This window comes from Schistocerca cancellata, chromosome 3 (assembly GCF_023864275.1).
Source record: "Schistocerca cancellata isolate TAMUIC-IGC-003103 chromosome 3, iqSchCanc2.1, whole genome shotgun sequence".
NCBI lineage: Eukaryota > Metazoa > Arthropoda > Insecta > Orthoptera > Acrididae > Schistocerca > Schistocerca cancellata.
In genome coordinates, this window is record NC_064628.1 from 358,086,840 (window position 1) to 358,231,018 (window position 144,179).

Consider the following 144,179-nt stretch of genomic DNA (forward strand, 5'->3'; position numbering starts at 1 on the left):
ATGTCCGCCTTCCTTTGAATTAACCTGCATTCGAGTAATTTACAGTTCAACAATCGCAGCGGCCAATGCAGCCAACGACGCCATTACGTGACGATATTAACTTACAAAATTTGGCGGAAGCGAAAAACTCGCCCGCTATTAACATAATATACATTTTTCTCCACAGCCGCCCGACGTTGCAGAAAATACGTAGCTTTAAGGTTCTTATTTTCAGTACCACAACCGAGAGCCAGAGCCAGGACTCCAACTACAATGCAATGGTTAACGGAGGTAAGAAAAAATACTCTCGCGCGTGTATGGGCCGCAATTGTAATTAATAACTAAAGATTTTTTGCTTTAAAGTGAACTGACTAGCCGAGGAAATTAATATGAAAAGTTTATTCCATGGTTCAACTTATATGCTCAAATCTTAAGATTCAGCGAGTCTAACATTCATTAATGTAACAAATAATTTAAGATTAATATTGTTAAAAAGGAGAACTTCACAAAAGCATTTAATCGTAAATCAAAATTGAATGAAATATCATTTTTATTGAGGCCCACCACGTAAGTCGGCAACAATCGAAATAAAAAAAATAATAATAACATATTAAATTACGACGGCCGACGGGTGCGAGATACAGATGCTATGTGATCTCAAATATAGCAGATACTTTAGATAATCTGGGACAGTGCAGTTATTTTTCTACAATGGGACTATGGTGTGGCTTCATCAGCTAGAAGTAGGGTCAGAGTCTTGGCAAAAACAGCGTTTACAGCTACGTCGGGGCATTATCAGTATTGGTGACTGCTGTTTGGATTAAAGAACGAGCGACGTTTCAAAGTCCACTATCACCCATTCCCCATTCCAATTGCAGTAACGTTTTTCAGGGCAACAAAAATTTGATTTTCAGTATTTCGTACGATTGTTGACAGACTTCAAAAATTTAAAAATCTATCACAGCCTACTCATTACGAGGTATGACCTTACAGCCAGTTCCACAAGAAAGTGTACGCCATAATTTTAAACGTAACGTCCGCAACGACATCTCTGGTAGTGGTTTCGAATCTGTACTCAATGCGCTCTTGCACAGTGTATAGATCAACAGCGTGAGAGTTGAATGTTTTGTTTCGTCGGTTGCAATTTAAAATGAATGCAAAATATCTGAAGCGTCACGAAGCAGTCTTCCTTGTAAATCATCCAAAGGGACCAAAGCTTTCAAAGGTGGATGATTTACCGGAGAAGGGGCTAACATGCGCAACAGCAATCGATAATGACGGCGATTGGATTGACTATTAGGTAATTGTGCAATTAGAAATAACACGTATTTTCATGTAAACATATACACTACTGGGCGTTAAAATTGCTACACCAAGAAGAAAGGCAGATGAAAAAAGGGTATTCATTGGACAAATTTATTATACAAGAACTGACATGGGATTACATTTTCAGCAATTTGGGTGCATAGATGGTTCAAATGGCTCTGAGCACTATGGGACTTAACATCTTAGGTCATCAGTCCCCTAGAACTTAGAACTACTTAAACCTAACTAACCTAAGGACATCACACACATCCATGCCCGAGGCAGAATTCGAACCTGCGACCGTAGCAGTCCCGCGGTTCCGAACTGCAGCGCCTAGAACCGCACGGCCACCACGGCCGGCTGGGTGCATAGATCCTGAGAAATCAGTACCCAGAACAACCACCTCTGGCCGTAATAACGGACTTGATACGCCTGGGTATTGAGTCAAACAGAGCTTGGATGGCGTGTACAGGTACAGCTGCCCATGTAGCTTCAACACGATACCACAGTTCATTAAGAGTAGTGACTGGCGTATTGTGACGAACCAGTTGCTCGGCTACCATTGACCAGACGTTTTCAATTGGTGAGAGATCTGGAGAATGTGCTGTCCAGGGCAGCAGTCGAACATTTTCTGTATCCAGAAAGGCCAGTACAGGACCTGCAACATGAGGTCGTACATTATCCTGCTGAAATGTAGGGTTAGGCAGGGATCGAATGAAGGGTAGAGCCATGGGTCGTAATACATCTGAAATGTAACGTCCACTGTTAAAAATACCATCAATGCGAAAAAGAGGTGACCGAGACGTGTAACCAATGGCACCCCATACCATTACGCCGGGTGATACGTCAGTATTGCGATGACAAATACACGCTTCGATTGTGCGTTCATCGCGATGTCGCCAAACACGGATGCGACCAACCTGATGCTGTAAACAGAACCTGCATTCATCCGAAAAAATGACGTTTTGCCATTCGTTCACCCAGGTTCGTCGTTGAGTACACCATCGCAGGCTCTCCTGTCTGTGATGCAGCGTCAAGGGTAACCGCAGCCATGGTCTCCGACCTGATAGTCCATGCTGCTGCAAACGTTGTCGAACTGTTCGTGCAGATGGTTGTTGTCTTGCAAACGTCCCCGTCTGTTGACGCAGGGATCGAGACGTGGCTGAACGATCCGTTACAGCCATGCGGATAAGATTCCTATCATCTCGACTGATAGTGATACGAGGCAGTTGGGATCCAGAACGGCGTTCCGTATTACCCTCCTGAACCCACCGATTCCATATGCTAACAATCGTTGGATCTCGACTAACGCGAGCAGCAATGTCGCGATACGATAAACGGCAATCGCGATAGGCTACAATCCGACCTTTATCAAAGTCGGAAACGTGATGGTACGCATTTTTCCTCCTTACACGAGGCATCACAACAACGTTTCACCAGGCAACGCCGGTCAACTGCTGTTTGTGTATGAGAAATCGGTTTGAAACTTTCCTCATGTCAGCACGTTGTAGGTGTCGCCACCGGTGCCAACGTTGTGTGAATGCTCTGAAAGGCTAATCATTTGCATATCACAGCATCTTCTTCCTGTCGGTTAAATTTCGCGTCTGTAGCACGTCATCTTCGTGGTGTAGCAATTTTAATGGTCAGTAGTGTATTTATAATAGAGTCTTTTATTTCATCAGATAACGGCGTAGACTTTCTTGTGGAACTGACTATATTAAAGTTTACACACTAAGACAAGTATTACGGTTATAAACTGCGTAGATGCTTTGAGATAGCTTAGTTTACGATGGAAAAATTACCCACATAATGCAATGACTTTATCGAGCACATAAGGCACGTGGCGTGGGCACAGCATCTGTTCAGAACAGTCCCCAACACAGAGGAAGACAGGGTAATAAACTTAATCCTTTAATTCTGTTCTCAGATTCGAACTACCAATAAAATTCCGAGTAAATTGATACTAAACACTGACTGGTCGGTTAATTAATTAACAATTAGTCATTATTAATTAATCAATTAACACAATTACAGTAATTTTCGTAGGTCCGCAGGCAACGTCTGTGGTATTGTCTATAACATGGCTGGGTGCGTGAGCTGGCCATGGGGCTGCCCCCGGGCAGTGCGGGCGTTTGTATCATAGTGTGGACACAATATACAAGCAGCTTACACCTTCTTACTCGCAAGCAGGACCGTAGACAGCCGACAATACGATCAACAGCTCACGCTCGTATTTGTAGTCACGTTGAATTCTTAGAATTATTCTTTTCATTGTGGTAATTATTGCTGTAGGACAACGTAAATATAACATGTACATAGTATTTGGGGAAGTGTACCTTCCCTGGTATTACAGAAATGTGCAATTGAGTGAAAAAGTAACAACAGTTAGTTTATAACAATTCTGTCATGTAGAAAAGCAGATGAATTTGCGCTAATGTACATGCTTTTATGCCTCAGCTCGTCAGGTAAGGCTTTGCGTGACAGTTATGAGGTTGTAAGGTAGTCGTGTTGTTGCCCTGTGTTTGTCAGTGAGGGAAATTTTACATGCGGCAGTTGTCCCACACACGCCGTCCTCCGTTGACTTTAATTAACCCCAGATATCATAGACGCTGAAAGGTTTGCCTGAGCAGAACAGTAAATGGGGCTCCACACCAACAGAGAAGAGACTCTGCTAAACGTAAGACCGTTGCTTGTAAACAAAAAGTTTACATTTATAACTGGTCCTATAGCAAGTCGCTAGAAAACTTGCTTGCTATAGGAGGGGTACTGGGTTGGATTCCTTGGCTTGAGAAAGGTGCTTGTGTAGAAGAATCACTGTCTCTGACCAAAAAAATACGCACAGGGGCCAAAGCTTATTAATTATCTGTGCCAAGACATTTCAACATATGACAGCTAATTTATTAACGACGCATAATGCGCCAATTCTTACTTCAGAACTGGCATTATGCTATTATATCTTTGATAGCAATAAAGAACAACGAAAATATCGAATATCATTAATGATATTTCTTTAAACCTATGTTATACTCTGACAGGTCTTTGTACTTGCGTTATTCATAATACAAATGTTTAAATGCATGTCTGCCCTGTTGGAGGCATTGATGTTAGCGCCTCTCGGTATTAACATGGAGACCTCTTAATATTTCTGCAGATAGTGAAGAGCAAGCATGACGTATTCGTTGTTTTTACACATCTGGATTTTCCGGTTCCGTGTCGTAAACCCTGGATTTGTTATGACCCATAAGAAAAAATCCAAGGGCGTTAAATCAGACTATCTTGTTGCTCATTGAATGGAACCACCGCGACCTATCCATTATGTGGGGTGCACGTTGTTCAGATATTCTCTAATCCGTCTACAATAATTGGATCGTGCACCGTCGCGCTGAAAGCAGTGCTTCACAGCTAAATGAAGTGAGACGTCATGTAGGAGATGCCCAAGATTCAGCTCATTATGTAGGGATTGCAAATACAGCCGACCAATAATTCTGGGAGCCAAATAAACTGGTCCAATGATGTGGTCTCCTAGAATGCCGCACCATACATTAACATCCCACTGCGCTTGCATGTGATGTGGTCGTAACCAGTGAATATTTGGAGAAGCCCAGTAACTTAGACTGTGTGTATTGACAGTGGCGTCATTGGGGAAATAGTGTTCATTTCCCCATAAAATCTGCCTCATGAAATCCGGTTTTAAGGCTACTTTATTTAAGAGACGTCTGGAGAACGATACCCGATTTTGGAGATCGTTTCCATATAGCCCTTGGTGTAGGTGCAGCTTAAAGGAATGCCATTTTCGTTCCTCGAGAATCTCTTGTATCGAAGACCTCGATATCCCCAGGTCCGCTGCAGCTCTTCTTTGTCTTAAATACGATGAGAAATAAGTGTTACTGGGCGAGATCTAATGACGTTCATAATATTAATACTAATGACAATAATAACGCAACCTAAATACAATAGCACGATAACACTTTCGTTTATACTACGTATGCGTTATTTTCATTTAAGCTATGCTTACCATGTGTGGGATAATACTCAGTAACTTTCCTGGCAACAGCGGGTGCGTCACGGATTACTCTTTCCACGACACGTTGTACTTGGAATGCTCCCTCGGTTCCTAAACGACTCTCTGCATGTTTAAAAACATGTGCAGAAGATAGACGACGCGTTGGAAAACGTGAATACAGCATTCGACACCCAGCTGCACTGCGATGCGTCTCCTCACAGATCTGTATCATATCAGTGTAGTCTTCGCTGGAGTACATTGCTGCTGCTACCTGTTTCACTGTGAAACCTGACTCGAACTACAAACAGACGGCCACATGACCTTATCGGTGCGAAACCAGCGGCAAAACGCACGCAGATAGCAGCAGCGCTCGGTGGAGGTTCGCTTGTATGTGCACTTCCCCTTTGGGCAGCAGTGACGAGGCAATCCTTCTTGCACTAACGTAATGTGGGAAACATACAACTACATGCATGTGCGACCTGGTGTATATATACACTAAAGAGCCAAAGAGATTGGTACACCTGTCTAATATCGTGCATGGCTCCCACGGGTACGCGTAAGTGCCACAACACGACGTGGCGTGGACTCGACTAATGTCTGAAGTAGTGCTGGAGGGAACGGCCACCATGTATCTTGCAGGGCTGTAAGAGTACGAGGGGACGGAGATCTTTTCTGAATAGCGTGTTGCAAGACATACCAGACATGCTCAAAATGTTCATGTCTGGGGTGTCTGATGGCCAGCTGTCTAAACTCAGAAGAGAGTTCCTGCAGCCACTCTGTAGCAGTTATGGACATGTGTGGTGTCTCATTGTCCTCCTGGAATTACCAAGTCAGTCGAAATGCACTATGGACATGAAGGATGCAGGTCATTAGACAGGATGCTTACATACGTGTCACCTGTCAGAGTGGTATCTAGACGTATCAGGGGTCCCATATCACTCCAACTGCACACGCCTCACACCATTACAGCGCCTCCACCACCTTGAACAGTCCCCTGCTGACATACAGGGTCCATGGATTGATAAGGTTGTCTCCATACCCGTACACGTCCATTCGCTCAATAGAATTTGAAACGGTACTCGTCCGACCACGCAACATGTTTCCAGTCATCAACAGACTAATGACGGCGTTGATGAACCCAGGCGAGGCGTGAAGCTTTGTGTCGTGCGTTCATCAAGGGTTGATGAGTGGGCCTTCGGTTCCGAAAGCCCACATTGATGATGTTTCGTTGAATGGTTCGAACGCTGACACTTGTCGATGGCTCAGCAATGAAATCCGCAGCAGTTTGCGGAAGGGTTGCACTTCTGTCATGTTGAACAATTCTCTTCTGTCGTCGTTGGTCCCGTTCTTGCGGGATCTTTTTCCGGTCGCAGCGATGTCGCAGATTTGATGTTTTACCTGATTCCTGATACGGTACACGCATGAAATGATCACACGGAAAAATCCATAACTCAGATAACCTGCCACTGTAGCAGCAGTAACCACTCTAACAATTGCGCGAGACACTTGTTGTCTTATGTAGTCGCTGCCGACCGCAGCGCCGTATTTTGCCTGTTTACGTATCTCTGTATTTGAATACGCACGCATATACCAGTTTCTTTGGCGCTTCGGCTACCACACTCGCTTCGCTTGAAAAACTAAAGGCAGGTACACACGTTTAGATGACACCGTAGACGACAAGAAAGGTGTTGTTTGCCTGCAGTTCGATTGAGGTACAACACAGTGACGAAGAAACACGTGAAGAATAATCTTTTCACTTCATAATGCCATAACGAGCACAGCAGTGCCGCAAAGTGACACTGCTTAGACTGGCAGCAGGCACAAGCAGCACAATAAGTTGCAAATTTCCAAATTCTGACGTTCTGTATAGCAGCGAACCCCGTGAGGGGTGAGGGGGAGGGGCAGCCTCTCGTCGACTTAATTTAATCGTCACAAATACAACACCGACGTGAAGTAATAAGCAAGAACACCTGTTTTTTCATTATTAAACATGTGTTGACTAATACACGTAATCTTACTGAGAAATAAGTTTCAAGCAGGCACGCCTTGTCGCACGTGAGCCATTATCAAATGAACTATGTCAGCAGATGTGTGGTGAGGAGACTGTTGAATCTGTGCCCGCGCCCGTGTTGGCGCTTTTGCACGACCCCGGTCTACATAGAGGATCATCGGTTCGAGGGACAGGATAATTTTGGCATTGCCTCTTTACTTAACATAGAAAACGCCCAAGACGGCGAAACTTAGCTTGGCTTCCTGGCGTTTATTTCGACTCGTCACTGAAGCCAAGCGGTGGCGTAAGCACACAGTCTTCCGCGTTCTGGGAATCCGCGCCAGTTCGGGCAATCCAACTAGAAGGCGACAGCTCGGCCGCTGCAATGGGCCAGAAAAGCAGGAACGGTGTAATGTTCCGTTGTGTGCGAGACTGTGGAACGACTCAGAGTAATGGACCTATCCAGACTGCGTCACACTACTCTTAAGACTCCATGTTAACTGTAAATGACGCGATGGAATCGCAAGGTGGGAAATTGCCTTAATCCTACTATATAGCTATCCATTCAATCAGTTGAATAAATCAGTGACTTGAAGGGATTGTGTGCTCCTTCAAATAAAAATGCAATTGAAACATAAATTGGTTATTTTTATATGAACCAATTAGAATGTGTTTGCATCAGTATTCTATAAAAAACTGCTGACGACAAGATAAGCAAGCGGAAGGATAGCTACCGTATCCTACCTGCACATCATTAATCCAGTAAAACACAACGATTAAGTTAGAAACTCCAGTGGTCGATTGAATACGACATCAAACGATGCTAAGGCTTGAATCAGATTTAGCGGAGCTGTGGTAACGGTACGCTTCCTATCTAAACATTATCGTCCACCTGAGAGCCGCTGTATACTGCTGTATATTCTCGTCAGTCCGCTGTGGCAGTGAGTCGGAGGGCCGTGGTCGTAGTGGAGAATCGGAAATCTCTCTCGTCAGGATTCGTACACCTCCAAGCGCCATCACGTCTCCAACCAGAGACCTGTCTCCATCCATAATCAAACGCGAGTGTCCCTTTTTCTTCCTCCAGCCAATCTGTCCGCAAACGACAATCAGGAAAAACGTTACTATTTTCCGCCAGTAGCGTATCAGTGCAACGTTTCACAGATTCCCATCCCGGAACGTCATCAGTCATTGGCCAATCAGAGCACACCTTCCTCGCTAGTTTGTCCCAGAAATTCCAGTCTGACGTCAGCCGGCGATGGGAGAGTCAGAGCTTTGTTTAACACTTCTGAATTTCCAGAGGTCTCTGTTCGCATCGTGGTTTTCCCCAACATTCCAAGACTTGTACATTTTTTCCATAAATTGTGGTCTCCGAGCAAGCACTTGAAACTGTTGCCCTCGGCCATCTCAGGAGGCGATTCGTGCCACAGGCCGCTAAGCCTGACTTAGTGAAAAGGACCGATAGGTTCTGTAAAGCTTCCGTCGGTGGCCACTTGACACGTGCTAACGAGCACAAAGCTCTGAGTGCCCACGACACATCTTCCGCATTCAGAACAGTGTGCGAGCTGTGCATTTCTCATGTGTTCACAGACTGGAACTATCACACCCTTTACAGACGACCACTGAAATTTTTATAAAATGCATTTCCCTGTAATAAATCAACGTAATGAGACTTTAAGTAGATGCAATCGAATGTCCTGCCTATCGCCAGTCGTGACAAGGGGCAGATAAATTTAGTATAAATGGAAAGAGGCAAGCGAGACGGCTTGTAACCTTCCAACGGTTATACCTCCATCTCTGACACTTTCTCGTACACCCCAGAGGTGCACTGCAGTTCTTCGACCGAGTCTGAAGAGCAGCTCTCGAGCCCATTCCGCTGCAGTTACTAAAGGTGTCGACGTCGTGACGTTCAACGTCGTTTTGTGGCGAGTGTTATCTTCCATTACCTTGGGAACAGACATGTGATAGCCATCCGCGAGTTGCCCGTGATGTTTAGAATTACGAAGAACGCTGAAACTACGATGTTTGCTTCTGTACTGTCGTTACGTTTGGAACGCGAGGTATCGGCGCTGCAAACCGACATGTAGTGTTGTAGCTCTGTTGTCCTACCCTTGTCACTATGACGGCATTCTTCACCCATGAATAACAGTTTTGTTATATCGATTAATATTAATTCATTTCGCGCTCTCTCTAGGGTAGTGTTTCCCAACCTTTCTGAGGCAATTAGCCTTGAGTGCAATCAGATGTTAGCTAGTACCCTCCCCCTCCCCCCCCCCCCCCCTCCACCAGTAACGTCATCAACATCAGTGCATAACTAAATTTTAGAATGAAAAAAGTAGTGTTTGAACGCTTGTATTTTTAGAATGTAGGTGTTTTAGTATGTTAAAAATGAGATCGACAGGAAGTGCAAAATGGCTAAGCAGGGATGGCTAGAGGACAGATGTAAGGATGTACAGGCGCATATCACTATGGGTAACATAGATACTGCATACTGGAAAATTAAAGAGACCTTTGGAGAAAAGAGAACCACTTGCGTGAATATCAAGAGTTCAGATGGAAGCCCAGTTCTAAGCAAAGAAGGGAAAGCAGAAATGTGGATGGAGTATATAGAGGATCTATACAAGGGTGATGTTCTTGTGGACAATATTATAGAAATGGAAGAGAATGTAGACGGAGATGAAATAGGAGATATGATACTGCGTGAAGAGTTTCACAGAGCATTGAAAGACCTAAGTCGAAACAAGGCCCCAGGAGTAGACAACATTCCATTAGAACTACTGACAGCCTTGGGAGGGCCATGTCTAACAAAACTCTACCATCTAGTGAGCAAGATGTATGAGACAGGCGAAATACCCTCAGACTTCAAGAAGACAGACTTCAAGAAGAATATAATAATCCCAATCCCAAAGAAAGCGGGTGTTGACAGATGTGAAAATTATCGAACTATCAGTTTAATAAGCCACAGCTGCAAAATACTCACGAATTCTTTACAGACGAATGGAAAAACTGGTAGAAGCCGACCTCGGGGAAGATCAGTTTGGATTCCGTAGAAATATTGGAACACGTGAGGCCGTACTGACCCTACGACGTATCTTAGAAAATAGATTAAGGAAAGGCAAACCTACGTTTCTAGCATTTGTAGACTTAGAGAAAGTGTTTGACAATGTTGACTGGAATACTCTCTTTCAAATTCTGAAGGTGGCAGGGTAAAATACAGGGAACGAAAGGCTATTTACAATTTGTACAGAAACCAGATGGCAGTTATAAGAGTCGAGTGGCATGAAAGGGAAGCAGTGATTGGGAAGGGAGTGAGACAGGGTTGTAGCCTATCCCCGGTGTCATTCAATCTGTATATTGAGCAAGCAGTAAAGGAAACAAAAGAAAAATTCGGAGTAGGAGTTAAAATCCATGGAGAAGAAATAAAAACCTTGAGGTTCGCCGATGACATTGTAATTCTGTCAGAGACAGCAAAGGACTTGGAAGAGCAGTTGAACGGAATGGATAGTGTCTTGAAGGGAGGATATAAGATGAACATCAACAAAAGCAAAACGAGGATAATGGAATGTAATCTAATTAAATCGGGCGATGCTGAGGGAATTAGATTAGGAAATGAGACGCTTAAAGTAGTAAATGAGTTTTGCTATTTGGGGAGCAAAATAACTGATGATGGTCGAAGTAGAGAGGATATAAAATGTAGACTGGCAATGGCAAGGAAAGAAGAGAAATTTGTTATCATCGAGTATAGATTTAAGTGTCAGGAAGTCGTTTCTGAAAGTATTTATATGGAGTGTAGCCATGTATGGAAGTGAAACATGGACGATAAATAGTTTAGACAAGAAGAGAATAGGAGCTTTTGAAATGTGGTGCTACAGAAGAATGCTGAAGATTAGGTGGGTAGATCACATAACTAATGAGGAGGTATTGAATAGAATTGGAGAGAAATTTGTGGCACAACTTGACTAGAAGAAGGGGTAGGTTGGTAGGGCATGTTCTGAGGCATCAAGGGATCACCAATTTAGTTTTGAAGGGCAGCGTGGAGGGTAAAAATCGTAGAGGGAGACCAAGAGATGAGTACACTAAACAGATTCAGAAGGATGTAGGTTGCAGTAGGTACTGGGAGATAAAGAAGCTTGCACAGGATAGAGTAGCATGAAGAGCTGCATCAAACCTGTCTCTGGACTGAAGACCACAACAACAACACAATGAACTAATGATTATGCTTATTTCTAACAACCTTTTTTTATAGAATGATGGAACACTTAGCAGCGCACCGCGAGTGCTACCTATAACTCCTCTTTAGATAAGAAAGCTAACTGGCCACATTGAGGGTAGACACTTGTTCCTCTGTAACATTCCTCTCCCTAACGATTCTTGCCTCACCCACACTCTACACCCCCTAGCCTAATTAAAATACGTGCGCTACACTTACTGTTTGTAAATTACTTCACTGTGGGGCTCCTTACTTCTGAGCCGGTAGAAATTGGAAGACATAAGGCTGCCAAAGCTTTATGTCTGACAACTACTACGAAAGGGTAACACTTTGAAGACCCTGCAGGAATTTAGTAACCATTACGTAGTTACTGTTACGTCGTACTGTCAATTTGATTGATTATCTGTTGTCAAATGGATAATGAAGCAGTTTGTGGTCTATTGCCGGAACTAGCTATAACCTAGAGAAGATATTTTGATGAGGTATTAAAGCATATGTGATGTCTATGTCTGAGTTTTACTTTCATAGATGTGTGGCACAAATTGATAAGTTTGCTTGTAAAAAACTGACTGTGTGAGTAGAAGATGTTCATATATTCATTTCATAAGCTTTAACCTCAACCAAACTGTGTTACGGGTTAAAGCTCGTGTTTGTAAAAAAGGAATGGACTGATGACTTAGTAATCACTACTACAATCTTACGAAATAGTGATAATAATAATGACCTTTAAAAATGATTTAGTTTAGTAACCATAACACAATCGAATTCTTTTGTTTTTACCCCTTAGAAAATTCCATTTTACCCCTCAGGGGTTAATCACCCCCAGGTTGGAAATGACTGCTCTAGGGACTGGTCCTTATACTGAAGACATTACTGTTTGTGTGAACTTTTGTCCTTTTCGACTTGTCCTGCAGCAAGTCCATTGTTCGTCTAGGGGTTGCTTTATTGTGAGTGATACATTAGGAAACTTGCGACAGGGCTACCTCTCATTTATCTGTCCGTTCGTGAATAGATGCATTGTCATATTACACTGATTTTCATTTTTCTGTAGCATCCCTGCTGTCCCTTTAAAAATTCGTTACTAGTCGACGAAACAGCAGCTGCAAGAAACGAAGTCCGATGCTTGGGACAGAAGGTCAGCAGGTGAGTGGTCTGCTAGGGAGCAGTGACAGTTGGTACATCTCCAGGGCCATTTCTTCTACCTTCCGACATCTCCAAGGCCATTTCTTCTATCTCCCGACAGTTGTATTAATTCAGGGGAGATGACAGAGATCCCAGCCAATCATAGCAACAGCTGTTCACCCAACAATCACACACGCTACATCCAGACTATACTGATCCAGTTTATGGAATGAGAGCACTTAGAGACTTCCAACAAACTTTGCACATAATTTCAAATCTTTACGAAACTTTTCCTCGCTGTCAAATAGGACCGAAGGTGAACTTGTAAAAGGTGTAATAACAGTCGCAATGTTAAGGAAGCTGGAGTATTTAGGATGGAGGCAGTGTTGAGAAGTGAAGATATGTGGAAAAATGGAGGCAGCATCAGAGAATTAGAAGAGAGAAATGGAGGCAAAGTTCTGCATCAGTGTATGTAAATTTAAGTAATTTATTTTATCTGGAAGCTTATGAGGAGAGAAATCGTACCACATTGGCAGCGCCGAAAGTGAACAGTCAGAGAGTAGAAACAATATCGGCAAGAAACTGCGCAGGCAGAGTGAATTTTTGTACAGAGCGGGCTGCAACACTTTCGGCGGCGAAAGTTTTTGCGACAAGCGCACAAGGACTGAAACGTGACGCGGCAGAAGTTGAGGTAAGGCATCCAAGGTCTTGTGTGTGCTAAGGAAATATCCGCTGGACAGCAAGGTGCTGCACTGAATACAGCAACAGTCACAGTGAGTGGTAGACTGGGGTCTGTTCGAAGTTATTAAGAGTCTAAACAAGGCATCCGACCGCCCCTTCACCTGACGCTCGTAGCGCATAAAATCAAAACTGTGGCTTCCGAGACGTTAATATTTCTGATATAACGCACTGATATGTTTGGTACCCCTTTGCTGGCACGCCACGACAACAAATTACGCCTCAAAACCTCCTTTTTTGAGAGTACATTAAATTGTTCACCCTATCTTCAGACGTTTATTTTTATTTATCCGAAGTGAACATTGCTGCTTTCCCTACGTTTCACGGTAGCTGTCTTGAAAACTTCCTTCGTAAAATTATGCAGTGCCGATAGCAAAAGAAAAATCAACTATTAAGAAACGTAAATAAATGTAAACATCTAAAGATGGGACGCCGGCATCATGAAATGTCATCGTGGGAAAATAAATACCTATAGGAGCAACTGGTTACAGCTAATTAATCATGCATTACCTTTAATGTCAACTGTTGCAGTGTTCTATTGCGTTCACAACGAACAAGCATTACTTATTAATGTTAAAGTGAGAAAGGATAGCAAAACAAAACACGTCTCGACAAAACAGGCAATTCCACGCGACAAGCAGTTGAGTATTCGACTGTTTTCTGGAAATCGGCTTAAATGGTCAGTTATGTCATCTTATGCACATAACATGCCTTTTTCCCTGATGAATTTCAGCATTTTTGTTTAAAGAAAAACGGAAGTGAAATTCAAATAATTTGAAAGCGCGCTTAAATGCTCCATTTGAGATATGTGATGCCTGTGACGTCACTAGTTAGCGCGCTGCTCCTACTGTCTTTGAGATCATTGACAGTGATTTCTTGTTTTGAAATCAAAGTTTCGGTTCAAAAATGGTTCAAATGGCTGAGCACTATGGGACTTAACATCTGAGGTCATCAGTCCCCTAGACTTAGAACTACTTAAACCTAACTAACCTAAGGACATCACACACATCCATGCCCGAGGCAGGATTCGAACATGTGCCGTAGCGGTCGCGCGGTTCCAGACTGAAGCGCCTAGAACCGATAGGTCACACCAGCCAGCTTAAGTTTCGGAAAATGGGTTACAAATTGTGTACTTATATATCTATAAAACTCCTGAAATTTGTTTTTGAGTGCTCCAAAGAACGAGAAGATGCTTAAAATGTGATTGCAATTCGTTCGTAGAGATCCAAATGAGGCAGTCGCTACGTGTGTTTATTTCCGTGAGGATCTTTACAATGTAAGTAAACTCACCATGCAAACAGAAAGTCGCTTGTAACGCAGTAGCTAGTGTGCTGGATTTCTAATGTAGTGTTCGCGAGATCGATCTTCATTTGAAGCATTTCTTTTCTTTTCTTTTTTTTTTTTCTTTTTCCTTCTTGTTCTCTTCGCTTAATAGTATTGTCTTCTTAAGTTTATTCATACGTAATACAATTATTTAAGAGCTTTAAATTCTGTATCATATTACATTTTAATATCTGTTTTTCATTTATTAGCTTCATTTTACACGTGACCAATTTGATATGAATCACAAGGATGGTGTTAAGTAACTATATTTATTGCCTGATGTAGTGCTTATTCTGAAGAATGTGAGAAACCATTAACTATTTCCGGCCACTTTATGCTTCCCAAACAAGTCGTTGAAGACAATAATTAGCCATTAACAACTCTCTCCAATGAGACTTGTAACACTCTACGATTCTGACAAAGAGAGAAACTGAACATTGATTGGAACCCATAAGTAAGCGTAATGAGACCAGGATAATTCGATAAAATGAAAGTTGGTCCTGCTTAAGCACTTTTAAATCATAGTGTCTCAACAGCAATTAAGTATGCAGTAGAACAACAGATAATTTAAGGTTCCGCTGCGTCAGGTGTATATTTCATATATATTATTTACCGCTGTTTCAAATTAATGACCTGACGGAACGGAAAAACAGCAATGTGTAAGGCTATTGAACGCAAACACGGTGATGTCCTGAGGTTCCCCACGATTGTTATTAACCGGCCTGAGTAACGACAGCAATTAAAAATCGGAATTATTTTCTGACTGAAAAAGTCACCACTATGTTTTACTGTGCATGCTTTCACAAATTGCCCTGAAAAAAACTTTTCTGTATGGTTCCAGGTTCCCCCAGCTTTGAGACAATTCTGCAACTTATTACCAGGCCACTGTACTTCCGTCCCAGTCGCCATGCTATGCAGTTTTCACGTTTCTCATTTCCGAAACGTAAAAATCTGGGTTGATTTTGGAGAATGAAGAGACCATAAACGCGTCAACTTTGAGGTGGTTTCCTCTATCATCCTTCATAAACTTCCTTTCCATTGTTGCTTAAAATTAGTAAATGCCTTTTTCATCACTAAATAACAAAACTTCCTGCAGAAGAAGTGCGGAGAAACACGAGTAACTTCGCATAACACTCCTGTAACATACGTATAGCTTCATCTTCCTCCTAGGCTGTGAAGTCACCAGGACCTCAGCCAGTAACAGAGCGTTTTAGATCACGTGACCAAATGTAGAAATTTCAAGTTTTTTAAGATTCAGTCACATAAAAATAACATGTATTTTGTGAGAATACTGACTGAAAATGCTATCTGAATACCACAGTCATTCAGAATAACAATAATCTGAACAATATTTTTAACATAGGAAAATAACCCATAAGAGAAATTTTACGATTTTTGGTTACAGGCAGCTCAATCGAGTGTTTGAAATTTGGTGTGTTAATATTCACGAAAAAATTTAGCAAACATTTTCGAAATATTTGTCCAAAAATACTTATGATGCCTGATCACATAGGCATGAGCTGTTTCTGTAACACTAAATAACTACAAGGCACGTGCCTCGCTCTTTCCCCCCTAAATTTCTTTCATGGGCTGGACTGAAACCAGTCGCGGATTGGTCGGTTGGCCACCCACCATCTAAACATTGCCCATAGTCAGCAAAAGTAGTGGGAAGGCTATGTTAGCAACACAAAAAACACAAAAGCAACCCATAATTGAAGTACAAAAACAAACAGAAACAATGGTGTGTTGTGAGAAATGCATAGTGCCGCAGAACATCTAAAAAGTAGACGAAAATTGTCAGTGTCTAACAGAGAAAAACAACCATGTGCTAGCAGACGGCATTTCCCGATGTAAGCGAGAAATCAGCCGAAAAATCACCTTAAGTTCAAACCAACCTATTCTCAACGAACTGTTTTTCGATCTAAAAAGCAAATCAAAATGTAAATAAACTTAGTTACAGACCACTTGTAACACCATAGCTTAGACATTACATACCTTTTGTTGATACATTTAGCTTTCTATTTTGTTCAACATCCCATCGTTGAACTTCTGTAATTAGTGTACGATTAATTCGATACTGCAATGAAGTATAATCTCTGTAATGATCTTTTGCCTTCCTCAAATAATCTCTTTGGTTATCTTTAAAATGTGAACTCTGACCACAATCTATTGGTTATGAACTGTAGATTAAAACTGAAGAAACTGCAAAAAGGTGGGAATTTGAGGAGATGGGACCTGGATAAACTGAAAGAACCAGATGTTGTTGAGAGTTTTAGGAAGAGCATAAAGGAACAATTGACAAGAATGGGGGAAAGAAATACAGTAGAAGAAGAATGGGTAGCTTTGAGGGATGAAGTGGTGAAGGCAGCAGAGGATCTAATAGGTAAAAAGACGAGGGCTAGTAGAAATCCTTGGGTGACAGAAGAAATACTGAATTTAACTGATGAAAGGAGAAAATATAAAAATGCAGTAAATGAAGCAGGCAAAAAGGAATATAAACGTCTCAAAAATGAGATCGACAGGAAGTGCAAAATGGCTAAGCAGGGATGGCTAGCGGACAAATGTAAGGATGTAGAGGCTTATCTCACTAGGGGTAAGATAGATACTGCCTACAGGAAAATTAAAGAGACCTTTGGAGAAAAGAGAACCACTTGTATGAATATCAAGGGCTCAGATGGAAACCCAGTTCTAAGCAAAGAAGGGAAAGCAGAAAGGTGGAAGGAGTATATAGAGGGACTATACAAGGGCGATGTTCTTGAGGACAATATTATGGAAATGGAAGAGGATGTAGATGAAGATGAAATGGGAGATACGATACTGCGTGAAGAGTTTGATAGAGCACTGAAAGACCTGAGTCGAAACAAGGCCCCAGGAGTAGACGACATTCCATTAGAACTACTGACAGCCTTGGGAGAGCCAGTCCTGACAAAACTCTACCATCTGGTGAGCAAGATGTATGAGACAGGCGAAATACCCTCAGACTTCAAGAAGAATATAATAATTCCAATCCCAAAGAAAGCAGGCGTTGACAGATGTGAAAATTACCGAACTATCAGTTTAATAAGTCACGGCTGCAAAATACTAACGCGAATTCTGTACAGACGAATGGAAAAACTGGTAGAAGCCGACCTTGGGGAAGATCAGTTTGGATTCCGTAAAAATATGGGAACACGTGAGGCAATACTGACCCTACGACTTATCTTAGAAGCTAGATTAAGGAAAGGTAAGCCTACGTTTATAGCATTTGTAGACTTGGAGAAAGCTTTTGACAATGTTGACTGGAATACTCTCTTTCAAATTATGTAGGTGGCTGGGATAAAATACAAATTTACAATTTGTAGAGAAACCAGATGGCAGTTATAAGAGTCGAGGGAAACGAAAGGGACGCAGTGGTTGGGAAGGGAGTGAGACAGGGTTGTAGCCTCTCCCCGATGCTATTCAATCTGTATATTGAGCAAGCAATAAAGGAAACAAAAGAAATATTCGGAGTAGGTATTAAAATCCATGGAGAAGAAATAAAAACTTTAAGGTTCGCAGATGACATTGTAATTCTGTCAGAGACAGCAAAGGACTTGGAAGAGCAGTTGAACGGAATGGACAGTGTCTTGAAGGGAGGATATAAGATGAACATCAACAAAAGCAAAACGAGAATAATGGAATGTAGTCGAATTAAGTCGGGCGATGCTGAGGGAATTAGATTAGGAAATGAGACGCTTAAAGTAGTAAAGGAGTTTTGCTATTTGGGAAGCAAAGTAACTGATGATGGTCGAAGTAGAGAGGATATAAAATGTAGACTGGCAATGGCAAGAAAAGCATTTCTGAAGAAGAGAAGTTTATTAACATCGAGTATAGATTAAAGTGTCCGGAAGTTGTTTCTCAAAGTATTTGTATGGAGTGTAGCCATGTATGGAAGTGAAACATGGACGATAAATAGTTTAGACAAGAAGAGAATAGAAGCTTTTGAAATGTGGTGCTACAGAAGAATGCTGAAGATTAGATGGGTAGATCACTTGACTAATGAGGAAGTATTGAATACGATTGCTACCAAACTATCAACTGCTCATGTAAAAGTTGTGTATTGTGCTGGTTCCGAGAGAGGCTTTTTGCGTGACGCTTTCCAATGCCTCGGATGGATGTATAAAGAGCTGGAACTACTCTGGAATTGATGTCTATCATCACCACCAAGAAATGACAGATTCCAGCAATTCTACCTGCAAATCCACCTACCAATATGCAATCGCCACCACATTGCGCAATCACTGAAAAGGAACCAAGGAATAGTAGAAATGTATGGTGAAGGATCCGCTCACTGGATGTTTTAGTGTGCACAAGTATAAGGTAACGTATACTCGAACTCTTGTACCTACCGTGATTTATCCTCAGTCACATATCCACTTATGATCCCTCCCACCCTAAAGTGTTTACCGAGTGTCCTTTATTGAAGGCATATTAAAATTAATATAGCATTAGAGTGTGCTAAAATTAATATTGTTTGTTGAAAGGATCTTAAAAATATCTCAAATTTGTGTTTAACTGCAGTATAAGTTCAGAGCTACAACTGTTGAGAATTATATGTTCATGCTTGCTAAGTACTTGTTACTCTAGTGTATTGAAAGTGTGTTTAGTTTGCTCTGCTACAGTGGTTAAGATTAAGGGCTCCCCTCCTTTGAAAGCAGTTCAAATGCACAAAGTTACTTAATTATAGAAAGTTTTAATTACTCTTGCTATTCAATTCAAATTCTGTACAATATTGGGTTCCTCTTGTGTATTGAAAGTGCATATTAATAATGCAATAGGATCCATGGTTTATCCTTTATGCTCAGGATAAATAACAATTAATAGAAACACCACTATCTATGAAAACAGTAACTGCTTTTATTCAAAATTCAGTGAGAAATTTTTTGTTAGTGAAATACATTTAACTTTCATTCTAAATAGAAAAGTATTTAGCTGAGAGAGAGACTTAACCTATGACCAGTTCATAATTTTGCAGTGAACTACATTTACAATTTTATGTCTCCTAGGAAAAGTTTTGAAAAGTAATACTGAACCTATGTCCAATTTATGATTCTTCAGTGAATATTAATAGTAATGTTATAGAGACCATTCAGTTTGAATAAGCCCTGAAAGTAATAGTGTGTAGTGTTATTAGGTTATATTTATGCAAATAGTGTGTTCTGATCTGGTAGCTCCAACCTTAACGTGGACATACTGTTTTCAGGTGCCACAGTTCGTTTCACTCGCGTGTGGCAAAGTATATGTTGTGTTTGTCCGTTAAAGTTACTCATACTTATTTTCTTGAACAAGAATGTTTCTCATTCTTATGCCTAATTAGGCTGGCGACAGTTTTTTTTTATTCTTTGAACAGTGTGGATAAGTAAATTATTGTTTGTTACTGTTTGAATATTTACATAATTCTGACTTTCACTTCCGATAAGCCACCTCCGTTAGGTACAACACGGTCAACATAACAAAATTCCTCTCAGAGGGTAACACTGCTCTGTTGCGTTATACCATAATTGCTTTAACAAGATAGTTTTACTTCACGACCTGCCTCCAACTTTAAGGTTATGGTATAGTAGCAGCGGACAGAAGTGTTATACACTGATGATGCTTTACCTCGATAATGCGAAACGCGCCTGATGAAAAAAATCACGCATTTTTGGAGTTGCAACGACGGATCAAAAATACCGTCATGAATTATAAAGCAACTACGGACACTACGGCCGCACAAATGAAGAATTATAGTTGAATGTTTAACAGTGAAGCCATATTTGAAGCAAATACTGATGGAGCCATTTATGAGCACTTTTTTTTGTCGTACCAATTCTTTATATAAATATATTAGTAGAAACTGATTTTCTAGCCCAACATGCAGGTGACATCAGATAGCAGCACAGGTTTCTGGAGTTAAACACTGAGGTGACTCGCAGATATGTGAAGTTTGTGAAGAAATCTTGCACACAGATAGATGTCAAGAATTTTGGAGATTTTATTAGTGTATATGTGTTTTTATGTATTTATAATTAATCCAAAGAGATAATTTTGGTGTAAGGATATGACACTGGATTTTGTGTGTTCTTTAATTTCTATTAGTTTTCAGGTATTAGTTAGGTTTTTTTGTTGCGTTTTGTTGTATTGTGACAGCTGATGTGTCAATCATTTTGTTTCGTTTGCATTGCGAATTCCTTGAGTCAAGTGGGATTCCGTTCTCTGACATGTGCAATGTTGTGGTCAGTGTTCTTTCTAAGTGAAGACGGAGACACACAGTCAGAAGTAAGAAACTGGAATTGTATGTCCTTTTCTCAGCATAGTGGCAGCACATGCCTTTGTCTCCCTGTTCTAATGATTTTTCTATCGTGTGGGATTGGTCTGCCAAGGGAGGATTTCCATATCACTGGTTTGCTCCATACTAATTCATGTTATAGTGGAGTGGACTCAACGTGACTCCGTATGTTCATGGTATGTTCTGTATGTTAAGCACTGATGGCATTTAATGGGGCGTATGTACGGCAGTGCAGATTGGCGAATTCTTCCAATATGGATGCCGCCTTGTCAGACTAGAATACTCATCGTTGATGTGTGATTATTTCTTGACTATCTGTCGGGCTTTGCTCTTGCAATGAAGAGAAATTAGTGGGGTCTGATGTCTTCTTTGAGAGTACTGGGCACGTAACTGTTCTGTGGGTGTGTTTAAACCAATATTTTGAACTATTCCTAAAGTAGTTATGTTTCAGTGAACACTTCGTACTATTGTAAGAAAACAATCTTGTTCATGCGCATAAGGGGCGTGGCCAAGGGCCCGACTTCTTATAGGTGTGGATAACCGAAAATAATATATACCGACCTGTAAAGCTTTCGAAGCGAATTCTGATTAATTTCAGTGAGAGGGAACTTCTACGGATTTGTTGCTGATGTGGCTAACCTTTTTATGTATTGTACTCAAAATGCTGTGCTTTTCTATTCCCTCTGGAGGGCTTTAGTTTTAATTAAAGGTGATTTAAAGGCATTGATCACCATAAATAATATTTTGAATATATTGCTTGCCTATGGTTGACTTATCTTGTTACTATTTGTTTTAAAAAGTAATTTCTGGTAAACTACTGATTATAAAGATCTCATTTGTTACCTTAACAGAATAAATTTCTGCAGAGTTCCTTGTCTTATTTAAAAATTAATTCTTGTTAATTTGTGATAGTAAGAAGATGCCATGTTAATGTAGTATATAGTTGGAAGAGGTCAGGTTGCTATGGTAAATTCTGCAGGAGTTGTGTTTGAAAAGAATAGAGAAAAGTTTAACTGTTTTCTAAAAATAAATTATTTGAATCTTGGTTGTATGTGTATCCCTTTTCCTAATCAACCACTGCCAATAGGGGCTGGTCCCAGTAGCGGCACACGGAATAAGGTAAAAATAAACAGGTAGGTGGTACTTTACTGTTTAAGCAACATAAATTTTCAACTTCAGTATAAAATAAAAACCACTGAAAGGAAACTAAAATTTCACAAGACTCATCGCAATAATAAAACTAATGAAAACGTAGGGTTGAGTGTTGAAGAGCTTTAAAAGAGGAAAATGTATCATTGTAAACGTAGAGACGAAAACAGAAAACTATGTTTTTATGTAAGAAATACAATAATTTTGCAAAAGATTATAATGTTACCGGTATTAATTTTAGGGAGAAATATCAAATAATTTTTCATGTGAAATATTTTGTATAGTTTCTGTGCAATCAAATGAGTTGTAACTGATGTTATAAGAAATGGTTGTAATGTATTAATTACTGAAAATCTATAAAATACCTCGCGGCACTCGCCGCAACGTTCATTTTCTTTGATGTGGTAATCAGAGTTATAGTTGGCGGGATGCCACGGAATAAAGCACGTATAAGAAAAGTGTGTGATTTATCTGTTGAGCACCTGCGATTTAATATGTAAGTAGCGAATCGGTTGAGGCTTTCATGGCCACTTATTTACGTAGTTCCAGTTAGATTGCGTGGCGGGATCCTCAGCCTGCGTTTCTTTAATCAGCAAGCAGCCATGACGGGTGAACGTTTGACCGTCGAGTCACTCGTGCCGACGAAACGTCGAAAAAATCATTAAGCAAACGTAGACCAAAGATACCGAGGCGAAAGCCAACAAGAAAAAGGTTAATGTAATATAATGAGATGTACTCGCAACTATGCACGCGGTGCGAATCACATTTCGCAATTGCACCGGAGCAAAAAGCACCTACAACAATGGCGAATTAGTTACACGAAAAATAATGATTGGTAAGTCGGAGCTACATTTCAGGCTGCTGGGTTTACTTTTTAGAGGTCAGAGAACCGTTAGACACGATTATGTGTATGATGTAAGTGTTTCAATAAACAACTAACACTACTTGAATGAGTTGTAGGAAATCAATAATGCTTATGAGCAGGACATTGGATCAGGTTTAAGCTTATAAAAATCAGCTGTAATGAGTTTAGGAAAAAGCTGGAACGCTTTTAACTGTTAACAGTTTCGGCTCAAGAGGGAGAGTGTTCAACCGGAGTTCACCATAAATCTAGTCCCTCAGTCAATATTTCTCATAAACAGCAAAAAAAGAGCTTGGTTTTTATGGTGGTATGAAACACATGAAATGACAAACTTTGCTTATCAACCAGACGGGGATCCAAAAGGATCGTGCCCAACCTCTTCCCTTGCCCCTCTCCCACCAACAAAAAAAGATTTTCATTGTTACATACGTCAGTTTCTAAAGTTCTTAACTAACTTTCGGAGATGAGAGTAGCATGAGATGTAAGACTGTCGACAACGGCAACGAATTCTAGAAATTACAAATTATGTTCAACACAAGGCACTGTTCAGTTGCTTGTCTGACGACTTGCGATGTGGATCAGTTTGCGACCTGACTGCCTGCAGAGTACAATCCACGCAGGTTGATCATACCTGCTCTCAAGAAGAAATCCAACACAGTTCACGAATCCACAGATAGAACCGGCAAACCACAGGAAGTTGAGTAAGTTAAGACGGAGGTGGAAGGCCCTCCATAACGTAAAAATAACAGAAAACCTGACCTTTTGAACAACTTTTTGAACGTATGTAGAAACGACTGAAAGAAAATGTATATCTCTTATTTTCATGCACACATGGCTATATATTGCAGTTGTGGGTTTACTAGCTTAGTGGCAAGTGAAATACTCATAATGGTGAGAGCACACTTCGAATTTATATTGTGTAAATTACGACCTAGTCGAAGTTGTGAGAGTGTGTTGCCGTTGTGCATTTTAAACAATTACATGATACATGTACTTCTCAAATTAACAGAGGTATGCTTTAAAAATACTGTATCTTTCTGAGCTATATTTTCTTTGAAGTAATATGAAAGGCATGTACTAAGCACTGATGTAAACAAATTATTATCACGTTAAAACATTATATAAAAGGCAGAACCGACTGCGGTGTGCCATACTTCACGCGTGAAGTTTGCGTTTGACCACCTGAGGGCCAAAGCCCGGCCTGTTACTCGGTTTTCATCGGTCGGCCTCGGAAGTACTCGGAACAGCGTGACGTCTCATTTAGCATTATGGAGCTCTGGATCGCTCGTTACGATAATGCAGTGTGGCATTTTGCGGTCGGCACAACTCTCTGAGTTCGGCAGAATAGTAGTGTCAACGATGTTTACTCTTCACTATTTGTTCGTGGCATGAAGGACGTTCACAAATTCAGTGGCTGTTTGCAAAAACAGAGACAGTCTAGCGATCTATCGCAAAATCCTTTAAAATGAATGGTAATGGCAGAAGAGAGGGACGAGAATTCTCAGTTCGCATAAGCGACGAGTACTGCTCATTTGCTAAGAAACGGCGTTATTGTACGATGCAGAAGGATTTAAAGTTTTAGATGACAATAAAAGAGCAAAAAATTACAAAGATCAACAGATGGGATTCATTTTTCTGTACATCAAGGAGAACTTTGTGCTGAATCTGCAGCTACGGAGCATTTGCAGAACTTGATGGTACAAAAAGTAAAATTTCTGAAGTAGCACCCATTCTTCCATTTTCAGTTGCGCTAGTTGTCAATGGAAGTGCACTAAGAGTATGGAGACTTCATATATTATTGCGAAGTACGTTGGCGGAGTCAAGGGACATGCCTAGGACGATTTTTCGATTTAAATCTCATTATTTATGAAGGAAAAATGAGTGCAGGGACGAAAATTAGAGAATCCAGAATGGACTGCAGACTTCGCATTTTAAGAGGACTTGACTGCACACTGCCCATAGTAAGGCATTGCAACGTAACGTCTTTCTGATTTGATGGGGATCCATTTTAAAAGAAAATTGCGTTGTAGAAAGGACACATTCTGAGAAAGACAATTCACTTTCCTAAACTCAATGACATTAAAGAAAGCGCGATTTCTGAAGAACTGATTGTGATCTTGCAAGAATTACAATATAGTTTTATAAAGGTTTCGAGGACATCGTCAATCTTGCATCTGTTTTTCGAGCTGTGTTTCGGACCGTTTGTCATTTCAGTTGAAAGTGCTCCTGTGAATGTACAGATGTAACTGATTGACCTGAATGGTAATTCAAATTTTAATTAGAAACCTTTTTACATTAAAACTGTCTTGGAAGTCTACATTGCTTTTTTCAGGTAGGTTTTCATGTCTCCATAAGGAGGTTGCAAAAGTGCTACAAGCTTTCAATCAACGTATTTGTACAAAAGACCTTCTTTTCGATTACGAAGCTAAATAAGTCACGATTACTTGGCAACTAGAGTGCGAAACTGTGTGAAATTGTCTTCGTCTGTCTGTGTGCTGACAGTTTGTATCAGATAAAAATTATATTATGGGTTCAGCGCACCAAAAATTATTAATTAATACTGAAAGCTTGTTTTGTTTGTAATCTTCTTTGTTGTTAAATGTGAAACGTAAAACCAAGTCTCATGCAGTACGACTGTACTGCCGTCTTACCCCTTCTCACACTCAGACAGCGTGGCGTGACGGTGGCGGAAATGTGAAGCGAGACTGAACGCTTTGGCACTCAGGCCTGGGCAAGGCCCGCGAGCTGAAATCTTGGCCACCCCTGATATGGGATTTTTGAAAGTATTCGTGACAAACGTCTATGGGTGACAGATTACTTCCTAGGGAACCTCTTTTGTTAGAGACAAAGCGTTCATCAACACTTCTCAGCAACGTTAGACACCTACAGTAATTAAATACGCCCCTGCAAGGCGTCAGAGCAAACACAGCCTGTAGCATTAGTATGCAGTGTGTGTTGCCTATAAGCCAGTCATCTGCCCTACGTGAAAGCCGGTAGTCCGCTCTTCTAAAATGTCCGTCTCCACTCAGAGACACTCATTATTAACATTTTCTCGTAGAAAACCTCAGGTTACTGCGTATGCAGTATGCAAATGCAGCAAAATTTGGTTAGCAGACACAGCTAGTTTAGTGACATCTTGCCGACCCAGGGCCGGCAAAATCAATTAAACGGCGCCTGGCGCCGCTGGAAAGCTTCAGTGAACATTCTGTCTCTAACAAAAGATGTCTCCCATGATGTGCTCTATCTTCCAAGACATTTGTCGCGAAGTCTTTAAAACACCATGTACATTATATTCCAATTAAAAATTTGTTACTATTATATTAAAACATATTATAAATTTTGTTGTCATTATTGTTCAGACTGAAGGCACCTGTGGCATATTAAAAATAATAGACACCAAGCTACAGGATGGACAAAATACACTGAAGCGCCAAAGAAACTGGTACAGGCATGCTTATTCAAATACAGAGGTACGTAAAGAGGCAGAATACGGCCCTGCGGTCCAAATGGTTCAAATGGCACTGAGCACTACGGGACTTAACATCTGAGGTCATCAGTTTCCTAGAACTTAGAAATACTTAAACCTAATTAACCTAGGGACATCACACACATCCATGCCCGAGGCAGGATTCGAACCTGCAACCGTAGCAGCCACGTGGTTCCAGACTGAAGCGCCTAGCACCGCTCGGCCACCGCTGCCGGCTACCCTGCGGTCCGTAATCCATATGTAAGACAACAAGTGTCTGGCGTAGTTGTTGGTTCGTTTACTGCTGCTACAATGGCAGGTTAAGTGAGTTTGACCGTGGTGTTTTAGGTGGCGCCCGAGCGATGGGACACAGCATCTCCGAGGTACTATGAAGTGGGATTTTTCCTTACGACCATTTCATGAGTGCACCGTGAATATCAGGAATCCGCTAGAACATCAAATCTCAGACATCGCTGTGGCTGGAAAAAGATCCTGCAAGAATGGGACCAACAACGACAGATGAGAAGCGTTCAACGTGATAGAAGTGCAACCTTTCCGCAAACTGCTGCAGATTTCAGTGCTGGGGCTTCAACAAGTGTCAGCGTGCGAACCATTCAACGGAACGTCATCGATATGGGCTTTCGGAGCCGAAGGCCAACTCATTACTCTTTATGACTGCACGATACAAAGCTTTACGCTTCGCCTGGGCCCGTGAACACCGACATTGGACTCGAAACATGTTGCCTGGTCGGACGAGTATCGTTTCAAATTAAATCGAGTGGATGAACGTTTATGGGTATGGACACGACCTCATGAATCCATGGATGCTGCATGTCAGCAGGGGGATGTTCAAGCTGGTGGAGGCTCTGTAACGGTGTGGGAAATGTGGAGTTGGAGTGATATGGGATCCCTGATACGTCTAGATGCGACTCTTACAGGTGACACGTACGTAAGTATCCTGTCTGATTATTTGCACACATTCATGTCCACTGTGCATTCCGACGGACTTGGGCAATTCCAGCAGGACAATGTGACACCGTACACATCCAGAATTGCTACAGAGTGGCTCCAGGAACATTCCTCTCAGTTTAAACACTTCCGCTGGCCACCAAACTCCGCAGGCATTAACATTTTTGAGCATATCTGGGATACCTTGCAACGCACTTTCAAAAGAGATCTCCGCCCCTCGTACTCTTACGCATTTATGGACAGCCCTGCAGGATTCATGGTGTCAGTTCCCTCCATCTTTGCTTCAGACATTAGTTGAGTCCATGCCACGTCGTCTTGCAGTTGTACCAGTTTCCTTGGGTCTTCAGTGTGAATCTGACCTGGAAAAGATAAGATAACTCAACCTGCATCATCCATCTCAGATAATATCCGGATGCGCACTAGGTACCGATAATGTTAGGTATGAAACTTCCTGGCAGATTAAAACTGTTTGCCGGACCGAGACTTGAACTCGCGACGTTTGCCTTTCGCGGGCAAGTTGTTAGAGCACTTGCCCGCGAAAGGCAAAGGTCCCGAGTTCGAGTCTCGGTCCGACACACAGTTTGCCTTTCGCGGGCAAGTGCTCTAACAATTTGCCCGCGAAAGGCAAACGTCGCGAGTTCAAGTCTCGGTCCGGCAAACATTTTTAATCTGCCACGAAGCTTCATATCAGCGCACACTCCGCTGGAGGGTGAAAATCTCATTCTGGATACATCCCCCAGGCTGTGGCTAACCCATGTCTCTGCAGTATCCTTTCTTCCAGGAGTGCTAGTTCTGCTAGGTTCGCAGAAAAACTTCTGTGAAGTTTGTAAGGAAGGGGACGAGGTGCTGGCAGAACTGAAGCTGTGGGGACGGGTCGTGAGTCGTGCTTGGGTAGCTCTGTTGGTAGAGCACTTGCCTGCGAAAGGCAAAGGTCCGGAGTTCGAGTCTCGGTCCGGCACAGAGTTTTAATCTGCCAGGAAGTTTCATATCAGCGCACACTCCGCTGCATAGTGAAACTCTCATTCTGGAATGTAAAGTGTGTTGCCTATCTGAAGGTGCCTGGAATGTTTTCCAGGCCAGTTTTGCTTTGCCCACACTGTGTATTTCCAGAGGGAGGGAGGGGGAAGGAAAAGACAGTAACAAAATGTGACCCTCCGCTCCAAAACTACGGCTCTGTGCCCGTTTTCAACAGGTATGTGTTGAAGCGAATTACTACGTTATATCAATCAGTGGAAGTGATATGCGTACTCGTTTTAGCTTCGGCAGTATAGAAACTCTGGAAATCAGGCTGATTTGTCTCGTGGTTGATTCTGTCACAGTGTCCTTGCCACTGTCACAGCCAGTGCGGAACTGACTTGAAGTTGCAGCGGTGCAGGAGGGGTGGGTCGTTTTCCTGCAGCCTCGTAAGGCGGCCTCTTGCACAGTAGCGATACGACGCCGCCGCCGCCGCCAGCGCTATCTGCGCGGTACTTCTTCGGCGGGGATTCCCCGGCGCGGCTCGGCGGCCTGAGTAAATTCTCCTTTGCGGCGGCAGAGGTCGCGAGGAGGCGAGCAGTCGCTGCTGGCCGCGCCCGATAAAGGAACGCAATCTCAAGTTATGGCCGCACCGCGGAGCGCGGCGCCGTAATGAAGTGGTGCAGCGCCCTAATCCCGCGGGACGGCGAAGGCGCCGCCTCACGACGCCCTCAGGGCCGGCAGGCGGCACTTGCTCCCGAGCTGCAACTTTGCACTATTTGGGCCGAGCACTTCGGGCGCACCGTGTAACGAATAAAGCGATATGCTCGCTTCTTTCTTTCATTCTTTCTCTCCCACTCATTACAAGCACGATGGGTAAAATACACTGCGCAACACAATCACTTTTTTGAAACCCCGTAATTGACTCTTATTGCGATCCGTAAGTTTGAAATCTGGCTCGAAGGTGGCTGCTACCTTCCTCTGTAATGGTGCCACACCATGGTGCCCTGCGACTTCACCTTCTGCATCAGCGACGCTTCAAACAGTAAGGTGACGACACATGCGAAGAAAAGGCCGCAGCTCAGAAGTTGATGTGAGCTGTAAGGTGGGTTAATGATGTCACATTGGCACCAAATTTCACCACAATTCTCCCCAGCGCCATGTGTCACACGATGGGAAGATTGTAAGACATCACCTCACATTTCACCACTACTGTTGACATCTCTGCAATGGAGGTCAGACAATAAAGTCTGCAAAGCTTATTGATTTCTTTCATAATCCGTTCAGACGGGTTACAATGTGGTGAGTACAATGAAATAAAAACAGGTTTAATTTTATGGTTCCGAAGCATGCGTGACCAAACAGCAGATCTGAATTGCGGTCCGTTATCTGAAATGACTTTACTAACGTGTCCAGCTTCACATATGAAATTTTTAACAAAGGCGTTGGATACAGACCGTCCAGTGACTTTACGTAGCGGAGTGAAAGAAACAAATTTTGAAGTAAGTTCAACAGCGACTAGAACGTACAAAAATCCATTCGATGTTCTGACAAGGGGTCCCAAGAGATCAACAGCAGCAAATTCTTTTAATTTAGAAGGAATGATAGGAAACAACGGAGCACGATGTGAGATAGTAGATGGTTTAGCTTTTTGACAAAGTTTACAAATAGACAAGACTCTTCGAATTCTTTTTTCCGTATTGTTAAAATAACAAGTCGTTCGAAGAATATGATAACATTTTCGTGGACCAAAATGTGCGTAGCTGAAATGAACGTACCAAATGAGCTTATTAACGAAATCGTCTGGAATTCGAAGTACCCATAGCTTGTCATCAACAGTGCAGCGTTTGAAGAGTATGTTGTTTCTAACCAGATAATAATGCCGAATCTGAGTGTGTGTCTTTTCACGCCATTTACTTTTGATGTCATTCCAAATCGGATCTTTATCTTGTTCATGAGTAATGTCCTTTAAAGATGTGGTGATGAAGTTTTCAAAGGCGACTTTCTGAATGTAAAGAATACTGAAATTTTTCTCGAGGTTGCCTTCTGTGTTACTTTTCTCAAGCCCAGCCGGTGCGCGTGACAGTGAGTCCGCAACAATGTTCTCCTTGCCGGGAATGTAGACTATTGTAAAGCGGAATTCTTGCAGAAACAATGCCCAACGTTTTAACCTATCATGATTTAATTTTGAAGACATAAGAAATTGTAATGCACGATGATCACTGTATACTTTCACGTGCTTACCAGAAAGAAAGAAACGGAATTTGTTAAATGCCCAAACGATAGCTAAAGCTTCTAATTCAGTAACGGAATAATTTTTTTCAGATTTTGTTAGCACCTGGCTAGCAAAAGCAATGGTTTTCTGAACAGTAGTGTCATTTTCTGTGGCTTCTTGAAATAAATGGGCACCAAGACCGACTTTAGAAGAATCCGTGCTAAGGCAGAAATCTTGTGATAGATCTGGATGAGCTAGTATTGGCGCGTTAAGTAGCGATTCTTTCAAAGAATTGAATTCCAACTGTGCTTGTTCGTCCCAGTTTCAAATAGAATTTTTCCAGTGAGAGAACAAAGTTTTGGTGTAACGAGAATTTGCATATTCAGAAAACGACTTGTTTCTTTGTGGATGGAACTGGAATGGCTCTGATTGCTTCTAACTTTTCAGGATCCAGCTGAATGCCTTCAGATGAAATAATATGTCCCAAAAACTTCACCTTTGTCCTACCGAATTCAGACTTTTCCAAGTTAACTGTAATTCCAGATTCTGCAAAAATACGTAACAAACTATTGAGGATGCGATTATGTTGTTGCCATGAGGCTTCTGCTATTAGAATATCATCCACATATAAGGTGATGTGACGTTTTAAGAAATCAGGTAATACGGAATTTAGCCCGCGAATGAACGCTGCCGAAGAAATGTTCAGAGCAAAAGGAAGTTTCCGAAATAGATAACAAACGCCGAAACAAAGAAAAGCTGTGTATTTTCTACATTCTGGATGAAGTTCGATCTGATAAAAGCTGGATCTGAGATCAATAGAAGACAACACTTTTACACCATTAAAATTTTGAAGAAGTTCTTCCAAAGTTTGCGGCCTGTCTGTTTCAGGAATGATGATAGTATTGATTTGTCTCGAATCTAAGACAAGCCTGATCGATCCATTTTTCTTCTCAACAACATGTAATGGATTGTTGTATGAGCTTACTGCAGGCTCAATAATGCCCTCGTCAAGCATAGATTGTATTTCTGTTCTAACATGGTCCCTATAATGTGCCGGAATTACGTATGGTCTAACACAAAATTTATTATGCTCACGAACACGAAATTGGTATTGAAATCCCTTGATTGTTCCTGTTTTGTGAGTAAAAACTGTGGAATGTGCTTGTAAAATCTCAAAAATGTCCTGCCTATCACTGTCATTACAATTCTCAATTGTTTGAATTTTATTCTGAATTAACTCATTAGCATCAAATGCGCCGTCAATATCATCCCTGTCAGTACTTGCAGAGTGATTGTTAGTGTCAAGTTCTGTCGAAAATTCCGAACTGTTGTCTTACAGGAGATAAAGCCGATTAATTTCTTCGTCATGGTTTGAGAGCCAATCTTCAAATTTCAAAACTATTGACTTACCTTCCTTCTCTAAACTTATTTCAGCATCGTGAAAGTTTAAGATTGCTTTGTATTCATTCAAAAAGTCTACTCCCAATATAATTTCCATCGACAATAATGGAACAATAAGAAAGTTCATAGAGAAGCTGTGGCTTTGGCAAAAGAATTCTAAGTTGGTTTGTTGGCGTACATCTACACTTTTTCCAAAGATTGCACCTTGTAATTTAATCTTACGTAACGGAAGTGTGGGGCATTGTTCGATTTGTTGCATTTGCTAAAGGCTGTTTCACTAATTACTGAAATGGGACTGCCAGAGTCAAGTACTGCCGTAAATTTTACGTCATTTTCTGTAATGTGAATAACAGGATATGCAATGTTGTTATGTTTTACATCGTGTTCCTGGAGTAAGATGTCCCTAATGTCTTCCATTTTTATGTAATTACTAGCTACGGCAGCTGCATCGTCAGTTTAATAAGTACGTTTTGTGGCTGCCAGCGGTGTGACTCATTGCCTATTGTGTCTTTGTTGGCGCGCGTCGTTATTGGGATTTGGGGACCTAACTTCTACAAATTCACCTTGTCGAGAGGGCCCTGCCCTGTTTGAATCCTGCGAGTTCTGATGCAATTCAGGTCTGTCGTTACGATCATATCGTCTGTCGTCATGTCGGTAGATTCCATAGTTTCTTGTCGGTTAAGTGGTGGAGAATTTCTCCCTGAATCGTAACTGCGCGCTGGACCGTTGCGTCTAAAGTTATTCTGTCTCCCTTGATAATAATTATTTTGGTTCCCATATTGTCTGTTTCTCTGATTGTCTCTGTGATAGTCACTACTGCGGAGAGGTGATCTTTCCCTGTAATTATTACTACTCTGCCAACGGTTGTCATAGAGGTGGTGTCTGTTTTGGTCATGATTTGTGTTGTGAGAATAGCCTTGTCGTGTCCAGTTATTATTTCTTTCATCGCGGAATTGCGATGGATGTGACCTGTAATTGTTGTGTTCCTGTTTTCGCGTTCTGCGATTGTCAGTGTCAATTTCTAATTCTTGTAAGAGTCCCTGAAAAGCTTCAATGTCGTCTTTGCAACGTCCTGCCAAAATAATATGTCGTAAATGTTAAGGTAATTTGATTAAGCAAATGCGGACGAGTTCTGAGGGGCTGTATGGGTTTGACAGGTACTGATTCTTGTGCAACATGTCTTCAAAATATTTCACAAGACTGGAGAATTCAGATTGTTCGAAATGTTTCATCATTACGATTCTATGTTTTACTCGGTCTTGTGTAGCTTGAGACCAATATGCTGAGAGGAAGGCATGATAAAATTCTCCTTCACTGTGACAATCGTGAATGACCGATCGCATTCTTACAGCTGGTTCATTCGCTAAGTAGCCACACATAAATTCGAATCTGTGCTGCAATGACCAGTTGGGAGGAAAACAATGAGATGATCTACTTAATTGCAAGCGCAGCTGCAAAATACTTGGTGCAAATCTACAAGCATGCCACAACTGTTTTACTGTACAACAATGAAAAACTACAACTACAAAGGAAATTCTCTCTATGATTACGTGCTAGCAATAAACAATAGCTACACTAATTACACAACCTAAAGAAAAAATCAGAAGATTCCAGTGAGGTATCCTCGGATAAGGGTCGACATATGAAACGTCCCCTTAGAAAAATTATTTATGACTGTGCTTAAACTGATACACAATATTTTTTAGCGCAACGCAATCTGACTTTCAGTAATCCCTACAAGAGAATGGCCCTGACTAAATTAACCTATACATTTCACAAATCACTTACCTCACAAAAATCTTCGTTACTCGAACTATTGCAATACAGCGCCACTACTGCCAGCTAAGTAAAAGATTCAAACTACGGAAGGCGCTAACTACTGATAGGCATAGTTAGGAAATGAAAGATTTTAAGGCATAGTTAGGAAATGAAAGATTTTACTAGAGAACAAACAATGTATTAACTTAATAGTCATAATATATATAGCAGTTCATGACATCCATTCTTACAAATGTATTGTTTCTGATGGACACACCTCCAGATTATCCGCTCTCAAAAATGCGCCATCTCACTTCCCACATCCACCACTGCTGGCGGCTCACCTCCAACTGCTCAACGCTCCGCGCTGTTAACAGCCAACTGCCCAACACTACAATAGCCGACAACAATGCAAACCAGCCACAGACTGCACACAGCACAGCCAGTGATTTTCATACAGAGCGCTACGTGGCGTTACCAATAAAAAAACCTAAACAGCCTACTTACACTACAACTTTAACACTTGCTGAATAAAACGGGAAGGGGCCCCTCTAAGAACATTCCGTTCGGCAACCGCCTCTGTGCTAATGCGTGTCCCTGAGTTCTTTGGCTATCGATTCGCATCAGTGATATTTGCAGCGTTGGTTGCGCGACTAGAGGGCGTGCGGGTTCGGGTGAGGACGGGGTTTACAGGGCAAGAACGGAGCGCCATAGGGGGAGGAGGAAGCACAGGGAGCAGAGGACGAGTCAGTACGCCGGCCGCTGTGACCGAGCGGTACTAGGCGCTTCAGTCTGGAACCGCGCGACCACTACGGTCGCAGGTTCGAATCCTGCCTCGGGCATGGATGTGTGTGATGTCCTTAGGTTAGTTAGGTTTAAGTAGTTCTAAGTTCTGGGGGACTGATGACCTCAGATGTTAAGTCCTATAGTGCTCAGAGCCATTTGAACAATTTGATTTGAACGAGTCAGTACACAACACGCGATACGTCGTAGAGGAGTCTGGTTGTGGACTAATGGACGGCGCGAGCGAACCAACCTATGTGGAGGGCAGCGGGGCCTGATAAAGAGAAAGCTGCGGAGCACTCTCAGTCGAATGTTAAGCTGACCTTGCGGATGTGGAACGCAGAATGTTCTCATTATGACGAGGTAATTCACCCAGACAACGAGAGCGAAAGTGAAACCGCAGTAGAGGGCCATGCAGGATCTTCAGGCATGGCAAGACGTACTGTTAGTGAGACGGAGCAAACTCACGTACAAAACGTTGCAGATCGATGGACTCGTCTATTCCTGGAGGCACCAGCGGAGGATCTCAGTTTGAGGCCCTCATGCGATTCATGCAGGAAGCGGAGCGGAAGAAGAGGAAGCGGAGAAGACGATGCAAGAAGCAGAGTGAAAGAGGAAATAGAGAGAGATTGGTTCAAATGGCTCTAAGCACTATGGGACTTAACTTCGAAGGTCATCAGTCCCCTAGACCTTAGAACTACTTAAACCTAACTGACCTAAGGACATAACACACATCCATGCCCGAGGCAGGTTCGAACCTGCGACCGTAGCGGTCGCGCGGTTCCAGACTGTAGTGCCTAGAACCGCTCGGCCACCCCAGCCGGCATAGAGAGAGAATATAGCTACGAAGGAGATGAGGGAATTAATCACTAACGAGACGAAGGAGATACAGATGGTCGCTGAACAGCTTGGTGGAAGTATCGAACAGGTTAAGAAGGAAATCGCGGGTGTGAAAGAAGAGGTACAAAGCGTCAAGAGGAAGTCTATAGAGGCGCAAGAGGTCAAGAATGAGGCAAAATGCGATGTCAGGGCGGCAATATTAGTAGCTCAAGGTGCACGCGAGGACCCTGTGTTACCTAAAGAACGAGTAAAACAGGCCAAAACTGAAATGAGCAAAACTAAAAAAAATTCTTGCCATTCTCCAAAAACAGGGAAGAAGGATCGTCCAGTAAACGCAAGAGAACGTTAGCAAGAATTTAAAGCGCTTCGAACAGATAGAGAACAAACAGACAGAAATATCAGAGGTTATAAAAGAGCCGACTCGGATCACCTCACAGCAAAACGAGGTAGCAAGTGATGTCCAGCAATCACGTCAGCAGGCTGCGCAGCTGGAACGCGGTCTGGTACGGCAGCACTCCTTTGTGATCATGGAATGAGAGAAGAGCATGTATTACCACATTTCGAAACGCAATCTGAGGCTACGTCACCAGCACAAAGGCGAATGCCACAGGCGAACGCACCAGCCGCAATAGGGCGCACGGCAGTTCGCGTGCCGTCGGTGAAGCAAAGTATGGCAGAAACCGAACCTGAACACAACTGTGTACGTCTTCGGCCGACGGAAACATTACTCCGTGAATCTGATGACACAAGAGGAGGCCTTAGCAGCGCACGAGGGACGTTTGGACAACGATTAATGGAGACGCGTGCTGCAGAAACGGCAGGAAATTCGTTCGCAGAAAATGTCGAACCGTTCGACCACAAACGTTTCTTATCCATTCAAAATTTCCAAGTGTACAAAGAGAATAACAATACATTACAACCAAAAAGTTGGATAAATCAGTACAATAAAGTGCTACCGGAATCGTGACCACTGAAATACGGGCTGGAATTCATCTGCGGGTTTTTAGAGGCGGAACACATGCGCAGTGTTGCTGACTGCTGTCGCTCATGCTGAGAAACACATATTAGTCGCAGGACACGCAAGAAAGACTCAAGCAGAAGATTATGATGGGAAAAGACCTAGAAGCGTGAGGATGCCGTATAAATCATGAGACACTGTTATGTCAAATTACCTCTGCACCACCAACAACTCCTTATCAGATGGTGCAACGATTCCTCTGAATCATTCAATCGCGCGCTACGCGAGTTAGACCATGTCAACGGAATACAAAACGCAAGAGACAGGAACAGGAACAATGCCCGCAATTGGCAAGGCTCGTCAGAAAGGAACGACAACAGATGAAATGGAGGATATTATCGACCACAGGGAAATAAAACACGAGCTATAGAGAGAATAACCACCCACGGCGGGAGAACAGAGGTAGACGAGCCAATTACAACGAACGGCAAAATGGAACTGGAGGGGACAACGAAATCCAAACCAGTTCCAGCGGATTACTGGAGAACTACAGCAGCAAAGAAACGACTTGTAGAATAACAGCCAATGTGATCAAGCTAATCAACAAGATCATACTACCCCGATTAGGCCAGCCAACCCGCCTCAGGGGAAACACAGCAGAAGTCTAAATAGAAACTGACGCTCGACTGCTGTGGATACAGTTCTAAACCATGAAACGTCCCCTTTGAACAATTATACAGGACTGTCCTTAAACTGACACACAATATTTTTAGCGCAACGCAATCTGACTTTCAATAATCCCTACAAAAGAGTGGCCCTGACTAACATTAACGTATACCTTTCACAAATTACTTACCTCACAAAAATCTTCGTTACTCGAACTACTGCAATACAGCGAGCGCCACTACTGCCAGCTAAATAAAAGATTCAAACTACGGAAGGCACTAACTACTGATAGGCATAGTTAGCAAATGAAAGATTTTAATAGAGAACAAACAATGTATTTACCTTAATAGTGTTGAAAAATCATAATATACATAGCAGTTCATGACATCCAGTCTTACAATTTCAAAACTCCGCCATTTCTCTCCCCACATCCACCACTGCTGGCGCCTCACCTCCAACTGCGCAACGCTACGCACTGTTAACAGCCAACTGCCCAACGCTATAATGGCAGATAACAATGCAAACTAGCCACAGACTGCACACAGCACAGCCAGTCCTTTTTCATACAGAGCGCTACGTGGCGTTACCAATAAGAAAACCTAAACAGCCTACTTACCTAGCCCCCATGCTCCCCACAAAAAATTTTAAAAATTGTTTTGGGCACTGGCCCATACAGATTTGAAAACATTTTTCATAATTACAGTAAGAAAGATATCAAATGCATACACTTATTAATACAATGTTGGTCAAAAGCTAAAATTTTCTCACAGTCCATAAAGACAGTCCTGATCATTCATCACAGTAAAACTGCCGTTTCTTTTCTCAAAGTCTGAGCAGTAAAAGACAATGCACAAGGAAGTAGTGGATTTCCATGCAGTCTTGAAGAAGTAGTGTTGTCCTTCCACCTGAAAGACAATGCTGACTCTTGACAAGCAGACAGGTAATGGGTCACAACAGAGCAAACCCACAGCAGAGTCATTCGAAGTTTTGAAGAATATTGGTAGGTAGGTCATCACAGAGTAGACCTACTGTAGTCCTGGTAGAGATTACGGTATTGGTGGGCCACCAGAGGTGCAGAACCACTGCAGTCCTTGCAGAAATAATGGTACTGGTGAGTCAGCAAAGGTGTAGACCCACTGTAGTCCTTGTAGAAATAATGGTATTGGTGGGTCATCAAAGATGCAGACCCACTGTAGTCCTTGTAGAGATGGCCAGCAGCCATCTGTTGTGACTGTGCAGGTGAACAATCACCATTGAAGAGTCTTGGGGATAATATAGCAAGTCCATAACCACCACTTGTGCACTCACAAAGTTTTTTGAAATTGTCCTTAGAACCAGCAATGCTGTTATCCAGTCCCTTGCTGAATTATTAACACACGTGCAAACACTAACAGTCCCTACTTCTCACATATTGTACATATACCATGACCAACAGAAACGTGTACCGTGAAATGGAACTTACAAGTTAATAATATGACGAACTGGTGTCAACTACAATTTTATAACATAAGAACACAATTACAAAGGTACAAAATACATCATTAAAGAACATAACAATACAGATAACTCTGTAGTAGTACAGGCTTTACAAAAGAATAGAAATAAACAGGTACATCAGTGTTACAGGAATTATGACATAAGTACATACATAAAGATCAGAATAACTTTTGAAACATCACCTTCACATATGAGCAACAAAACAGAATAAATAATGTCTAAACATCTTTTCAAAGTAAATAACATATTATCAGAAAAATTCTACAATGTAACTCTCATCAGATAAACTCATAAAGACAGGAGGAACACAAATATAAAAGAGTACACAACCACATAGCAGAATAACAGAAAGGGAAAGGACAGGGTTTGTTTTACTGCAGTAGCTTGCAAACAAAACTTTCTTTACTTCTTGGAGATCTCCCTTCATTCTTCATTATTTCAAAAAGTGCTATCTATACCTGCTTTCTGTACTTTTTTCGTAAAACTTCTCAATGCATTTCTTCCAATTCATCGCAACTCATTCTCTTATATAGTCTATCCCCTCTTACGCTAACTTAAATCTACTGAGCTCAGATGCTAAACTAAGGGACGAGGCAATGCAGCAGCATAAAACAATTAATACAAACAGCAATGAAAAAAATGGAAATTGTCAAAGCAAGCTGCAATAAATCTAAATTACCAAGCAATGCAACATTACAACTAATATGAGCCAATGTACAGCAACAAGAAAAATAAATCAGTAGTAAAACTAGCTTAACAGAGTAATACAAAGTGAAATTTAGTAGCACTATGCCTGGCAAACAGCAGCAGTAAATGCAGTAACTTACATCTAAACATGACAAAGCTCAATCAGAAAAAATATTACACTAAAGATGGCCATGTCTAATACCTATGTCACATCTTAATACTAGAGTGATGCATCACAATAAGTTACTGTAGCAGACAAGTTACCAAATCGTTTAAAAAATTATTTATGCAGTTCCTATGAAGGGAAATGTCTATTTGTGCTCTCTTTTCTAAGAAAGTACATCATAAATGTATTCTTTCCTGAGTTTGTAGACAGAAAATAGTGATATTAGTACATCTATTAAATTTTATAATAACCAACGCTGCAGTGCAGCTAGAAACTAGATATTAAACGAAATGAGAAAATATATATAGCTTATATAGAGCAATGCATGAAACGTCATTCACTATGCAAATGGCGTCTCCAAAGGCAAAAGAATCTCTCAACTAGAAAGACAATAAATGTAAAATGTTTCTCATCATTTCATTAGGCATTTCAGTAAATATCACAAATTAAGAGCTCCACAGTGCAATCATATGTTTTCAAGTTTGAGTGTGTCGTATTTGCGATGCTTTCTACAAAGAACTGTCAACAGCAAGGATAATGGCCTCCCCCCTTTTTTTTTTACCTGTGCCTCTGAAAAGGCACACACTAGTGGCTTTTTCTCCAGGCGTCTGACACAGCTGGCCACTCAAGACCCATTACGTCAAGGTCACTTGGCTTTCTTACCGAAATATTTACGACACCAGTTTGCACTACTGTGACAGTCTCATATAAAAATTTCACAGTTCGAGAATTTGCGTTGCAAATCTGTAGAAACAAAATCCTATAAATATAACAGTGTACAAAAAATATTCGTCGGCATTGTGATACATTCACGCATTTAGACACATTTCAAAACTCTTAAATTACGATTCTTGGTTTCCAACATACTTTTTCACAAGTCAGAGTCCCTAACCACTACTCATTATCCCTTACCTTATTACACATATACATATTCGTCGACACTTCTTCAATATTTCATCATAATAAATATGTAGCATAATCAAATTCCTCATATAGCATCAGCTTATTGATCATAAACATACCTCAGCAGCATAATACACATCATCGTCGTGAAAACAACATCATAACACCTCAGTCAAATCTCAAAATCGTCGTAGCTTCCTCCAATAATTTAAAAACCTAAAAAAACTTCTCTGTTCATGTCAAAAGTGTCATCTGCCTCAAACGTACTTTAAAAATCATGTTCCCATACCAAATACATCATTCAAAGCTCTCATAGTATCACAATGGTTCCGAAAAAATATGAAGAGTTCACAAAGTACATACAAAATACAGTTTCATAAGTGTGAAGTTATCCAACTGTGTAACTGTGTAAAGATCTGTCACTGACGTAGTAAAAAAAAATGTTTGTTTCTCTGTTAAATAATCAGGTAGCTGTGTAATTCTGTGTTGGAGAAATATGGTACCGATGTGTAAAGTTGTATAAGCAAATACCATATTAGCTAGGGCTCCTTGTGCTTGCCACACACATGGTATACAAAGTAAGCGTGTACCCCCCTGAGGATTAATGTAATTATACCCTCAGGTGTTACAGATTACAGCAATGGAATGAAATGTATCACGGAAAACCTTTGTATCATTGTACTTCAAATATCTTTAAAAATAAATGATTTAAGTACAAAATTAATCACTCAAATACGTCTCCTGTAGCGCTAAATGTGCATCTTGCTGTAAGATAATCTCTATGGAAGTGTCGTAGTTATTTTCCTCCGAAAGCTAAGTTCTGCAGAAGCCAATGTACTTACCTCATGATACACAAAAGTGAAATGCTTTGCGTATAGATATCGTAGTTATTATGTACAGTACTGTGATCAGGAAAGTACTACACTGTAACGTATTGTTGTGCTACAAAACAAAAAAAAGGCTGTCTTATTGTAGCTATACCACAAAGTTACTATTAAACATGTTTTACTTTCCAAAAGAATTCAGAAAAACTGTGCAGATATAAAGCAGATACAGCACAAAAGCAACAATGTAAATTGCGTCACACATTAGTAGCGTCGTGATATTATTGTGTAGCTGTCAAAGAAACCAAATGCTAAGTCATCTTTAATCCCACAGAAAGTACTTCAAATAAAGAATGTCTTTTCAAGTAAACCAAAATGTTGCATGAAAATCTCATTAGCAGTGCCGGTATATGTTCTAAGTATGTGAGCCTTATAGTCGTTATGTGATCATGCAACTAACAAGCAAGAATGTACAAATAACAACACTGTGTCGTCTGTTCACTATAACAATGAGTTCGTAATTTCTGTTTAAATAAGTTCTCTTGGTTCTTGACTGGATATTTACCTTCAAACATTGTTGCATGTTAACAGATTCTAAGTCTGACAAAGCATACTGGTAATGTAAAATGAAAAGTTATATGGCAAAGACAAAGTTAAAAAGCAGATTATCTTTCAATAAACGGTTTTACATTTGAAATGTGGTGTAAACCTTTACTCTTCCTAGTACGCAGAGTTTCAACTTCAACGCAATTATCATGTGGTATACGTCGGATTCTGTAAGGGCCATTGTAAACTAGAAAGAATTTGTGACTCAAGTGTTTCTTCTTATGTGACAATGAATGAGCTTTAATGAGAACTTTCTGACCAATATATAATTTCTTTGCATTTGCTTTACCGTGTAGTTTTCTCCTTTTGTCTGCTGCAGATTTTAAATTTTTAGGAGTCAAATCAATTATGTCTTTGTGTCGAAGTTTACGTGTATTCAGGAAAGGTACAAGCTCTCTGATTCTGTTCGGTGGTTCTTCATTCTTCAGTACAAGAGTAGGTGGTAAAGCAGTGGAATCGTGAGGCATTTCATTCAGCACATTTTGAAATAAGTGTAAATATCTGTCCCAATGCTGATGCTTTCTGTGACAATAAAGCCTGCAAAGCTTATTGATTTCTTTCATAATCCGTTCAGACGGGTTACAATGTGGTGAGTACAATGAAATAAAAACAGGTTTGATTTTATGATTCCGAAGCATGCGTAAGCAAACAGCAGATCTGAATTGCGGTCCGTTATCTGAAATGACTTTAGCAACGTGGCCAACTTCACGTAAGAAATTTTTAACAAAGGCGTCGGATGCAGACCGTCCAGTGGCTTTACGTAACGGAGTGAAAGAAACAAATTTTGAAGTAAGTTGAACAGCGACTAGAACGTACGAAAATCCATTTGGTGTTCTGACAAGGGGTCCCAAGAGATCAACAGCAGCAAATTCTTTTAATTTAGAAGGAATAATAGGAAACAACAGAGCACGATGTGAGATAGTACATGGTTTCGCCTTTTGACACAGTTTACAAATAGACAAGACTCTTCGAATTCTCTTTTCCATATTGTTAAAATAACAGGTCGTTCGAAGAATATGATAACATTTTTGTGGACCAAAATGTGCGTAGCTGAAATGAATGTACCAAATGAGCTTATTAACAAAATCGTCTGGAATGCAAAGTTCCCATAGCTTGTCATCAACAGTGCAGCGTTTGAAGAGTATGTTGTTTCTAACCAGGTAAAAATGCCGAATCTGAGTGTGTGTCTTTTCATGCCATTTACTTTTGATGTCTTTCCAAATCGGATCTTTATCTTGTTCATGAGCAATGTCCTTTAAAGATGTGGTGATGAAGTTTTCAAAGGCGACTTTCTGAATGTAAAGAATACTGAAATTTTTCTCGAGGTTGCCTTCTGTGTTACTTTTCTCAAGCCCAGCCGGTGCGCGTAACAGTGCGTCCGCAACAATGTTCTCCTTGCCGGGAATGTAGACTATTGTGAAGTGGAATTCTTGCAGAAACAATGCCCAAGGTTTTAACCTGTCATGATTTAATTTTGAAGACGTAAGAAATTGTAATGCACGATGATCACTGTATACTTTTACGTGCTTACCAGAAAGAAAGAAACGAAATTTGTTAAATGCCCAAACGATAGCTAAAGCTTCTAATTCAGTAACAGAATAATATTTTTCAGATTTTGTTAGCACTCGGCTAGCAAAAGCAATGGTTTTCTGAACAGCAGTGTCATTTTCTGTGGCTTCTTGAAATAAATGGGCACCAAGACCGACTTTAGAAGAATCCGTGCTAAGGCAGAAATCTTGTGACAGATCTGGATGAGCTAGTATTGGCGCGTTAAGTAGCTATTCTTTCAAAGAATTGAATTCCAACTGTGCCTGTTCGTACCAGTTCCAAATGGTATTTTTTCCCGTGAGAGAACAAAGTTTTCGTGTAACTAGAATCTGCATATTCAGAAAATGACAGTAAAAATTTACAAGACCTAGAAAACTGCGGACTTGTTTTTTTGTGGATGGAACTGGAATGGCTCTGATTGCTTCTAACTTTTCAGGATCCGGCTGAATGCCTTCAGAAGAAATAATATGTCCCAAAAACTTCACCTTTGTCCTACCGAATTCAGACTTTTCCAAGTTAACTGAAATTCCAAATTCTGCAAAAATATGTAACACGATGTTGACGATGCGATTGTGTTGTTCCCATGAGGCTTCTGCTATCAGAATATCGTCCACATATAAGGTGATGTGACGTTTTAAGAACTCAGGTAATATGGAATTTAGCCCGCGAATGAATGCTGCCGAAGAAATGTTCAAACCAAAAGGAAGTTTCCGAAACTGATAACAAACGCCGAAACAAAGGAAAGCTGTGTATTTTCTACATTCTGGATGAAGTTCGATCTGATAAAAGCTGGATCTGAGATCAATAGAAGACAACACTTTTACGCCATTAAAATTTTGAAGAAGTTCTTCCATCGTTTGCGGCCTGTCTGTTTCAGGAATGATGATAGTATTGATTTGTCTCGAATCTAAGGCAAGTCTGATCGATCCAGTTTTCTTCTCAACAACATGTAATGGATTGTTGTATGAGCTTACTGCAGGCTCAATAATGCCCTTGTGAAGCATAGATTGTATTTCTGTTCTAACACGGTCCCCATAATGTGCTGGAATTACATATGATCTAACACAAAATTTAGTATGCTCACGAACACGAAATTGGTATTGAAATCCCTTGATTGTTCCTGTTTTGTGAGTAAAAACTGTGGAATGTGCTTGTAAAATCTCAAAAAGGTCCTTTTCTATCAATGTCATTACAGTTCTCAATTGTTTGAATTTTATTCTGAATTAACTCATCAGTATCAAATACGCCGTCGATATCATCCCTGTCAGTACTTGCAGAGTGATTGTTAGTGTCAAGTTTCGTCGAAAATTCCAAACTGTTGTCTAGCAGAAGGTAAAGCCAGTTAATTTCCTCGTCATGGTTTGAGAGCCAATCTTCAAATTTCAAAGCTATTGACTTACCTTCATTCTCTAAACTTATTTCAGCATCATGAACGTTTAAGATTGCTTTGTATTCATTCAAAAAGTCTACTCCCAATATACTTTCATTCGACAATAACGGAACAATAAGAAAGTTCATAGAGAAGCTGTGGCTTTGACATAAGAATTCTAAGTTGGTTTGTTGGCATACATCTACACTTTTTCCAAAGATTGCACCTTGTAATTTAATCTTACGTAACGGAAGTGTGATTTGTTGCTTTTGCTAAAGGCTGTTTCACTAATTACCGAAATGGGACTGCCAGAATCAAGTACTGCCGTAAATTTTACGTCATTTACTGTAATGTGAGTCACAGGATATGCAAGGTTGTTATTTTTTACGTCGTGCTCCTGGAGTAAGATGTCCCCAATGTCTTCCATTTTTACGTAATGACTAGCTACGGCAGCTGCGTCGACAGTTTCATAAGTACGTTTTGTTGCTGCCAGCGGTATGAGTCATATCCTATTGTGTCTTTGTTGGCGCGCGTCGTTATTGGAATTTTGAGACCTAACTTCTACAAATTCACCTTGTCGAGAGGGCCCTGCTCTGTTTGAATCCCGCCAGTTCTGATGCAATTCAGCTCTGTCGTTACGATCATATCATCTGTCGTCATGTCGGTAGATTCCATAGTTTCTTTCTTGTCGGTCACGTGTTGGAGAATTTCTCCCTGAATCGTAACTGCGCGCTGGACTGTTGTGTCTAAAGTTATTGTGTCGCCTATGATAATAATTATTTTGGTTCCCAAATTGTCTGTTTCTCTTATTGTCTCTGTGATAGTCACTACCGCGGAGAGGTGATCTTTCCCTGTAAATATTACTACTCTCCTACGGTTGTCATACGGGTGGTGTCTGTTTTGGTCACGATTTGTGTTGTGAGAATAGCCTTGTCGTGTCCAGTTATTATTTCTTTCATTGCGGAATTGCGACGGATGTGACCTGTAATTCTTGTGTTCCTGTTTTCGCGTTTCGCGATTGTCAGTGTCAATTTCTAATTCTTGTAAGAGTCCCTGAAAAGCTTCAATGTCGTCTTTGCAACGTCCTGCCAAAATAATATGTCGTAAATGTTCAGGTAATTTGATTAAGCAAATGCGGATGAGTTCTGAGGGACTGTATGGGTTTGACAGGTACTGGTTCTTGTGCAACATGTCTTCAAAATGTTTCACAAGACTCGAAAATTCAGATTGTTCGAAATGTTTCATCATTATGATGCTATGTTTTACTCGGTCTTGTGTAGCTTGAGACCAATATGCTGAGAGGAAGGCATGGTAAAATTCTCCTTCACTGTGGCAATCGTGAATGACCGATCGCATTCTTACAGCTGGTTCATTCTCTGAATAGCCACACATAAATTCTAATCTGTGCTCTAATGACCAGTTGGGAGGAAAACAATGAGAGAATTGATGGAGCCATGCCATGGATGAATTTCGTTGTCAGAATTCTTAAATGTTTTGAATTTACGTGTAGTAATGAACAGCTTATAGTCAAAATCATCATGTCGGCGAGTCGCATGTCGGTCATTGTTACGTCGTTTCGGCGGTTCCTACTCAAAATTCGGTGTACCTTGCCAATTTCTTTCATAATTTCCGAAGTGCCCTGAGTTGTTATTTTGTGGCTGTTCCGTATTTCTATGTCCCTCTTCCCGTATTGGAGCGCGAGTGGCCTCTGAAATACGTAATTCTTGTATTACCTGTGTCAGCTGATCTTGTACTTCCCGGATTTCTCTTTGGTGTTGCGTATTAATTTGATTCTGATTTTGTTTGAATTTCCTAATTTGTTCGCACTCTTCTGTGTCATTAAAGACTACCAGTTTTGTGTCATTCAGATTATCATCTACCTTCGTAGATAAATTATTTAGCTGATCCGAAAGTTCAACTACTTTCTCCGATAATGAACTAATTTCCTCCATGTGTCTTTCTACTGTGTCCTTTAAGTTTTCCTGAGTTTTTGCAAGTTGCGTAACCGAATCGGTAGATGCAACTGAGTCAATTTTAGCTTGCAAGGTCTCATGATTTTCATGAACAATAGTTTGCAGTTCTTTTATGGCTGCTTCGTGATTCTGTAATGCATTTTCATGACGCGAAAAAATAGGTTGGAAATGCTCACAAATTTGTGTTTTTACGTCATTACAGACTTTTTGACATTTCGATTCTATTTTATGTAACTCAGTAGTTAAATCTTCACGTGTTTGTTCAAGCGTGGTGTGAAGATTTTGTTCCATTGCGTCTAACTGTTGCTGTGTTTGTCTCTGGTGTTAATCCATTGTGTCTAACTTTTGAAGATTTTGTTCCATTGTGTCTAACTTTTGAAGGTTTTGTTCCATTGTGTCTAACTTTTGAAGCTTTTGCTGTGTTTGTCCCATTTCTTATATTAATTGTAATAACAATGCACTGGTGTCTGAAACAGGTTCCTCAGTGCTTTTCGGCAGTGAATTTGCACCGGCAACATTCACATTTTGACAAGCAGAAAATGTGTCTTGACTTATTTGAGAAAACGGTGAGGACCCAAAACCTGAATCTACAGTATTTGCGAGATTGTATCCTGTCCTTTCGGATTCCTGAAACAAGCTGTTGCCGACCGATCGATCGATAATGCTTCTCTGTTCACTAATTGTTTCACTGCCTACATCATTATTTGCAGCCCGCTCCATTTCCCTAAGCACAATTGGCAAATTACTACTTTGAACATTAGTTAATTCATTACACGGTGGTGCTAACACACTGCTTTCGTCTTCACTGTCATGTCTCAGTTTACTTTGGAGCCTAGTATTACGTTTTTCACACGCCATTATTGTCACAATATTTCACACGATAAGACAGAAAAACACAATTTGAAGAGCAAAAATAAAACACATTAACATAGCACTGAAAATAATATCTAGTTAATTGCAAGCGCAGCTGCGAAATACTTGGTGCAAATCTACATGCACGCCACAACAAAAAACAACTACAAAGGAGATTCTCTCTACAATTACGCGCTAGCAATAAACAATAGCTATACTAATTACACAAACTACAAGAAAAAAATCAGAAGTTTCCAGTGAGGTATCCACGACTAAGGATCGACATATGAAACGTCCCCTTTGAACAATTATACATGACTGTCCTTAAACTGACACACAATATTTTTAGCGCAACGCAATCTGACTTTCAATAATCTCTACAAAAGAGTGACCCTGACTAACATTAACCTATACCTTTCACAAATTACTTACCTCACAAAAATCTTCGTTACTCGAACTACTGCAATACAGCGAGCGCCATTACTGCCAGCTAAATAAAAGATTCAAACTACAGAAGGCACTAACTACTGATAGGCATAGGTAGCAAATGAAAGATTTTAATAGAGAACAAACAATGTATTTACCTTAATAGTGTTGAAAAATCATAATATACATAGCAGTTCATGACATCCAGTCTTACAAATTTCAAAACTCCGCCATTTCTCTCCCCACATCCACCACTGCTGGCGGCTCAACCCCAACTGCGCAACGCTACGCGCTGTTAACAGCCAACTGCCCAACGCTACAATGGCAGACAACAATGCAAACTAGCCACAGACTGCACACAGCACAGCCAGTCATTTTTCATACAGGCTGCAGAAACTATCAGAAAGAACAACATCAACATGCTAATATACAAAGACACAAGATTTGTAGCACTGGTGTATATAGTAGTTCATTGAGGTCAGAGTAAAAAATCAGTTAGTACATAGAACTTCAATGGATAAGCAAATTCTAGGTGATATTGTGTAGCGTAGTCTAGATTATCCGTTTACTGAATTTCTGTAATTGTGACTTATTACTTTACGGTATGACTCTTTGAGGGACGTGGTCAAATGAGTTGCGTGGGTGTTACATTATCGTATCAACACGCCCAGTGCCTGCTTGAAAATCAAAGTCATGATTGAATAGAAATTCGTCATAAGTGTCAGCTCCTAGTAAAAACTGACACATTTTTGTGGCATGATAACCAGTGCACGTTGTCTGAACAAGTTCTGGGTCCAACCAGCATTTTATCTATGTGACATATGGCCGTTATGTCTTTGGACCGCACTGTTGTTGTCCATTATCACGCCCCAAGGAGAACAAGAATGTTAGTCAAGAAACGATTGCATTATGAACATCTAATTCAGCTATATAACTCTCGTAATAGTGTATTCTATAATATTACTATGGTCTGTGGGATTATTTCTGATTATCTCTGTATCTGATATTTTGTATACTGCCCAAGAGGCGAGAGTGTGTTGCTTTCTGCTATTACGCAGTGACGAGATTGCGGTCATGCCACTGCGCATGTTTTCTCTATTATCGGCTGTGTTATGAATGGTATCAGGAGCACACACATTAGGTGCGTGAAGACGCTAATTCTGCTGAGATTCTGGGCCATCGCCAATCGTGCGACGTGGCAGTTCTCGAGGTCTTTGTACACTATGTGATCAAAAGTATCCGGACACTCCCAAAAACATACTTTTTCATATTAGGTGTATTGTGCTGCCACCTTCTTCCAGGTACTCCATACCAGCGACCTCTGTAGTAATTTCAGATCGTGAGAGAGCAGAATGGGGCGCACCGCAGAACTCACGGACTTCGAACGTGGTCAGGTGATTGGGTGTCAATTGTGTCATACGTCTGTACGCGAGATTTTCATATTGCGTAACATCCCTAGGCCCACTGTTTCCGTTGCGACAGTGAAGTGGAAACGTGGAGGGACACGTACAACACAAAAACGTACAGGCCGCCATCGTCTGTTGACTGATAGAGACCGCCGACAGTTTTTTTTGTGGTAAGTTCCTATGGGACCAAACTGTTGAGGTCATCGGTCCCTAAGTTTCCGCTCTACTTAATCTAACTTAAACTAACTTACTTTAAGGGCAACACACCCACCCATGCCCGAGTGAGGACTCCAACCTCCGACAGGGGGAGCCGCGCGGACCGTGACAAGACGCCCTAGACCGCACGGCTACCCCGCGCAGCCGTCGACAGTTGAAGAGGGTCGTAATGTATAATAGACAGACATCTATCCAGACCATCACACAGTATTTCCAAACTGCAACAGGATCCATTGCAAGTACTATGACAGTTAGGTGGGAGGTGAGAAAACTTGGATTTCATGGTCGAGCAGCTGCTCACAAGTCATACAACACGCCGGTAAATGCCAAACGACGCCTCGCTTGGTGTAAGGAGCGTAAACATTGGACCACTGAACAGTGGAAGAACGTTGTGTGGAGTGACGAATCACGGTACACAATGTGGCGATCCGATGGTAGGGTGTGGGTGTAGCAAATGCCCGGTGAACTTCATCTGCCAGCATGTGTAGTGCCAACAGTAAAATTCGGAGGCGGTGGTGTTATGGTGTGGTCATGTTTATCACGGAGGGGGCTTGCACTCCTTTGTTGTTTTCTGTGGCACTATCACAGCACAGGCCTACACTGATATTTTAAGCACCTTCTTGCTTCCCACTGTTGAAGAGCAATTCGGGGATGGCGATTGCATCTTTCAACACGATGGACCACCTGTTCATAATTCACGGCCTGTGATGGAGTGGTTACACGACAATAACATCCCTGTAATTGCTGTCGCCTTCTCCGCCAGACATCACGGCGCCTACAGTATCAGCAACCAAACTGACAGCCAGCAGCCGCGGGTTGCCCACTTTGCATGCACACGGAAGCACTACACAACTGACAGGCAATATTGATGAATGGCCTCAACAACAACAACAACAACAACACAGCAAAGACACCAGCGGCCACCAGGGGCCACTACAGGCCCACATAAACATAAGGGAGAAGTCGCTGCAGATCCCGGAACTATTTTCACACGTCAAACCACGTGATGGAAAATAGTTCTGAGGTACTCATCCGCCGAAGCGCTATAAAGGCCGGCGCTCGGCCGCACATCGGCAGTCCATCAACCGCCAGCAGACGTGGATATCTGCCACCCCAGCCGCCCGGCTTGGATCTTCTCGCTGATCTCTGGATTAGGCTTGGTATATCGGAGAAGTCTCTGGCGGAGACTAGTAGGAAATTATTTCAGTTGTTTTCTATATTATTCTTGCATGCAGTTGTGATTCGAAGACGGATCACTGTTTTGTGTTGGTGTTATACTTGGAGAATTGTTTTGGTTAATTGAACAGTCCAATAAATTGTTTTCGGACTTTGATCGTTAGTTTCTTCTGCTGACGCAGACATAACAGTAATGGACTGGTCTGTGCAGAGTCGTGACCTTAATCCTATAGAACACCTTTCGAGATCTTTAGGAACGCCGACTTCGTGCCAGGCCTCAGCGACCGCCATCGATACCTTGTAAGTAGGTTGTTTAGGTTTTTATATTGGTAACGCCACGTAGCGCTCTGTATGAAAATCACTGGCTGTGCTGTGTGCAGTCTGTGGCTGGTTAGCATTGTTGTAATATTCGCTATTGTAGAGCTGGGCAGTTGGATGTGAACAGCGCGTAGCGTTGCACAGTTGGAAGTGAGCCGCCAGCAGTGGTGGATGTGGGGAGTGAGATGGCGGAGTTTTGAGAGCGGATGATCTGGACGTCTGTCCATGAGAGAGAGTAAACTTCTAAGACTGGATGTCATGAACTGATATAATATATATATATATATATATACAGGGTGAGTCACCTAACATTACCGCTGGATATATTTCGTAACCCACATCAAATACCGACGAATCGATTCCACAGACCGAACGTGAGGAGAGGGGCTAGTGTAACTGGTTAATACAAACCATAAAAAAATGCACGGAAGTACGTTTTTTAACACAAACTACGGTTTTTTAAATGGAACCCCGTTAGTTTTGTTAGCACATCTGAACATATAAACAAATACGTAATCAGTGCCGTTTGTTGCATTGTAAAATGTTAATTACATCCGGAGATATTGTAACCTAAAGTTGACGCTTGAGTACCACTCCTCCGCTGTTCAATCGTGTGTATCGGAGAGCACCGAATTACGTAGGGATCCAAAGGGAACGGTGGTGGACCTTAGGTACAGAAGAGACTGGAACAGCACATTACGTCCACATGCTAACACCTTTTTATTGGTCTTTTTCACTGACGCACATGTACATTACCATGAGGGATGAGGTACACGTACACACGACGTGATTTCCATTTTCAATTACGGAGTGGAATAGAGTGTGTCCCGACATGTCAGGCCAATAGATGTTCAATGTGGTGGCCATCATTTGCTGCACACAATTGCAATCTCTGGCGTAATGAATGTCGTACACGCCGCAGTACATCTGGTGTAATGTCGCCGCAGGCTGCCACAATACGTTGTTTCATATCCTCTGGGGTTGTAGGCACATCACGGTACACATTCTCCTTTAACGTACCCCACAGAAAGAAGTCCAGAGGTGTAAGATCAGGAGATCGGGCTGGCCAATTTATGCGTCCTCCACGTCCTATGAAACGCCCGTCGAACATCCTGTCAAGGGTCAGCCTAGTGTTAATTGCGGAATGTGCAGGTGCACCATCATGCTGATACCACATACGTCGACGCGTTTCCAGTGGGACATTTTCGAGCAACGTTGGCAGATCATTCTGTAGAAACGCGATGTATGTTGCAGCTGCAATGAAGTGAGGACCAATGAGGTGGTCGCCAATGATTCCGCACCATACATTTACAGTCCACGGTCGCTGTCGCTCAACCTGTCTGAGCCAGCGAGGATTGTCCACGGACCAGTAATGCATGTTGTAGATTCACTGCCCCGTGGTTTGTGGAACCCGCTTCATCGGTAAACAGGTAGAACTGCAACGCATTCTCTGTTAATGCCCATTGACAGAATTGCACTCGATGATTAAAGTCATCACCATGTAATTGCTGATGTAGCGGCACATGAAACGGGTGAAAGCGGTGATATATATATATATATATATATATATATATATATATATATATATATATATATATAATGACTTTTGAACACTATTAAGGTAAATACATTGTTTGTTCTTTATCAAAGTCTTTCATTTGCTAACTATGTCTATCAGTAGTTAGTGACTTCAGTAGTTAGAATCTTTTATTTAGCTGGCAGTATTGGCGCTCGCTGTAGTTCGAGTAACGAAGATTTTTGTGAGGTAAGTGATTCATGAAAGGTATAGGTTATTGTTAGTCAGGGCCATTCTTTTGTGTGTCAGTTTAGTGTTGATCAGAATAAGTAAAGAGGGTAATGTCTGAATACGTTCAGTTCTGCTCAGCTGTTTGAAAATCAAATAACGTAAGGGGTTTACCAGCACAGTAATTCAATAATTTTCCTAAGGGGACGTTTCATAACCTCTCCTCAGTGCACCACTCCGTGAAGAATAAGCTGTCATTCCCCAAGAAACCTTCCAGCACCTGACTGAACGTATGCCTGCGAGAGTGGAAGCTGTCACCAAGGCTAAGGATGGGCCAAAACCATATTGAATTCCAGCATTACCGATGGAGGGCGCTACGAAGTTGTAAGTCATTTTCAGCCAGGGGTCCGGATACTTTTGATCACATATTGTATTTTGCTCGCGCCATGAGAGAGCAGTAAACAAAATGTATTTTGAGGTGTGAGCACGTACAGTGGCATAATTCAGTCTTAGGTAGAGGCAGACGGTAGTAGGAAGCGAGCCGTTCGTGAGGAGGAGGATCATCCTACGCCGGACAGTAATTTTACCTTTTCGTATTTTATTACAGCAGAGATCCAACAAGAGGAAGACTGGAGGCATTTTTGTAACATGTAAAGCAACATATAAGTGGAAAATAATGACATTTATAAGTTTCAGATGTGCGATTGCAGGAACAGTTGTCATGAGACAGAGCATCTATGGAGACGAATGAGGGCGCAGTTTCAGACCATTTCGGCACTGGATGACAACGCCGCCAGAAGTACTAACAAGGGAACCTCCCTATCGCACCCCCCCCTCAGATTTAGTTATAAGTTGGCACAGTGGATAGGCCTTGAAAAACTGAACACAGATCAATCGAGAAAACAGGAAGAAGTTGTGTGGAACTACGAAAAAAATAAGTAAAATATACAAACTGAGAAGTCCATGCGCATGATAGGCAACATCAAGGATAATTTGAATTCAGAGCGCCGTGGTCCCGTGGTTAGCGTGAGCAGCTGTGGAACGAAGGGTTTGTGGTTCAAATCTTTCCTCCGACGAAAATTTTAATTTTTTATTTTCTGACAACTATCAAAGTTCAGGCACTCACAGATAATCAACTTCGCTCTCCAAAATTCCAGGACATGTTCAGATTTGCTTCGACATATGAAGGATTTAACGGTCTACACCCGGAAAAATTTGAAAACATTAAAAACATGTTTTGACAGAGCACAGGGAAAACTGTACGACTGTGAAACTGTTGCATTCATTTGGTGCAGTTTATGTGACAAACTCTTATGTTTTCATCACTTTTTCGGGAGTGATTATCACATCCACAAGAAACCCTTAATCGGGCAAGGTAGAAGAATCTTTTTACCCATTCGCCAAGTGTAGAAGTTAGGTGGGTCGACAACATATTCCTGTCATGTGACGCACATGCCGTCACCAGTGTCGTATTGAATATATCAGACGTGTTTTCCTGTGGAGTAATCGGTTGACCTATGACCTTGCGATCAAATGTTTTCGGTTCCCATTGGAGAGGCACGTCCTTTCGTCTACTAATTGCACGGTTTTGCGGTGCGGTCCCAAAACACAGACACTAAACTTATTACAGTGAACAGAGACGTCAATGAACGAACGGACAGATCATAAGTTTGCGAAAATAAAGAAAATAAACTTTTCAGACGAGGGAACACTTGAACCGAGGACCTTTCGTTCCGCAGCTGCTCACGGTAACCATGGGACCACGGTGCTTCTGAACTCGGACTCTCCTTGATGTTGCCTATCTTGCGCATGGTCTAGTCCGTTTGTATATTTTGCTTATTTTTTCATAGTTCCACACAACTTCTTCCTGTTTTCTCGATTGATCTGTGTTCCGTTTTTCAAGGCCTATCCACTGTGCCAACTTATAACTAAATCTGAGGGGGGTGCGATGGGGAGGTTTCCTTGTACGAACAGGAGGACTAAACGTAGCATAGTTATAATCTAAGAGTAGAAAGGGTTTACAGCTAAAGTTTACATGTGTTGGGTAAACAAAATAAGCCAATACTAAGCGTTATGTGGAATGAGCATGTTGACTGATGATTGGATGCAGTGCCGCCTATCATAGGTGTTTGCATGACGGGAGGAAATGAAACAAGTCTCTCTCTCTCTCTCTCTCTCTCTCTCTCTCTCTCTCTCTCTCTCTCTCTCACACACACACACACACACACACACACACACACACACACACACAGACAAGAGACACTTCCCACATATTTGGGGATGTCGTGTTTAGTCAATGCGATAACACTTATTTCCTCTCTTCATTTTATTACAGTCACTCAGATAATCATATATGGGTTCATACAGTATTTATACAAAAAGCTTATATTTGTGTTGTTGTTCTATTCGTAAGAAACTATTTGCAAAAAATCTATGTAAAACCTCGGCACTGAAGCAATTATATGGAATATTGCCCTTCAGTTTCATTCGGAATTTTATAAATATACATTGAATTTGTATGACGTAATTCTAACGTACGGAATTTTTTACTCCATGGAAATGATATCATTCGCCACCATAACGTGGACAATTTTGTCGAGTGTTGAGTTAGAACAGTGACCAATATTTTTCGATTTCAGTAAATAATATGATGGCAACATCAACAGAGCGAGGTGCACGACGTCTCTATTTCTCTAGTGAGTGCTTACAAGCAAATATTACTCAACGTTTTCATTTTTATTTATAATGTTAAGTTTACCTCATATATCAAATAGATCCGTGGAGCTCCACCTCTATGTAACCAATGAACACAAGCTAAGAGTATGAACGGAAATCGTGGATTTTTCTCAAGGGAGCCAGCTTTTCATAAACTGAACAACAAAGTATAGCTAAATCTCAAAGGTCAGCTATAACAATGAAGGCGGAAGCCAAAGGGCCATGGACATGGGATTTTGCAGGTGCATTATTCAAGAATGAAATCCTTTTAGAGAGGAACTGTATGCTTTTAGCATGGGAAAAGAGGGTATTGTGTAGCAGCAACGATAATTGCTAACAACAATTCGACTCGCAAGTCGAAGAATCTGACCTGGCCATTCACCTGCTGTTCGATTTGCAATGATCATAATGTTTTTTTCTACGGGAGGTACATGTTCGGTTTGCAATGATCATAATGTTTGTTTTCTACAGGAGGTACCTGTTTTCCCCTGTCCCTCGCTAACTGCATCGTCAGATTATACGCCCCCCTAAACAAATCTGCGCACGACAGGAAGTTTCCACTGTTTCTGGTGAAAGCTATACGCGATTCAAAGAATTGTGTTTGAACACAGTCTGCCGACAGAAGTGAGGTTACTGTGCATCCAGTACAGCGTGTATAATGAGAGAGAAAATTCAGAATGAGGTACAACAATTTTTTTAGAAGTGTTCGTTTCACAACCTCCACTTGTGAATTATTTTTCAATCTAAAATCATCTAATATTACTTGACGCAACAGAATGAACATGACCTGCTGTAATCTAAGCTTGTACTACGTCTCTAGTAATCACGTCGCCGACGGACGCTAAACCCACGTAATTTATCATCAGTGCAGTTAGCAGAGCACAGCGCCTGGTTGCTATGCAACTCTCACAGCAGAACTGTGTGCCCCACCGCTGCCAGCAGGCGCCGGTAAGGGACTGTTCAACGAAAAACGTGACATATCTTCCGCCATCCTCACGCACGCCGATTTAACATTTGTTGTACCTAAAACTCTTATTTTAGCTCAATGCAAAACATTTAGATTACCTTTGAGACCATCACTTTATAATCTTATATACTGCGTAATTGTTAATAAGTAGGCAACTTCGAGAGTTTTGAATTAGTTCAGGTGGATGAGAGACTGCAGCTGTATATATACTCTGTAAACCATTTTATGGTGTCTGGCAGAGGTCACTTTGTGTATCACTGTTGCATTTCTCCTATCCTGTTCCAGTTGCGACTGGTCTGTGGGGACGACTGTTGGTATGCCTTCGTGTGAACTCGAATTTCACGAACTACACCTTCATGGGTTAACGGTCCCACTATATACGCCATACATAAGTTTCTTTTTGTTTCCTCCCTTTTAGGGATTGCGCTAGGTGGACGCACTGAAAACCTTTGCTGAGAAGTGGAAGAGGAGAGGATAGTGGGGACAATCCTTTTACTGTTTCATGTCAGGATCAAAGAGTGTACAAGAATCTACGCTGCACCTTGTACTGGGAAAAACAGTATTTAGCTGGCCAACGAGGATGCAGTGGAGACGTGAAACAAGAACCTGTGAGCAAGCGGTCGTACACAACCCGCTTGTCAATATTTTCTGCAGAATGAAAGTGTTGGTCGGTTTTGACCTGATTAACATAATGCCTTTAGTTGCACTAGCTCAGAATGGTCTGAATTTAAACGTGATTGAGTCCTTTAAAGAAAGTTAGTCAGGTATTACGAGACGCACTGAGTGTAATTGTGATTTCAGAATACAGCCAAGATTTTTTTGTACAGCAATTCATTGTTTTTTCTTTTACGTGACGAGAATATTTGAGTGATTGTTAGTGACTTAAGTTTTCATTTATTACTATACAGTGAAATTTCCTTTTGACTGAGAGCTTGATACGTGTAATAGGGAGAGCTGCCTACTCCTTAGAACTGTTATGCGCTCGGGGCGATCATACGTGAGAATAAGTGGTGAGATCCAAATTCAGGTCCACTGTAAAGAATTACGAAACTGCCACTGTTTTTCTGAAACTTCACCGCTGCAGCAACGCTGTCAACCGGCTAGAATGTATACAGGCTGTTACAAAAAGGTACGGCCAAACTTTCAGGAAACATTCCTCACATACAAATAAAGAAAATGTGTTATGTGGACATGTGTCCGGAAACGCTTAATTTCCATGTTAGAGCTCATTTTAGTTTCGTCAGTGTGTACTGCACTTCCTCGATTCATCGCCAGTTGGCCCAATAGTAGGAAGGTAATGTTGACTTCGGTGCTTGTGTTAACATGCGACTCATTGCTCTACAATACTAGCATCAAGCACATCAGTACGTAGCATCAACAGGTTAGTGTTCATCACGAACGTGGTTTTGCAGTCAGTGCAATGTTTACAAATGCGGAGTTGGCAGATGCCCATTTGATGTATGGATTAGCACGGGGAAATAACCGTGGCGCGGTACGTTTGTATCGAGACAGATTTCCAGAACGAAGGCGTCCCGACAGGAAGACGTTCGAAGCAATTGATCGGCGTCTTAGGGAGCACGGAAAGTTCCAGCCTATGACTCGCGACTGGGGAAGACCTAGAACGACGACGACACCTGCAATGGACAAGGCAATTCTTCGTGCAGTTGACGATATAACCCTATGTCAGCGTCAGAGAAGTTGCTGCTGTACAAGGTAACTTTGACCACGTCACTGTATGGAGAGTGCTACGGGAGAACCAGTTGTTTCCGTACCATGTACAGCGTGTGCAGGTACTATCAGCAGCTGATTGGCCTCCACGGGTACACTTCTGCGAATGGTTCATCCAACAATGTGTCAATCCTCATTTCAGTACAAATGTTCTCTTTACGGATGAGGCTTCATTCCAACGCGATCAAATTGTAAATTTTCACAATCAACATGTGTGGGCTGACGAGAATCCGCACGCAATTGTGCAATCACGTCATCAACACAGATTTTCTGTGAACGTTTGGGCAGGCATTGTTGGTGATGTCTTGATTGGGCCCCATGTTCTTCCTCCTACGCTCAATGGAGCACGTTATTATGATTTCATACGGGATACTCTACCTGTGCTGCTAGAACATGTGCCTTTACAAGTACGACACAACATGTGGTTCATGCACGATGGAGCTCCTGCACATTTCAGTCGAAGTGTTCGTACGCTTTGTGAACAACAGATTCGGTGACCGATGGATTGGTAGAGGCGGACCAATTCCATGGCCTCCACGCTCTCCTGACCTCAACCCTCCTGACTTTCATTTATGGGGGCATTTGAAAGCTCTTGTCTACGCAACCCCGTACCAAATGTAGAGACTCTTCGTGCTCGTATTGTGGACGGCTGTGATACAATACGCCATTCTCCAGGGCTGCATCAGCGCATCAGGGATTCCATGCGACGGATGGTGGATGTATGTATCCTCGCTAACGGAGGACATTTTGAACATTTCCTGTAACAAAGTGTTTGAAGTCACGCTGGTACGTTCTGTTGCTGTGTGTTTCCATTCCATGATTAATGTGATTTGAAGAGAAGTAATAAAATGAGCTCTGACATGGAAAGTAAGCGTTTCCGGACATATGTCCACATATCATATTTTCTTTCTTTGTATGTGAGGAAAGTTTCCTGAAAGTTTGGCCGTACCTTATTGTAACTCCCTGTATAATGCGAAACGAATACTTATTCTGTGAGAGTATGTTGTGGACAAGCACTTTCAAAATGCAAATGAGATCGTATTTCTGAGCTTGTTGTGATGTTATAAATTACAGCAGTTTCTGTTGGATTTCGCGTACGTGGTCGACTGTTATTGTTTACCAAGGAGAGAAAAATAGCCCAATGCGATTAATTCATGAAACCGCAGTAGTAACCGAAAGTGAACAGGAACTGCATTCCGTGCTAAATACAAAGGAAAATATGTTAGCTGTAGTTTAAGGTAGGCACATAAATAAAAAGAAAGAGTCACAGGTGAATGTGGTGTAGGACTCAGTGTTACTGCCGGAACAGAGAACCTTGAAGATATACACACATTTTGATAACTGGGAAGCAGAGTAGAAAAGCATGATAGCTGCAAGCAAGGCATAAAATCAAGAACAAGGCCTGAATGGCGTTTATAAGAAGTGGCAGCGGATCTCCAAGACTGAAAAAAATCGTGCCTGGTTTTGAATGTATGAAAATGAGTCTAAAACCCGCAAAGAAACTCGTGAAACGAATTACGATCGGCACAGAGCATCGGAAAGTGCTGCCAAGCAGGCGGATATATTCGTATTCAGTTCCTGAAACACATCAGGTTACAATTCATTTCTCGTCTAAAAGGATTTTCGATGGTACGACTTCGACTCTGCTATTGCGAACCGTGGGTATTACTCGTACATTGCACTAAATTTTTATTGCTATATGTTGACATTAACAGTAGATGGGATATTACTGAAATTACATGTTCCTGTCCATATTGGAAAAATCACCGCCATATTTTATGACTAGGAAATATGGAAGTAATAGCCATTAAAACAACCAACTTCTGTGTTTATATCACGGCAGTTTTCTGTTGCTACACGCCAGCTTCTTGGTGCACTAGCATCGCTTCAGCTATCAAGTCTTTGTCCTATAGAGTTCTGCGAGCGTTTTGCGTAGACTGCTATAAGACTCTGTGTACTGGATCTGTTACTACGAGGGTTGGAACTTTAATAGTGGCAACTATTTATTCACAGCTCGTACAAAATAGATACGTGTTTCAAAGTTTTACTGACCTTCAAAGTAGTCACCAGCATTGTGTATAACCCGTTGACAGCGATGTGGAAGTCGTAGGATACTCTTAGCAGTGCCACTTGTGTTGACAGTTCGAGCCGCGCGATCTGTTGCCCGACGAATTTATAGCAGTTCTGAAGCGAATATCGTGAAGTGTTTTCTTCAGTTTAGAAATCGAGTTGAACTCACTAGGGCTTAAGTCAGGGGAGTGCAGTAGGTGGTATAGCACTTAGCAGCCCCATCAGTCAAACAAATCAGTGACAGCTTGCACTGTACGTGCTTGAGCATTGCCCTGCAAAATGATGGTCAGATTCTGCAGAAAGTGTCATCACTTCTGTCTCTAAGCTGGTCGTAGGTTGTGTTCCAAAAATGAACAGTGATGAGAAGCATATGTTAGATTCTATGTTAAGATGGCATTCATGATCTGTTGGTACAAGACACATAAGTAAAGATAAAATTTTTCGCGTATTTTCAAAGTCACCATAACGATGCAGCTTCTTTTTTTGGTCATACAGCAATAATAAAACCAACATGAATGTAATAGTTACCTACCGAAATACAACGCATATCAGACAAATTAAATAACAGACTTGACTGTCAGCAGAAAACATGCTGTGGTATAAAAAACGAAACCACTTTTTTGTAGACTAAGGATCGGGTTGCTATTTGTACGTTTAGAAAACGCGTTATTTCTTCTTTATAAGACTATAACAGAACTTCGCAGACGTTACAGGTAGAGAAGAAGTATATAGAGTGGCAGGTATTGGATTAAAATATGAAAAGGAATGGTACTGCTAGGAAACATTGGCTACTTAAGTCATAAGCAACAAGTGCATGCTACCAAGTTTTGAAATTCTTATTTTATAGATCTCCCCCCCCCCCCCCCCCCGCGAAGCATGGACCTTGCCGTTGGTGGGGAGGCTTTCATGCCTCAGCGATACAGATAGCCGTACCGTAGGTGCAACCACAACGGAGGGGTATCTGTTCAGAGGCCAGACAAACGTGTGGTTCCTGAAGAGGGGCAGCAGCCTTTTCAGTAGTTGCAGGGGCAACAGTCTGGATGATTGGTTGATCTGGCCTTTAAACACTAACCAAAACGGCCTTGCTGTGCTGGTACTGCGAACGGTTGAAAGCAAGGGGAAACTACAGCCGTAATTTTTCCCGAGGGCATGCAGCTCTACTGTATGGTTAATGATGATGGTGTCCTCTTGAGTAAAATATTCCGGAGGTAAAATAGTCCCCCGTTCGGATCTCCGGGCGGGGACTACTCAAGAGGACGTCGTTATCAGGAGAAAGAAAACTGACGTTCTACGGATCAGAGTGTGGAATTTCAGATCCCTTAATCGGGCAGGTAGGTTAGAAAATTTAAAAAGGGAAATGGATAGGTTAAAGTTAGATATAGTGGGAATTAGTGAAGTTCGGTGGCAGGAGGAACAAGACTTTCGGTCAGGCGAATACAGGATTATAAATACAAAGTCAAATAGGGGTAATGCAGGAGTAGGTTTAATAATGAATAAAAAATAGGAATGCGGGTAAGCTACTACAAACAGCATAGTGAACATATTATTTTGGCCAAGATAGACACGAAGCCCATGCCTACTACAGTAGTACAAGTTTATATGCCAACTAGTTCTGCAGATGACGAAGAAATTGAAGAAATGTATGACGAGATAAAAGAAATTATTCAGATAGTGAAGGGAGACGAAAATTTAATAGTCATGGGTGACTGGAATTCGGTAGTAGAAAAAGGGAGAGAAGGACACGTAGTAGGTGAATATGGATTGGGGGTAAGAAATGAAAGAGGAAGCCGCCTGGTAGAATTTTGCACAGAGCACAACTTAATCATAGCTAACACTTGGTTCAAGAATCTTAAAGGAAGGTTGTATACATGGAAGAAGCCTGGAGATACTGACAGGTTTCAGATAGATTATATAATGGTAAGTCAGAGATTCAGGAACCAGGTTTTAAATTGTAAAACATTTCCAGGGGCAGATGCGGAGTCTGTCCACAATCTATTAGTTGTGAACTGTAGATTAAAAATGAAGAAACTGCAAAAAGGTGGGAATTTAAGGAGATGGGGTCTGGATAAACTGACTAAACCAGAGGTTGTACAGAGTTTCAGGGAGAGCATAAGGGAATATTGACAGGAATGGGGGAAAGAAATACAGTAGAAGAAGAATGGGTAGCTTTGAGGGATGAAGTAGTGAAGGCAGCGGAGGATCAAGTAGGTAAAAAGACGAGGGCTAGTAGAAATCCTTGGGTAACAGAAGAAATATTGAGTTTAGTTGATGAAAGGAGAAAATATAAAATTGCAGTAAATGAAGAAGGCAAAAAGGAATACAAACGTCTCATAAATGAGATCGACAGGAAGTGCAAAATTCTAAGCAGGGATGGCTAGACGACAAATGTAAGGATGTAGAGGCTTATCTCACTAGGGGTGAGATAGATACTGTCTACAGGAAAATTAAAGAGACCTTTGGAAAAAAAGAAACACTTGTATGAATATCAAGAGCTCAGATGGAAACCCAGTTCTAAGCAAAGAAGGGAAAGCAGAAACGTGGAAGGAGTATATAGAGGGTCTATACAAGGGCGATGTATTTGAGGACAATATTATGGAAATGGAAGAGGATGTAGATGAAGATGAAATGGGAGATATGATACTGCGTGAAGAGTTTGACAGAGGACTGAAAGACCTGAGTCGAAAAAAGGCCCCGGGAGTAGATAACATTCCATTAAAACTACTGACAGCCTTGGGAGAGCCAGTCCTGACAAAACTCCACCATCTAGTGAGCAAGATGTATGAGACAGGCGAAATACTCTCAGACTTCGAGATGAATATAATAATTCCAATCCCAAAGAAAGCAGGTGTTGACAGATGTGAACATTACCGAACTATCAGTTTAATAAGTCACGGCTAGACTAGATTAAGGAAAGGCAAACCTACGTATCTAGCATTTGTAGACTTAGAGAAAGCTTTTGACAATGTTGACTGGAATACTCTCTTTCATATTCTGAAGGTGGCAGGGGTAAAATACAGGGAACGAAAAGCTATTCACAATTTGTACAGAAACCAAATGGCAGTTATAAGAGTTGAGGGGCATGAAAGGGAAGCAGTGGTTGGGAAGGGAGTGAGACAAGGTTGTAGCCTATCCCCGATGTTATTCAATCAGTATATTGAGCAAGCAGTGAAGGAAACAAAAGAAAAAGTCGGAGTAGGTATTAAAATCCATGGAGAAGAAATAAAAACTTTGAGGTTCGCCGATGACATTGTAATTCCGTCAGAGACAGCAAAGGACTTGGAGAGCAGTTGAACGGAATGGATAGCGTCTTGAAAGGAGGATACAAGATGAACATCAACAAAAGCAAAACGAGGATAATGGAATGTAGTCGAATTAAGTCGGGAGATGCTGAGGGTATCAGATTAGGAAATGAGACACTTAAAGTAGAAAAGGAGTTTTGCTATTTGGGGAGCAAAATAACTGATTATCGTCGAAGTAGAGAGGATATAAAATGTAGACTGTCAATGGCAACGAAAGCGTTTCTGAAGAAGAGAAATTTGTTAACATCGAGTATAGATTTAAGTGTCAGGAAGTCATTTCTGAAAGTATTTGTATGGAGTGTAGCCATGTATGGAAGTGAAAAATGGACGATAAATAGTTTGGAGAAGAAGAGAATAGACGCTTTCGAAATGTGGTGCTACAGAAGAATGCTGAAAATTAGATGGGTAGATCTCCTAACTAAGGAGATATTGAATCGGATTGGGGAGAAGAGAAGTTTGTGGCTCAACTTGACTAGATGAAGGGATCGATTGGTAGGACATGTTCTGAGGCATCAAGGGATCACCAATTTAGCATTGGAGGGCAGCGTGGAGGGTAAAAATCGTAGAGGGAGACCAAGAGATGAATACACCAAGCAGATTCAGAAGGATGTAGGTTGCAGTAGGTACTGGGTTATGAAGAAGCTTGCACAGGATAGAGTAGCATGGAGAGCTGCATCAAACCAGTCTCAGGACTGAAGACCACAACAACAATATTTTATAGATGCTTATTTAATAAATCAAGGGCCCTGTAAGAAAACTAGCAGGATATAATACGTTTTCGAAAAGTAGTGTGGTATTCTTGTGCACAAAACTCCGTCCGAATAGACCGGGAAGGCCCAACGGGACTGACCGGCCGCCGTGTCATCCTCAGAGTACAAGCGTCACTGGATGCGGATATGGAGGGGCATGTGGTCAACACACCGCTCTACCGACCGTATGTCAGTTTACGAGACCAGAGACGCTATTTCTCAGTCAAGTAGCTCCTCAGTTTGTCTCACAAGGGCTGAGTGCACTCCGCTTGCCAATAGCGCTCGGCAGACCGGATGGTCATCCATCCAAGTGCTAGCCCAGTCCGACAGCGCTTAATTTCGGTGATTTGACGGGAACCGGTGTTACCGCTGCGGCAAGGCCGTTGGCCTTGTGCACAAAAATCTCGTTTTACAGACGTCTACCGGTCACTCAGGTAATTCCTTATTCGAAATTAAAGGATGCCTAACAACAACAGCGAATAGAAAAGTCGAGTTATAGTTCTCTTCACTACTTAAGGCCAGGTTCTCATTCAAAATGGTTGAAAATTTCGATTTTTTAATTGCACTTTTTGAAAGGTATATGTGACTAGAATGTTGGAAAAAAGTCTTTTAATCTGTGCGTTACAGAAGTTTCTACAGCTCATTGTTCGAAGCACTGTCACGGCCGCCGTGGGACGCCCTAAGAAGGAGACGCTAAGCTCAGGCAGAGAGAGTATCACGCCGTGGCCCTCGTTCACAAAATGATTTATATTGCAGTATGCGCGCAAACATGTTCGTCGAAAGAAGTGACCAACAACGTGTGCATGCTGCCGAACGCAGCCTATCCATTTCAGCAAGGTCGGCTTTTCTCGCCGCCCAGAAGAACGAGGGACAATTCGAGTTAAAGGAAGAGTTGATAATCGGTTTGGAATTTCAGACTACACGTAAGTAACGAAAACACTTTTTTCGGTCAAATTTTAGTCAGACTCGGTCAAAACCGCCATATTGAGTCATCCATTTTCAGTTTTTAAAATAGAACATCAGATTTGTGTTCAGCGACATCAAACATACACTACTGGAAATGGAAAAAAGAACACATTGACACCGGTGTGTCAGACCCACCATACTTGCTCCGGACACTGCGAGAGGGCTGTACAAGCAATGATCACACGCACGGCACAGCGGACACACCAGGAACCGCGGTGTTGGCCGTCGAATGGCGCTAGCTGCGCAGCATTTGTGCACCGCCGCCGTCAGTGTCAGCCAGTTTGCCGTGGCATGCGGAGCTCCATCGCAGTCTTTAACACTGGTAGCATGCCGCGACAGCGTGGACGTGAACCGTATGTGCAGTTGACGGACTTTGAGCGAGGGCGTATAGTGGGCATGCGGGAGGCCGGGTGGACGTACCGCCGAATTGCTCAACACGTGGGGCGTGAGGTCTCCACAGTACATCGATGTTGTCGCCAGTGGTCGGCGGAAGGTGCACGTGCCCGTCGACCTGGGACCGGACCGCAGCGACGCACGGATGCACGCCAAGACCGTAGGATCCTACGCAGTGCCGTAGGGGACCGCACCGCCACTTCCCAGCAAATTAGGGACACTGTTGCTCCTGGGGTATCGGTGAGGACCATTCGCAACCGTCTCCATGAAGCTGGGCTACGGTCCCGCACACCGTTAGGCCGTCTTCCGCTCACGCCCCAACATCGTGCAGCCCGCCTCCAGTGGTGTCGCGACAGGCGTGAATGGAGGGACGAATGGAGACGTGTCGTCTTCAGCGATGAGAGTCGCTTCTGCCTTGGTGCCAATGATGGTCGTATGCGTGTTTGGCGCCGTGCAGGTGAGCGCCACAATCAGGACTGCATACGACCGAGACACACAGGGCCAACACCCGGCATCATGGTGTGGGGAGCGATCTCCTACACTGGCCGTACACCACTGGTGATCGTCGAGGGGACACTGAATAGTGCACGGTACATCCAAACCGTCATCGAACCTATCGTTCTACCATTCCTAGACCGGCAAGGGAACTTGCTGTTCCAACAGGACAATGCACGTCCGCATGTATCCCGTGCCACCCAACGTGCTCTAGAAGGTGTAAGTCAACTACCCTGGCCAGCAAGATCTCCGGATCTGTCCCCCATTGAGCATGTTTGGGACTGGATGAAGCGTCGTGTCACGCGGTCTGCGCGTCCAGCACGAACGCTGGTCCAACTGAGGCGCCAGGTGGAAATGGCATGGCAAGCCGTTCCACAGGACTACATCCAGCATCTCTACGATCGTCTCCATGGGAGAATAGCAGCCTGGATTGCTGCGAAAGGTGGATATACACTGTACTAGTGCCGACATTGTGCATGCTCTGTTGCCTGTGTCTATGTGCCTGTGGTTCTGTCAGTGTGATCATGTGATGTATCTGACCCCAGGAATGTGTCAATAAAGTTTCCCCATCCTGGGACAATGAATTCACGGTGTTCTTATTTCAATTTCCAGGAGTGTATATAATAATACGTAGTTTTTTGCACAATGAAACTACAAACAGGTTTTTCTCGAGTAATTGAGTGCAGCATAAAATAAGAGGAGTTCAACATATTAACTTCTACCTTTGACCCCAGAAAAGTAAACACTTTTCATGGGAGCTTATACCTACACTATATAACATTTGTTACTTTTAACTGTTTTTTGTAAAACCACAAGGAGTAAAACAAACCTCCCAAAATCTAACTCAAAGTTCGGGTTAGCGCCATATCGTTATTTCGTTGTGGTTAGGTACAAACTCCGGTAAATTAAATGTAGTACCGACTGATGTTACCGATTTTTGATTTCAAATAACTTTTGAGGGGCTAGGCTGCACTGCACTGCTTACTTCAAACTCGCACGCTCTTAATCAAAAATGTTTCAAATGGCTCTGAGCGCTATGGAACTCAACATCTGAGGTCATAAGTCCCCTAGGCTTAGAACTACTTAAACCTAAGGACATCACAGACATCCATGCCCGAGGCAGGATTTGAACCTGCGACCGTAGCGGTAGCGCGGTTCCCGACTGAAGCACCGAGAACCGCTCGGCCACACCGGCCGGCTATCGTTCGGGACCTCATGGATATTTCTAACTAAAAGTCTCATCTCCAGTCTGGCAAATATTTCTCCCGCAGATTCCTTTCAGATAGTAGATCTTCGTTGAAGAATTCAGCAATCCGCTTCCTTAACGTGATCGCCGAGCTTTCCGAGAGGAAGGTTTGCTTTTGCAGAAACTTCAAAAGTACTTCTCCGAAATTATCTTGGTCTTGTTTTCTCTTTTTTGCGTTGTTTGAGCTTTCAAAAACTGGTTCTGATGAGAGGCAGCAACATTTCTAATAGCCATGAGACCCGTACTAGGCAACACTATAGAGAGATAAGCAAACTGGACTACTTACAGTTCCTTGTTTCCGACACCTAGTCACATGCCGGAGCCCTGTGTTTTCACACCTGGCGCATGTTTTCATAAGCCTTTGGCCTTCTCAGTGGTCGAGGCGGTACCACTATGTAGCTTACGAGTGCACTCGTATGCCGTTCCGTTGTGTTTATATTGGAGACGCATTCCTTTCCAAATCTGACTTTGTCAGTTATTGTAGAATATCAGTAACCAAAAACTGATTACTTTACCGATATTCATGTACAGAAAATAAAGCCTTTTGGAAGTATGACTCATTAAATATTTCATCCGGATATATTTTGCTACCAAAAAGATACGATAAGATATTTTCCCATTCTGAGCATGAATTCATACATATATTCACATTTATCGCAAATGTTTATTTTCTGGTTTCTACTTATAAACTAGGAGACGCCAGGTCAGAATCCACTGCTCGTAAATTAACCTACGTGAGCCTCACGACGTGACATCACATATGATTCCTCTTTGAACTAGCAGATTATTTCTTTCTGAACCAAGTTCCCTCAAAATATTACCGTGTGTGACAGCTAAGAATGATAATACCGTAGCAGCCGTCTAGCTACACTGTCCATCGACAAATGTCGGCATATTTTGTGAAAGATCTTAAAGATCTGCTAACGTTATTCGATGAACCTTTTGTATTACAGTGTGAACATCAGTCATCTTGTAGGTCTTGTTTTATGCTGACTTCGTTACAGGTAATGGCTCTCCTTTGAGAATGACTTAACGGGTTTCATTCTCCCAGTTTTGATGCATAATTTCTCAGTAAACAACTTCAAGAACGGTATCATAAATTTCGGAAAAGTTCAGAATCACAGCAATCATCTGGTAGTTACTACAAAAAATAATGTCTGCCACTTTTGCTGTACGCCCTCCTTATCCCATGTGGGTACCATTCTTGCTAAACATAGCTTCCTCGTTGCCCAAAGGCCTTAGCTGGCACTTTTTACCTGAATTTCTGTCACCCAGAACTCGCTATGTCAGAATATATCACTTTTGTATCTACCACGATTATTATTATTATTATTATTATTGTATCAGGCGTTAGGCCTTGCTCGGCCTGTTGTCTACATTTGGTTCTTCCACCTTTTTGTTGATTTTCTAATGCATCTCTTATCTTACGGAATATTTTGCCAAAAAGTAATGGTAATCTTCACTCTTCCATACTAAAGAGATTGGATATCCACTTTTTTGTCTGTTTGCTTCAACATTTTCATTTGTGCCAAATATTTCCAATTACACCTTAAATAATTATTTTATAATGTAACTGCTATGTTTGTGAGGAATTTAATCTGGCTGGTCTTTAATCTTTTTTTATCTTTCCTTCGTTACAAAATTCACTTGCATACAGCAATTATTATTATTGTTGTTGTTAGCAGCAGCATTAGTAGTAGTACTGCTGGTATTACCGTTATTTTTCTTGGTCAGTACTTTTATTCACGTTTTCATTAGATATATTCAAATCTTGTTTCAAATCGTTTTTAATTCTATTAGTAGATCATTTCATTACTGTATATCCTATTACAGTTATATTCTTTTCTTACATAACTACGAAGTGTAAGACCCCGGTCCTACGTAAGAGAAGAAGTGACGACCTTAATCTGATTACGTTATATAACTGAATGAAATTATGTTCTTTAGCCTTCCGAATCTGTAAATGCTGAGAACAAGTGGTGTGCTCTTTTCTGAAATCTGTAGTGGTTTAGACACAGCTGTAATCGGCGTATTCTGCCAATAAATAAGTTCCGGAAACTTCCATGTAGCAGCTGCCATGCACGTACGTCTCTGCTTCTGCAGGTTCGCCTTATTTGCCATCACGCAGTATGTACTTATCGTCAACGTTAACGAAATGTGGGATCAGGTCTACTGCGTTTCAAAAATTAAACTTCGTGGCAGATTAAAACTGTGTGTCAGGCCGGGACTCCAACTTGGGACCTTTGCCTTTTGCAGACAAGTGCTATACTTCTATGAAGTTTAGAAGGTAGGAGATGAGGTACTGATGGAAGTAATGGTGTGAGGAGGGATCGTGAGACGTGCCAGGAAGTTTCATATCACCGAACCCTCTGCTGTAGAGTGAAAATTTCACTCTGGGTGAAACTTTCTGTCCGCGTACCTACATCTCATCTACATGCAACTGCTCTGTTTTACAGCTTTTTCGACGTAACGTGTCTTATATCCCTACATCATCCATACTTTGGCATCCTCTTCTTACGCAAAGTACATCTTAAAATCTATTGCAAAATTACAACCATTTATTGTTGTCATGTATTCCAATACTTAAATTGTCGAGAGACAAAATGAAAGCTGGTATTTGATTTATTTTGCAGGCGGACTATCATTTCTGCAGCTCATTTGACATCACACGCTCAGAGGGCATGGAACTAAAGCACTTTGTGAATTGCCACCAGTGACTATTGAATAGGACAGGCGCTTGTATATAAGGCATAAGATAGCAGGAAGAATCGCAAGCTGTTACTTGCTACGAATGGGCAACTAGTTCGATATTCATGTATTCACACAGGAATACCTTGTTGGCTTGCATGCACTGTTCAGTCGTTCTGAAACTGCTCCAGTTGCGAAATAAGAGTAAGGCAACCACACGTACCGGGTAGTTGGCACGGTTGCCTGCTGTCCAGGAGTCTCGTCGGTGCCACGAACGGCGAAAAGAGTGATCTCTTCCAGAGAAATTCGAAAAGTTAGCGGCTGAATCCAAGGACAGTCTGACAGACCTTATACTACATGCTTTCACAGCAGACTAAGAAGTAAAGTAACAACTCTTGAGTATAATATTTGGGAATGCCTTGTCGAAGTGTACGTGGAGGTAGTGGAGCGACAATAACAATACGAGAAAACTTTGAGATAAGTTGTCCTTTAGGCAAATGGGATGCTGCGTCATCTTTCAGGCTTCTTCCGTATAACATCACACTTACTTACGTTATCATAAGTAACCTCATCAGCATGCACAGCTCAGTCTATCTCTTAACAACTGGGTTGTATTTTTTGATGATATGCGTACACTACTGACCATTAAAATTGCTACACCAAGAAGAAATACAGATTATAAACGGGTATTCATTGGATAAATATATTATACTAGAACTGACACGTGATTACATTTTCACGCAATTTGGGTACATAGATCCTGAGAAATCAGTACCCAGAACAACCACCTCTGGCCATAATATCGGCCTTGATACGCCTGGGCATTGAGTCAAACAGAGCTTGGATAGCGTGTACAGGTACAGCTGCGCATGCAGCTTCAACGCGATACCACAGTTCATCAAGAGTAGTGACTGGCGTATTGTGACGAGCCAGTTACTCCGCCACCATTGACCAGATGTTTTCAGTTGGTGAGAGATGTGGAGAATGTGCTGGCCAGGGCAGTAATCGCACATTTTCTGTATCCAGAAAGGCCCGTACAGGACCTGCAACATGTCGTCGTGCATTATCCTGCTGAATTGTAGGGTTTCGCAGGGATCGAATGAAGGGTAGAGCCATGGGTCGTAGCACATCTTAAATGTAACGTCCACTGTTCAAAGTGCCGTCAATGCGAACAAGAGGTGACAGAGACGTGTAACCAATGGCCCCTATACCATCACGCCGGGTGATACGCCAGTATGGCGATGACGAATACACGCTTCCAATGTGCGTTCATCGCGATGTCGCCATACACGGATGCGACCATCAGGATGCTGTAAACAGAAGCTGGATTCATCCGAAAAAATGAAGTTTTGCCATTTGTGCACCCAGGTTCGACGTTGAGTACACCACCGCAGGCGCTTCTGTCTGTGATGCAGCGTCAAGGGTAACCGCAGCCATGGTCTCCGAGCGGATAGTCCATGCTGCTGCAAACGTCGTCGAACTGTTCGTGAAGATGGGTGTTGTCTTACATACGTCCCCATCTGTTGACTCAGGGATCGAGACGTGGTTGCACGTTCCGTTTCTGCCATGCGGATAAGATGCTTGCCATCTCGATTGCTAGAGGCCGTTGGGACCCAGCACGGCGTTCCGTATTACCCTCCTGAACCCACCGATTCCATATTCTGCTAACAGTCATTGGATCTCGACCAACGCGAGCAGAAATGTCGCGATACGATAAACCGTAATCGCGATAGGCTACAATCCGACCTTTATCAAAGTCGGAAACGTGATGGTACGCATTTTTCCTCCTTACAGGAGGCATCACAACAACGTTTCACCAGGCAACGCCGGTCAACTGCTGTTTGTGTATGAGAGATCGGTTGGACACTTTCCTCATGTGAGCACGTTGTAGGTGTCGCCACCGGCGCCAACCTTGTGTGAATGCTCTGAAAAGCTAATCATTTGCATATGACAGCATCTTCTTCCTGTCGGTTAAATTTCGCATCTGTAGCACGTCATCTTCGTGGTGTAGCAATTTTAATGGTCAGTAGTGTATTTTTAGAAAAAATCCTATGGATCCGTAATTTATAATATTTTAGAAAATAAGTATTCCACAGCTACATATCTTTATTCATATATTCATAACTAATTTTGAAGCTAAAGCCTCATTATCAGCTGCACATGCTCACGGAAAACAGACTTTATGTTGCCTCCGTATTATCCGCTTTATATAGAAGACCGATCATAGAATTCTGATCAGATCACTCATCTAATCGGGTTTGTACATATGCTCGTAAATACCGAATAATTCTATGACCATTTATAGTTTTGTAGCTGTGGAAGATTTTTCTTTTGCATGTCTTGTATTGTTATAATAAGAGACGAATAACTTACTCAAATGCAGGACTAACAATTAATGATCAGAAGATGTGAGCTTTGTCTCTCTGGTTATTAAATGCAAAATAAATGAGTGACTGTTCACCAGCACGCTGATGATATCAGCGTTTCAAGGGTGCTTTCACTAGCTTGAAAGGAACTCTCCTCATTTGACATAAAATGGTTCAAAGAAATTACTTCAAGTTGTATAGGTTAAATACCGTCTTTCGCAACTGAAATGATAGTCTTATTAAGACAAATGCATTTCGCTTTAAAATAAAGCACATTCAATGTCACTGTAACAATACGTTTTTAATCTTACAATGTTGCTTGCTGGGATCATGAACAGTTCATATGCTTTAACTTACTGCTGTGAACAGTATTAATTCCTTTCGTTATTCACAGTTTTTTTGTTGTTTACGTCATTCATCCTGTTCTTCCACCTATGTGTTAGATTTTAGCATACAGCTCTTTCACTAAAACTAAACATATTCACGTTTTTTTGTTGTGAAGGATTACTGTCATCTCGCCATTTCGTGTTTTTTGTTTCGCTATTGCGGTATACGTTCGTCATTTTTTTGTTTGGTAGTGGAGGGAGCATCTGCTATTGTTCTGTGTGTGTCAGTGTTTATATTTTCAGCGTAGTGTGTGTGTGTGTGTGTGTGTGTGTGTGTGTGTGTGTGTGTGTGTGTAAAGGGAGATAACATGTCTTAACTACTGCCAGTGTAAATTATTGCTTTACTCTGGTATAGTGGTGGTTGATCTAGAGTGGGGATATTGCCTAGTTCGTAACATTATTTTGTGTCTCTAAAATATATTTAATTAGTTCAAATTACGTCTGGTTGCTGATGTTTATGTTTCTTCCCTATTGCTGCTTTTTGAATTAGGCAGTTCTCTCGTAGGATTAGGAGACGTTTCTTATTACTAAATCTATTTTTATGTCCTTTTCTACTGTGGTAGGGTGTTGGATTTAATGCCGGAGGTGTTCTACAAGTGTTAAATGGCTGGTGCCATATTTCTATGCTCTTTTATATTCTTTATACCTTGTTGTGGTGCTCTGTACTTAGGACAAATGGACAGAACTTATTTCAGAAGTTACGCTGGAGGAGGCAAACGTCATGTTTATGGTACATGTCAGTATGATCTTCCTTTTTGAGACATTTCTGTGTAGAGTTATCACCTTTTTATGCTATTGCTATTCGTTGTTTCTTGAGGGTGCTCGCAGTTTTGTGTGTGTCAATCTGTTTCGTCATCTAGTGAAGACTATCACCCAATTTTGTAGCTGAGTGGTCACTGTGTCTGACTGCCATGTGGAGTACCTGGATTCAATTTCCGGTACTGGCAGGAATTTTTCCTTGGTGGGAGGGCAGAAACCCCCTTCGCAGTTTTCCCTAGAAACAATGGTTGCTGCCATTACCACCCAGTCTCGTGAAGCCAGCTGAATGGCGTATCATTGGCTCTGAGCACTATGGGACTCAACATTGTAGATCATCAGTCCCCTAGAACTTAGAACTACTTAAACCTAACTAACCTAAGGACATCGCACACGTCCATGCCCGAGGCAGGATTCGAACCTGCGACCGTAGCGGTCGCGCGGTTCCAGACTGAAGCGCCTAGAATCGCTCGGCCACACCGGCCGGCTGCGTATCACTAAAGGGGGATACCGCCTAAAAAGTTGAAAATGCAGATGTTGTCGATTTCAGTTCTTTGAAGCTTAGATGCATCGACTGGAACTATAACGGAACGCCATCATTGTCTTGGCGCTTGCACAGAGTCGATACAATTCTGTAATTGTTTCTGACAGGGGAAACTCCAGGAGTTGCCACATTTTAGAAGTAAACATGATTCATGCCTGGAGTCAACAGTCGGTGATTTTTATTGTAAACGTTTCAGCTATTCCTTAGATAATACTAATATCAGCTGCTCAGAGTTTGAAGTTCAAATGACTGAAAAACAAGGAACCAAAAGAAAGACCAGCTTGATTATTTTTCAATGTGCTATGGGTTTTTGATTATGACATACACAACAGGAAAACAGATGAAGGTTTGTTTTATCTGAAAATAAGAACCATGGTGAGAAAGGTCTTAATGAAGTGTACACATTTCTACAACATTACGTCGAGAACATGATCCTGCAAAACGTAAGAGGACTCCACCTGCTCAGCAATGCATGGAGAGGCCGAAATAGCAACCATACGGTTATAATAACGCACTGTTCTTAAGCAGATAGTGACAGATGTGATAATATATACCACTATTTCTTATTCTTATGTTCCACTTGTCCACGACTTTGATGCCATGAAAAGAAACTTACCCGTGCTGCGGAGTGCTTATTCTAGACTGTACTGTATGGAAATGGGGACCTAGAAACGAAGGAGAGGCTTCGTCCCTGCCATAGGCTCAGTGGTTCACAGCCCCACAGCAGGTTACAGCAGTCCACTCACCTCACCGCACCGCGGCCTCCAGTGGACCCCCCCCCCCCCTACCTTCCAGGAACGTCTCACACCTGACGAGTGTAATCCCAAATGTTTGTATGGTAGAGTAATGGTGGTGTGTGTGTACGTGGAGAGAGTGTCTGCGCACCTATTGCAGACACAGTGTAACTGTGGCGGAGTAAGGGGAATCCGCCCGCATTCGCCGAGGCAGATGAAAAACCGCCTTGGAAACCATCCACAGACTGTCCGGCACACCGGACCTCGACACTAATCCGCCGGGTGGATTCGTGCCGAGGAGCGGCACGCCTTCCCGCCCGGAAAGCAGTGTGTTAGACCGTACGACTAACCGGGCGGGCTTATTCCAAATTACTATATGTCACTAATCACTGAAACCAGCCGCTTTGGTCGCTCTGAAGTTTATACAGCGAAAGCAAGCGAAGTGTTATATTTGAAATCATGGTGGATCGCTTTATCTAGCACGAAAAGATTGTCATTTCAGCTGAAATAATGAAAAGAGACACTTAGAAACAAAGTATCATTTTCTTCCCAGAAGTTTCTGTAATGTGAGCACAGTTCAGAAAACGAAGGGCAAGTTATTGTTAAGCCTTATGTCAGAGGATCTGAAGTCCATGCCTTTACATCAGTGAAACCGACGACATGTTTTCCCAACAAGAATATTGGGATTCCGCAATCATGATGTCATGACGTCTGCTTGTGTCTGTATATGTGTGGATGGATATGTGTGTGTGTGCGAGTGTATACCCGTCCTTTTTTCCCCCTAAGGTAAGTCTTTCCGCTCCCGGGACTGGAATGACTCCTTACCCTCTCCCTTAAAACCCACATCCTTTCGTCTTTCCCTCTCCTTCCCTCTTTCCTGATGAGGCAACAGTTTGTTGCGAAAGCTTGAATTTTGTGTGTATGTTTGTGTTCGTTTGTGTGTCTGTCGACCTGCCAGCACTTTCATTTGGTAAGTCACATCATCTTTGTTTTTAGGTATATTTTTCCTACGTGGAATGTTTCCTTCTATTATAACCATATATATATATATATATATATATATATATATATATATATATATATATTCAGAATAGCATTAATATTTGATATGAGTTATTGTCGAATTTCAAACAGCTGTAACTTAGCCTTCTTTTAGCTGGTCTGACGCCTCACCATGTCTTGCAGCATTGTCACCTGCACAAAGGCCATGTGAGCGAAAGCTGTCAAAATTCCCTACAGTTGGATTTTCCCTATTTCCAGCGACGCTGCTAATCTTTGCACCTGGATTCGCTTGTACTGGTCATCTAGCCTGAAGCCTGAACTGCTGCGGTGTTTCCTGAGACACGGGGCCCGCTAGCGTTCATCCGTACAAAAATTCATCTTACGTCGTAACCAATATTGGGCGGCCGATCAGCTCGCCAATACACACGTAACTTTAGGAGGCGGGTGCAGCCTCGTTCTAATAACTGGGTGCATACTGTCAAGTTCGTTGTAAATTTGACTCGATATTGTAACCACTGAAATAACATCATATACCCTCTCAACTCGTGAAGTTTCATTTCGTTTCCTCCTCTCGTTCCAGCTGCTTAATTGGCTTCGTTAGGCAGTGTATAAACAAAATAAATTTTTATTGTTACTCATTCTTAAGTGTTTATCTTAATTTCATATTTCCAAATGTGTTCAGTTCAATAGTCAGTCCTGTTTTCCTGCGATTGTAATCGTTAACTATATATATATTGTTCCTATTACTGTTGGTGCCGGTGAATGAATGGTTCCTGTGCCGACCTCTCTTACACCAGAAAATGGGTTCTAACCTTCTTCAAAGTCAGTATCGCCATTAGACTGTTTTTTATTTGCAATGTTACATTTACACGATCATGATTTCGGCTTTAAAGTGCCATTATGAAGTATTTTAAATACGACAGTATGCCATCTTAGGCACTGTATGACATTAAAACACTTGATAATGGCACTTTGAAGCCGAAATCATGATCGTGTAAATGTAACACTAAAAATGGTTCAAATGGCTCTCAGCACTATGGGACTTAACTTCTGAGGTCATCAGTCCCCTAGAACTTAGGACGACTTAAACCTAACTAACCTAAGGACATCACACACATCCACGCCCGAGGCAGGATTCGAACCTGCGAACGTAGCGGTCACGCGGTTCCCGACTGTAGCGCCTAGAACCGCTCGGCCACCCCGGCCGGCTAAATGTAACACTGCGAATAAAAACAGTCTAATGGCGGTACTGACTTTAAATAAATATATTATGACTGTGGCCCCACATTATGAAAAAATTATTAAAGGGTTATAACCTATTTCGGGTCCTTCTATTTCCAGACTCAAATGTCCATCGTGCGCCATGTCGGATACAGTTATAGAGGCGGCAGGGAATAGGCAGCTAGCTATATAAAATTTCCGGATTCGCTTCCAGAGTTTCTTTCTCGGCTTAGACACGCACTCTTAAGGTTCCCTTCTTGACAGTGACTCTATTAGTTTACTGTGGTGTGCAGTATGCATCCCAGCTGGTTGTTAGACCCAGCTAGCTCGGTGATATCTCGCCGTCCCAGCGCTGGCGAATACTGGAGGACCACTGGTATCTCGGTAGACGTCAGACCACTTTTTGTCTCCTTCAAAAGTGATTCCCCAGGACATCATAAAGAAAATATAATTAGCTAGAAAGAACATAAAACGAAGGTATGTAATACAACAAACCAAAAGAAATACATGTATTACTTTACTTCTCAAGTGAATTTCCCTAGCTGAACTTCTGTTTGCAGCTACCTCCATACATCATCAAATTTCACCTATGATGAGTGGGAAAATAGCCTATACTTCAGCCAGCTATTGATTTACTGCACAATTATACCCAAACATTTAATCTGAAACTTTGAAATTGTAATCTGTTGTCCAGTTGCAACTTCCCGGCAGATTAAAACTGTGTGCCGGAGCGAGACTCCAACTCGGGACCTTTGCCTTTCGCGGGCAAGTGCTCTACCAAGGTTCGCAGAAGAGCTTCTGTGAAATTTGGAAGGTAGGAGACGAGGTACTGGCAGAACTGAAGCTGTGCGGACGGGTAGTGAGTCGTGCTTGGGTAGGTCAGTTGGTAGAGCACTTTCCCGCGAAAGGCAAAGGTCCCGAGTTCGAGTCTCGGTCCGGCACACAGTTTTAATCCGCCAGGAAATTTCCTATCAGCGCACACTCCGCTGCAGAGTGAAAATCTCATTATTGTCCATTTGTTGGGCCACTCGCCAGAAAAATGGGTCATCACAGTTATTTGTAAATGGCAATATGATACTAACATTAATAACTAATGTATTTGTTACACTCCTGGAAATTGAAATAAGAACACCGTGAATTCATTGTCCCAGGAAGGGGAAACTTTATTGACACATTCCTGGGGTCAGATACATCACATGATCACACTGACAGAACCACAGGCACATAGACACAGGCAACAGAGCATGCACAATGTCGGCACTAGTACAGTGTATATCCACCTTTCGCAGCAATGCAGGCTGCTATTCTCCCATGGAGACGATCGTAGAGATGCTGGATGTAGTCCTGTGGAACGGGTTGCCATGCCATTTCCACCTGGCGCCTCAGTTGGACCAGCGTTCGTGCTGGACGTGCAGACCGCGTGAGACGACGCTTTATCCAGTCCCAAACATGCTCAATGAGGGACAGATCCGGAGATCTTGCTGGCCAGGGTAGTTGACTTACACCTTCTACAGCACGTTGGGTGGCACGGGATACATGCGGACGTGCATTGTCCTGTTGGAACAGCAAGTTCCCTTGCCGGTCTAGGAATGGTAGAACGATGGGTTCGATGACGGTTTGGATGTACCGTGCACTATTCAGTGTCCCCTCGACGATCACCAGTGGTGTACGGCCAGTGTAGGAGATCGCTCCCCACACCATGATGCCGGGTGTTGGCCCTGTGTGCCTCGGTCGTATGCAGTCCTGATTGTGGCGCTCAGCTGCACGGCGCCAAACACGCATACGACCGTCATTGGCACCAAGGCAGAAGCGACTCTCATCGCTGAAGACGACACGTCTCCATTCGTCCCTCCATTCACGCCTGTCGCGACACCACTGGAGGCGGGCTGCACGATGTTGGGGCGTGAGCGGAAGACGGCCTAACGGTGTGCGGGACCGTAGCCCAGCTTCATGGAGACGGTTGCGAATAGTCCTCGCCGATACCCCAGGAGCAACAGTGTCCCTAATTTGCTGGGAAGTGGCGGTGCGGTCCCCTACGGCACTGCGTAGGATCCTACGGTCTTGGCGTGCATCCGTGCGTCGCTGCGGTCCGGTCCCAGGTCGACGGGCACGTGCACCTTCCGCCGACCACTGGCGACAACATCGATGTACTGTGGAGACCTCACGCCCCACGTGTTGAGCAATTCGGCGGTACGTCCACCCGGCCTCCCGCATGCCCACTATACGCCCTCGCTCAAAGTCCGTCAACTGCACATACGGTTCACGTCCACGCTGTCGCGGCATGCTACCAGTGTTAAAGACTGCGATGGAGCTCCGTATGCCACGGCAAACTGGCTGACACTGACGGCGGCGGTGCACAAATGCTGCGCAGCTAGCGCCATTCGACGGCCAACACCGCGGTTCCTGGTGTGTCCGCTGTGCCGTGCGTGTGATCATTGCTTGTACAGCCCTCTCGCAGTGTTCGGAGCAAGTATGGTGGGTCTGACACACCGGTGTCAATGTGTTCTTTTTTCCATTTCCAGGAGTGTATATTATTCTGAAATATCAGGTACGCCAAGACCGCTTGTAAATCTTTTTATTGATTACCAGTTACGACGTATCAGTGTTGTTATCTTCTGAACCGAGAGTTTAATAAACAAACACTCAAAGTCAGGTGACTAATACATACATTATCTCATTTAAACACTGTACACATTACTTAAGCTTAGAACGTACCTTGTAACACATTAACAGAAGTTCATGATCTTTACAAACTTGAAAGACATGTACTAATGTTCCGTCGTTTTACAATAAATGGTAGCAAGGAACATCAGCATGACAAACAGAAAATACCACAAATATAAGACATACAACATCTTGTGCTGAAGTTCTAGCGCGCTCATTCACTTAATAGCATAATGTCGACTGAGCTAGTACGATATTTGCACAGGTAAGTCTGTATAGAGTTGTTTACATTTTGGTACTCGACAAGCGATATGTACTCGCATAAATCTCGAACTGCATGTGCCACTACTATGTTAAAAGTAGCTTCAATAAGACTGGAGTGAAGAAAGAATTTGTATAGTGGCACATGTCGTCCGAGATTTATGCGAGTAAGCATCGATTGTCGAGTACCGCAAAGTAAATAACTGTATACAGATTTCTCTGTGAAAATGTCGAACTAGCTCATTCGCCGTCGTGGTGTTAACAGAACGAGTGCGCTAGAACATCAGCACAAGATGTTGTATGTTTTATATTTGTGATTTTTCTGTTTATCATGCTGATGTTCCTTGCTACTTTTTATTGTAAAACGACTATGTGACTCGGAAATTAGTAAAAATCATGAACTTCTGTTAATATGCTACAAGGTACGTTCTAATGGTTCAAATGGCTCTGAGCACTATGGGACTTAACTTCTAAGGTCATCAGTCCCCTAGAACTTAGAACTACTTAAACCTAACTAACCTAAGGACATCATACACATCCATGCCCGAGGCAGGTTTCGAACCTGCGACCGTAGCGGTCGCGCGGTTCCAGACTGTAGCGCCTAGAACCGCTCGGCCACCCCGGCCGGCTTACGTTCTAATGCTTCAGTAATGTGTACAGTGTTTAAGTGAGATCATGTACGTATAATCCACCTTGACTTGGAATGTTTGTTTATTAAACTTTTAGATCAGACGATGGCAACACGGATCTGTCGAAACCGGTAATCAATAAAAAGATTTACAGGCGATCTTGGCGTAACAGATAATTCAGAATAATATTAAAAGTCAGATCGCCCCCAGCAGTTGACACAATGTCAAACATATATAATGTATACATGTGTTTTTGGATGGGGTGTGCCTTTAGCAAACCACAATTTTCTTTTTATACTGTAACGTATTACTATCTTTACGACGTTTCTCGTTGAGCCATATACGTTGTGTTGTTGTTGTGGTCTTCAGTCCTGAGACTGGTTTGATGCAGGTCTCCATGCTACCCTATCCTGTGCAAGTTTCTTCATCTCCCAGTACCTACTGCAACCTACATCCTTCTGAATCTGCTTAGTGTATTCATCTCTTGGTCTCCCTCTACGATTTTTACCCTCCACGCTGCCCTCCAATGCTAAATTTGTGATCCCTTGATGCCTCAGAACATGTCCTACCAAGCGGTCCCTTCTTCTCGTCAAGTTGTGTCACAAATTCCTCTGCTCCCCAATTCTATTCAATACCTCCTCATTAGTTATGTGATCTACCCATCTAATTTTCAGCATTTTTCTGTAGCACCACATTTCAAAAGCTTCTATTCTCTTCTTGTCCAAACTATTTATCGTCCATGTTTCATTTCCATACATGGCTACACTCCATACAAATACTTTCAGAAACGACTTCCTGACACTTAAATCTACAATCGATGTTAACAAATTTCTCTTCTTCAGAAACGCTTTCCTTGCCATTGCCAGTCTACATTTTATATCTTCTCTACTTCGACCATCATCAGTTATTTTGCTCCCCAAATAGCAAAACTCCTTTACTACTTTAAGTGTCTCATTTCCTAATCTAATTCCCTCAGCATCACCCGATTTAATTCGACTACATTCCATTATCCTCGTTTTGCTTTTGTTGATGTTCATCTTATATCCTCCTTTCAAGATACTGTCCATTCCGTTCAACTGCTATTCCAAGTCCTTTGCTGTCTCTGACAGAATTAAAATGTCATCGGCGAACCTCAAAGTTTTTATTTCTTCTCCATGGATTTTAATACCTACTCCGAATTTTTCTTTTGTTTCCTTTACTGCTTGCTCAGTATACAGATTGAATAACATCGGGGAGAGGCTACAACCCTGTCTCACTCCCTTCCCAACCACTGCTTCCCTTTCATGCCCCTCGACTCTTATAACTGTACAAATTGTAAATATCTCGCATTTATAGCTGCTTCTCTCACACAAATAATGATAAAAATTCAGAAATTCAGGGTCGCCACCAGCTCAAGCCCATCCTAAAATTAAAAAAAAAAACGGAGCTGGAAAATTATTAGTTTAATTACTTTAATAGTTTAATTACAAGTATGCAAATTTATTTAAGTAGCCAGATAAATAGCACTCCATGTCGTGCATGAAGCAATTGATTAATATAGCATTGTAAATCGGAGTAAGGAGGTAAAATCGACACCAAAGAATTTATCTTTCACGTAAATTATTTATTATAACTAAATATTTGGTTGCACATCCTAACTACACATAACTGGTGCTTGACTCGAAATATTTAAGTAAGAATTACGTGAGAATGTAACAGAGCACAATTTAAGTACAGCAAGAAGAAACACCGAAGACGGGGGTGGGAGACCATTAGACTATCATCTCCTTTGCATTAATACCATAAAAATATCTGAGATTTGCATTACGATTCCACACATGCTCTATTCTGGACAGATGTTTAACCAATACACAAGGCTGTGCGATAATTATTTAACATATATCTGAGTCTGCTGCTTGCAAACGGCCGAACTAGAGCACGTGATGCATTCTGACTCAAACTGTTGTGCTGCTTTGTAGAAAGCGCACGAAAGAACAGATATTCTTGCAGAAATTGTAGCTCATTAAACAAGCAAACTGTTAAAACAAAGCCTATTGCGGTACCGTGGTGAACCAGAAGGGTAATTGATTACCAAACATGTGGCACAAAATCGACACACGAAGACAAAAGCAATTTCCACAAAATATAAGATTAAAAATCATTAAAAAAATTACTCGCTTCACACGCTTCAGATAAGCTAAAGTTCTTAGGTATTTCACCAGTTAAACATAACGAAGTCCTAACTAAACCTGATTCCTATCATCTGAAACACCTCTTAAGAGCTGCGATCCGTACTCACCAAGCGTTCACCGAACAGTGCCCCTTTCTCCTTCCACACTACCTTGCTCCCCGTGCAACGGAAGCTACCAAAGGGGTAGCCCTCCGTCACCAACCCCACACACAAAAACAGCCTTCGACTAAGATGGGTAAACCTCTCTGTTCAGGTATTGGAAACCTAAGTTGGTCATTCTGTACTTTCCTTCGAACGAGAAGCAACTCAGCGTTTCCCACAAAACAAAACCGAAACCCCACATTAAAACACACATAATATTCAATAGGCCTTATTTGAGTATTCAGTCTTTCTGGAAGAGTTCATGAACTGAGCTAAAATCAGGTAGTAAAGTGAATAAGTTGTACCGAATTTGACAAGCGTCTTATGAAACGACTTGACAGAGACGTTTCAATAACTCAACCATGTTTCACTGCAGTTGCAGTATCATCAGTGGGGTATTATTTTATGGATGTTAAACATAAAGAATCTTCTTAATTGTTTGTACACATGTAAATATTAGTTTCTAAAACCGTAATTACAAATTTTTGAGAAACCCATAAAATTATGTATTCAGACCTTTTTACCACATGCTGTGGTTTTGCTGAGGTATTACGTTTTTATAGTGCCTGTTTTCTTTCACAGTTTGTCATCTGCAACCATATACAACTTAATGCAGACCCCATCCAAAAACGTGAGCAAACACGGACAAAAGAGCTTCAACCTCAAGATGATTATATATAACGTGGTCGCGCGGGACAGCAGCACGGTCTCGGGCGCCTTGTCACGGTTCGCGCGACTCCCCTGTCGGGGGTTCGAGTCCTCCCTCGGGCATGGGTGTATGTGTTGTCATTAGCGCAAGTTAGTTTAAGTTAGAGTAAGTGGCGTGTAAGCCTAGGGACCGGCAACCTCAGTAGTTTGGTCCCATAGGAAATCAATACAAATTTCCAGTATGCAATGTATTTACAGCAAACTGAATTACAATTACGTATTGTAATATTCCAGCTGCGAGTACCAGCGATGATGCGCTACCGTACTTTGCTGCGACGACAACGCTCTTTGATGTGAAAAAAATCTAGCTTTTTTTGCAATTCTTGGAGATAAGGAACGGCTATTAGAGATTGTTTTTTTTTGGGGGGGGGGGTGTCAGATAGGTTTGCGTATAGATGTAATTTGAAGTGCAGAGGAGATAAACTTGTAATCACAGTTATCAAGAATAAAAAATATCTCTTATGAAAAAGAAGGTAAATATCGTCCACGAACTTTTATTCGATGTTGGATCTTCGGACCTTCATAAAAATATATTACTGTGTTTAGCAATACAGTGCATAGTGATTTCTTCGCAAATTAACAATACGGGGCGAACCTGCTACTATCACGGTCCGAACGACGCGCAATATTTCGCCGTAACTTTGTGTGTTAAAGACGTTCCTTAAGCGACCAGTTTGTTAGTCAGAAGATACCAACTGCCACTGTTGTTCAACTTTCTCATTCTGAAAGTGTTTCCAGAAAATCATACGGCGACTGTATTTTAGCTGCCACGAGAGACGGAGTCTTCATCGCGAGAACCGGAGAAACGGAAACCTCCGACCAGTAACTCATCCTGTACCTAACCCGTTCTCTCCTTACAGCAACCACGAAGAAAACATAATCATCTATAATCAAATTTTTTTCACAGATTTTTATCTTAGAGAGGTAAATTTTTTTTAAAAATGTATGCATCTACGCAAGGAAATCAAAAGAGAGTTTAAGTGCAGTACCTGTCTGTGACAGAGTCAAAGGTCAAGTTAGTTAATTAATTTTTTTACGATGTAGCAGCTCCTACTTGTGGTTTTATCATTTCCACACCATCGGTACTTCATATCTTCCAATCATGTCCTTTCACTCACACCCTCTCTTCCACTAACATCTCTTGTGCGTCTATGTCTGTCTCTAATGCCTGCTCTGAACTTGTTTAGTTCATTCCTAGATATATCATTTGTGACTATGTCCAGTAATTTGAACGTGGCAGCATTCCTAATTACGAACGTCGTTTCACCCTCTGGAAGTTCATGTCTCTTTCCAAAACATTCCTCGTCAAAACTTCCCTCGCGTAGGGCGCCATTATACCTGCTGCCTGTCTGCCTAACAACTCTGTTGCGATTTCACCTGTGGGCAGAGTCGCGCTCAAAGCCGACGAGCACAGAAGGAACTTGAACACGCGCTTTATTAAACCTGTCATTCGTGTAATGTCGCTGTGAAAAACTTACTCTGGCGAACACCTGAATGGTGCGGAGGCAAAATGCAGCAGTTAGGATTCGTTTAATCTCTCGACGCAGCGGGACGGTAGCGGCTTTGCCCCCAGGGCCTGCGGCTTGGAGGCTTAACGAATCCACTCCGGCGTGGGCCCGCGCTGTATGTGGCGGGCTTTGTGACCGGCTGGAGCCGTGGGAGGGTCCTTTGTGCCGGATCTCCGCCGCCGCGTTCGCCACTGTTCCGGTGTTCTTGGCTGCCACACCTGGAAGGACGAAGGTACAGGGTAGGTGACGCACAGCACGGCTATTCAGCGCTGTTTGCGCGGATTACGCTTCTCTCAGCAGTGCCTTGAAATGTTACGATAAAGCTCCTGTCAAGCAGAGCACCCAGAATTTGACGGATCAGCATCACTTTGGTTCCAACAGCCGTCCTCGTAACTTCCGTCCGATGTTTACCGTGTAATGACAGCTGATGCGTTCGCTAGAAGATATGAGGCATAGCCATACACAGTGATGGCGCCACACGGCAAGAAATGTGTGTCAAATCTTATGGGACTTAACTGCTAAGGTCATCAGTCCCTAAGCTTGCACACTACTTAACCTAAATTATCCTAAGGACAAACACACACACCCAAGCCCGAGGGAGGACTCGAACCTCCGCCGGGTCCCGCCGCACAGTCCTTGACTGCAGCGCCTAAGACCGCTCGCCTAATCCCACGCGGCACACACGGCAAGACTAGACACCATACTTATGATTACTATATTATGCTTCCGCCTTAAGTCACCCAGATACACTGATGGAAAAATATGCAGCACCCTTAAGGAGAAGGTCATTCTGTTGACAGGTGATGAGACAGGTCGTTCACCACTGCAGGAGCGCATGAGAACAAATCCAAACCAAATGAAACACACGTCACAATAAAGGGTGTCCAAACAGTGACATAAATACACGCCAACGCAGTTGTATGTTCTACCGTTCAAAGTTTCATAAAGCTACGAATGGCATCCTGCGACAGACTGACCCCGTAATATTGCGCTTTTTGTTGCAATTCGGCGAGGGTTATTGCAGGCTCTGGAGAACGAGCAAATTCCCGCCTCATCGTGTCCCATAGGCGTTCAGTTGGTGAGAGATGTGGCGATCTTGGTGGCCAGGGCAGCTTTTTTATAGCACGAAAAGCACAGCGTGCGCTGCAGCTGCCGTTTGTGGAAGTGCATTGTCCTACTGAAAAACTGCATCACCTTCCTGTCAAGGAAATGGCAGTAGCACGCTGACACGCGACTGCGAGATGTATCGGGCACTAGTTACTTTACCCTGCAGAAACACCAGATGTGACCGCAAGATGTAGCTGATGGTCCGCAAACGAAGAAGAATGGACAGCTCTGCAGATCGACGCCATACACTTTTACGACCATCACTCCCACACGGTTAGAATCTACTTTATTCACTGACGACTTAAGAACGCTATTCCACTTTCGAATCGACTCTTCCACGACACCAGAATATCCATGATTGGAGGGTTCGTGGAGTCAGTGGTAGCCTGACCAGAGGCACAACTGATCTTAGTGCTGACGCAAACAGTCGGTTCCCCGTAGTTCCTGATGACACACCAGCTCAACGTGTATCCGTATTTCAACTGTGGATGTGGTTCGTTCGACCACAGCTGCTCGCACACTGCGTCGGTCTTGAAGTGCAACTATACTACGCGGACGAAGTCTTCCAAAGACCACTGTTGAAATGTGCCCAACAAGTGTAGTAATCTGTCGACGCTTCCATTCAAGCTTCCGGCAGATCCACAACATAATCCCATACAAAAGGCTGAAGCTGTCCAACAGGAGTACGTACTCGTCAAAGGAGCGTGGTTGTAGTCTAGAATGAAAGTTGCAAACACTGTTGACCTCTAGACTCAGCACAGCTACTGCTTGCAGGATCAATACAGAGGGTGGACAGACAGGCCTCCTGAGAGTTCATCTCATCGCCTATGAGCGTGACAAATCAGTCATCAACCCTGAAACCCCTCAGTACGCACATATTATACCAAGGTCTCACTGAACATAGTCCTTGAAGGTGCTGCAGTTTCTTTTGTAGGGTAGTGTAGTTACCGAGTGAATAACGATCTGCCAAACGTGAATACAAGCGGGTGGACAGCTCCACTGAAACGGAGGGTGTATCAACAGCTACACTACTGGCCATTAAAATTGCTACACCAAGAAGAAATGCAGATGATAAAAGGGTATTCATTGGACAAATATATTATACTAGAACTTACATTTGATTACATTTTCTCTCAATTTGGGTGCATAGGTCCTCAGAAATCACTACCCACAACAACCACCTCAGGCCGTAATAAAGGCCTTGATACGCCTGGGCATTGAGTCAAACAGAGCTTGGATGGCATGTACCGGTACAGCTGCCCATGCAGCTTCAACACGATACCACAGTTCATCAAGAGTAGTTACTGGGGTATTGTGACGAGCCAGTTGCTCAGCCACCATTCACCAGACGTTTTCAATTGGTGAGAGATCTGGAGAATGTGCTGGCCAGGGCAGCAGTCGAACATTTTCTGTATCCACAAAGGCCCGTACAGGACCTGCAACATGCCGTCATGCATTATCCTGCTGAAATGTAGGATTTCGCAGGGATCGAATGAAGGGTAGAGCCACGGGTCGTAACACATCTGAAATGTAACGTCCACTGTCCAAAGTGCCGTCAATGCGAACAAGAGGTGACCGAGACGTGTAACCAATGACGCCCCATACCACCACGCCGGGTGATAACGCCAGTATGACTATGACGAATACACGCTTCCAATGTGCGTTCACTGCGATGTCGCCAAACACGGATGCGACCAACATGATGCTGTAAACAGAACCTGAATTCATCGGAAAAAATGACGTTTTGCCATTCGTGCACCCAGGTTCGTCGTTCAGTACAACATCGCAGGCGCTCCTGTCTGTGATGCAGCGTCAAGGTTAACCGCAGCCATGGTCTCCGAGCTGATAGTCCATGCTACTGCAAACGTCGTCGAACTGTTCGTGCAGATGGTTGTTGTGTTGCAAACATCCCCATCAGTTGACGCAGGGCTCGAGACGTGGCTGCACGATCCGTTACAGCGATCCGGATAAGATGCCTGTCATCTCGACTGCTACTGATACGAGGCCGTTGGGATCCAGCACGGCGTTCCGTATTACCCTCCTGAAGCCACCGAATCCATATTCTGCTAACAGTCATTGGATCTCGACCAACGTGAACAGCAGGGTCGCGATACGATAAACCGCAATCGCGATAGGCTACAATCCGGACACGTGATGGTACGCATTTCTCCTCCTTACATGAGGCATCACAAAAAACGTTTCACCAGGCAACGCAGGTCAACTGCTGTTTGTGAATGAGAAATCGGTTGGAAACTTTTCTCATGTCAGCACGTTGTAGGTGTCGCCACCGGCGCCAACCTCTGAAAAGCTAATCATTTGCATATCACAGCATCGTCTTCCTGTCGGTTAAATTTCGCGTCTGTAGCACGTCATCTTCGTGATGTAGCAATTTTAATGGCCAGTAGTGTAGTTCGACATTATCAACACCTTGCCTCAGAACAGCATTAGGACTATTTATAATTGCCGCCCAGAAATGTCAAACTGTGTAACGGCACAGTTATAATTCGCCACCTAAAGAAATTTTCCCTCACTTTGCAACGATTTCTTCTTCTGTAGTCCGGTCCACACACCTGACCTGTTAGAGAATGAGTAATGTTTGTCGGCCAGAGAACGCTGTAGCGGAAATTAGCCGCACTACATATCTTTAGGAGTAGCATCAAATGCCTTCTTAGTAATAGGTTAACTGAGCTATTAAACAACAGGTAGTTTGTGAGTGAAGACTTCTTTATATTGTCACTTCCTTTGTACAAGACACCGACAAGTGCGTGCTAGTTTGAAATTACTATTTCGTCACTCACAGGTAGTCAAAATCACTTACACTGAGTTGACAGAGACCGTGCGATGGCGATATGCACTTATACAGCTGGCGGTAGTATCGCGCACACCAGGTATAAAAGGGCAATGTACTGGCGGAGCTCTCATTTGTACTCACGTGACTCATGTGAAACTGTTACCGACGCGATTATAGCCGCAGAACGGGAATTAACGGACTTTGAACGTGGAATGATAGTTGGAGCTAGACACATGGGATATTCCATTTCGGGAATCGTTGGGGAATTCAATATTCCGAGATCCACAGTGTCAAGATTGTACCGAGAATGCCAAATTTCAGGCACTATCGCTCACTACAGACAACTCTGTGGTCGAGGGCTTTCACTTAACGACCGAGAACAGCGGCTTTTGCGTAGAGTTGTCAGTGCTAACAGACAAGCAATACAGTAGAAATAATCGCAGAAAACCACGTGAGACGCACGACAAACGTATCCATTAGGACAGTGAAGCGTAATCTGTTGTTAATGGGCTATGGCAGCAGACGACCCCCCAAGCGTCTTTAGGAACAGCATGACATCGCCTGCAGCGCCTCTCCTGCGCTCATGACCATGGTGGTTGGTTTCTAGACAGTTGGAAAACAGTGGCTTGGTCAAATGAGTTCCGATTTCAGTTTGTGAGAGTTGATGGCAGTGTGTCGCGCAGACCCCACGAAGCCGTGGACTCAAGTTGTCGCCGAGCGGTTGTGTGTCAGGGCGCTGATGACCTTGATGTTGAGCGGCCATAGGCCCCAACACACCACACCAAAGGCGCTACAGTCTGGAACCGCACGACCGCTACGGTCGCAGGTTCGAATCCTGCCTCGGGCATGGATGTGTGTGATGTCCTTAAGTTAGTTAGGTTTAAGTAGTTCTAAGTTCTAGAGTACTGATGACCACAGATGTTAAGTCCCATAGTGCTCAGGGCCATTTGAACCATTTTTGAACTCAAGTTGTCAACATGGGACTGTGCAAGCTAGTTAAGGCTCCGTAATGGTGTGGGCTGTGTTTACATGGAATGGACTTGTCCTCCTGAACCGACCATTAACTGTAAGTCGTTATGTACAGCTACTTACAGACCATTTTCAGACAATCATTGACGTCATATTCCTGGACGGCAATGTCCCAGGTTACTGGACCACAGTTGTTCGCGTTTGGTTGGAAGAACATTCTGGACAGTTCTAGCGAATGATTTGTCCATCCAGATGGCATGAGATGAATTCCATCGAACATTTATGGGACATAATTCAGAAGTCAGTTCGTGCACAAAATCCTGCACTGGCAACATTTTCGCAATTGTCGACGGTTATGGAAACAACATGGCTCAGTATTTCTGCAGGGGACTTCCAACGATTTGTTGAGTCCCTGCCACATCGAATTGCTGCACTACGCCGGGTTAAAAGAGATTCGACAAGGTATTAGGAGGTATCCCGTAACTTTTGTGTGGCTAGCGTTCCTGCCTCTCGATCATGGGGTCCCGGTTTCGATTCCTGGCCGGTTTGGGGATTTTATCTGGCTGGGAACTGAGCGTTTTTGTTGTCCTCATCATTTCATCATCATCATCATCATTCGTGACAGTTGCTATATTGGAGTGCGAAAAAAATTGGACTGCATGAAAATTCGGACTTGTATGAGCGCTGATCACCGCGCTGTTGAGCGCCCACAAACCAGACATCATCATCATAACTTTTGTCACCTCGGTATATAATAGCAAGCTTATGGTATTTTAACCGACAGTGTAACGAAAAAGTTTAGAAAACTGATTGTCAGTGACAGAATGCTCGCTCAAATGCTCCACAACTCGATCCCTTTGAACATTCAGTTCTCGGTCCCGACTTGCACAATATGCCAGGCGGATTTTAATTAATTTAGAATCACAGTTTACACATAAAATTCGAAATTCCCCGTGTTCGTCTTTCTCAACCCCCAGCAGTTACTTTGGGGTACTCCACGGTCTAGTTTAGCTCATAGTTTCACAAAATTACCACATTTCGTCAGAGCTCCTTATAGACAAGTGTGGACATGATGAAGAGTGAGCTCCGAGTTTAGACTTCACAAAGCAATTCTTTAGCTCACGAAATATGCGCGAACGTACTGTCCTCTGAGTGGCTGATAGAAGTCATAGCCTATCTGACATCAGTCTTAAACCTCGCATTCGAGCTTCTTTTACATTTGACCAATCACATCCTAATAGCCTTTACTAACAGTTTATTAAATGAACAAATTTAGAAAATCCACAGTTATCAAAATAACTTTCTTTTTAAATAACAGAATTATCGTAAATTTTTTCTTGTCCTCCAGTCCCATAAACTGGCCCGTTTTACTTCACAAATTTCCCCTGAAAGTATGATCCACTCTCTCTATTTAGACACAGTTCTCACACGCTAACATAACAACATTCATTTACCACATTACTTCGCGTTCACGCCTTCATTCACACTAATAATTAAGCTTCTTAAATCAACAATAACTAGTAGAAGACGAAATATTCACAGATGATACAGTTTTGTTTTCAAAATACTTATTTAGACAGTTTAGGAATTTGGTCTGTAAGATACCTTTTCGCCACAGCCGTAAGTGTTTTTGCAGCTATTCTGGATCATAGCGCACATCTGTCATATTAGAACCATGACTCATTGTATGAAAATGTCAGCTCGCTACTTTCCTACTTACATGGGTACGAGTCAAGGCGTTACGGCTCAGTTCTAATACACTGGCAGGAAAAAACCAAAATACGAAAAATTAATTAATGTAGAGTAATGAAATTTGTGCAGGTAACATATTTAAGTAATTAACATTGCAAGACCAGAGTTTAATGTAAGCGCAAAGAGAGCCATTGCATATGTGAAATGCTGGTAAATTAATAACCGGTGCAATCACCAAAATCTTGGACGCAAGCCTACAAACGTGCATAAATAGTGTTGTACAGGTGCCGGATTCAGTTTGTATGATGGAGTTCCAGGCCTGTTGTACTTGGTCGGTCAATACAGGGACGGTTAGTAGTAGTTGTAGATGACGCTGGAGTTGTTATCCGATGTCCCACATGTGCTCGACTGGGCACAGATCTGGTTATCGAGCAGTCCAATGTAACATGTCGACACTCTGTAGAAGAAGACGGGTTACAACGGCGGAATGAGGGCGAGCGTTATCCTATTGGAAAATACCTCCTGGAATGTGTAAAGAAACTGGTTCTCTACTTCTGAAAAAAAACCTTTTAAATAATAAAACATGACCTATACAAGGAATCGGACTACCCTGTTAGTCATGGACGAAAAAAAAAATTGGCATAGTCTTTGTCAGAACGTGCAGAATCTTATATGGGGCCAATAAGCCGTCAATTTTAATCTAAATATGGTGTGCCAATGTTTACGTAATAAAAAAAATAAATTAGGTAATTCAGTACAATTATTATATAAATGCGATAAATAAAATGAACAATTGAAGTCAATATAATTCCAGTAAACCTGCAAAAGTAAAAAAAAAAAAAATATTGTAGGGGCCTACATAGACATCGCGCATCTGCTAGATGCCCACGAAATACGTAATTTTGTTTTTGAAGCTGACAGCCAATGAGAAAATAGGTGCAAAAATACTATTGGTCAGTTTTCAAGCAGTAATGGCGGACAGCATCAGCTGGTAATATACGTAATTTTATGGTAGCTAATTTTACTGCACAAAAAATGAGATATGTACTCCCTCCAAAAGAAGTTACACACAAACATTAAAATAAAATTATGATGAGCAGCAAAATTTCTGAGGAGAATTTTGAAAGAAAATTATTAATTGAACTATACTTTGGAGGGTTTTCAACAATGTCAACAAGACGAAATATTGGAAAGAATATATATTGGAACTAAACAAAATTGAACCTTGATATTGTGACAGTCTTTTTAAAATAGATAATTTAACTGTAATTGTCTTTAATTTTGAAATGAGGGAGAGCGTAATAATTTTCTTTTAATGTCTTAACTGTTGCTGCAGGCAGTGCGATGACATCAGCGGTGGTCCGCGCGGACAATGTGTGAAGTTAATCCTGGTTCGTGGCGTGAAGATAATGATGGATCCTCCTGTTTCATTAATATTCGAGTTACGGCGGTGGTCCACGTCTTAATTGTAGTCGAATCAGCTGGCAGCACTGGCGCGATAATAATAGTTCCAGTGTGTGCGTTGTCGTTACGCGCGCGACGTTTTATTATTAAAAGTTTATTAATCACCCGGTGCGGGTAGGTCGGAATTATGCGATGTGTTTAGTATTTACGATATATAGCCGATTAATGCCAATACTTCGCACAGTTCTTTGACCGAGTTGCCACAGGAAAACAGCCACATGTGTTTATCACTATAACAGTCCGTTAAACATCAGTTAAATTTAAGTCGTCGTCTTTAAGACAGTTTGCTTTATATAATAAATGTTTCTTGACCAAATCACAGCACCGTTCTTTTACTTAAGATTTTGGTGTGTTCCACTTTCACGCAATTCTAACAGTTAGTGTCTCCACACGACAATGGTGTCTGGTTCACGGCTAATTCTCACAAGTTCACACAGTATGTAAAATCGTCACCGCAAACACTCGATGTACTTTTCAGGTTTTACTGTTCACTTAATAATGCACAATCTCCTCCTATTACCACAGCGGACGCACTGTTATTAATTGTTCCTCCGCGTATCACCGTCTTTCACGCCGAACTTTGCAACGTTTCTCCACCCGCGAACCGGCCACGATACCACAACAACTCGCACGCTCTCTATCGATAGTCGTTCGCTCTCTCTCTGACACAGTACTTCTCCTAGCCTAAGCAAAGATCTACAAAGCATATAAAACCAGAACATTCATATTCGTACAATATAAAATATAAAACAGTAGCAAAATGAATAAAGAAACAATGTGACGTATTAACAAATAAAGAATAGTTGAAATAAATGATACGTACGTACTATGACAAATGCACAAAAGAAAAAAAAATATTATCGACTTTCGGGGAAAGCAATGTCTTTACAAATGCTATTCATGAATTGCAGCATAACAGATCGAATCATCAGACTGACATACAAATTTGTGGTCAGGGAGCGTGGGATAACCACGAGAGTGTTCTTGCAGTCATATGAAATCGCATCCCAGACCATAACCCCAGGTGTAAGTCCAGTGTGTGTAGCATGCAGAAAGGTTGGTTCTAAATACTCAACTGGACTCGTCCTAACCGACACACGGCCATCAATCATACCGATGCAGAACAAGCTTTCATCAGAAAACATAACCGACCTCCATCCTGCTGCCCAATGAGCTCTCGCTTAACAGCACTGAAGTCGCACACGGCGGTGGTATGGGGTCAGTGAAATGCACGCTACAGAGCGTCTGACTCGGAGCTATTCTTGAAGTAACCGATTTGTAACAGTTTGTTGTGTCGCTATGGTGCCAACTGCTGCTCATATTGCTGCCTTAGATGCAGTACGATGTCCCAGAGCCATCCGACGAAGTCGATGGTCTTCCCTCTCGGTAGTGCCACGTGGCCGTCCGGAACCCGGTCTCCTTGTTATTGTACATTTTTGTGACCAGCAATCATGCAGTATCGCGGAAGGAATGTCCAGCTATTGAAGCTCTAGTACAAGAATCGTCCAAACTCAGTGAGGTGCTGATAATGGTATCTTTGAAGTCTTAAACGCATTCTTGACTAACATCAAATCACCACGCCCAGCCTCAAAGGTAACTAATGCGCCCGACCGTTACACCGTGTATTTAAAACAAACGTGATCTGCATCCTCATAGTGGCGCTACCAGCGCCACTCTTATGTGACTGGTGAGAAATGTGAATAGACATCATCTTTCAGATGTAGAAACACACCTACCAACTTTCTTTTACACTACAGGCCATTAAAATTGCTACACCACGAAGATGACGTGCTACAGACGCGAAAGTTAACCGAAAGAAAGAAGATGCTGTGATATGCAAATGATTAGCTTTTCAGAGCATTCACACAAGGTTGGCGCCGGTGGTGACACCTACAACGTGCTGACATGAGGAAAGTTTCCAACCGATTTCTCATTCACAAACAACAGTTGACCGGCGTTGCCTGGTGAAACGTTGTTGTGATGCCTCATGTAAGGAAGAGGAATGCGTACCATCACGTTTCCGACTTTGATAAAGGTCGGATTGTAGCCTATCGCGATTGCGGTTTATCGTATCGCGACACTGCTGTTCGCGTTGGTCGAGATCCAATGACTGTTAGCAGAATATGGAATCGGTGGGTTCTGGAGGGTAATAAGGAACGCCGTGCTGGATCCCATGGCGTTGTATCACTAGCAGTCGAGATAACAGACATCTTATCCGCATGGCTGTAACGGATCGCAGCCACGTTTCGATCCCTGAGCCAACAGATGCGGACGTTTGCAAGACGACAACCATCTGCATGAATAGTCCGACGACGTTTGCAGCAGCATGGACTATCAGCTCGGAGACCATGGCTGCGCTTACCCTTGACGCTGCATCACAGACAGGAGCGCCTGCGATGGGGTACTCAACGACGAACCAGGGTGCACGAATGGCAAAACGTCATTTTTTTTCGGATGAATGCAGGTTCTGTTTACAGCATCATGATGGTCGCATCCGTGTTTGGCGACATCGCGGTGAACGGACATTGGAAGCGTGTATTCGTCATCGCCATACTGGCGTATCACCCGGCGTGATGGTATGGAGTGCCATTGGTTACACGTCTCGGTCACCTCTTGTTCGCATTGACGGCACTTTGGACAGTGGACGTTACATTTCCGATGTGTTACGACCCGTGGTTCTACCCTTCATTCGATCCCTGCGAAACCCCTACATTTCCGCAGGATAACGCACGACCGCATGTTGCAGGTCCTGTACGAGCCTTTCTGGATACAGAAAATGTTCGACTGCTCTCACCAATTGAAAACGTCTCTCCAATGGTGGCCGAGCAACTGGCTCGTCACAATACCCCAGTCACTACTCCTGATGAACTGTGGTATCGTGTTGAAGCTGCATAGGCAGCTGTACTTGTACACGCCATGCAAGCTCTGTTTGACTTAATGCCCAGGCGTATCAAGGCCGTTATTATGGCCAGAAGTGGTTGTTCTGGGTACTGATTTCTCAGGATCTATGCACCCAAACTGCGTGAAAATGTAATCACATGTCAATTCTAGAATAAGATATTTGTCCAATGAATACCCGCTTATCATCTGCATTTCTTCTTGGTGTAGCAATTTTAATGGCCAGTAGTGTATATAGCACAACTTCTTCTTGATGGTGCGCTTTTTTTTCGTTAATGTACATATACAGACCATAGCAACGGTTGAAAATCTGTAGCAAGGCCGATTTGAACCAAGGTCTGCTAATTAGCCAGATGCGCTAACCACTTGCCCACTATGGCACAGTGACTTTGTATAACTGTGCGGACTGTCCTAGGAGCCTACCTCCCCAGTCCAAATTGCCATTCTCGTTTCAGCCCATTGGTATTTCCCTAAACCTGAACAACATTGGAATAGCACCTCAGCGTCGAACGAAACGGGGGGCCCTGTTTGAAACCAAGGCATAGGTTTAATCAAATGAAACATTGTCGTATATAGTAAGCGGTCCATGCGCATATGACACAATCACATACATAGGACGTAAAGTCCTGGAAGTATTAAACCCAAATAGACTTTACAGACACAGTGTCACCACTAAATGTTGGGGACATATTACTGGACGCTAGATGGACATCTCAAGTTGCCATGCTTTGCTTATTTCTTACTATGCACAACAGATTACAGATACCTGGATGGTGTGGAGTTCAGAGTTAACGGGGATACCGAGTGGCAATCTATAGTGTTGAGTGATGAGCCTCGCTTCTGTTTGTGTCGGTCTGATCGATGCCAGCATGTCTGTAGACGACCTGATTAAAAGTCACAGTATCATACATGGCTGATACTGTTCGAGTTTAGCCTTGCCCGAGGTGGATCATCAGCATCGGGGATGTCCGAACTTTCGCTCATCTTCCCTTCAAGTCCACCCCACCTATCCACTACCCAGCCCCACCACCAAGAAGGGTATCGGCTCAGAACAACTGTCCCCTTTGTTGGACAACAAACCTTCTAACTGAAGAGCGCCTTTAGCCACCCTGTAGGGTGCCCACGGAGAACACCTGCTGACGGGGACGCTTTCGCCAGCACTATAGCAGCCGCTTACAGCATGTTCATAATTATAGGGGTGCCTCAGGGGGACATCCTCCCCACTCTGCTCTGGACCGCATGTTGTCTATCACCTGCTGCCCAAGATCTTAGCCTATCTGTTACCATGAGATTGGTCGACCTTACCCTCCGACATAACCTGCTTGCCAATAGAATCCGAGAATCATATATATCATATATATATATCATAGCCGGTTTGGAAAGGCAGCTCGAAACCTTCCACACACAGCCGCGGTCCATCACGTGTCCAAGAATTTAGGGCTGTTTCGGAATCATTTGCGTCCTGTATCATTTGTTGTGGCTCTGTCGATAAGATGAGCTTCCCGTATGTTCAGTGACCGCTAGATAATTTTCGCTCTGTGTCGTATGCAGTATTTTTGCAACTTATCTTGTGTCGAAAGCCTTCTGAGCAAATGCCTTTATTACTAAGAAGTTCTAAGTTGTTTGTAGTAGTGTTTCCTTTCTCTGGAGGGATTCAGGTCCCATTACCACCATAAGCTGATTTCCAGGTTCAGCGTACTTGTGTTTAGGTGCACATTGTATGAAGATTAGATGAAGTCCTCTTGCTCGCCACATCCACAACTGTCACTGTCTTCTACGACCAACTCACATACCTTTCTTTTCAGGCCGTGGCCTGTCAGGAGTTAGGTAGTAAGGTGGAACTGTCGCCCCACACCATTCCACCTGCCACAGTTCCACGACTGGTACCCAGCTAAAAGGCTCCCTACCGTTATTTGGCTGGTTCTACCTTTCACGGCACTCTTTCTGCAACATCTGGTTTATCTGTCTGCGAGTAGTAGTCTAGGTTTAAGTCCTACAACAGCTCTTGTAGCCTGGAATAGCCTGGAACCTAGCAACCAAGCCAGCCATACCACGTCAGGTATTGTATAGCAAGGCGTTCTTGTCTATCTCCAGGTCTAGTGGCATACGCCCCCTTAATATCTGCAGGGCATCAGTTGACACAGTTCGACAGGCTCTTGTCATAAAGAAATGGCCTTCGAATTAAGTCCAGTATACTTATTACATGTTGTTGTTGTTGTGGTCTTGAGTCCTGAGACTGGTTTGATGCAGCTCTCCATGCTACTTTATCCTGTGCAAGCTTCTTCATCTCCCAGTACTTACTGCAACCTACGTCCTTCTGAATCTGCTTAGTGTATTCATCTCTTGACTTATTACATGTCAGTGCATTATTCGATCTACCCATGCTGCTGCTATGCACCTGAAAACACAGAGACATAGAACCTGATATATTATTTTTAGGAATTTGTTTTGTAGACCTTACTCTCTTCGGGTCGCACTCTTTATAGGTCCTGAGATAACATTTAATTTGCTCTGGATATTTCTCACATGAACTGTGACCAGAACCTCTGATCGAGTGTTACGCCAAGGTACGTAAATTCCGAGACAAATTTTATACTCCTTTCCTTGAAGGTGTGGTTGATGGTCTATCTCGATCGAGAGTCCCTTTGATGGTCATGTCCACAGTCTTGTGCTTTGATATTCCTAGCTTGTTCTGTCTGGTCCGTACGGTTACCTCACCCAGCGCCAGTCTAGCCCCGTCTTCTATGTGTTTCCTGCTCTGCCCCTTAATTATAATTGACAGTGTTTCCTGCTCTGCCCCTTAATTATAATTGACAGTCGTCTTCATTGGTCACTTTTGTCCAATTCTTGTTCTATTACTACCTCATCGAACACGAGATTCCAGAGGAATGGGCCACAACTATTGAAGGTCATAGGAAGCAGCGATTCTTGAGACCCATGCCTATCAGAGATAACAACAGGACTGTTTTGGTAGCTATTTAAGGAAGGCTGAATGATCACCAGTGTGTCGTAAGAATGATAAACCTGTAGTCATACCCTTCATGACCAGCGAACCAAATGGCATATACCAGCAGGATAACGCATGAGCACAAATCTGTATCATTACTCCGCAAGCCGTTTGAAGGTGTGTGGCGAACGGTGCTTTTGGTTCCACAAAGCGATCACCACTTCCCTGTTCCACTCGCGAATGGCGCGTGTACAGAATGATTGTCGGTAAACTCTGTATCGGGTCTAATTTCTCAAATTTTCTCGTCGTGGCCATTTTGCTATATGTACACAGCTGGAAACAGTATGCTGTCCGCCTCTTCCCGGAAAGTACTCTCTCGAAATTTCAATAATTAACCTCTCCGTGATCCATAACGCCTCTCTTGTAGCGTCTACCACTGGTGTTTGTTGAGCATCCCTGTAACGTTCTGTGACGTATAAAAATTTTCGGTGCCTGCAGTGTCACGTCTTTCAGTGCCACATAAATTTTTATTTTTAAAGGGGATCACTTAAGACTATTCCCATGGGTTCGCCCCTCAAATTCCTCCCTCATATCACAAAATTGTTGTCCGATGTAGTACAAACTGAAAAATAAATTCCTTTTAAAGCACAGTTTCGTATATAATTTATATTCAAAACCTTACACCTATGTCACAGAACAAATTCTACATCGAGAATACTTTACACAAGTTTAAGGGAAGAAATGCTTCCGATAATTATTACAGTATTTAAAGAACATCAAAATATGAACAGGCTGAAATGAACAAACAGTACATGAGACTATGTTAATCAATTCAACTGTAAAAAGCTAAGGAGCATATTATTAGCAAAATGAGAAATATGCAAAAGTGAAATGCCAAAATGAGCACTTCTCAATTGGGAGTAAATCAAAACAATCAGAATGGCTGAAAGAGAGCACAATAACATGAGCCATTAACGAATAAGAGCTAAGTAACTAAGCAAATAAGAGAATAGGCAAAAATGAGATGCCAACAAAATGAGAGCTGGCCGAACTCCGTCGGCACTTATACTGTACGGTTGCGCTCGTGGCGGCACCTCGCGGCCCGTACGCAACACGCGCGCCTGCGATCGCAATGCACTCTTAGCGCTCGAGGCGGCGTCTAGCGGCCCGCACGCAAGTTGTGCGATTGTTGTCGCAGGTCGACCCTTAATCTATGATGTTACAACTCTCGCGCCAATAAAACGATCCCGTGGCAAAACGCACCGCTCTTCGTTGGAACCTCTCTATCTCATCTATCAGCCCTACCCGGTGTGGGCCTCAGACTGAGAAACGATACTCAAGAACTGGTCGAACAAGCGCCTTGTGAGCGATTTCCTTCGTGGATGAGTTACATTTCTTTAAGATTCTTCCTATGAATTTCAGTCTGGCATCTGATTTTTTTAATGTTTATTCTATACGGTCATTCCACTTATGGTCACTCTAGAGAGTTACTCCTAGATATTTTACGAACTGGTTTTCAGCAATTTGTCATTAATAGTTTATCTCTACAGTAATGCATTTCTTTTCCTATACATGCGCAACATGTTACATTTATTTACGTTCAGGGTCAACTGCCTGAACCAGCGACATTCATCATTTCTCTGGAGATCATTCTGCAAATAGTTACTACCTACTGTCGTTTCTACTTTGTTATAGACAACGGCATCATCTGCGAACAGCCTTAGATAACATCCGGCGCTTTCTACTAGATCATTTATATGTACTGTAAACAGTAACGGTCTCTTAACACCGAAAATGCAGATAAAATACCTTCTGCAACATCCAACATTTTTGCCATTTAATATTCGTTGGTAACGTGTACTGTACTTTTGATTCTGAAGCTGTAAGCTATATTATAGAAACTACGTCATCGAAGTACTAGTGTATTTAATTTTGACTGTATAGTATTGTAAGACATTTCCAGGGGCAGATGTGGACTCTGACCACAATCTATTAGTTGTGAACTGTAGATTAAAAATGAAGAAACTGCAAAAAGGTGGGAATTTAAGGAGATGGGGCCTGGATAAACTGACTAAACCAGAGGTTGTACAGAGTTTCAGGGAGAGCATAAGGGAACATGGACAGGAATGGGGAAAAGAAATACAGTAGAAGAAGAATGGGTAGCTTTGAGGGATGAAGTAGTGAAGGCAGCAGAGGATCAAGTAGGTAAAAAGACGAGGGCTAGTAGAAATCCTTGGGTAACAGAAGAAATATTGAGTTTAGTTGATGAAAGGAGAAAATATAAAAATGCAGTAAATGAAGAAGGCAAAAAGGAATACAAACGTCTCATAAATGAGATCGACAGGAAGTGCAAAATTCTAAGCATGGAAGGCTAGACGACAAATGTAAGGATGTAGAGGCTTATCTCACTAGGGGTGAGATAGATACTGCCTACAGGAAAATTAAAGAGACCTTTGGAAAAAAAAGAAACACTTGTATGAATATCAAGAGCTCAGATGGAAACCCAGTTCTAAGCAAAGAAGGGAATGCAGAAACGTGGAAGGAGTATATAGATGGTCTGTACAAGAGCGATGTATTTGAGGACAATATTATGGAAATGGAAGAGGATATAGATGAAGATGAAATGGGAGATATGATACTGCGTGAAGAGTTTGACAGAGCACTGAAAGACCTGAGTCGAAACAAGGCCCCGGGAGTAGATAACATTCCATTAGAACTACTGACAGCCTTGGGAGAGCCAGTCCTGACAAAACTCTACCATCTGGTGAGCAAGATGTGTGAGACAGGCGAAATTCCCTCAGACTTCAAGAAGAATATAATAATTCCAATCCCAAAGAAAGCAGGTGTTGACAGATGTGAAAATTACCGAACTATCAGTTTAATAAGTCAGTTTGGATTCCGTAGAAATGTTGGAACACGTGAGGCAATACTGACTTATCTTAGAAGAAAGATTAAGGAAAGGCAAACCTACGTTTCTAGCATTTGTAGACTTAGAGAAAGCTTTTGACAATGTTGAGTAGAATACTCAATTTCAAATTCTAAAGGTGGCAGGGGTAAAATACAGGGAGCGAAAGGCTATTTACAATTTGTAGAGAAAGCAGATGGCAGTTATAAGAGTCGAGGGACATGAAAGGGAAGCAGTGGTTGGGAAGGGAGTGAGACAGCGTTGTAGCCTCTCCCCGTTGCTATTCAATCTGTATATTGAGCATGCAGTAAAGGAATCAAAAGGAAAGTTCGGATTAGGTATTAAAATCCATGGAGAAGAAATAAAAACTTTGAGGTTCGGCGATGACATTGTAATTCTGTCAGAGACAGCAAAGGACTTGGAAGAGCAGTTGAACGGAATGGACAGTGTCTTGAAAGGAGGGTATAAGATGAACATCAACAAAAGCAAAACGAGGATAATTGAATGTTGTCAAATTAAGTCGGGCGATGCTGCGGGAATTAGATTATGAAATGAGACACTTAAAGTAGTGAAGGAGTTTTGATATTTGGGGATCAAAATAACTGATGATGATCGAAGTAGAGAGGATCTAAAATGTAGACTGGCAATGGCAAGGAAATCGTTTCTGAAGAAGGGAAATTTGTTAACATCGAGTGTAGATTTAAGTGTCAGGAAGTCGTTTCTGAAAGTATTTGTATGGAGTGTAGCCATGTATGGAAGTGAAATAGGGACGATAAATAGTTTGGACAAGAAGAGAATAGAAGCTTTCGAAATGTGGTCCTACAAAAGAATGATGAAGATTAGATGGGTAGATCACATAACTAATGAGGAGGTATTGAATAGAATTGGGGAAAAGAAGAATTTGTGCCACAACTTGACGAGAAGAAGGGACCGGTTGGTAGGACATGTTCTGAGGCATCAAGGGATCACCAATTTATTACTGGAGGGCAGCGTGGAGGGTAAAAATGTAGAGGGAGACCAAGAGATTAATAAACTAAGCAGATTCAGAATAATGTAGGCTGCAGTAGGTACTGGGAGATGAAGAGGCTTGCACAAGATAGAGTATCATGAAGAGCTGCATCAAACCAGTCTCAGGACTGAAGACCACAACAACAACGGTATTGACTGTTGCGAGCAGAGAGGAAGCAGAGCAGCTTGAGTTATTTGAATGCGGAAGTGTTTGTTGGCCGCTCTCGCCGACGCGGTGTGTGCAGCTATGTACGCGCCAGTGCAGACGCGCCTGATTCGTTAACCTGCGAGAGCTCGGTAGGAGTGGACAGGCGGAGGAAGCTGCGATTCCCACTACTGCCTGTCCCATAATTATCCGTGGCTCTGGAGACGACTCGGGGCTCTTCTCATCGAGCAGCAGCAGCAACAACAACGGCAGCTCAGCATTGTCGTCGGCTACATTCTTCGTCGCCCCACAGGTACAACATCGTAAGATTGTTAACTGACAGACATAGTAATGTAGAGGCTTCTCCCAGCGACAAAGTATGAATAACTTCAGTAATAATTTGCAATAGTTAAAACTTGTAGTGCACCTGTGTTGCCATTGTGCTCAGAGAAAACTACCAAGCAGGGTCCCTTTCCTTTCAATGCAATCACCGAGTTTCATAAGAATATGAAAACTGATTAAATATTTACTGCCAGTTTTGTGTATTTGACATTGATCAGTTTCAGTCTAAATTTTCTGCCTCAGTAACTGTTCATTCTTGTATTGCATGACAGAGGTTACTTAAAGTAAGGTAAAATTTCACTGGCAAAACTTATAACTAAATAATAGCACAAATTAAGAGCGCGCAAATTCATTTATTCTGTATTTAGCTTAGCGAGTGACTTCTGCTGGCTTGGTATGTGTTTTATTGTTGTTAATTTAAAAGTAAAATCAGTTGCTCATTTGCTTGAACTAAATTCAATTCAGTCTTTCAGTACAGTGGAAACTCGATTAACCGTCATCTTCGGGACCGTGGTCGTGACGGTTGAGCGAATAGACGGATAACAGAAACACTGTATTACTCCAAAACATAGCCTCAATCAATTATTTTATGTATAGACACATATCACTCTCACAAAATATGTAATAATATTTCGGAGCGAAAACAAATTAAAAACGAGTGTAATAGCAAATAAAACTATTTATTACATGATAAAAACATCCGTACAGTAGCTACAAAAGTTGCAAAATACGTAATGTACAGTACTGTACTGTACTATAAATAGTTTATCTAGCTTGGAAATAGTCAGTCAATTTCTTCTGCCTTTTTGATGTTCGAGCTTTCACCGCGGCAATATTTCGTATTTTTCGGAGCAGTAGTGCCTGCGTTGCATTAGCCTCTTCTTGACTTTCAAACCATTCTATACACTTGGGCAGCATTGTTTCGGCCTCTGAATGGCTAATAGTTTGTTTTTCTTCATGGTTTGAACACTCGTCTTTATCACCCCCTTCTTCTTCTTCTTTGGTGGCACTTACTCTGGCAACAATTTCGTCATCACTCAAAATTTGAAAACCCCCGTCCACTTTGCCACACTCTAACCACTCTGATACTTCTTCTGACGTCAAATTTGTGCTGATTTGTAAATTATTGCACAAATTGACCATCTCGTCAACTGTCACACATTCAGGTTCCTCCGATTCTTCACCTCTAGGTTGAGGCCAAAGTTTATTCCAGCCGTTCTTGATATTTGACACTGACAAATGACTCCATGCGCTGGCAACATTGAAAATGGCATCTTTAATACTGTAAGACCTCCAAAACTGTTTTACAGATGTTGATTCATCAGATGAGAGCAAACTTTCGATAAATATTTTTCTATAAGGACGTTTCATGTTTTGGGTAATTCTCTGTTCCATGGACTGTATAAGTGAAATTGTGTATGCTGGAAGGAAGAGACATGGTATGTTGCCGTCATCACTTTTCATTTCACAAGTAGGGTGCGTTGGGGCATTGTCTAAGAGCAATAGCGCTTTCTGTGGCAACTTTTTTTCAGCCAAATGTGCTCTAACTTGAGGTACAAATTGTTTGTGAAACCAGTCAGAAAAAATTGATTGATCCATCCAAGCACTCTTCTTGGCGTAGTATTGTGCAGGGAGAGCATTCAAATTCAAATTCTTGGATGCACGAGGTTTTCTTGATTTCCCAATCACAAGTAGGGGTAGCCTATGATTGCCGGTCGCATTTGCGCAAACCATAGCAGTGATGCGATCTGTTTGTACTTTGAAACCTGAAGCAGCTTTTTCAGAGAGTGATGCTAATGTCTTTTGTGGTAAAGCCTTCCAATGAAGCCCAGTTTCATCGCAATTGTAAACTTGCTCCCTAACAAGATTCAGTTCAGCCATTTTTTCTTTAAATTGTTCCCGGAACTTAGCAATTACAGAGCTATCCGCGCTGAGTTTTTCTCCACTGATATCAAGTTGGCGAATGCCATGACGAAATTTAAACTTGTCTAGCCATCCGATACTTGCTTTAAAAGACGAGTCACCATCAAGTTTGTTGTTCATTTCAACAGCCTTGGCCATTATTACAGGCCCTGAAACTGGAATCCCGTGACTTCTTGCTTGTATAAACCATCGGTACATTGCAGTGTCCAATTCATCATATTTTGCAGGTTTCATTGTCTTTCTTGTTCGCACATCTCCATCCATGCTCTGAATTGTTGACACATGTTGTTCTATTTTATCAGCATCACGTTTTATATCGTTAACTGTTGTTCTTCCAATACCATAAATCAGCGCTACACTTGTCGCGGTTTCGCCCTTTCTTAAGCGTTTTATAATTTCAAGTTTTTGATTAAGTCCTAAAACAACACGTTTACGTTTTTCAGACATTTTATCAAGTCACTGTATCACACATACCTGCACTAAGTACGGTAGTGTAAAATATTAGTCAATAAAGCTTATTCAAGTGGAAAACACGTAACACGGCACAACCCGCTAGACACACAGCGACAAGTACAGTTACCGAGCGAGGTGGCGCAGTGGTTTGCACACTGGACTCGCATTCGGGGGGACGACGGTTTAATCCCGCGTCCAGCCATACTGATTTAGGTTGTCCGTGATTTCCCTAAATCGTTTCAGGCAAATGCCGGGATGGTTCCTTTGAAAGGGCACGGCCGATTTCCTTCCCAATCCTTCCCTAACCCGAGCTTGCGCTCCGTCTCTAATGGCCTCGTTGTCGATGGGACGTTAAACACTAACCACCACCACTACCACAATTACAGTCTTCTCGCCACAACTGGAAACCGATCCAGTGGTGATTGTTGACTCACAAGTGAGACAAAGACAAGAAAAGGGGGAGATATGTTAGCGCGTCAGTTGAAGGTCATATTTTATGTACCATTCTACGGCGGGCGAGTACATTCACTTCCCACTAAAATAGAGTAAATAAACAAAGCGAACGCGTCACTGCACCTTAGAGCATTCTGTTATTACAATATTATTATGCTGTTACAGCAATGACGGTTAACAGAAACTGACGGTTTAAAGAGTGACGGTTAATCGAGTTTTTACTATAATCAAAAGTAAATGGCTTGCTTTTTTCCAAATTTTATATTACGTTGTTCTGAGGTTACTGAAAGTCATTTTTTTACATAACAGAGTTTAAGTTAAGCCAGTAACTCCATTTAATTTTACTTTCAAAATTTAGTATTTCAGAATAAGTAACTGCAAAGCAATGCTTTCCGATTCGTTTACTTTCGAGTGAACTGTTGTGCTGTGGAAAAGCGTGACGACCTTCTGTTGCCACGCCAGTGATTATTTGCTTAACTTTCATTGCCATTACTTTTCTCAATATTCTGGAGATTCATTGCCCTAGTGGGCTGGCGACCGTTTAATTATCCCTTTTTAGCTGATCAGTGTTTTCTTTGTGTTATCAGTGATATTGTAGTAAATATTACGTGGTACCCTTTTTCCTTCTTGTGCGGTTCGTGAGCGAGTGCACTATATTTCAGCCATTTCAAAATTATCGTCAGTACGAGGGGCGTTTGAAAAGTCCGTGCAAAAATAAAAACTACTTATGTGTTTGGGGTAAACCTTTCTTATTTTTCGACATAGTCTCCTTTTAGACTTACACACTTCGTCCAACGCTATTCTAATTTGTTGATCTCTTCCGAATAAAAGGAATTGTCCAAGTCTGCAAAATAGCTATTAGTTGCTGCAATCATCTCCTCGTTTGAATAAAATCTTTGTCCCGCCAGCCATTTCTTCAAATTGGGGAACAAATAGTAGTCGAGGGAGCCAAGTCTGGAGAACAGGGGAGATGTGAAACGAGTTGGAATCCTATTTCCATTAATTTTGCGACAACAACTGCTGAGGTGTGTGCTGGTGCATTGTCGTGATGGAAAAGGACTTTTTTGCTGTCCAATCACCGGCGTTTATCTTGCAGCTCGGTTTTCAAACGGTCCAATAACGATGAATAATATGCGCCTGTAATAGTTTTACCCTTTTCCAGATAGTCGATGAGGATTATCCCTTGCGAATCCCAAGAGGCAGTCGCCATAACCTTTCCCGCCGAAGGAATTGTCTTTGCCGTTTTTGGTGCAGATTCTCCCTTGGTAACCCATTGTTTCGATTGTTCTTTGGTCTCAGGAGTATAGTGATGTATCCATGTTTCATCCACAGTGACGAAACGACGCTTACAGTCCTGCGGATTCTTCCTGAACAGCTGCAAACAATCCTTGCAACACTTCGCACGATTCAGTTTTTGGTCAAGCGTGAGCAATCGCGGAGCCCATCTTGTGGATAGCTTTCTCATGTCCAAATGTTTATGCAGAATATTAGTACCCATTCATTCGAGATGCCCACAGCACTAGCAATCTCACTCACCTTAACTCTTCTGTCATCCATCACCATATCATGTATTTTATCAATGATTTCTGGAATCGTAACCTCCACAGGGCGTCTAGAACGTTCAGCATTACTTGCGCCCATATGGCCACTCCGAAAATTTTGAAATCACTTATAAACTGTTCTAATCGAAGGTCCAGAGTCACATAATGTTTATCAAGCTTCTCTTTAGTCTCCTGAGGCGTTTTGCCTTTCATAAAGTAATGTTTAATCACCACACGAAATTCTTTTTTGACAATCGCTCGACTTCCTTGATTCACACGAATGGCAAACACAAACAAATAGACCAATATGGCTGAAACTTGGTGTGCGTTCATTCCAAAGATGCTAATAACTAAACACGACCTTGATACGCGCCGGTGGTGCCATCTCTCGTACTCTGCAAGAACTTTTCAAACGCCCCTCGTATTTAGCTTAAGCTTAGGATAGATTCTTCTTTCAGAAGAGTCTGTTGTACGCTTTCCTCCAACTAACCGGCGTAATTTTCCTTCTGTAACGATGACGTTACTCACTGTAAAAATTCATCAGGCATATGCGATCACGGTCAGTTATATCGCAATCCAGTAGGCCGATTAGGAAGCGCGTGGTTACAGGTCTTACCACACTTCCTTGAAGTACTCCGGAAATTACCTTTACATTTGTCGATTTTGTTCCGTTAACACCGACGTGTTGAGTTTTTTATGCAAGAAAGTCTTAAATCCAGTCGCAAATCTGCTCCGATACTCAATAAGCTCGTATTTTTTTCACTAAACGGCAGTGCGGAACGGTGCCAAATGCCTTCCTGAAGTCAAGGAACACGGATTCAACCTGATCACCGTTGTCGCTGTGTATCACATGGAGGAACTGAACGAGCTGAATTTCGCAAGATCGCTGTTTGCGGAATCCATGTTAACTTTTATAGAGCAAAAATGGTTCAAATGGCTCTGAGCACTATGGGACTCAACTGCTGTGGTCATAAGTCCCCTAGAACTTAGAACTACTTAAACCTAACTAACCTAACGACATCACACACATCCATGCCCGAGGCAGGATTCGAACCTGCGACCGTAGCGGTCGTGCGGTTCCAGACTGTAGCGCCTTTAACCGCTCGGCCACTCCGGCCGGATTTTATAGAGCAGATTACCGTTCTGTAAAACGTTATAATTCTTGAGCATAAAATATGTTCCATAATTCTACAACAGATTGACGTCAGTGTTATAAGTCTATAATTTTGTGCTCTGTCCTACGGCCCTCGTTGGAAACGCAGATCCCCTGGGCTTTTTCCAGTCGCTAGTTACTTTCCGTTGCTATAGCGAACTGCAGGGCGACCCAAAAGTCCGTTAATAATTTGAAAGTCTGGGGCAGTCTTTACCATAACGGGAGCCAGAAAGGGAGCAACTTCTTTCGCATAATCTTTGTAGAATCTTACAGATGTCTCATCTGGACCTGTTGTTTTTCCACTAGTATGCGACTGTAGTTGCTTTTATATTTTGCGATCGGTTATTTTGATATCTGCCACTTCGACATTAGTGCGATGACTGAAAGGAGAGATATTACGATCTTTCATGGAGAAACAGTTTCGCAAGACCCAATTGAGTAATTCGGCCTTCTCTCTGTTATCTTCCGTTTCGAAGCCAGGATGGTCACTGAGTAAGTGAATAGATAATTTCGAACCGTTTACTGATTGTACGTAAGACCAAAATCTCTTAGGACTTTTCACGTTGAGAGCTGCACTTTACACCACAAATGACTCATGGAATATATGGACCCTTGACTGGCATGGTCGCTCCTTTGATTTGTGACACGTACAGCAGATATCGGATGTAATGGAAAGAGTGTAATGGAAAGACGTATGGCAGCATGGCAATGAATGTGTCAAGAAGATGTTCGGAGGTTGTTGCCTTCGATAAATGAGGTGACTGTGAGGTCACATCTTATACTGAAGTTTGTGATGGATCTCATTTTCGAGTGGAATGAAAGTTTAATCACGTTGTACTCGTTATATGGTGAACCCCTCCAAATATCTGGCTGGTGTTTGATGGTGTAACACTTTCCATTACTGTTAGTTTATTACAGGGACTTTTAAAGGCTCTACTCACCCTGGCCTAGGGCAGTGGTTGGCAAAATGCGACTCGATCACATGAGGCTGTTTGGCCCCTAGAGTGTGTATCTTCCACAAAATATCACGTGCTGGTGCCAAAAAAATCTTTTAATACTACTGCAACAAAATTAAATTTTTCCCGTCAATACTGATATTGATAACTTTTAAACTGCAGTTTCTGGATCTGAAAAACAAAGAATTTTGGAGCTAGAAATCTGAAAGTCTTTCTGCTGATTTTTAAAAAATATTAGAGAAAAACACACTTGAACTTAGTTCACGAAACAAGTGGTCTACTTTGAAAGACCTGGAGAAGGAAGATGTGATGGTTTTTAACATCTGAAATGGTGTTCCTGACCCACGTAATCAGTTGAGTTCTTTCCTTATTCGGGTCTGCATATTCACGTGAAGAATGATTTTCAAGCATCAGCCTCACGAAGAAAGTCGTATTCATAAAAACCTGAAGTCGCGGCGAAACTAATAACTACAATATACAACCTACACTCACCCTAACTTTCCAAGGAGATGCAAGGCTACTGTTCACCTAAGTGTTTGTCAGTCATTGTCATGATTTAATTTTATAGATATATTACAATTTAGATTTATCAGTAAATAATGTCGTTATTAAGTACAATAAAAAGTCTTATTCAGTGTACCTATAGTTTAACCAAGACTTTAAACATCAAGGAAAGTTTATTGATCTTAGGGAGCGTTGTGGAGTGAAAGAAAAGTGAGAGTATTGAGAGAGATATGTTGAAAAAATTAGGACATATAGAGAGGATGAACGAAATGATACAGACGAAACAAGAGTACAAGACGAGTGTGGATGGGAGAGTTGCAAAAGGTCGACATAAGCGAACGTTCGTCAGTGAGATTGAGGCTGTTGTTAGCAAAGGATCGCTTAAGAGTAACCTAAGTTAATAACAGTTAGCCAAAGTTTAAGAAAATTTGGTGCTCAAAAGAAATTTCAGTCGTTGTAATGCAGTTATTTGGCTCTGTTGACTAAGGAGTTAGCCGACCACTGGCCTAGGCGGTAGCGTCTTTTGGATAAAATCCATCAGAAAGGTCGGACGAAGACTTCCGGTGAAAGGGGGCGTTCTCATAATTCCAAATGCTTTTTCAAAGAGGCCAAAGGAGCAGAGAAACGTTCAGGGCACCCTCTTGACCTCGGGATTGGAAACTGCCACTAAAAGGAGGAAGAATCAGCAATGATCAACCGCATGAGGATGACGGAAATCACTGCATTAAAGACACACAGTACGTATCCGTAGGACATCTGGCGTGTAATGAAAACAGTGTCATGATTATCTCCCGATTGTCACAAGATTGGCTACTGTATTGTATTGTATTGTATGGAACTGGGGACCTAGAAACGACGGAGAGGCTTCGTCCCCGCAGTAGCCCTCAGTGGTTCACAACCCCAAAACAGGCTACAGCAGTCCATTCACCCCACACCGAACCCAGGGTTATAGCGCAGTTCGGCCCCCAGTGGACCCCCCTCTCCCGGGAACGTTTCACACCAGACGAATGTAACCCCAATGTTTGCGTGGTAGAGTAATTATGGTGTACGCGTACGTGGATATAGTGTTTGCGCAGCAATCGCCTACATAATGTAACAGAGGCGGGATAAGAGGAACCAGCCCGCATTTGCCGAGGCAGATGGAAAACCGCCTTAAAATCCATCCACAGACTGGCCGGCGCACAGGACTTCGACACTAATCCGCCGGGCGGAAAATTTGTAAACACAAATTTGTATACACAAATTGAGGCAATGTGATGTTCTGTGAGCCTCACTGCCCTTTTCTTAACTAATTTGTGCCTAATTTTATTCTGAGAGTCTCAGTAATGTATGTAAATACCAAGTGAAGAGGAGCTGGACAGCTAGAAACTCTTTAGCGCGCAATCCTCGCAACGATAGTAGTTGTGAAACTTTGAGTATGGACTCTACAAAAAAAAAAGACAATTGATTTATTAAAAAAAAGAGGATTGTTAATCTGCATCTTGTGGAAAGAGGACTTGTTGTTAGGCCTTCGCTCAGAACGTATTGTTACATTTAATGAAAATTGCTATTTCAGTGATAAAACCGAGTAAAGTGTGTACAATAGTTGCCAAACATTTATGTATACAAATTTTCTGGAAGTGAAGAACAGAAATATCTTGTTTTAGGAAAAGGAGGTGAACACTGTCGTCACCGGCTATCAATCGACAGAATTGTAAGTGTACAAAATTCACTAAAATACAGAAAAGAAAATACATTCTCAATAGTTTTCATTCAATACGTAACAACCTCTAATAATTTCTTAATTGCAGTAATTGGATTATGTTCTTGTATAATAGTATGGTGCTGAACTCCACTGACCAATTTTGAAGCAGCAGGACCTGTAGGTTGAAGGACGTTTATGTGCCAAGCAATCTCCTTTTCTCACGAAAAGCAGATTGCTGTTTGATCTTATTTACTTACAACAGTGGTCCCTTAGGTATGAAAAGCTACGAAAACTTGGGCTCAGAGCTATCCGCAATACGACCAAGTAACCAACAGAGTCGTATTTTAAACCTTAAAAGAACAATAACTTCCTCCACCAACTGGTGCAGAAGCTGATCATTCAAGGAGGCAGCTTCCAAAATTCAGGTACCAGTTACGACCTGAAGTAAAAATCTCAATCAAAAATCAATCTCTCTCTCTCTCTCCAAACACATATATAATGAAAGGGTACAGTACCGCCCGACTATGAAAATAGGTGCAACATTCTTCGTTATTCTTGTCAGAACAACATATTTTTTGTAATAATAACTCAATTTCACTTAATACACTGAAGCCGGATACCAGCGTAGGAAAGAATGACAATTTATTTATTTAACTGATCACATGTGCACTCCCACAAAATAAATCGCTACACCCAGTTTGGTGAGATCCGTGAAATGAATGAATGTATGGTCGTCTGCTAACCGCAGATATATGATCATCTCTGAGACGGTCCTTTGGTCACCTTTGGTGGAACCAAAGAGATGAAATTTACCTGAGCTTTGAGCGCCTGAAATGTGGCTGACCAATACGGTAGCAAGTTGCTCTCCCACTTCGACAGAGGTGCGAGATGACCTGAAGAACGGCCATGTTTCAGTACTCTGTCGCTGGATCTTGTGTTGGTAAGACGTGTCTTAGTTCTGCTCCGTAACGACAAAAGAGTGGAGAGAATGGTATGCATGTGGTATACTTAAGAGTAGTTTAGAATAACAATTTCTCTATTTCAGGAACTTTTGTGGCGAGAATTAAATGTCAGGCAGGTAATATTAATGGGATCGTAGTAACCTTCGGAAGTGACCAACGGTCACAATGAAACCACGTGAAGCAATAAGTTGAAATACTTCCGAGTGCTTAAGTTAAACTGAATTACTGGCTTGTGTACTATAAATTGGAAATATTTAAGAAATGGCGTGTGCAGGAGTTGAAATTAGAGACGAGCACTTCCACGTGGTGAGTACTGTGTGAGTCTTAATCTTTACGTGAGACAAAGGATAAGGAGAAGTACTCGTCCATGGTATCATCGCATGTGTGATGAATATGTTCTTAATATTACTTTGCGTGTTATGTTTCCGTGTGATGCTTGACTCAAACTATGATACTCTGAGAGTGAAGCAAGGTGAGTCAGCCGTCTATCCAGCAACGCCACTTGGCTTGCATTGCAGAGGAAGACGTGTATATATCCTCCAGAGTTCATAGTAGGAAAGAAAAGTTACGAAGTGGGGCAATGTCGTGTGAAACTGGGATGAATACTAATTGAAGTGGGAAAGCTGAAAGTGAAGTGATTCTAACGTTGTGACTATTCCTTGTGTTGTATTCCATGTTGCCAGTGTGGTGTATTTCATGTAATTTAAGTATGTGTGGTTTGCATGGGAGAGTAGCAAGATAGGTTCAGAGGCAGTGGGTTATGCGTGTTCCTTTTGTACCGCTCGGTCTGGAGGAACTTTTCGTGATGATGGGTGTGAGAGTCTAAGTGTGAGATATAGCAAAAGATCTACCATCCTATCCAGAAAGTGCACTGTAGTGTTAGATAATTACGAGACCATATGATAGAGAATCACCAACGTAAAGCCATGCCCACTGGGCGGAGTTTCGCATGTGTTATTGTTGTAGAAAATGTAATGGTGTGTTTAGGTTATAGAATTTATCGGAATAAAAAAAGACAGTGAAAAGAAAAAGATTGGTGGCCTTTTCCTTCGAATAGTATGTTGTCATGATATCCAGAATTTATAATGTGTGTGCCATTCATATTCAGTGCGATGGCCACGTGTTGATCAAAGCCGTTGGGTAAGAAAGAAAATGTGGTATTGCCAGTGCGTAGTGAACAGTCAGAGTTGTGTAAATTACTAATAGTAAGATGTGCGTTATCCGTTTCCGTTGCGTAATATTCAAACAGGAGAATAATTTGTAACTTAATTGTGAGTATTAGAGCTCATGTTACTCGATAAATAAGAATGAATCCATTCGCTTGGTAGACCACTCATCTTGCAGGCCTGACTGCTTGATGCCACAGTATGAGCAAGGCATGTGGGTGCCTCTCAATAAATATTCATATTATTAAGATAAAAGTCAGTTTATAAAAGCTTTCTGATGGAGTGATTGAAGAAGAAATGGGAGTCGGTATGGAAGACATATTGGGTCCAGTGCAATGGTCAGAATTTAACAGAGCTTTGGGAAACATCCTATTAAATGAAGCAGAACGATTAGGTAACATTTCTTCTGAATTTCTAAAATCATTGGGGGAAGTGGCAAGTGAACGACTATTCAAGATGGTGTGTAGACTCTATGAGACTGCAGACATATCAGGCTTTCAGGAAAAATAAGATCCACATAATCCCAAAAATAGTTAGGGTAGAAAGGTGTGATAACGGCAGCACAATCAGCTTAACAGCTCATGTTTGAATCTACTGACAAGAACAATGGCAGAATATAAAAGCATATGATGATCTGTTTGGCATTCGGAAACTTAAAGAAGCCAGAGGAGCAGTTCTGACGTTGCGCTTGATAATAAAAGCAAGACATACAAAAATTCAAGATTCGTTCGTAGGATTTGTCGACTTGGAAAAAGCGTCTGACAGTCTAAAATGATGCAAGACGATCGAAATTCTGAGAAAATGGGAGTAATCTAAAGGAAGAGCAAAGTAACAAGAGTATACAATACATACAAGGACCAATAAGTAAAAATAATAATGTAAGCCCAAGAAAGAAGCGACCAGGTTAAAAAGAGTGTAACGCACAGATGCAGTCTTTCACCCCTACTGTTCAAACTATACATGGAAGAAGCAATGACGGAAATAGAAGAAAGGTTAAAGAGTAAGGTTAAATTCAGAGAGAACCGATATCAATAATAAAATTCTCTCATGACATAGCTATCCTCAGTCAAAGTGAAGCACAATTACAGGACCTGTTCAATGCAACGAACAGTCTAATGAGCACAGAATATAGAATGAGAGTAAAACGAAGAAAAACGAAAGTAATTAGGAATAGCAGAAATGAGATTATCCATAAATTTGACATCAAAATTAGAGGCCACGAAGTAGACAAACTTATGAAATTTACTAGCTTGGGAGCAAAATAACACATGGCCGACGAAGCAAGGAGAATACAGAAAGCAGTTTAGCACAGGCAGAGAGGACATTCCTGACCAAGAGACGTCTGCTGTTATCAAACACAGGCCTTAATCTGAGGAAGAAATTTCAGCGAATGTATCTTTGGAGTACAGGATTTTATGGTAGTGAATCATGAACTGTGGGAAAACCGAACAAGAAGATAATCGAAGCATTTGAGATGTGCTATTACAGAAGGATTTTAAAAGTAGGTGGACTGATAGAATAAGGAATGAGGAGGTTTGCGGCAGAATCGGCAAAGAAATGGAGGTATAGAAAAGACTGACAAGAAGAAGGGAGTGGATGACAGGACTGAGTTAAGACATTAGGGAATAACTTCTCTAGAACTATAGCGAGCCGCGGAAGGCATGAAGTGTAGGGAAAGCCAGAGCCTGGAATACTGCCAACAAATAAGTGAGAATTTATGCGGCAAGTGGTACTCTGAGATGAAGAGATTGGCGGAGGAGAGGAATTCTTGGCGGCTACATCAAACCAGTCAGAAGACTGATGACTCAGAAAGTTAATTTAGAAATTAGATGGTCTGATGAGATAAGAGAGGCGGAGAATCCAAGAAACAAGTAACAAGTAGAACGGACAGGACGTTAGGACAAATTTTAAGAGATCGAGGAATAATTTCCCTGGCACTAAAGGGAGCTGTAGAGCAGTGGTTTCCAATCTAGGGGTAATTATACAGTGAGTAGTAAAATGAAATTTTCTGAGGGGTAAAAACAAAACGATTCGATTCTGTTCCAGTCACGAAGCTCAATTATTTTCAAAAGACCATTACTATTATCACAAGCTTGTAAGACTCGAATACTGATTAAATAAGTTAAATAATTACAATTTCTCAAAAAAATGGCTCTGAGCACTATGGGACTTAACTTCCGAGGTCATCAGTCCCCTAGAACTACTTAAATCTAACTAACCTAAGGACATCACACACATCCATGCCCTAGGGAGGATTCGAACCTGCGACCGTAGCGGTCCGTAAATTGCCTCATGACTCGCTTCGAAACAAATAAGTAAATTAACTGAAAGCACGACACAGCAGTAACTACATAAGAGCTACTATAGTGCTGTAAACAATTTTATTTTTATTGTTATTATTATTATTCGACACAAGGCTTTAACAGCCTGAAGTCGTCCAATTCCTACCAGTTCAGAAGTACGGAGTGCTGTAATGAGCCATTTACGAACAGTAAGTATAGTGCATACGTCTGAACTTGTTTGATTTTTAATAGTGTTGCAGTGCGCAGGTCAAGCAAATGCCTCAATGGAGAGGAGTAATGCAGGGGAAGCATGATTCGTAGCAACTGTGTACCCTCACTGTGGATAGTTAGCTTTCTTTCCTGAGAAGGAGTTGTGGGTAACACATGCGATGCACCACGAATTCCTTCTCCACTGATTCTAACGCGCGCGCGCACACACACACACACACACACACACACACACACACACACACACACACAGAGAGAGAGAGAGAGAGAGAGAGAGAGAGATAGATAGATAGAGAGAGCGATACACATACACAAACAAAAAATCATTTATCTTTCATCAGTTTCAAAATAAAAGTGATCCAAGAAAAGTCTTTCATTCTACAGTTAAGTTAGTTGCTACAGTCGGTGATTATGTGGGGTAGTGTGTTGGGAGGGGGGGGGGTAACAGATGGCAGAGGGAGGCGGGAAGGAGGGAGTACTAGCTAATGTCTAATTGCAATCAGGGGTAATGGTCTAAGGAACGTTGGGAACCACTGAGTGTAGAGCGTAAAAACTGTAGAAGAAGACAGAGATTGGGGTACGTCCAACAAACAAGTGAGGAAGTGAGGAATTCGTGGCGGGAGTAAGAGTAATCTATATTTTCGGATGAGGGAGCAGTGAGGCAGCATGAGACCAGCCTCAGATGTGGGGCCGTGAGTCTCCGTGGCGGCAGGCGCCGGCCGCGCGCTGTGGGGGCGGAGCGGCGAGTCACGGCCGCATTGTGATGGAAATGTCGCCGCGCGCACACGTGCACACTGGCCGCTACACCCGCTACACTGCCCTGTACGCTCGCGACACCGCCAACCCAGTACTCAGCTGTGTCCTGTTGCTAGCTGCCCAACAGTGTCTTCCTCTGCGCCCCGGACGCTGAATTTCCTGTCAGCGTTACACGATCATTATATCACACGGTAAGAGAAAGGGCTTGTAACACTACCACCCCTTACCAAATTGGCAATCGCCGATTATGTTGTTAGCCTGACCTTGACCATTTTACACAGAGTACGCGAAGGAACTTGCCCCCCTTCTTGGAGCGGTGTACTGTAGGTCTCTAGAAGAGCGTAGCGTTCCAAAGGATTGGAAAAGGGCACAAGTCATCCCCGTTTTCAAGAAGGGACGTCGAACGGATGTGCAGAACTATAGACCTATCTATATCTCTAACGTCGATCAGTTGTAGAATTTTGGAACACGTATTATGTTCGAGTATAATGACTTTTCTGGAGACTAGGAATCCACTCTGTAGGAATCAGCATGGGTTTCGAAAAAGACGATCGTGTGAAACCCAGTTCGCGCTATTCGTCCACGAGACTCAGAGGGCCATAGACACGGGTTCACAGGTAGATGCCGTGTTTCTTGACTTCCGCAAGGCGTTCGATACAGTTCCCCACAGTCGTTTAATGAACAAAGCAAGAGCATACGGACTATCAGACCAATTGTGTGATTGGATTGAAGAGTTCCTAGATAACAGAACGCAGCATGTCATTCTCAATGGAGAGAAGTCTTCCGAAGTAAGAGTGATTTCAGGTGTGCCGCAGGGGAGTGTCGTAGGACCGTTGCTATTCACAATTTACATAAATGACCTTGTGGATAACATCGGAAGTTCACTGAGGCTTTTTGCGGATGATGCTGTAGTACATCGAGAGGTTGTAACAATGTAAAATTGTACTGAAATGCAGGAGGATCTGCAACGAATTGACGCATGGTGCAGGGAATGGCAATTGAATCTCAATGTAGACAAGTGTAATGTGCTGCGAATACATAGAAAGAAAGATCCTTTATCATTTAGCTACAATATAGCAGGTCAACAACTGGAAGCAGTTAATTCCATAAATTATCTGCGAGTAGGTGTTAGGAGCGATTTACAATGGAATGATCATATAAAGGTGATCGTCGGTAAAGCAGATGCCAGACTGAGATTCTTTGGAAGAATCCTAAGGAAATGCAATCCGAAAACAAAGGAAGTAGGTTACAGTACACTTGTTCGCCCGCTGCTTGAATATTGCTCACCGGTGTGGGATCCGTACCAGATAGGGTTGATAGAAGAGGTAGAGGAGATCCAACGGAGAGCAGCGCGCTTCGTGACAGGATCATTTAGTAATCGCGAATGCGTTACGGAGATGATAGATCAACTCCGGTCGAAGACTCTGCAAGAGAGACGCTCAGTAGCCCGGTACGGGCTTTTGTTGAAGTTTCGAGAACATACCTTCACCGAGGAGTCAAGCACTATATTGCTCGCTCCTACGTATATCTCGCGAAGAGGCCATGAGGATAAAATCAAAGAGATTAGAGCCCACACAGAGGCATACCGACAATCTTTCTTTCCACGAACAGTACGAGACTGGAATAAAAGGGAGAACCGATAGAGGTACTCAAAGTACCCTCCGCCACGCACCGTCAGGTGGATTGCGAAGTATGGATGTAGATGTAGATGTAGACAGTACCTAATGACAAGGAATCTGACTAAAATTTTGTATCGTGGAGTAAGTGAAATAGTAACAACAGCAGAGACACACGGGGTTTGAAATGACGTTCTACTAATACGAAATAAACTGTAATTATATATACACGCGGTCTCTAGCCTAATTACACAATGCGGTATCAAGTTTTATGACAAAGAGCAAATAGTCTTTACCTAAGAAAATTAACCTCACTTGAGACCCTAACTAATCTCGTCTAACACAGATACTTTCAATGATACACAGTAACATGTCCTATCAAACAACACAATAGCTAACATTTATGGAGAATACAGAATGACCATTAAAGGCAGCAATACACACTGTCTCACAATAACACTTGCTATTGGCAAAAAACTACTAAGTATTATAATTAACAGATACAGAAGGACATAAGGACCTACTAACGAAGTCTACTATTATTTTAATTAACTATCACAAAACTGTCATGATTCGAAACAGTACTGATTACTGTGGGTTTCAGAAACTTGGACATGAAGTTACTCTATAAAATGGGCAGTATGGCTATTATTTATAGGAAAAGTTTTGGTGTAGACTAAGTGATTGTACAGGTTGTTACAGTTGCTTAGAACGAGCATTTACTTTCACTTACCACACGTTAAGTTGCTTCTGGGGTCCCTTAAACGGGTGTGGTTTGAAGAACCATCTTCCGTTGTAAATAGTAACACAGAAAAGTAAGAAAATGGAAAATACTTTTAGTAACGACTTTAAATAAAATGAATAGTGAAAAATTAGTTCAACAGTTAACAACGGGACCTATCAACTAGTCTCTCATTGGACTCAAAGTCAAAGTGCCATTGTAAATGTCTGCACAAATTGAAAAACCGCTTTGAGACAACATATAAAGAGGAACACACGATTATTAGTTTACAAACCTGTACAAAGTGAAATAATACTGCTGTACTTTATATGTTTGTCATTGATTATTTTAATAGCAGCTTCTCGTGTAATGAAAATCTTTCTTTGTGAATACACTTAAGAAAACTTTAAGATGGAAAATTAAGCGGAGTAAATCATTTCCTACCGTACGGAAAACTAACCAAACTTCATACTCCACAAAGTTGATAAAAACTGCAAAATGCTTTGCTACCAAAATAATCGGTTTAATAAAAACAGGATACTCGGAATTAATTCATTTTGTAAGTAGACTGTTTAGGTTTTTATATTGGTAACGCCACGTAGCGCTCTGTATGAAAATCACTGGCTGTGCTGTGTGCAGTTTGTGGCTGGTTTGCATTGTTGATCGCTATTGTAGTGTTGGACAGTTGGCTGTTAACAGCGAGTAGCGTCGCGCAGTTGGAGGTAGAGATGGGCAAATTGAAACACATAACCGTTTCGAAACAAATGAGACAGTACACTGTAATGTTTCGATACGCTGTTTCGAAACAGTGAAACAGTTTGTGTTTTGTAATCTAATAAACCTACATATTTTATCATCTTGAATGTCTACTGAATAAGTATGTCCATATAAACACAAATGAGGTGCGAGAGCGCTGATCATATCGCAGAAAGTATGAAACTATCACTTAGGCGTCTTGGCAGTTTCGTATTTCCTGCAGCATATGCGCTGCTTTCGTGTCGTGTGACTTTCATACTTTTCAATTGGCTGAGGACAGCCATAGCTGAAGATAGAAGAACCACCGTGAACAGAACTGGAGGTGGGAGCAAACTGCAGAAACAACGGATATGCTACTGGGATTCCCACATTCCGTTAGTATGGGTAATATACCCATCCTGCTAATTTCCATGCACACAAAGGGAATCATTGTTGATAATAGGCACAGTGACTATAGACTCACAAATAATGCCAAATAATTCGAATAAATAACAAAATATAACAGAAAAAATTTTTGTCTTTCAAGGTGTTTCGAACCGTTACTATAAATTCACCATGCTTCCCAGCCCTTCCCGTTCACCATTACACTATCAGTGATATGTCAAACAGATTGCTTGCAATCAAATTTATATATATATGTCTAATAACTGTCACTCTAAGCCTTTTTTATTCAATATGTTGTAGGCTTACTTGCGTTTCTTAATATGATTGCTGTACATGAACAGAGAAGCGTATGTTATAAAAAAAGTGTAATTTAACTGAATGTTTTTCACTTATTTATTATTTTGAATGTGAACAGTATGCGTTGTTTTATTGTTTGGTTAGTGTTTATAAAGCAGATGTTACGCCATTTCGGAATAGGAGAGTCAGCTAGAAACGAAGCTTTATTTTCGGATATCTTAAGCTTCATGCTATTGCTTGTCAAAAAGATTTCGACACTCTTGAAAGTGTTTCACGAAGTGGTACGTTGTGTTTCAGTACCTGTGCCGAGCCCGAATCTCGTCCGACACAGAACGGAATGAAACATCACTGTTTCGATACAATTAGTCCGTTCCAAGCACAGGTGGACTGAAACAGCCTTATTTTGAAACAACGATACAGTTTCTGTGTCTGGCTCGAGATCGAATCTCGTCCGGTTATCCGAGACAGGGGCGGAATGAAACACCACTGTTTCGAAACAGTGAACCACAGCTGTTCCGAAACACTGAAACAGTTCCACGTATCGATACACTGTATCGAAACGTAGAAACAGTGGCCAAGTCTAGTTGGAGGTGAGCCGCCAGCAGTGGTGGATGTAGGGAGAGAGATGGCGGAATTTTGAGAGCGGATGATCTGGACGTGTGTCCATCAGAGACAGTAAATTTATAAGACTGGATGTCATGAACTGAAGTATATATATTATGACTTTTGAACATTATTAAGGTATATACATTGTTTGTTTTCTATCAAAATCTTTCATTTGCTAACTATGCCTATCAGTAGTTAGTGCCTTCAGTAGTTTGAATCTTTTATTTAGCTGGCAGTAGTGGCGCTCGCTGTATTGCAGTAGTTCGAGTAACGAAGATTTTTGTGAGGTAAGTGATTTGTGAAAGGTATAGGTTATTGTTAGTCAGGGCCATTTTTTTGTAGGGATTATTAAAAGTCAGATTGCGTTGCGCTAAAAATATTGTGTGTCAGTTTAGTGTTGATCAGAATAAATAAAGAGAGAAATGTCTCAGTACGTTCAGTTCTGCTCAGCTGTTTGAAAATCAAATAACGTAAGGGGTTTACCAGCACAATCATTCACAAATTTTTCTAAGGGGACGTTTCATATGTAGACCCTTAGCCGAGGATGCCTCATTGGAATCTTCTGATTTTTTTTCTTGTAGTTTTTGTAATTAGTGTAGCTTTTGTTTATTGTTAGCGCGTAATTGTAGAGAGAATCTCCTTCGTAGTTGTAGTTTTTCATTGTTGTACAGTAAAACAGTTGTGGCATGCATGTAGATTTGCACCAAGTATTTCGCAGCTGCACTAGCAATTAACGTGATATCGTTTTCAGGCTATGTTAATGTGTTTTTTTTTTTTTATTTTGCTCTTCAAATTGTGCTTTTCTGTGTTGTCGAGTGAAATATTGCGACAGTAATGGCGTGTGAAAAACGTAAAAATGGTTCAAATGGCTCTGAGCACTATGGGACTTAACATCTATGGTCATCAGTCCCCTAGAAATTAGAACTACTTAAACCTAACTAACCTAAGGACAGCACACAACACCCAGCCATCACGAGGCAGAGAAAATCCCTGACCCCGCCGGGAATCGAACCCGGGAACCCTGAAAAACGTAATACTAGGCTCCAAAGTAAACTGAGAAATGACAGTGAAGACGAAAGCAGTGTGTTAGCGCCACCAAGTAATGAATTAACTAATGTTCAAAGTAGTAATTTGGTAATTGTGCATAGGGAACTGGAGCGGGCTGCAAATAATGGTGTAGACAGTGAAACAATTAGTGAACAGGGAAGCATTATCGATCGATCGGTCGGCAACAGCTCGCCTCAGGAATCCGAAATGACAGGACACAATCTTGCAACTACTGTAGATTCAGGTTTTGCGTCCTCAACGTTTTCTCAAATAAGTCAAGACACATTTTCTGCTTTTCAAAATACGAATATTGCCGGTTCAAATGCACTGCTGTATAGCACTGAGGAACATGTTTCAGACATCAGTGCATTTTTATTACAGTTAGTGCAACAAATGGAACAAAGGCTAGAAAAGTTAGACACAACGCTTGAACAAAATCAAAAACAGTCACAGCAACAAATGGAACGAAATCAAAAACAAGTTAAAGAAACACTTCAACAAACACGTGAAGATTTAACTACTGAGTTACGTAACATAGAATCGAAATGTCAAAAAGTCTGTAATGACGTAAAAACACAAATTTGTGAGCATTTTCAAGCTATTTTTTCGCGGCATGAAAATGCATTACAGAATCACGAAGCAGCCATAAAAGAACTGCAAACTATTGTTCATGAAAATCACGAGACCTTGCGGGCTAAAATTGACTCAGTTGCATCTACCGATTTGGTTACGCAACTTGCAAAAACTCAGGAAAACTTAAAGGACACAGTAGATACTCTGAAAATTGGTTCAGAAAGACATATGGAGGAAATTAGTTCATTATCAGAGAAAGTAGTCAAACTTTCGGATCAGCTAAATAATTTATCTACGAGGGTAGATGATACTGTGAATGACACAAGACCAGTAGTCTTTAATGACACAGAAGAGTATGAACAAATTAGAAAATTCAAACAAAATCAGAATCAAATCAATACACAGTACAAAAGAGAAATCCGGGAAGTACAAGATCAGTTAGCACAAGTAATACCAGAATTACATACTTATGGGGACACTCGCGCTCCAATACAGGAAGAGGGACACAGGAATACGGAACAGCCACAAAATAATAACACAGGGCACTTCGGAAATTATGAAAGAAATTGGCAAGGTACACCGAATTTTGAGATGGAACCGCCGACACGACGTAACAATGACCGACTTGCGCCTCGCCGACATGATGATTTTGACTATAAGCTGTTTATCACTACACGTAAATTCAAAACATTTAAGAATTCCGGCAACGACATTCATCCACAGGCGTGGCTTCATCAATTCTCTCATTGTTTTCCTCCCAACTGGTCATTAGAGCACAGATTAGAATTTATGTGTGGCTATTTAGAGAATGAACCAGCTGTAAGAATGCGATCGGTCATTCACGATTGTCACAGTGAAGGAGAATTTTATAATGCCTTCCTCTCAGCATATTGGTCTCAAACTACACAAGACCGAGTAAAACATAGCATCATAATGATGAAACATTTCGAACAAGCTGAATTTTCCAGTCTTGTGAAATATTTTGAAGACATGTTGCACAAGAATCAGTACCTGTCAAACCCATACAGCCCCTCAGAACTCATCCACATTTGCTTAATCAAATTGCCTGAACATTTACGACATATTATTTTGGCAGGACTTTGCAAAGACGACATTGAAGCTTTTCAGGGACTCTTACAAGAATTAGAAATTGACACTGACAATCGCGAAACGCGAAAACAGGAACACAACAATTATAGGTCACATCCGTCACAATTCCGTGACGACAGAAATAATAACTGGACACAACAAGGCTATTCTTACAACGTAAATTGTGACGAAAACAGACACCACCCATATGACAACCGTTGGCAGAGTAGTAATAATCACAGGGAAAGATCACCTCTCCGCAGTAATGACTATCACAGAGACAATCAGAGAAACAGACAATATGGGAACCAAAATAATTATTATCGAGGGAGACAGAATAACTTCAGATGCAATGGTCCACCGCGCAGTTACGATTCCGGGAGAAATTCTCCACAACATGACCGACAAAAAAGAAACTATGTAAACTACCGACAAAACGACAGACCTGAATTTCATCAGAACTGGCGGGATTCAAACAGGGCAGGGCCCTCTCGACAAGGTGAATTTGTAGAAGTTAGATCTCCAAATGCCAATAACGACGTGCGCCAACAAAGAGACAATAGGCAATGACTCACACCGCTGGCAGCCACAAAACGTACTTATGAAGCTGACGACGTAGCTGCCGTGGTTAGTAATTACGTAAGAATGGAAGACAATAGGGACATCTTACTCCAGGAACACGACGCAAAACATAACAACATTGCATATCTTGTAATTCACATTACAGTAAATGACGTAAAATTTATCGCAGTACTTGACTCTGGCAGTCCCATTTCAGTAATTAGTGAAACAGCCTTTAGAAAATGCAACAAATCGAACGATTGCCCCACACTTCCTTTACGTAAGATTAAATTACAAGGTGCAGTTTTTGGAAAAAGTGTAGATGTATGCCAACAAACCAACTTAGAATTCTTATGTCAAAGCCACAGCTTCTCTATGAACTTTCTTATTGTTCCATTATTGTCGAAAGAAAGTATATGGGGAGTAGACTTTTTGAATGAATACAAAGCAATCTTAAACCTTCATGATGCTGGAATAAGTTTAGAGAATGAAGGTATGTCAATAGCTTTGAAATTTGAAGATTGGCTCTCAAACCATGACGAGGAAATTAATCGGCTTTACCTTTTGTTAGACAACAGTTCGGAATTTTCGACGGAACTTGACACTAACAATCACTCTGCAAGTACTGACAGGGATGATATCGACGGCGCATTTGATAGTAATGAGTTAATTCAGAATAAAATTCAAACAACTGAGAATTGTATTGACACTGATAGGGAAGACCTTTTTGAGATTTTACAAGCACATTCCACAGTTTTTACTCACAAAACAGGAACAATCAAGGGATTTCAATACCAATTTCGTGTTCGTGAGCATACTAAATTTTGTGTTAGACCATACGTAATTCCGGCGCATTATAGGGACCGTGTTAGAACAGAAGTACAATCTATGCTTGACGAGGGCATTATTGAGCCTGCAGTAAGCTCATACAACAATCCATTACATGTTGTTGAGAAGAAAAATGGATCGATCAGACTTGCCGTAGATTCGAGACAAATTAATACTATCATCATTTCTGAAAGAGACAGGCCGCAAACGATGGAAGAACTTCTTCAAAATTTTAATGGCGTAAAAGTGTTGTCTTCTATAGATCTCAGATCCAGCTTTTATCAGATCGAACTTCATCCAGAATGTAGAAAATACACAGCTTTCCTTTGTTTCGGCGTTTGTTATCAGTTTCGGAAACTTCCTTTTGCTTTGAACATTTCTTCGGCAGCATGCATTCGTGGGCTAAATTCCATATTACCTGAGTTCTTAAAACGTCACATCACCTTATATGTGGACGATATTCTGATAGCAAAAGCCTCATGGGAACAACATAATCGCATCCTCAACAGCGTGTTACATATTTTTTCAGAATCTGGAATTTCAGTTAACTTGGAAAAGTCTGAATTCGGTAGGACAAAGGTGAAGTTTTTGGAACATACTATTTCTTCCCAAGGCATTCAGCCGGATCCTGAAAAGTTAGAAGCAATCAGAGCCATTCCAGTTCCATTCACAAAAAAACTAGTCCGCAGTTTTCTAGGTCTTGTAAATTTTTACTGTCATTTTCTGAATATGCAGATTCTAGTTACACCAAAACTTTGTTCTCTCACGGGAAAAAATACTATTTGGAACTGTGACGAACAGGCACAGTTGGAATTCAATTCTTTGAAAGAATAGCTACTTAACGCGCCAATATTAGCTCATCCAGATCTGTCACAAGATTTCTGCCTTAGCACGGATTCTTCTAAAGTCGGTCTTGGTGCCCATTTATTTCAAGAAGCCATAGAAAATGACGCTATTGTTAAGAAAACCATTGCTTTTGCTAGCCGAGTGCTAACAAAATCTGAAAAAAATTATTCCGTTACTGAATTAGAAGCTTTAGCTATCGTTTGGGCATTTAACAAATTCCGTTTCTTTCTTTCTGGTAAGCACGTAAAAGTATACAGTGATCATCGTGCATTACAATTTCTTACGTCTTCAAAATTAAATCATAACAGGTTAAAACGTTGGGCATTGTTTCTGCAAGAATTCCACTTCACAATAGTCTACATTCCCGGCAAGGAGAACATTGTTGCGGACGCACTGTCACGCGCACCGGCTGGGCTTGAGAAAAGTAACACAGAAGGCTACCTTGAGAAAAATTTCAGTATTCTTTACATTCAGAAAGTCGCCTTTGAAAACTTCATCACTACATCTTTAAAGGACATTGCTCATGAACAAGATAAAGATCCGATTTGGAAAGACATCAAAAGTAAATGGAATGAAAAGACACACACTCAGATTCGGCATTATTATCTGGTTAGAAACGACATACTCTTAAAATGCTGCACTGTTGATGACAAGCTATGGGTACTTTGCATTCCTGACGATTTTGTTAATAAACTCAATTTGATACATTCATTTCAGCTACGCACATTTTGGTCCACGAAAATGTTATCATATTCTTCAGACGACTCGTTATTTTAACAATATGGAGAAGAGAATTCGAAGGGTCTTGTCTATTTGTAAACTTTGTCAAAAGGCTAAACCATCTTCTATCACACATCGTGCTCCGTTGTTTCCTATCATTCCTTCTAAATTAAACGAATTTGCTGTCAGTCTAAACTGGCCGGAACATCATTGGGGGTGCGGAGCTAACACACTAAGGACGTCAGCATTAGCCCTCGTGTACAGCGTGGCTGAATATTGTTCACCAGTCTGGGCGAAAAGTGCGCATGTAAATAAAGTAGACACCCAATTGAAAGAGACGATGAGAATTATCTCAGGCACACTTAGAGCTGCCCCATGTGATTGGCTCCCAGTCCTTGCCAACATAGAACCCCCTGATATAAGGCGCTCCATGGCGACCTCAAGAATATATAGGAAGATCGTACACAATCCAGAACTCCCTATACACCAAGACTTATCACCCATCAACAGGCTAAAATCTAGGTCCCCCTTTTGGAAGATTGACAGGGAATTACAGGATTTCGACTCAAAGCTAGTCTGGGGGGAATCATGGCGCAAAGGGACACACAAGAACCAAAAGCTTATCGATGACCCCAGCAAGAAGATAAATGGTTTTGATCTCCCTCGGAAGCTCTGTGTTGCCTTAAATCGCCTTAGAACAAGCGTCGGAAGATGCAAACATCTAATGAATAAGTGGGGACTTGCGGAGAGTCCCGCGTGTGAATGTGGTGAAATCCAGACGATGGACCACCTACTGTTGTGTGAAGTGGTAGGATATAGTGGTGAACTGAAGGACATACATTACCTGCCTGACCTAGCTCAAAACTATAAGTAGCATTGTGTAGTGTTGTAATTTCCTGGTGGAGTGTAATGACACTGTAATATTTGCCTTGTATATGCCGAACGAATAAATAAATAAAATAATTTGCTGCTGTTGATCTCTTGGGACCCCTTGTCAGAACATCGAATGGATTTCGGTACGTTCTAGTAGCTATTGAACTTACTTCAAAATTTGTTTCTTTCACTCCGTTACGTAAAGCCACTGGGCGATCTGTATCAAACGCCTTTGTTAAAAATTTCTTACGTGAAGTTGACCACGTTGCTAAAGTCATTTCAGATAACGGACCGCAATTCAGATCTGCTGTTTGCTCACGCATGCTTCGGAATCATAAAATCAAACCTGTTTTTATTTCATTGTATTCACCACAATGTTACCCGTCTGAACGGATTATGAAAGAAATCAATAAGCTTTGCAGACTTTATTGTCACAGAAAGCATCAGTATTGGGACAGATATTTACACTTATTTCAAAACGTGCTGAATGAAATGCGTCATGACTCTACTGCTTTACCACCTATTCTTGTACTGAAGAATGAAGAACCACCGAACAGAATCAGAGAGCTTGTACCTTTTCCGAATACACGTAAACTTCGAGACAGAAACATAATTGATTTGGCTATTAATAATTTAAATTCTGCTGCAGACAAAAGGAGAAAACTACACGGTAAAGCAAATGCAAAGAAACTATATATTGGTCAGAAAGTTCTCGTTAAAGCTCATTCATTGTCACATAACAAGAAACACTTGAGTCACAAATTCTTTCTGGTTTACAATGGACCTTACAGAATCCGACGTATGCCACATGATAATTGCGTTGAAATTGAAACTCTGCGTACTAATAAGAGTAAAGGTTTACACCATATTTCACATGTAAAACCGTTTTCTGAAAGATAATCTGCTTTTTAACTTAGTCTTTGCCATAAAATTTTTCACTTCACGTTACTAGTACAATTTGTCACACTTAGAAACTGTTAATATGCAACAATGTTTTGAAGTGAACTATCCAGTCTACAACCTAGGGAACATATTTAGACAGTATTTACGAGTGCATTGTTATAGTGAACAGACGACCAGTGTTATTGTGTATGTACATTCTTGATTGTTAGTTGCACGATTACGTAACGACTATAAGGCTCACATACTTAGAACATATACCGGTACTGCTAATGAGATTTTAATGAAACATTTTGGTTTACTTGAAAATACATTCTGGATTTAAAATACTTTCTGAGAGATACCAGATGACACAGTGGTTAATTTATTTGACAGTTACACGATTATATCACGACGCTAATAATGTGTGACACTATTTACATTGTTGCTTTTGCGGTGTATCTCTTTTATCTCTGCACAGTTTTTCTGAGTTCTTCTGGAAAGGAAAATATGTTTTAGTAGTAACTTTTGTCGTATACCTTCAATGAGACAGCCTATTTCGTAGCACAACAATACATTACAGTATAGTACTTTCTTGATCACGGTACTATACGTAATAACTACAGTATCTACACTCATAGCATTTCACTTTTGTTTATTACGAGGTAAGTACATTGACTTCTACAGAACTTCGCTTATGGACGACGATAATTACGACACTTGGAATATTTTTACCGTTAAGTAATGACAGAGATCATCTTACAACAAGACGAACAGTTTAGCGCTGCAGTACACGTATTTGAGTGATTAATTTTGTACTTAAAACAAGATTTTTGAATCACAAAGATACAAAGAAAGTTTTCGGTGATACATTTTGCTGTAATTTTGCTGTAATTTGTAACGCTTGAGGGTATAATTACATTAATCCTCAGGGGGGTACACGCTTACTTTGTGTACCATGTGTTTGGCAAGCACAAGGAGCCCTAGCTGATATGGTATTTGCTTATACAACTTTACACATCGGTACCATATTTCTCTAACACATAAATTACACAGCTATCTGATCATTTAACTGAGAGAGATAAACATTTCTATTTTACTACATCAGTGACAGATGTTTACGTAATTACACCGTTGGATAACTTCATACTTATGAAATTGTATTTTGTCTGTATTTTGTGAACTCTTCATATTTTTTCAGAACCATTGTGATATTATGAGAGCTTTGAATTATGTATTTGGTATGAGATCATGATTTTTAAAGTACATTTGAGGTAGATAAACAGACAATATGGGAACCAAAACAATTATTATCAAGGGACACAGAATAACTTCAGGCGCAACGGTCCACCGTGCAGTGATAATTCAGGGAGAAATTCTCCACCACTTAACTGACAAGAAAGAAACTACATGAACTACCGACATGACGACAGACGATATAATCATAACGAGAGACCTGAATTTCATCAGAACTGGCGGGATTCAAACAGGGCTGGGCCCCCTCAGCAAGGTGAATTTGTAGAAGTTAGGTCTCCTAATCCCAATAACGACGCACGCCAACAAAGATTATTAAAAGTCAGATTGCGTTGCGCTAAAAATATTGTGTATCAGTTTAGTGACGATCAGAATAAGTAAAGAGAGAAATGTCTGAGTATGTTCAGTTCTGCTCAGCTGTTTGAAAATTAGATAACGTAAGGCGTTTACCAGCACAATCATTCATAAATTTTTCTAAGGGGACGTTTCAATTTGGAAAGGACGCTGCCTAGGAATGTGACGGGGATAATCACGGATGTGCACACGTAATTTAAAGGTTCCAAAAAAAGTTATTATTCAAAAAATAATACATTGTCCATGGGATGTACATGTTTTGACAACAATTCTGCTGAATGTGGTAGCGCTTGTGGTAAATAACAGTGGCTATAACATTGGCGGTAAAGCAACCATGGTTCTTGGTAGTAGCCACGCCCTGATATAGCCTTTCTTGACGTCGCAAATTTAACCAGACAGGGCCAATAATGATACCTAGGTCGATAGGCTACATTAAATTCCATCCGAGGCTAATTTACATGCTCACAGACTTTTTTTGCCTCAATTTATGCCACAGTAGGTGACCAAGACTGCCGCTGACCATTCAGTATCACAGTCAGAACTCGATTATCCACACTCGCCACATATGAATCACGCACCTTGCACGCCAAGTCCACCTTTTCCAATCCCGCCAAACCCGTTCCGTAGCGGCGGGGCTTTAGTACAGGTTTTACATTTAACTTCCCTACTTACAGACCAGCAAAATATACAGAGTTTTTACAAATTAATACATTTACGGAGTATTACATTAAAACCAGAGGTACAGTTACAACGTATTTTCTTAAAACGCCAAAGTAATTAACATAGTTATTACATATTTACACAACCAAAGATCTTGACTAAGCAGGTACACTAGTGTACAATGTCACCAGAGAACTTACACAAATTGTGTATTAACCTGTTCATTATTGGTGTTACAGGCTTCTGTTCCATACAATATTCCCGACGGTCGTCTTACCAAAATATCGTTACATTTACCTTGTTTGTGCTTAGGAGCCGAAAACATAATGATTAACCGCTCACCACAAGTTTTAATGAGACGTGGTGGAGATACGGCCACACTACATAGTAAGGGGAGCATAGATGAACAGCCCGTTCATTATACACACATCAAAAAAAGTTTTGCGCCCCCTCGGTTCCGCGAGTTCCTACAACCTGAATAGAAATTGGAATAGAGATCAACATAAACATCGTTTTCCGCCCTTTTTATTGCTCATGAAAACAACACATTGCATGTTGTACCACGATACAGCGAGACCTTCAGAGGTGGTGGTCCACACTGCTGTACACACCGGTACCTCTAATACCCACATCCTCTTGCATTGATGCATGCCTGTATTCGTCGTGGCATAATATCCACAAGTTCATCAAGGTACTGTTGGTCCAGATTGTCCCACTCCTCAACGGCGATTCGGCGTAGATCTCCCACAGTGGTTGGTGGGTCACGTCGCCCATAAACAGCCCTTTTCAATCTATCCCAGACATGTTCGATAGGGTTCATGTCAGGAGCACATGCTGGCCACTCTAGTCGAGCGATGTCGTTATCCTGAAGGAAGTCATTCACAAGATGTGCACAATGGGGGCGCGAATTGTCGTCGATGAAGACGATTGGCTCGCCAGTATGTTGCCGATATGGTTGCACTGTCGGTCGGAGGATGGCATTCACGTATCGTGCAGCCGTTACGGCGCCTTCCATAACCACCAGTGGCGTACGTCGTTCCCACATAATGCCAACCCGAAACAGCAGGGAGTATCTATCTTATTGCACTCGCTGGACAATGTGTCTAAGGCGTTCAGCCTGACTGGGTACCTGACCGGGTTGCCTCCAAACAACTCTGCGACGATTGTCTGGGTGAAGGCATATGCGACACTCATCGGCGAAGAGAACGTAACGCCAATCGTGAGCCGTCCGTTCGGCATGTTGCTGGGTTCATCTGTATCACGCTACATGGTGTAGTGGTTGCAAAGGTGGACCTCGTCATGGACGTCAGGAGTGAAGTTGAGCATGATGCAGCCTATTGCGCACAGTTTGAGTCGTAACACGACGTCCTATGGCTGCACGGAAAGCATTATTCAACATGGTGGCATTGCTATCAGCGTTCCTCCGAGCCATAATCCGTTGGTAGCGGTCATCAACTACAGTAGTAGCCATTGGGCGGCCTGAGCGAGACATATCATCGACAGTTCCTGTCTCTCTGTATCTCCTCCATGTCCGAACAACATCGCTTTAGTTGACTCCGAGACGCCTGGACACTTCCCTTGTTGAGAGCCCTTCCTGGCACAAAGTAACAATGCGGTCTTGATCGAACCGCGGTATTGACCGTCTAGGCATGAACTACAGACAGCACTATCTGTGTACTTCTTTCCTGGTGGAATGACTGGAACTGAGCATCTGTTGGCCCCCCTCCGTCTAATAGGTACTGCTCATGCATGGTTTCTTACATCTTTGGGCGGGTTTAGTGACATTTCTGAACAGTCAAAGGGACTGCGTCTGTGATACAATATCCATAGTCAATGTCTATATTCAGGAGTTCTGGGAACCGAGGTGATGCAAAACTGTTTTTGATGTATGTAGTTTCAATACGGGACGGAAGTACGGAAATCCACTGATATTAACACTTGTTTTTCCACGTTGTTTATATCAGTGGATTGCCTCATCTGCGTCCTGTATCGAAACTATGAGGCAGATTATGGCCCGACGCCTAGGAACCAGCAACTCGGTAACGGCGAACTGGTCAGCTGTTCGCATGATACTGTCGAAATTATCTGTGAAAACTGGATTATTATTATTGTCGTCTTAGAAACATACATAAAACGTAGTTTGTACAATTGTTGATAGATCAAGACAGTTTATATAATCTTTGACCAAAATTTGGCCACTTCGATTGTATTTTCCGTTGCCTGGTGGAGCTCATCCTCTGGGCAGGTGGATGGACGCAGTCGACACTTAAGAAGCATATGTCGAATAATATGTTCTTCCCCGCAGTCATATCTGGTTTCGGTTTCTTCAATGTACCCCCGTTTTGCCAGGTTAAACCGTGATCTGCCCACTTCAGACCTCAGCCTATTCAAGGACTTCCAGACTGATTAATTCTCATCATGACCAGGGGGGTAGAGATTCTGAAAATCTTTTCCAAGAAGGAGGGTGTGATGTCTCAGCCATCCATAGCTGCGGCCTGGCTTCTTCATCAGTGGTTCTCAGTTTCTCCGACGTTCTGAGGAAACTTTTCCTTGACTTTAGTCGTTGTGGATAGGGTTGTTGCCCATGCATGGAATGCATTTTTTCCCGCTCCAGTTTTGTTCTTTCCCTGTTTGCTAGTATTTCTCTTTGTACTGGATGAAAGACTCTGAATTATGACAAAGTCACAAGGTGTAGGACGGCGACGTCTCATCACAGAACGTAGATGATGTTGGCCTGCCCACTCTGTAAAGAAGGATAGTGGCGGTCTGTGACACACCTGGCGACAGAGTGCGGGCACAAGTGTTTCGGATCTCAGTGTTCAAGGCACTTTGTCGGACATGGAGTTCCGCAGCGGACGACTCCTAGGTGTTCCCATGCTGTCTGAACGATATTGACGAATGCTATTGCATTGGGCACGGTATCATCAAGATTGGACCGTAGCTCCATGGAAACAGCTTTCTGGTCGGCTAAGTAATATTTCTTGTTACACCAGGTCAATGGACGTGTCCGTATGCACAGTCATCCAAGTGAAGGGGTGCTTGACACAATCACAGCGCTACGGACGCAGTCAGGTGAAGACTGTTGTGCTACTCGGGACGTTCACTTGGGATTCCATGGGATCTGTCATAGTAATCGAACGCACTAAGACAGCACTGGACCAGGCGAACATTATAGCGGACCACCAGCATCTCTTTATGCTTGCTGTCTTCCTCGACACCAACGGCATCGTCCACCAAGATAAATGACCGTGTCACGAGACCAGAATGGTGCTACAGTGGCTTGGGGAGCTTGATAGTGAACTCACATTGACGTCTTTGCCTCCAGATTTGCCTGATTTGAAGCCGATGGATCGCACGTGAGACGCAATCGGTTGCCAGATCCTCGCCCTCGAACCGCCGACAAGTAATTTACGGTAATTGCATGGCCTGTGAGTAGGCATTTGGTACCACGTACCTCCGGAAACTAACAAAGGACGTAATATTTTATCCACCCTCAGCAACTGTAGTTGTATACACTCCTGGAAATGGAAAAAAGAACACATTGACACCGGTGTGTCAGACCCACCATACTTGCTCCGGACACTGCGAGAGGGCTGTACAAGCAATTATCACACGCACGGCACAGCGGACACACCAGGAACCGCGGTGTTGGCCGTCGAATGGCGCTAGCTGCGCAGCATTTGTGCACCGCCGCCGTCAGTGTCAGCCAGTTTGCCGTGGCATACGGAGCTCCATCGCAGTCTTTAACACTGGTAGCATGCCGCGACAGCGTGGACGTGAACCGTATGTGCAGTTGACGGACTTTGAGCGAGGGCGTATAGTGGGCATGCGGGAGGCCGGGTGGACGTACCGCCGAATTGCTCAACACGTGGGGCGTGAGGTCTCCACAGTACATCGATGTTGTCGCCAGTGGTCGGCGGAAGGTGCACGTGCCCGTCGACCTGGGACCGGACCGCAGCGACGCACGGATGCACGCCAAGACTGTAGGATCCTACGCAGTACCGTAGGGGACCGCACCGCCACTTCCCAGCAAATTAGGGACACTGTTGCTCCTGGGGTATCGGCGAGGAGCATTCGCAACCGTCTCCATGAAGCTGGGCTACGGTCCCGCACACCGTTAGGCCGTCTTCCGCTCACGCCCCAACATCGTGCAGCCCGCCTCCAGTGGTGTCGTGAAAGGCGTGAATGGAGGGACGAATGGAGACGTGTCGTCTTCAGCGATGAGAGTCGCTTCTGCCTTGGTGCCAATGATGGTCGTATGCGTGTTTGGCGCCGTGCAGGTGAGCGCCACAATCAGGACTGCATACGACCGAGGCACACAGGGCCAACACCCGGCATCATGGTGTGGGGAGCGATCTCCTACACTGGCCGTACACCACTGGTGATCGTCGAGGGGACACTGAATAGTGCACGGTACATCCAAACCGTCATCGAACCCATAGTTCTACCATTCCTAGACCGGCAAGGGAACTTGCTGTTCCAACAGGACAATGCACGTCCGCATGTATCCCGTGCCACCCAACGTGCTCTAGAAGGTGTAAGTCAACAACCCTGGCCAGCAAGATCTCCGGATCTGTCCCCCATTGAGCATGTTTGGGACTGGATGAAGCGTCGTCTCACGCGGTCTGCACGTCCAGCACGAACGCTGGTCCAACTGAGGCGCCAGGTGGAAATGGCATGGCAAGCCGTTCCACAGGACTACATCCAGCATCTCTACGATCGTCTCCATGGGAGAATAGCAGCCTGCATTGCTGCGAAAGGTGGATATACACTGTACTAGTGCCGACATTGTGCATGCTCTGTTGCCTGTGTCTATGTGCCTGTGGTTCTGTCAGTGTGATCATGTGATGTATCTGACCCCAGGAATGTGTCAATAAAGTTTCCCCTTCCTGGGACAATGAATTCACGGTGTTCTTATTTCAAATTCCAGGAGTGTATGTCGAAGTAATCAGCAACCAGATGCATAAAAGAAATTCAATTTCTTTGCCAAAAAAAAAATGGCTCTGAGCACTATGGGACTCAACTGCTGAGGTCATTAGTCCCCTAGAACTTAGAACTAGTTAAACCTAACTAACCTAAGGACATCACAAACATCCATGCCCGAGGCAGGAGTCGAACCTGCGAACGTAGCGGTCTTGCGGTGCCAGACTGCAGCGCCTTTAACCGCACGGCCACTTCGGCCGGCCAATTTCTTTGCCAGTTTCGAGCACTTAGTGCCATTCTTCAGAAGGTTATACCTATCGCATTATTTGCGAGTGTCAACAATAAGATTTTTTTGTGTAGTTATTATGAACCACATGACCACGGAATAACTGTATGCATCTTATTTTTGACATTCGCAAATAATACGATAGATGTCTTTCTGAAGAAAGGCACTAAGTGCCCGGAAACGGTTAAGAAATTAAATTTATTTTATGCCACTAGCTGCCGATGATTTCGACATGCCGGCCGCTGTGGCCGAGCGGTTCTAGGATCTTCAGTCCGGAACCACGCGGCTGCTACGGTTGCAGGTTCGAATCCTGCCTCGGGCGTGGATGTGTGTTATATCCTTAGGTTAGAAATGTTTGTGTAGTTCTAAGTCTAGAGGACTGATGACCTCAGATGATAAGTCCCATAGTGCTTACAGCCATTTGAACCATTTGATTTCGACATAAAAAAGGACTTGTCGGATGCATGCCACTCAGAACCGCTGCAGTTTTGCGTTCCGAAGGTCGACCCACATGCTTTTAAGTATGTTTCGGTTCGTCAGTATACATACTCTGAGGTGACAAAAGTCATGCGATACCTCCTAATATCGTGTCGGACCTCCTTTTGCCCAGCGTAGTGCAGCAGCTCGACGTTTCATGGACTCAACAAGTCTTTGGAAGCCCCCTGCCGAAATACTGATCCATGCTGCTTGTATAGCCGTCCATAATTGCGAAAGTGTTGCCGGTGCAGTATTTTGTGCACGAACCGACTTCTCGATTATCGCCCATAAATGTTCGATGTGAATCATGCCGGGCGATCTGGGCGGCCAAATCATTCGCTCGAAGTGTCCAGGATGTTCTTCAAACCAATAAGGAGCAACTGTGGTCCGGTGACATAGCGCATTGTCATCCACGAAAACTCCATCGTTGATTAGCTGCAAAAGGTCTCCCAGTAGCCGAACATAACCATTTCCATACAACGATCTTTTCAGTTTGATCACAGGACCCAGTCCACTCCATGTAAACAGGGCCCACGCCATTATGGAGCCACCACCAGCTTCCACAGCGCCTTGTTATCAACTTGGGTTCATGGCTTTCTGGGTTCTGCACCACATTCTAACTCCACCATCAGCTCTTATCAACTGAAGTCGGGAATTACGTGACCAAGCCACGGTTTTCCAGGCGTCCAGGGTCTAACCGACATGGTCACGAATCTAGGAGAGGCGCTGCAGGCGATGTCGTACCGTTAGCAAAGGCACTAGCGTCGGTCGTCTGCTGTCATAGTCCATTAACGCCATATTTCGTGATACCGTCCTAACGGATACGTTCGTAGTACGTCCCACATTCATTTCTGCGGTTATTACACGCAGAGTTGCTTATCTATTAGCACTGACAACTCTACGCAAACGCCGCTGCCCTCGGTCGTTACGTCTACATCTACATGACTACTCTGCAATTCACATTTAAGTGCTTGGCAGAGGGTTCATCGAACCACAATCATACTACCTCCCTACCATTCCACTCCCGAACAGCGCGCGGGAAAAACGAACACGTAAACCTTTCTGTTCGAGCTCTGATTTCTCTTATTTTATTTTGATGATCATTCCTACCTATATAGGTTGGGCTCAACAAAATATTTTCGCATTCGGAAGAGAAAGTTGGTGACTGAAATTTCGTAAATAGATCTCGCCGCGACGAAAAAGTCTTTGCTTTAATGACTTCCATCCCAACTCGCGTATCATATCTGCCACACTCTCTCCCCTATTACGTGGTAATACAAAACGAGCTGCCCTTTTTTGCACCCTTTCGATGTCCTCCGTCAATCTCACATGGTAAGGATCCCACACCGCGCAGCAATATTCTAACAGAGGACGAACGAGTGTAGTGTAAGCTGTCTCTTTAGTGGACTTGTTGCATCTTCTAAGTGTCCTGCCAATGAAACGCAACCTTTGGCTCGCCTTCCCCACAATATTATCTATGTGGTCTTTCCAACTGAAGTTGTTCGTAACTTTAACACCCAGGTACTTAGTTGAATTGTCACCCAGGTCATTTATATAGATCAGGAACAGCAGAGGTCCCAGGACGCTTGCCTGGGGAACGCCTGATATCACCTCAGTTTTACTCTATGATTTGCCGTCTATTACTACGAACTGCGACCTTCCTGACAGGAAATCACGAATGCAGTCGCACAACTGAGACGACACCCCATAGGCCGGAAGCTTGATTAGAAGTCGCTTGTGAGGAACTGTGTCAAAAGCTTTCCGGAAATCTAGAAATACGGAATCAACTTGAGATCCCCTGTCGATAGCGGCCATTACTTCGTGCGAATAAAGAGCTAGCTGCGTTGCACAAGAACGATGTTTTCTGAAACCATGCTGATTGCGTATCAATAGATCTTTCCTTCGAGGTGACTCATAATGTTTGAATACAGTATATGCTCCAAAACCCTACAGCAAATCGACGTCAATGATCTAGGTCTGTAGTTCGATGGATTACTCCTACTACCCTTCTTAAACACTGGTGCGATCTGCGCAATTTTCCAATCTGTAGGTACAGACCTATAGCTGAGCGAGCGGTTGTATATGATTGCTAAGTAGGGAGCTATTGTATCACCGTAATCTGAAAGGAACCTAATCGGTATACAATCTGGACCTGAAGACTTGCCCGTATCAAGCGATTTGAGTTGCTTCGCAACCCTTAAGGTATCTATTTCTAAGAAACTCATGCTAGCAGCTGTTCGTGTTTCAAATTCTGGAATATTCCATTCGTCTTCCCTGGTGAAGGAATTTCGGAAAACTGCGTTCAGTAACTCCGCTTTAGCGGCACAGTCGTCGGTAACAGTACCATCGGCACTGCGCAGCGACGCTGTTGATTGCGTCTTGCCGCTTGTGTACTTTACATACGACCAGAATTTCTTCGGATTTTCTACCAAATTTCCAGACAATGTTTCGTTGTGGAACCTATTAACGGCATCTCGCATTGAAGTCCGTGCCAAATTTCGCGCGTCTGTAAATTTTAGCCAATCTTCGGGATTTCGCGTTATTCTGAACTTCGCATGCTTTTTCCGTTGCCTCTGCAACAGCGTTCGGACCTGTTTTGTGTATCATGGGGGATCAGTTCCATCTCTTACCAATTTATGAGGTATGAATCTCTCAATTGCTGTTGCTACTATATCTTCGAATTTGAGCCGCATCTCGTATACATTTGCATAGTCAGTTCGGAAGGAATGGAGATTGTCTCTTAGGAAGGCTTCTAGTGACATTTTACCCGCTTTTTTAAATAACATTATTTTGCGTTTGTTTCTGGTGGATTTGGAAGAAACGGTATTGAGCCTAGCTACAACGACCTTGTGATCACCAATCCCTGTATCAGTTATGATGCTCTCTATTAGCTCTGGATTGTTTGTGGCTAATAGGTCAAGTGTGTTTTCGCAACCATTTACAATTCGCGTGGGTTCATGGACTAACTGCTCGAAATAATTTTCGGAGAAAGCATTTAGGACAATCGCGGAAGATGTTTTCTGCCTACCACCGGTTTTGAACAAGTATTTTTGCCAACATATCGAGGGAAGGTTGAAGTCCCCACCAACTACACTCCTGGAAATGGAAAAAAGAACACATTGACACCGGTGTGTCAGACCCACCATACTTGCTCCGGACACTGCGAGAGGCCTGTACAAGCAATGATCACACGCACGGCACAGCGGACACACCAGGAACTGCGGTGTTGGCCGTCGAATGGCGCTAGCTGCGCAGCATTTGTGCACCGCCGCCGTCAGTGTCAGCCAGTTTGCCGTGGCATACGGAGCTCCATCGCAGTCTTTAACACTGGTAGCATGCCGCGACAGCGTGGACGTGAACCGTATGTGCAGTTGACGGACTTTGAGCGAGGGCGTATAGTGGGCATGCGGGAGGCCGGGTGGACGTACCGCCGAATTGCTCAACACGTGGGGCGTGAGGTCTCCACAGTACATCGATGTTGTCGCCAGTGGTCGGCGGAAGGTAGACGTGCCCGTCGACCTGGGACCGGACCGCAGCGACGCACGGATGCACGCCAAGACCGTAGGATCCTACGCAGTGCCGTAGGGGACCGCACCGCCACTTCCCAGCAAATTAGGGACACTGTTGCTCCTGGGGTATCGGCGAGGAGCATTCGCAACCGTCTCCATGAAGCTGGGCTACGGTCCCGCACACCGTTAGGCCGTCTTCCGCTCACGCCCCAACATCGTGCAGCCCGCCTCCAGTGGTGTCGCGACAGGCGTGAATGGAGGGACGAATGGAGACGTGTCGTCTTCAGCGATGAGAGTCGCTTCTGCCTTGGTGCCAATGATGGTCGTATGCGTGTTTGGCGCCGTGCAGGTGAGCGCCACAATCAGGACTGCATACGACCGAGGCACACAGGGCCAACACCCGGCATCATGGTGTGGGGAGCGATCTCCTACACTGGCCGTACACCACTGGTGATCGTCGAGGGGACACTGAATAGTGCACGGTACATCCAAACCGTCATCGAACCCATAGTTCTACCATTCCTAGACCGGCAAGGGAACTTGCTGTTCCAACAGGACAATGCACGTCCGCATGTATCCCGTGCCACCCAACGTGCTCTAGAAGGTGTAAGTCAACAACCCTGGCCAGCAAGATCTCCGGATCTGTCCCCCATTGAGCATGTTTGGGACTGGATGAAGCGTAGTCTCACGCGGTCTGCACGTCCAGCACGAACGCTGGTCCAACTGAGGCGCCAGGTGGAAATGGCATGGCAAGCCGTTCCACAGGACTACATCCAGCATCTCTATGATCGTCTCCATGGGAGAAAGCAGCCTGCATTGCTGCGAAAGGTGGATATACACTGTACTAGTGCCGACATTGTGCATGCTCTGTTGCCTGTGTCTATGTGCCTGTGGTTCTGTCAGTGTGATCATGTGATGTATCTGACCCCAGGAATGTGTCAATAAAGTTTCCCCTTCCTGGGACAATGAATTCACGGTGTTCTTATTTCAATTTCCAGGAGTGTATATCCGTATGAGTGGGGTATTTATTTGTTACGAGACTCAAATTTTCTCTGAACTGTTCAGCAACTATGTCATCGGAGTCTGGGGGTCGGTAGAAGGAGCCAATTATTAACTTAGTTCGGCTGTTAAGTATAACCTCCACCCATACCAATTCGCACGGAGTATCTACTTCGACTTCACTACAAGATAAACCACTACTGACAGACACAAACACTCCACCACCAACTCTGCCTAATCTATCTTTCCTGAACACCGTCTGAGACCTCGTAAAAATTTCTGCAGAACTTATTTCAGGCTTTAGCCAGCTTTCTGTACCTATAACGATTTCAGCTTCTGTGCTTTCTATTAGCGCTTGAAGCTTAGGGACTTTCCCAGCACAACTACAACAATTTACAACTACAATTCCGACTGTTCCTTGATCCAAGCACGTCCTGTACTTGCCATGCACCCTTTGAGATTGCAGCCCACCCCGTACTTTCCCGAGGCCTTCTAACCTAAAAAACCGCCCAGTCCACGCCGCACAGCCTCAGCTACCCGTGTAGCCGCCAGCTGAGTGAAGGCTTTCGGCCACTGCGTTGTTGGTGGTGAGAGGTGATGTATGATATCTGGTTTTGTCGGCACACTCCTGACACTCTGGATATCGGAATACTGAACTCCCTAACGATTTCCGAAATGAAAGTCCCATGTGCCCAGTTCCGAAACCCGTTCTGCTTTCAAAGTCTGTTAATTCCCGCTGTGCAGCTGTAATCACATCGGATACCTTAACACATGAATCCCCTGAGTACAAATGACAACCCCATCAATGCACTGACCTTTTATGCCTTGTGAACGAGATACTACCGCTACCTGTATATGTGCATATCGTTGTCCCGTGACTTTTGTCACCTCTTTGTATAATCTGATAAGGCCAGGCCCTTCAGGACACATCGGAAATTTACTCCCGAAATATAGCAGTAAGTGTGTCCAAAATAAACGCCAAATCAATTTTGCTCTCCTGTTTATTTCCGCAAGTATTACCCGTTTGGTGTTTTCAATTGACCTAAACATCAAATTAATCAGCTGTTTCTATAGCTCCATGGCTAATCTCTCCTGTTCTCCTATTAGTGTACTTATTGGACACTATTTTCTTCTTACCGTAATTATTCTTCAGGTATAGTATCATACATTCCTTGTCCAGTTCCTCCATCCTTTGCTAAAATTCTCCTGGATCCGAAGAAAAGAAAATAACATCATCCACAAATCGAAGACGGGTAAGGTAAGATGCGTTTATACCTGCTATTTATTCATACCCAGTTTACTGATATGACAACCTCTTCCAAGGTCGCCGAAAATAGTTGAGGTAAAATGGAGCCCATTTGCTTAACTCACTTAACTGCTGCTACTACCCTGAATTCGTTAAAACAGCCATCAAGTCAGGCTCACGCTTGTTTATTAAACATTCTCCACTAATAGCGTCTTACGGCGACGTTCCATTAGGCCAGTATTTTTTTTCGGAGATCAACACATTCCGACAACGAAAAATCCTTGGAGTTTTGGAATGGCGTCATCAGACCAACGAGTGCTGCTGTGGCAACATTTTTTTGTCCTTAAAATATGTTGCAGTCACACATCATCATTAGGTCGACCTACACAACTATAGATACGAAAGCATATGATATACACAGGTGAACATAGTAATAAAAAGGTGTGGTTGCTTTTGTAATGACTATAATTATGTAAATACTTACATACTATTGTAATATAGTAAGAAAGAGCAGCCCGTTGACATTAGACGTATAATTGAGATATGACAACTCACTGTGTTTACGATTAAATAATTTAGTTCGTTGATATCAGACAGTAGTAGCATAAAAGATTGCGTGACCACAGACGATGAAATTATAAAACGCAGCCACATGGGTTACTTCATATTCTAGGGCTAACCGCAAATCAAAAACATGTTCGTATATTAAAGTGGGGTCCAAATTTATTTTTGTTCACTTACTACAGGCTATGATTGTGTTTTCCTAATCATAGGTCACCACTATGAACAATGGACCCTGCCGTCGGTGGTGTGGATTGCGTGCCTCAGCGTTACAGATAGCCGTGCCGTAGGTGCAGACACAACGCAGGGATATTTGTTGAGGGGCCAGATAAACGTGTGATTCCTGAGGAGGGGCAGCAGCCTTTTCAGTAATTGCAGGGGCATCAATCCGGATGATTGACTGATCTGGCCTTGTAACACCAACCCGAACGGCCTTCCAGTGCTGGTACTGCGAACGGCTGAAAGCAAGGGGAAATAACAACCGTAGTTTTTGCCGAGAACATGCAGCACTTCTGTATGGTTAAAGGATGATGGAATCCTCTTGGATAAAACATTCCGGAGGTAAAACAGTCTCCCATTCGGATCTCCGGGCAGGGACAACTCAGGACGACGTCGTCATCAAGAGAAACAAAACTGACGTTCTACGGATCGGAGGGTAGAATGTTGGAACCCTTAATGGGGCAGGTAGTATAGA